The following is a 144,179-nucleotide window of genomic DNA, read 5'->3' as shown; positions in this document are numbered from 1 at the left end:
AGCTGTTAGCACTCAGAGCTCACAGCTCTTCATATCTGTTCAGAAACTAGACAAAAGTTAAACAAGTACAAACCACAGACTGTCTGTGTCATGGTGAATACAGTCGCTGGTTTATTTATGTCTGTATAGGCCGTTGTTGTGAGTGTGGACGGCCGGAGCATTTAGAACGTTAGCCAATCTCCATTTAGAAAACACGCATTTTAAAAAGGTTTTTCGCCTGCCGTCTGTCTGCAGACTTGTCAAAGCATTAATTCATGGTTTTTACTAACCGGTATCAGTAAGTTGTTACTTCGGCATTATTTTGAAACGTGTATTACAATTAAATCACGGTCAAATATGTTAATCTTGTTGTAGTTGTAGCCCCCTTGACAGCGATTCTCTCTCTAGTTTAGCATACTCAGCCCGACTCAGCCTGGGTGTTCCTGGCCCTAGAACCACGATTTTATGGGGTCAGAAAAACTTTGAATTAGGACCCGCTAGCCGGTACTAGGCCAAGTGGAAACGCAACCAAAAACGGGCCCCGCACGCCTCGGCACGCTTAAAGCGAGCTCCGCGCTGCAGTGGAAACGCGCCATAAGAGGCTGAGCAATCACATAAGAGCCGGCAAGTTAACCAATCAGAGCAGACTGAGCTCTCCTTTCAGGGTGAAAAGAGGCGGTATGAAAAAAGAAAGCACTTTTTGAACATTCGAGCATATAAACAAGTCTCAGTAGAGGCACAACATATATGATCCTGAAATGAGCATATTATATAATGATATAAGGACAGAGGGGGTCGTTTTCTCCTACTGATATTCTGCACAAACTGTGCTGTTGTATTTGCTGTAAAGTGTCTTTACTGTCGGGTATTTTTATTATATGTGCAGCACTTTGGCTCGACCAAAAATCGCTTAAAGATGTGTTATATAAATAAAACTTGATTTGATTTGATTTGATAATAGGGCCCCTATAATGAGATCAACCTTTTATTTTTTTCAAATATATAGCTATACAACTGCTAAATGCGATGGTGAAAGTAAAAAATTACCTCTCAGATGTGTAAGGCATTAAATAGAAACAATTTAAACCTGTGATTATTAATCATAATAGAGTGCAGTAATTGAGTCATTTACATTCATTTGATTCAATTTCAATCAACAGATAAACAAAGTGAAAATAATAACCATGATATAGCCCAGACGCAGATCACTTTTTAAATAAAATATTAGGGTATTCTTACTGCTCATGATGGCGTGGACCTGGTATATTGGACAGAGGACCAGGGGCCGATCACACTTGGTTGTGTTGATGAAGCGAAACTTTCGACTGCACAGGCATGGCGAGGACATGATCTCTCTCAGAGTGAAGCGCTCCTCACTTTCACACTCTTTGAACTCCCCTTGGGCAGAAAGTGGGATACACACTTCTGCGGAGGTTTCCTGTTGTCCTTTAACATGGCAGCGCACATGATCCACCTCACCCTCACGCCGCTCGATGGAGAGCACTGTCAAAGCTCGGCCTGCCCCCAGTGTGAAGTTTCCAACAGTTATCTTTGAGCGGTTGGTGAAAGTGAAGGGAAGACAGGACTCCAGGTCCAGGGGTCTCAGGCTCACCATCTCCTCCACTGAAGTGTACGGCATCTCCTCTGGAACCACCTTGAACAAACCTGAGAAAGAGAAACAAGTGTCGGTGTTCAGCTGAGACACAAAATGAGCTTTTCTCACCAGAATCTTATCTGTAGCTCAGACCGACCTGTGTGGTTGATAGGAAGCTCAAACGTCTCATCTTTGCCGATGTCTTCGCAGGAAACCGATAGGAGCTCAATGTCAATGACCTTTATTAGATCCCCAGTAGAAAAGCAGACTTCACTCCCAGAAAGTTCATATATAGACCCTGAAACGGAGAACGGGAAATAGAGCAAAGCTAAATACCAAGATCATCATTTAACAGTGAGCAGATATTTTAAGCACGAATAACCAACAAAAAGATAATGCTCTGTGTCTTTCCACAAAAAGGTCTGACTTGGGGTTTGGCAAAGAAGGAAACATAAATACAATATAGATTGAAAAGTATAGATATAAACAGACAATACAACAATCCAGACAGTTTACCATGTGTAGCCATTTTATCTCTTCAGATAATCTCTAACCCTCTCAGCTGTGTCCTCACCTCATCTACACTCACATTATCCGTTCACAATGAATAAAACAATCAAATGCCTACCTTGGAAATACACTCCAGAGCAAACTTGTAAAATCTTTGGTAGACAAGATTTGTCCAATGAAGCAATGAACTGTTGGAGTGACAGCGTAGTCGTGCCTGCCATCACTGCTGCTTCAGTGAGCTGCGATCAGAAGTGAAGGCTGACAGAGAGTTACAACCCAAGCATAAAAGGTTGTTGCCTCTCAGTCAAAACCACAAAATTGAATGAGGAAGTAACAGGATATCTTTGCACGGTGCATGTACAGGCGGAGGACCGATTCTATGAGTAATGCTTTGTAGTACTGTTGATGTCTAATTAATATTTCTAAATTATAAATTGATTTTTTTTCACATAAAGAACACAGAAGCTGATATTCTAATCCAGACTATTTAAAGGAAAGGGGTCAAACCTTACACACGTGTTTGTGTGTTGATACATACAATACATACATAGGCTACAATTCCTGGTACAATAAAATGTACATATATAACAAGTATAATCAATTTAGTTTCAAGGACTAACAATTCCAAGACACATCATCCTGTTGTTGCATGTCGAACAGGTGCAAACGTTGTCTTGTTGAAACCACAACGTGTTGTATCTTGTAAAGACTGTGTGGAAGGATTTCACAGGGCCGAATATAATTTGTTCCCCAATCTATTGCAAAACACAAAACCACACAAATAATAGTTTATACTTGACAGAAAGGACAGAGGCTACGTGTTTAACCCAGACAACCAGAAGAGGGTTTCCTCGAGCTGTTAAGGAGCTACTTTTAGTCCTAGAAAGTACCCTATGACACAGCCTCCATGCAAGGAACGTACCCTCTGTTCACTTGAAAAAGAGACAGCACCCTCACTTCCTTGTGCTGATCCCCTCCCACCTCTATGGCACGACAAAATAACCCCACAGTATCGGACAAAACCCACAACACTTTCCTAATGAAACCCTTGTTGAATCCCTTTAGCAACCCCTCCCCCTGCCCCAAACGCTATCTTTACAAAACCACGCATGTACTGAAATGGATGTCTGTGTTTTTCAGAAAGCACAGTCGAGAATTAAGATGCAAAGCACCCTGCAACAAAATATGACATCAGACAAACTTGTGTTTTTCAGGTTTATCAAACCACCAGCTCTCCATAACAACTCAAATTAGTTTATATTTGTTCTCTTTCTGCAACATACCTATTTTCAGTGATTTGAGGGACTTTGTACTTCTACCTCACTACAATTCAGAGGTAAATCATGTACTTTTACTCCACTACATTTTCTTTTATACCTTTAGTTACTTTCCAGATTTGAATGAATATTAGGAAATTAAAAATCAGCACTTAAATAAGACTTTAGTTACACCTGGAGACACATTCACCTGTTACCTTGCACTGCACAAAGGAATTTAAATTAGCTGCACCGTGATAACACATTATTGCATCAATAATTATAATCAAAAAATATAGCATATTTTGAAATGGGCCAATCTGCTCAATGAGCAGAACTTTTGGTACTTATATGTATATTTTGATGCCAATACTTTTATACTTTTACTTCAGTAAGAAATTGATTGCAGTACTTTTACTTGAGTATTCCTATTCTTTGGTATTTCTAATTAAGTACAATTTGAGTACTTCTTCCACCTCTGCCTATTTTGGGTCAGAAGTCTACAATATGAGAACCTTCTCCAGTATACATAGGCCTAGTTAGGTTTATTACAAGTAAAGTCTTGTTTACTGTATTGTCCCTCATTTGATATTAACACAGGGAGAGTATGATCACGATAACTTTGCTAAATTTCAGTTTAAATCGTGGACATAAAAGTTTCATTTAAAATATTTGATGTTTTTATTTTGATGTAACTAGTTAGAGCACATGTGTCAAACTCAAGGCCCGGGGGCCAAATCAGGCCCTTGGTAAATTTAATTTCGGGCCGCAGGATAATTTCCAATTACTATTAGATCTGGCCCGCCGGTATATTGCACGCACACCTTCACTCCATCCTGAGGATTTCCTCAGCTCAGAATCTGAGCCCAAACATTGATGAACTTGCACCCAAGATGAGATGCCAAGTATCTGGCATCACAGAGCTGCAAACTGAGTTTCAATGGATGTTTCCTTCTGCACTTTGTTTCTTGAGACAACAGGGCATGTTTGTTTTTTTCTTTGAGGGAAATTGTTTTTTTGAAGCTGTTGTTGGCCTGTGGAAAAATGTAATCATAAGAAATGACTCCGGAAAAGCTGCAGATAGAGCCATAAGAAATTAATGCTACTGATTATTCAATGTTTAATGTTGTTTTTATAGGCAATAATTTAAGCTTCGTTAGTTCTAGGTTTAATATGTCCAATAATTTCATTCCAATACGTTTGGCAATAAACATTGAACCAGTCTAGTACCGTTTTTTAAAATGTTAGACCACTGTGTATTTGAGTTTGACGCCCCTGTGTTAGACAGAGTTTTAAGACTACAACTCCCAGGGCAGTTAACCAAAGTGACGTTTTCCCAGCATGCATGTCGGCTGTGAGAAGATGAGGCAAGATGGCGACTAAAATAATCAAAGAGAGTGCTCCTCCCTTTGATTGTCCATCATGGTGAGCAAAATGCACATGCTGAAGTTGTAATTGTTTGTTTGTAATGCCATACCAAAGGCACATGAGCAGAACCGCGTACCCTCATTTATATAACTTACCTTTAACCTAGAGAAAAGCTTGTAGTTACTGTAGCTATCATTAGCAACCAAGCTAGCTAGCATGCTAACCAATGAACGCTGGTGTCCTTTTTCTTCTTCGTCTTTTTTTAAACACGTTGCTACATGTGCATGGTTTTATAAGTCTCGTTTATGAGCAGAAGCCGTCCAGTTATAACGATAGGTCATTTTAACATTGCATTGGTCTGGTATAGCGTTGCATAGATGACGACCGCTTCAATGTTAACGTTTTCATGAGATGATTTACAGCAACAAACCTTTAAATACCACCTTTGCACAAATGCACCAAAGGTAGACTCTTTATATGTTCAAAAAGTTCATAATCTTTTTCCTTTCAGGGCAGGAAAGCCACCCCAGGGACTCCATCTAGACGTGATGAAGGGAGACAAATTAATGGAGGTAACTTTTAAGGTTTTCTTTTTTACCTCATGTATCAGTGACCTTGCCATACATCTGTAAGGTTAGTTTAGTAACTCATTTTGTCAAATACATGTAGTGCAGTAAAAAGTACAGTATTGGCTTCCAAGATGTAGAGGAGTCGTGGTATAAGAAGCATACAATAAAAATACTCAAGTAAAGTACAAGTACCCCAACAATTAAGTACAATACATGGGTAAAATGTACTTCACTACATTGGACCGCTGCATGTACAATACTACTGTAGGACAGTTGAATGCACCAGATACACGCCTGACAGTCCACTTGGTCCCAGAGGTGTTGAACACTTCTGGGACTTTCTATGGCTGCATGGCTTCAAATGGTGCAAGAACATCATCAGCCCTGACATTTAAGCTTTTCAGTGGAAAGCAACACTGTATGAGTTATGGCTCAGAGGCACAGACAGATTGCAGGAGTGTTTAGAGAAATATTTAGCCAGTTTGAAAAGGACTTTGACTCACAGAAACTGTCTCTCCCTGTAGAAACTGATCATAGACGAAAAGAAGTATTACTTGTTTGGGAGAAACCCCGACTGGTGCGACTTCACCATTGACCATCAGTCGTGCTCGCGTGTCCACGCTGCCCTGATCTACCACAAACACCTGAAAAGGGTCTTTCTCATTGACCTCAACAGCAGTAAGTCATCAGCTACACTTTGAACGTTTGATATACATGTTCAAAAGGCGGAAAAACTAATACAACTCTCAGAGGTTATTTGCTTGAGACTCGATTGACAGAACATGTATTTGTAACTATTCTGGTTAAATTTTAATGTAATTCAGTTAACGTCACTTTTTTCCTCAAGTGTTCCACCTCTACTGTCTCAAACATCTTCAAGTGTTCATTTGATTTTGAATTGAAAAAGCATTTGGAACATTTTTCTTTTGGATTTGAAAACATTGTAATTTACTTTTTTTTAACCATCTCGTTTCTGTGTTTATAGAAAAAGTAATAATTATGAATCACATTTCATTAATTTCCACTATAATGTAAGAAATCTGTCAAGGAATCTGTCCTTACATATGCAAACTTCTTTATTGAATTGTTTTTATTTTAGCACACGGTACCTACCTTGGACACATCCGTCTGGAGGGACAAAAGCCTCAGCAAGTTCCCATAGACTCGACGATATCTTTTGGGGCGTCAACAAGAACCTACACCATCAGAGAGAAACCCCAAACCCAGGGCACCGCCGGCACAGGAGACAGTAAGACCGGAGAGGATGAGGAGCTGAAAGGACTGCTAGGGCTTCCTGAGGAAGAGACAGAGCTGGAGGTACGTCTAGTTTCTCAATAATAACGATATTATCGTGCTCTAAAACATGAACTGTATCAAGGAGAAATAAAATGGATGCATCTTGTGTTTTAATCATAACATGTGTTGTCTGCAAATTGCTGTTTTAGGTAGACTGCTAATATTACATTACATTTAGCTGACGCTTTTATCCAAAGCGACTTACAATAACGGTACGTCCACACAGCAGCTTTAAAAAAAATCTTCCAACGCTTCTCTGCCCATTGACTTTGAATGGGGGTGACGTCACGTTGCCTCGCTTTTCGCCGAACTGCATTGTGGGGAAGCAAAGCGAAGATTCTCAGGATTCAAAAGTTGAGCAATGTTCAACTTTTGAAGCTGAGCTGGAAGCGTCAGCCAATCAAATCCCGTTTATGCAAATCTGACAGTACAAGCGCTAGCCAATCAAACCGCGTGCAAGCTGGGAGAGCCAGACCGCAGTTCATTTCCTCATATTCCAAATGAGAAATTACGGTAGCAAATCACCCGGTTCTTTACGACCAGAACTATTTACCGGGATACAAACCGGAGGAACCAGGCATGGAGGGAGGTGGCAGAGACAGTGGGTGAAACTGGTAGGTTTTCGTCTGTTTGGGGAGTTTATATACGTATGTGTATGTATATATATATATATATATGGCTCGCATAAAATCCCCGGGGTTTTTTGCTTTGTTTGTCGGGGGCGGGAGATTCATGTGATTGGTTGTTGGTCGCGTCGCTCGCAAAAAATCCCCAAGCTCTAAGACACGCCCAGCTCCAAGATTTTCAAGATTTTTTCAAAGCTGCTGTGTGGACGTACCGTAAGTGCATTCGACCAAGAAGATACAAACTTGAAGAAAACAGAATCATATAAGTACATCAGGTTTCATAGAGTCGAAACATTTCAAGTGCTACTCAACTGGCTTTAGATAAGGCAGTCCTTTATTAACACATAATTGCTTTGATAGTAGTTTTATCGCTCGAAGTGGAGTCGAAAGAGATGAGTTTTCAGTCTGCGCCGGAAGATGTGTAAGCTTTCTGCTGTCCTGATATCAATGGGGAGCTCATTCCATCGTTTCGAGCCAGGATAGCAAACCGACATGTTTTTGCTGATGGGAGCGGTGTAATAGATGCGCCACACTGTTTATGTGTTTCAGTCCTTTTTCACTCAAATAAATAAAAATACGATTATTCAATCAAATCTGTTCCTCTTTCCTAGATATCAGGTTCACAGCATTAAGAATTTGATGTGCAAAAAATATCCTTATGATTAGCATAGTTCCAAAATGTCATTTCCAAAGATAGCCTCAAACTCATAGTCAAATGTGTGACTGCGAGCAGCTTAGATTACTCAGATATCAGTGTCATCTTTTCAAAGCTTGTATGAGTGGTAGAAAAGCACAAATCCGTGTGCCACCATTTGAGGAACATAGCATTAACATAAGATGACATTACATGTTAGACGCTTTTATCCAAAGACTTACATACTCAATGGAGACAATCCCCACAGGAGCAATTTGGGGTGAAGTGTCTTGCCCAGGGACACAACGACATGCTGACTGCAGTGGGGTTTGAACCTGTGCCCCCCTGATCCCAACACCAACGCACAATTCCACTGCGCCACACCAACGCACTAGAGCCTAAGATGATTACAATTCCTGTTTATTTCCTCTTATTAACAAGTGCTGTCTTTTTCCTGGGTGTATGAAGCTGTTTATTAGCCGGCTCATTCTGGTATGTTGTCCTGTTGTAAAGTAGTTACATCTTGAAATTAATATATTTTCTGTCTGCCTCCTTTCAGAACCTGACGGAGTTCAACACGGCACACAACAAGCGCATCTCCCTACTGACCATCGAGGAGGGCAATCTGGAAATCCAGAGACCTAAGAGGAAACGGAGAAACTCCAGGGTCACCTTCAACGAGGACGACTCCATCATCAACCCAGGTACGACTCAAAGTGACAGGCGGTAGAACTGTAAAAACAAGACATCTGTCCTTCTAACTGTTACGGATTTTTTGTAGTTGATTGCTCTCCTTTTTAAGTCGTCCCTTGCTAAATTATTTGTAAGAATATTGACATTTCATTTAACTGAGAAAGAAATGATTAAAGAGGATTAGATTTTTAAGGCTTTTACAAACAGGTAACATACTAATCATGTGTTTCAGTTAAGTGATCCAACTTGCATACTGTAAATATATAACCAAGCTATTCCCCGTACAGTCCTACTTTTTAAGAGAAGAAATGCACTGTCAAATACATTCTAACACTTTCTTTTAAATTCTTACAGAGGACATAGACCCCTCGGTGGGACGGTTTAGAAACATGGTGCAGACTGCTGTCATCCCGATCAAGGTAAGCTTCAGTTTTGTCCTTCAAAATGTCAGATGCAGCTGGTGTAACTGATACATTTCAATGAAAAATAAGAAGTGGACTCATTTTAAATAACAATTGGATCATTTGGAATGGGCTAAATGTGTGACCTGTAGGGCTTTGTGAATACTAACAAAGCTTGTTTTACTGCTGCCAATACACACACTATTTAGATATATCAGGAGCTTGTGTTTCATGTCTAACGCCATGTGACGACCAAAGCTTCAAAGTCACTTGGCTCTTAACATGGGGCTTCATCCAGTTTGAACGTTTCACAGCCAAACCTTTGTGATCAGCAGTTCAGTGAAATAAAGAGAGGATGAATGTCATGTCGTAAAACGAATAAGCTAACGAAATAAACTTGTTTACATATAAATATCCGCCGTGGTGTTACAACACAAGGGCCCAGAGTTGACTAATTAAAGTCCAATGTTGCATTAATAACCGTTTTACTGTAACACAATACCATTTCCTATTTATTGCAACACAATATTACAAACACGGTAAAATGAGAAGTGCCTTCCTGTAGTGCATTTGTTTTATTAGCATCAGCATGAATGTAAACCACTTGGTGAAAAAGGGTCAATTCTCCTTGCATAGAATCTGGCAGGCATCTTAAAAAAAAAAAAAATCCACATCCAGGAAAAATCTGACATAAGAGCACCAAATAGGAACTCAGTCTTCCTCCAAATTCCTGCTTTTTGGCTTTGTGGTTCGCCAGCCAAAAGCTTGACCCGAGATGCCACCATGGAGCCAGGTGTCTTTAAAAAAATGTGGGCCCATCTCCCGTTACTGGGTTAGCCTGAGTCTTATTTTCCTGTGACTAACATCAGCCATGAGCAGGCTGGCTAGTACTGTTCTCAGTCCAACCCCTGAGCTTCCTGCTCCGATTCTGATGAGTGTAAATCTGTCACAGTAATAAAGGTATACGTTTTAATAGCTACCACATGACAGTGTTTGCTGCATTTGATCCCCGGAAACGTATTTGGTCCATCCTTAATGACTTGACTCTGTCCCTCCCTGCTGCAGAAACGCAGATCAGAGGGCCACAACACGCTGGGTCTCGATGACATGACTTCAAAGCGCATCCACAGCTACAACTTGGGCAGTGGTCTCTACGGGGACTTGCCGCCCACCAGTCATGAGAACCAGCCGACAGGAGCTCCAGGAGGGGCTTCTATGCAGGGAGGGCTTCCTCTGCCCTTCCCTAACCCAGCACCAGAGGTGGACCTGGACCCAGAAGCCCACCAGCCTCCTATCACACTCAACCCCACCCCCGTCATAGCCCCCTACCTTCCAGAGACCCACAACGAGCCACGCAAAAAGAAGTATGCCAAAGAAGCTTGGCCCGGGAAAAAACCCACCCCTTCACTACTCATCTAACGGGTCTGTTGAAGTTCCCAGCAGATACATCACGGACTGTGACCTGGCTGAGATGGAGTCGTTCATTCTCAATCTCCTTTTTTTAATGTGTTACTCCTTGTCATCGAAAAAATGATGAACACAATGTCCTTGTGGTCTGTCATAAGATATCTACTGTACGTCACCAAGGCAGCAGTTGGTCAGAAAATGGCAAAGGCTTGTTGATTGTGAACACAATTGACGTACATTTACATGGCGTAGCATGTGAGTCTCGGAGTGACACATGTCGGCCTGTGAGTGACGGCCACCTGGGTGGGATGGATGATGCCGAGTTATGTTTTGGATGTAACGTTGGAATTTTTTTACTTAACATGTTTCAGATTTTCTTTTCACTCCCATGTTTTGATAATGCTGTTAAACAAATGGCACATGTACTTTTTATATAAAATATTTGACTGAGAAGTCAGAGAATCCAGACATGAAGTCAGTTTCACAACACAGGGCTGCTTTTTATTTGGAAAACCTAATGATTCAATGTGAAACATTTTCAATACATGTATTAGACCGTTATTATTATCACAACTGTGTTATGTATTTTTCACATTAGCCACTAGATGGCGACTTGTGGACAATGGTCGAGTTTTCAGTCCAGTTTAGTTGCAGTCTATGGCCTGTTGCACTAACTTTAACCGTTGGCCAATACTTGGTATCCCATTCAAGTAGTGCTTTTCCAGTATAATGAGTTGAAAATGGTTTTCCTCCGCATACTATACCTACAAGGATTTGACAGTTTATATGTTGGCAATTCATTGGATTGACGCTACGTAGTAACAGAGTGTTGAAGAGTTGAAATGGCAGCACAGTAACAAAAACAAACTTTGCTGTACAATCAAAAAAGGTAGTAAAAACAAAACAGATTTAATACGTTTTAATGTTAATTTAGTGTGTTGATATTTTTCAAATCAAACAGTGTGGTGCATTTGAACCTTAACTGACAATGAGACATAGTAACAGCCTTTGCACAGTAGCAGAACATCTGAGTGTCCACCTGGTGAACACTGTCATCCCATGAAATGGTGTCCTTACTTCTGGGGTTTTCATTCAAAGCTTGACCGTAGTGCGGACAGGAAATGAATGGAAGGAGAGGGGGAAGTGCCCTGGAGCAGAAGTCCTTATCACAGGGGGACATTAAACCATAAGCTATCTATCTTGCTGTAAACAAATGGGTGAGTTGTTGTTTAAAAAACGAGCCTTAGTTGATGGAAATATCACATGGCCTTAATGTTTTATAGGAAGCTCAAGTGGCCATTTCATGGGATCTTTTCGAAAGATTGGAGATATGATAAATCAACAATAAACGAGGTGTTTCACGTTTACAAACTGTGCTGGTGACTAAATGTCCTTGTAGGAGTGTGGATTTTGTAATCATATGACTGTAAATAAAAAATGAATTACTTTTGAATCATAACTCTGGAATGTTTTTAGCGGGGATTATAATAATGTTGCATTTGTGCCAATATGATCTGCCTATACACCATGAAAGGTCTTATAAAAGCAGGTTATTTGATTACTTATTGGCAAACCACAGAATGAGAGCCCTGGTTATTGTTTTATTTAGCTTCCAAGACTTTATTCTGGAGATAACCATTGACCAGATAGCTATGTGAGCCGAGTTAGTTCACATGCAACAGAATGTTCTCTTCTTCCCATAAACAAACATCGAAGTACACTTAAGATAATGTTTACACCTCAAGTCTTCCACCCAGCCAAAATGTAACCCTAAAAGCCCGAATAGCTTTCTCTGTTTTTTTTACTGACAGCTACTTTCCATATAATAAAGCATAAAATAAAACATTGTATTTATTAACAATAAAATAATTAAAAGAATCCAATGTGTATAACAATTAATTCTGTACACGTTTCAAATGTTTTATTTATTGCGACGGAGTATTAGGGCCACACTTAGAAAAAAAAACAGAGAGATTTCGAGAATAAAGTCATAATTACGAGAATAAAGTAGTTTCATAAGTGACTTGAGAAGCGGACTTGGAGGAGATTGTCTCCTTTCTGCAGGAGGAAATGGCTGGTTCTGGCCGACTACATTACATTATTGCATTTAGCTGACGCTTTTATCCAAAGAGACTTACAATAAGTGCATTGGACCAACAAGATACAAACGTGAAGAAAACAGATTCATATAAGTACATCAGGTTTCATAGAGCTAAAACGTTTCAAGTGCTACTCAACTGGCTTTAGATAAGCCAGTCCTTTATTAGTAGGCTATATAAGTGCTTTGTTAGCAATTCTTTGTTAGAAACTCTATCGCTCGAAGTGGAGTCGAAAGAGATGAGTTTTCAGTCTGCCCCGGAAGATGTGTAAACTGTCTGCTGTCCTGATTTCAATGGGGAGCTCATTCCGATTCCACTACAAGGCTATCGACTCCTGGATCCAAAGCCTTGATTACAAGTCTCATCGTTTCTTGTGAAACAACAAATCCCCTTTGAACAGCTCGTAGATGTAACCAACGATAGCCTTGTAGTCGGCCAGAACCAGCCATTTCCTCCTGCAGAAAGGAAACAATCTCCAAAGTCCGTTTGGTTCTTTCTTCGAAATAATAGACATAGTTTCTTGCACAACCTTTTCAAAGTTGTAATACTTATGATAATCTGATGCTGATGTGCCAAAAGATTAAGTATGTCGTTATTTGAGAAACCTAAACTAAAGTAGCCTACTGCTTCACAAGATGCTCCACATTCCTCATTCAGGACGCTGCTGTTGTCTCCTTCTCAAGTCACTTATGAAACTATGACTTTATTCTCGTAACTATGACTTTATTCTCGTATTATTACAACCTTATTCTCGAAATCTCTCTGTTTTTTTTTTAAGTGTGGCCCTAATACTCCGTCGTAATTTATTCTGTGTTTTAATTTAAAAAAATGGAGAATGAATGGAATGGAAAAAGTGCTTTATTATAAAAATATTTAACGTGAGGAGTGAGGAAAGTTAAAGAATCAAAATACATGGCTGATTTTGAAAACATAATGATTCAATGTGAATGATTACGCTGAAATGTTGCACAAGAGTGCAATGACCTGTTTAAGGTCACACTAACATTTCCATGAAAACATTTATATAATGTCAAGGTGATCTGTACAAAGCTCAGTTGAGATGCATTTATAAATGGTGAAACGAAAATGTTACTTAGGTTTTCCTTTTGACGATCACAAAAGTCATCTTCCTTTTATATGTAAAGTGCGATAAATGTCTCATTAACACAGGCTCCAGTGTAAATAACGATTAGACACTTGATAAAATACTTAACAGTTAATCACTTCATTAGTATCTGTTTATGATTATTTGTTAGTTTAAAAATTGAGTCAAATCATAGAAGAAGTTCCTTATCAGTCATTTATTTCCCAGGTTGTTTTTCAAGTTATTTCCATTTTCACTCATGGGTCTACAGGTTTTATTTTGATGTGGAGGCCATTAAGTGAACGAAGCACCAGTCGAGGAAGTATCTCTGGTGTTTGCGTTGGGTCCTTGATCAGATGGTATCTCTTCAGTGTCAGCGCTGTTGACACTTTCAGCTCGTTCATGGCAAAGTTCTGACCAATGCAGTTTCTGAGTGAGGAAAACAGCACTAATGAGAGGAATGTGGTGACAAATTAAGCTTTAAAGTAACATCATATAGGAAGACAGCACTTAAGGTTATGGAAATCAGATGAACAGTCAATACCAAATGATATATATATTTTTGATTTATATAATAATGGAATAAGTTGGACAACAGCCTTTCAGTAAGCCTTTCGTGTTTGCCAAATATGTTTTTAATGCAGGGCTATTGTATTGTAATGTATTGTAAACTTAGCTGTAGCCCTATTTTTAGCGAGCTAGTCAAACGGTATCATGAGGACAAACCTTGGCCCAGCAGAGAAGGGCACGAATGCGTGAGGAGGCCTCTTGGAAACATTCTCCGGGAGAAAACGCAGTGGGTCAAAGACCTGGGTTGACACAAGATGGAAAAACAAACACCAGTGTGGCATTAATAAAGTCTCTAATAAATCTCTTGCACTTAATATGCTGCTGCCGTTGCTGCTATAGTATACTGCCATGTGATAAATACTTGTGTGTGCTGCTCCAACCCAGTCTCACAAAAAAATGTGTAATAACTACGTTAGTCCACAGCGTAGGACGTAGTATTCCTACAAAAACGCCTCTGAAATTGTAAGATCCCTACGTTTTTTTCCACCATTCATTCCAATGGCTGGCGTCTATGTCACGTGATCTTCACATTTCTCCCTGCAGAAAAAAAAAACATGGCCGAACTTCGTTTTATTCTCGGTGGAAAATGCCTATTTTAAAGTTAGTTTGGCCATTAAAATGCGTTTTGATGTCATTTGATGCGAGAAATACGAGTTGTTATTTCAGATTATGTGTGCAGTGGATGTACATGATCTTTAGTTTGCTAGTTATTACGAAGATTACTTCAGGAAATTGTGTCTATACAAAGTTTTCATTGTTACCAAGGTGATTGCTAGGGACGCTGCTATCGATATTATTTCTGTTATGTTGTGTAACTGTTTAATGGTGTTATCTTTATTTCTACCCCCTTCCCCGTCAATGTATACACAAGTTATTGAGCCGTTTCCGCTCTACATCCTGAACTCCTCCCTTCGATGCAATGCACTTCCGTTTTGGCGGACTGGGTTTGTTTTGCTAGCTAGCTCCGTTGTGCTGACAAAGCACTGATATCGCAGAGACAAAGAGGATATAACAATTACAACATGAAGAAAAGTGGTTCGGGAACTACGTGTGCGGTAGTTGGTTGCAATCACTCGAGAAAGCACCTGAACGAGTGGTTAGATAGAGAGTGCTACGACCACAAACCAGCACCCAGCACCCAGCCATGTTGTTCATTAAATACAGATAAACACAACAAATACTGCATGCATTGTATTTTTTAATATTATATATGAATATTTTCATAGTGATGTAATTGTGTGGGCTGCTTTTATATTTTAATTTGTAATACCTGTTAGGATTAAACATGTGATCTTTCTTGTTGAAGCCATTTCTTTAGTTTCCTCTCAACAATTAATTAATTCAGTGTTATTTATGTACAGTATGAGCTTAATATGAATGATGAACTGTGTTAAAATAAATTGTAGCACTCTAAGGAACATATGAAATGCAATAATGCAATAACAGTGCAATAATGAAATTAAATTACATCAAACTTTATTTTCACTCAAACAGTACAGGCACATATGATATATTGCACAGCATAAAGAGATCATGTAAATTGTGCATTATGTAAACAACAGACAACTGTTGGCTCCTGTGGGCATGACCTAAATAAGGCAGTTTATTTTGGTTTTAAAATGCTGAGATATTTACTGCAGAACTGTAACCTTCCCTCAACAAAATCGTCAACAATTTTCGGGAGCATGTGGGCAAAGTAGAATGTGCGCAGCCTTATGATATGCCTTCAGACTGTCCATTGCTTTTCCATCTATTGCCATGGATTGAACGAAGTAGGAGCAAATTTTGCTGTACGTTATGCTGGGCCACGTCGTCATGTTATCCTCCCAGTTTTGCACTGAATTCGGGTGGGGGAGAGTAACGCCATCTCCAGTCAAAGAAGTAGAATCGTGTTCCCAAGCTAGCATCACTGTTAGCATCGAAATCGCTGTGTTTACACCAGTGCCCGTCTGACTGTTTACACCGGTTTACACCGACAGACGCTGTGCAAAAGACTTCCGGCGGAAATGAAGTGCATTTGTGTAGGGTTATGGCGCTACCTGTGGTTTGTCGCGTAAACTTGTCTATAGTGTTGGTCCACAGCGCGAACGTATTTGCGTTACATCAGCATGTGTAACAGTTGTAAATATGCAGTGGTGTTTATTTGTAAATCATTTAGTATAATCACACAAATTCTGTGTTTTATATTGAATAATTCTGTGTTCTTTATTGATTGATTGTTCAATACCTGACAAGGCCGGAGATGAAATATCTACATACATCTTATAAGAGTATAATCATAGGCGGCGCGTGAGGCTCAGGTTTGGGAAGGCTAAATAACTTTTTTTTTACCTGACGCTGCCCGCCTCCGGCGTCTATAGAGCTCCTGCGGTCACGTGACTTTTGGTTATCAGCCACCATTTTGGCAGTAAACATGACGACCGGCGCCAGCGTTTTCCTACCGTGCGAGTATACATCTCATTTTAATTCAAGTGAAATTCGGCTTTATAGTACAAAATTAGAAGGATTAAATATAAGCGACCCATATAATGCACCCGGTGTGCTTTTCAAGAGCATAACCTCCTGCTCTGAAGACGATGTACCCGACTTGCGCTACGCGGACATCCACAGCTATCTTGTAAGCTTTCCATCAGTGTACTCAGGAGACTCCCTCAGAGCTTACAAAAGCTTGGAGGCTTACAAATGGTGTCAGTCCGGCTTCGTAAACAACATTCAACTGTGGAGTCTTACATCCAAAAACTTCGGCATCATCACTGCAAGGGTAAGTATTAAATTATTCCAGTTTGATAGGCAGTGTCACGTTAGCATTGTTTGTTTATTAGCTTGTCTAGCTACGGCAGTGTCACGTTAGCATGTTTGTTTATTAGCTTGGATAGCTACTGCAGTGCGTCTGAAACTAGTTTGTATTTTTGCTTTTTGAAAACTTTTTGTAGCATTGTACTGTATTCCTTCACCCACCTGATATGAAGTGATCACTGCATAAGCGAAAGCAAACGGCCGGGGGGTCCCATCTTTCAGTCTTGTTCAGACGGCTCCTGGCTCTTTTAATCGCTGCGATCCACTTTTCCCTCCTCTCCGCGTCTTTTGGAATGCGATAATAAGATACACCTTTCTTCTTCCCACGCCTATTTGTGCAACCTGGTGCACAGCAGTTATCCACCATCCTCGACAGTCTGCCAGTGCCTGCCAATGAATTTACTGACGCGATTACTGCCAAAATGGCTGCCCCCTTCGTTTCTCGTCACGTGACCAGCATATGTGACATCATCCGCAGGAGCTCTATAGAAAAAAGATCAACTCAGTGAAAGCGCCACCTGCTGACCAATCAGAGCTCAGTGTGCGGAGTTTAAATCTATCAAGTCATATTACAGGATAGAGGAAATACAGTTTAAACTGCCGTATGCAGAGAAGACGCCGACGTGTCTCACTTATCATTCATATCACATCATCAATCAGATCATCGATCATATAATATCAAAAATATTTCCTTATCTGTCAGCTTCTCGAGCCGTATCGGCCGTGCAACACTTACATTGTCACATATACTGTATGCAGAAGTATTATTTTAAGCAACACATTAAGTTGACGAATCACTCAAATGTAATTAAAGTCAGATCCACTCGTGTCTAGATGGGGCAGTGATATCATAAAACTGTTGTAGCTTTCAAACACTTCGTTTTTTAAGTTGTTCTATATTCACCTTGCAGGTGCAACTATGTGTTGTGTTGTATCCTGGATTATATGTTTAAGTCATGGATGTTTAAAGTTCATATTTGTCTAATATTAGTTTACTTTTCATTAATGAAGTATGACGCTGCGCTGTCAATACACTTGTATTGTTTGTGATTGGTCAAATTTAGCTAACCCCGCCCCTTTCACGTGAAGGCGCTCTCAGCTGGAGAGAGAAACCCTGGCTTGATTTACCGAGTTGATAACCAACATCGTAGGACCGCTTAGCGAGATCTCGTTTGTTAGGGTTAGTTAAGATAACTCAAACATATCCAGGGTCTGTTGAACTGGCTTCGTAGTACAGGGTACAGGTGGCTGCATAGCAGCGCTAATGTCAAAGACACAAACATTATATTTTTTATTTTACCAGGATGCAGTGACACAAATATTTGGGAAGGCTTAGGCCCCGGCCCCACGAGGACGAAAACGGTCGTTTGCGTTTCTGTTTAGTGTCACATAGACCGTTCGGCCACACAAGGACGACCGAATATGACAGTAAACAACTGCGGAAACGATAACGGGTCCCAAGATGGATAGAACGGCATACGCAACGCTCTGGGGGGTCCAACGGCTCCGTGTCTGCGCCCTATCCGATCATTTTCTGATAATGATGACGCAATAGCCCCGACTCTCCCCACCTCTGCTGCTCACCCCCGCGTCAAAGTAAACTGCACACTGAATTCAGATTATTTATCTTTCTAGAACTTTCTGAACGGAGCAAAACACACAATTCAAGTCAGATCATCACCCTTAGCTATTTTAATTACCTCTCAAACTACCTAAACTAGTTATAAATATTTGTACTGTTGGGTCACTCATTACTGGATCAGCCGCTGCATGAGACAGACACTGACGCTGTCAGAAGAGAGGGAGGAAAAAGAGAGGCTCCGTGTATTTTATTTTTGTTAGGGAATTATTTGCCTAGGTATTCAACCTTTGACCCAGTTCATCATTTTCTCCTCTCACCGTCTCCTTTCCCATGGCATAGGTCCACGGGCTTGGGTATTGCTGCTATTTTTTTATAAGGAGGAGCAGCTTGGGCGCATTGTTGTTGCCAGTCTGTGACAGAGCACAAGCCGCCATGAGGTAGTTTACTGTTCAGGGACGAAGGTTCCCTGGCGCACTTTCTTTTCTATGGACGAGAGCTCTAGTTAGATTCAGGGTCCATAATGTTTAGTCTCACTGATGAAGAATGTTGATTATTACACTCCGAACTAGATAAAACCTCGAGCTACAGAAAGAGTTATTCAGAATTGGTTTGGAAACCGCTGTGTCGACTCGTGACACACCACCTGTCTTGTCAACTCTCCGGCCGTAACTCCAAATAAACCATCAGTGTTTGACATCAAAGCTCCAACTCTCCTCGTGTCTCTCTGAGTCCTGAGTCTCCATTGCTTCAGAAGTTTCCCTTACAAATTGGCGTTGTCGGCAGGATACCAACAAACCTTCAGAACTGGTAAGTGTAATTTCAAATCTACATTTGGACATTGCCTTACCAGAATCTGTGATTGACGGTATCCTAAAATTACCTGTGAAACTGAGCGGTTGTGTTTCATTTTGTGGTTAATGGTGTAATGAACATTTGGGGATAATAAACCCAGGGGATCAGTGTCTGGTGACTCTGTCCTGGCTGATTTCCTCTGTGTATGCTGCTCGGGACGAAAGTGCCATACAAGCATGCACAGCTCATGTTTAGAGAAACCTTAAAGAAAGGCATCAGTAAAGTGGAACTTCTGTATGAAAGCAATGTAAAGATTTGTATTGGACAAATCGCCGGATTCTGGGGGTTTCAGCGGTCAACACTAGCAGTTAAAAATAAGCAGCCGGAGATATTACTCCTATCGCCTCTGTAAACACGGCTCCAGCTGCAGCCGCGGGTGTGTGTGTAAAACCTCCCCGTGTTTGTGGGGCTGGAGAAGTGCAGCTGAGAGGGAGAAAGTCACAGCTTTTTGTCTATAGCTTTAACTCACACCACCACCGTCTCTATTAAAAACGAGATGGTCTAAAAGCACTCGTTGTTTGTGACCATTTTCTACGTGCTGGTAAGACGGGGCAGCGCGAGGTGCGTGCATCACCCGATGCACCACAGTTCCCTACCTTGCTGGAGGAGCGTTCCCTACCTTGCTGGAGGAGCGTTCCATACCTTGCTGGAGGAGCGTTCCCTACCTTGCTGGAGGAGCGTTCCCTACACTGCTGGAGGTACTGGTGCCGGTCCGGGGTGCATACATAAAATGATAGGCTAATTGATCACGGGTGGGTAGTGGCAAGCAAGTGTAGAACAAAACTGTGTTTCATCGTTGTGATGAACTCAATAGTGAGTGTATAGGCTGGTCCTGTAGGACTACAGTTAACTGTGCTGTTGTTGGAGAGAAAGGGTAGCGGAAAAAAGTCTATGCGCTCCTGATCAGGGGGGCATAGTGCCACTAGAATAGAGTAGTGGTGTCACAAGAGGATGAGCTAGTTATCGCTCTTGGACGGTCTTCAGTCACCGATCTAGGACTTGTATACAAGGGTGGACGCGCGAGTCAAGGCGCCCCACTAGATATTCCCTACCCCCTCTGAAACCACTTCATTCGGAGTAAATGGAGCTGGATGAACTTCGTTGGCACGCTGGTGTTTATTGCGAGTTCATGTTTGTTTGTCTAATTGTTTGTATGGGGGGTCTATATTTGGTTGTCTAACCGCCGTCTTGTGTATGTTTTGTAACAACTAATAATGAATCAGTCCATAGCCAGGGTAAAATGAACTACACTTTAGTTATCTCACCAAAAGTAAATGACTTGAGACAAATAAATAATATAAAGATGTAAAGCAAAATGCTGGTAGTATAAATCGAAGAGTGTTTTTATGTCCTGCATCTGAGTGTGCAGAGGAAAATGTAAACAAGAAGTACAATGTTCAGGGTGTGCGCTGTAGGTGTAAGAAAAAAATATTGCTTTAAAAATACATTTTAAATTGTATTGCTGGTATGTTAAGATATCTTTGTGATCTTGTATAAACCCTATGCCCCGTCCTGCACCTCGAGACCCTCAGAGGCATCACTGCTGGTCGTAAAGACCTTCCCGAGGAGATCAGGGTTGCAAAATCTGTCTGTTTTTTTTAGGTCAATGTTGTATTATTTGTTTAATTCATTCTTAAATCTATGTATTGTATGGTAATAATGAATAAAAACGTAATGTATTGAACACATTCTGAAACAAAGCAGATAAGACAGAACTAGACTCAGACATAATACTAATTATTATTGAAACCTTTTGCGCTGTTGCTGCAAAATGGAAACTTTGTTGATTATCTATTCCAACTGGCCACTGGAATCAGATAATTGATATAAGTTGAAGTTCAATTACAGTTTTAAAAATAGTTTAACATTCTTTATTAAACTGCTTCAAATTATTTCTCGTATCAACCAATGATGATCAAATTAAAATAGTTGTTAAACTACTGACAAGTTTTTCTGAAACCGAGCTTATGAACAACAGAGTAAAGGTCGCTGGTTAAGCCAGGATCAATATATTTGTTGAAGTTTTTATTGTGTGCATAATGAATGTGTTAAATTAATTGAGCAATTATTTAAAAAGTATAATGTTACAATCTCTTTAAAATAAGTAATTACAGTTAAAAAATAGATTGTTTTCCAAGGGCCTCTCCTTCACAGGCCTACACTTTGAATCATGACACTTCCAAGTCCTAACAGACAGAGATCAGTATCACTTTGTGTTGCAAGCCAAATCCAGGGGTTCTACTCGAGCCCAATTTTAAATCATTCAACACTATACATTGACGGGGAAGGGGGTAGAAATAAAGATAACACCATTAAACAGTTACACAACATAACAGAAATAATATCGATAGCAGCGTGCCTAGCAACTGTAGATCATTCTCATATGATTAAGTTTGTCCTTTGCAGGCCACCGTAGCTGGTGCGCCACCTGGTGAGGTGTTAAGATAATAGGCATTCATTCTGGGATTGTCCAGTCATAAAACATTTCTGGTTAGAGATACACAAAATATTGGAAAGTATATTTAATGTGAAAATACCTTTCCAGTTTTGCATTTTTATTTTAGGGAAAAATGATTTTCACCCAGGGCACTTCAACAATTATTTATTTAGTATTCTGATATCTGTTTGTAAAAAAACCATCACGAGGCACTGGCTGCATCCTGACTCCCCCACAATAGAGGAATGGAAGGATATAGTTAATGAAGTATACATAATGGAAAAAATTACCTTTTCACTTCGCCTACAAATGGACAGATTTATTAAGCTGTGGTCAGTATGGGTCTCCTATGTACAACAGTCACGGCCAGATTTCGTGGACTTAAGTAATTGCTAGATTTGTCTTTTTGTGATGGTGTTATTTACCTTTGTTAGTTTTATTTATTTAGGCTATTTTGATTCTTGAGATCTCACTGTTCTGTATATATGTATAATATGTTATTGCTGCTGTATCGAGAAACCCAGATGCTGATGTCCCAACATACCATGTACATCTATGTTACATCCCTTTGTTCTTTGTTCTTTTTACTTTAATAAAAAAAGAAAATGGAAAAAAAAAAAAAAAAAAAAAAAAAAGATAATAGGCATTCAGTTGTTAGTCGGCATGCAACGTACATGTTCACTGTTCATGCTGTGGTCATAAATAAAGCCACCACTTGCCTATGCATTGTGTATTCCTTGTACATACACACATGCATGTATTAAGAAGTATCGACAACTTCTACATGGTGTCAGAAGACGGCACGAGCCTCTCCTCTCGCCTGGAGAATTTTTTTTCCACGGACCGTGCTAACGCTAACTAGCTGGCTGAAGCTAGCCCCAGCTACAATGGCGGATGGATTTCGCACACCTTGGTAACAATGAAAACGTTGTATAGACACAATTTCCTGAAGTAATCTTCGTAATAACTAGCAAACTAAAGATCATGTACATCCACTGCACACATAATCTGAAATAAAAACTGATATTTCTCGAATCAAATGACATCAAAACGGATTTTAATGGTCAATCTAACTTTAAAATAGGCATTTTCCACCGAGAATAAAACGAAGTTCGGCCATGTTTTTTTTTTCTGCAGGGAGAAATGTGAAGATCACGTGACATAGACGCCAGCCATTGGAATGAATGGTGGAAAAAAACGTAGGGATCCTACAATTTCAGAGGAGTTTTTGTAGGAATACTACATCCTACGCTGTGGACCAACGTAGTTATTACACGTTTTTTTGGGAAACTGGGTTGGGAAACCCTTCACTGCTGCAACTTCTCTCAATACATCAACTTCCCAACACACAGCCGTAGTCACATCCTGGGCTTGGTCTGCTCCACTGGTCTCACCATCCATCATCTGTCCAGCGTTAATCTCCACATCTCTGATCACCTGGCCATCATCATGGACATCAACATCCCCATCTCCGCCCAAAACCAAAAACGCACAATAACCTACAGAAATCTGAAATCCATCTCACCTTCAGCGATCACTGCCTCCATTACCTGAAAGATGTCTGTCTCCCCCCCCCCCCGACTTACTGAAAACCCATCTGAACTTGTGGACTATTATAACAGCACCCTCTCCTTCTGTCTCAATGAACTGGCCCCCACAAAAACAAAAAATGTCTCTTTCATACACTCTGCCCCCTCGTATACCCCCGAACTCCGCCAAATTAAATCAAGGAAACGTCAACTTGAACACCAACACAAGAATACCACACTAACAGTCGATCTTCAAATCTTCACCTCACAGCGTCCCACTTCTCCCCTGTGACCCCCATGCAACTGTCCCACTTCATGATTGGAATTAACTCCACCTTCACACTTGACCCCGTCCGTCAAAGAATCAACTTCAAAGTCCTGCTCATTACTCACAAAGCCCTCAACAATCAGGCCCCCCCCCCCCCCTACCTCACAGACCTGCTGCGCGACCACACCCCTTCCCGCTGCCTCCGCTCATCAGAAGCCAACCTCCTATCCATCCCCACCCGCACCAATCACCGGACCTGGGGGGACAGAGCCTTCTCCGTCGCTGCCCCCTCCCTCTGGAACTCACTCCCACAACCCATCAGAGACTGCACCGACCTCACCACCTTCAAAAAACTCACAAAAACTCACCTCTTCAAACTGGCTTTTCATGTGTGATTGTTTTTGTATTATTTGACTTTAACTTTAACTATATATGTATTTGTTGTTCCTTTCTTTTCTCTTCACTATATCTGTAAAGCGTCTTTGAGCACCCCGCTAACAAATTAAATCTATTATTATTATTATTATTATTATTATTATTATTATTAAGTATCATATGTTTACTTTTATGGGCACATGTGAGCTTACACATTTAAAAATACTTCCACAGAATGATCTTCTTTACTTACTTCAGGGTTTTCCCAGACAGTTGCATTCCTGTGAAGCGAATACACACTTGTTCCAATATGACTCCCTACAAATAAGAGCAAAACAAAAATGTATTTGTAATAAGATTGTGCAGGGAAAAACAATTCATATATTATGTTTGAGACAATTTTGCAAACCTGCTGCTATAATTCAAACCATGAAAGTCAACCGGTTCATTTGTGCAAGCTTGACTCAATAAAAATAACTGTTAATCGTTAACTAAAAAGTGAATCTTTATCTTTTACCAAAGGGTATACACGGTTGATGCATGCAACTGTATGCTGTTTTATTCACATTCATCTGCAAATAACCATTAAAGCCAAACCTGCAGGCAAAGTTCTTCCATCAAAAAAGGTAATGGTCTTGGTGGTGATTCTGGACATTCCTGGTACTGGAGGGTAAAGGCGGAGGGACTCTTTTATGAACATTGTAGTGTATGGAATTTTACTGAGATCCTCCCTAAAAAGTAAACAGACAAGTTTTCGTTCAACAATTGGCAGCACTGACATACATTTGCATTGTTTTCAAATGTAAGCCTACCACTCCATGGTGTCCTTGCCATCCAGGGCTTGAAGGACCTCCTCCCGGCACATCTTCTGGTACTCTGGGTGGCAGGCCAGAGAGTAGAGGATGAAGGACATGGCACTGGCTGTAGTGTCATGGCCCTCAAACATGAAGGTGTCCACTTCTGCTTGTATATCTTCATCTGACAGACCCTGTTTGTTCTCATCCTTAAATAAAAGGCAAACTTAAAACATGAGTAATCAACATATTATGTCTTAATGTGACACGACTACTCCAATTTAAAAACCGTATAAATTGTAGGCCTATTGGAATTGGCACAGAAACAGCTAATGTTTGTTGGATCCTTCTACAGGTCAACTCTGTTTGGAAAGAAATGAATCATTGCCATTTTAGTTACTGAGTTACAGAGGTGTCCTTGATTAGCTTATTGTGTTTATTGATTATATGTGCACAACAGATATGTTTAACTTTTAAGTTGCTGTTCAAGAGTCCCTCATTTAGAGTAAAAATAACCAGACTGTTGCCTTTGTACCAGTGGCCTCATGCTCAGCATATCAATGCTCATTCGAAAAACCTTCTGCATTTCCTTTTGCCCTATAGTTTTTTGCCCCTTGCAGGTTAAGCACATACAGTATCATATTTGAATCATCTCAAGTTATAAACATCACACAACTACGCTTTTTTAATGTGCGGCAACTTTAAGACTGTTCATGCTTTAAATATCTCATTACTAAAATGATCACGATTATTAATTCATTATCTCTATAGAGAGCTTACTGCTTTGACAATTGCAGTTTCTACGTATGTTTTTTTTTGTAATGACAACAAAAAACAGAAGTGTCTCATTTTGTGAATTCAATACATGGCACATAAGACATAACATACTCTCGCTAAGAGAAGGATGTCCAGAAAGTCCACGTTTCTCTTTCCCTGTACGCGATCCAGCTCGTTCTCCTCCTTGAGTGCTTCTTTCCTTTTTCGTATGACTTCCCCTTCAAAATAAGAGAATAATGAATGAGCATATCCCCAGTAACTCTTAAAATGCAGCAACCATAAACCTACAGTTTAGAGCCTATACAATTTCAATGTATGGGCAAGCTAAATTCAGTTTTAGATTGTCATGATGAAGGTAATATCTGTGAACATCTTACCTGTGTGACTGTGAGCCACCTTGCATGCTTTTCTTAGTCTGAAGCCATGTGGGCTGAGGTAGAAAATGAGGTCATTGTGGTATGGAAACATCCTGAACCGCAGGTTAATCAAATTAGTGAGCTCATACACTGCCTTGATGTATTCATTTGTTCCGCTGAAATAAGAACGTAGACAAACAGTTCAGACAACTGAGAATATAAACCTGTAATTGTGAATGGCGGGAAAACGCATGTATGGACTCGCCTCTCGGTCTGACAGTTGCTGTTGTAGCTGAACGCACACTTCATGATGCTGTCCAGTGTCATAAGGCTCACGTGGTTAAACAATTCAAAGGACTCATTGTTTTTTGCATAACTCTCCCATTTGTCCTGGCAACAGTGAAAGAACAGACGTGAGGTCTCGGCAGGACGTGGAAAAAACTTCAACACACTTAGCTGGAACAACTTTGACACAAAATAGCTGCAGCATCTGGAAAGCCTTCCTCCCCATCACTTCACCATTGACTGCTTATTATAGCACTTTACACAAAAGCATTTTCCTTGTACAATATGTGAAATGCAACTTGGCAAAAAAACAGATTTTATAAACAAAAAGACTGTCATTAACGTACCAGCATGGTTTTAACAGAGTCTGACATCAGATTTATGTAGGGTTTCAAAACTTCATAATGGAAACCTGGGGTCAAGAGCCTTCTGTGGCGAAACCACTTCTGACCTTGAGACACCAATAAGCCATCACCTGAAGACAGAGGTAGTATGTGTCAGCGAGGGAAGCAGCTTAACAGGAAATACTGTGCAGTAAGCCAAAATATGCTGTAGGAGAAAGTAAAAGCAATCTTACCAATCCAAGGCTTAACAAAAGTATATGCCATATTATCTTTTGGCTCTGTTAAGAAACAAACAATTACAGATTATGTTACATTGAACTTTGTTTATTGAAATGCAGATAATAAACCAATATGAGTCTACATGTATATGACGTAGTAAAAAGCATTGTCAAAAGATGAATTTGACTTAACTGCTACATTGTAAAGGTTTTGATTTCGGTAAAGATATAAAACAATGGCTCACACACCTGAAGATGCCAATATAGTTTTCACATAGTCTGGATGGTGAATGTTGAGGAAACAAACAAATGGACCAAACCACATCGGGAAAGCATAAGGGTACTGCTGACCCCATTTCACAATCTTTTTCAAGTCCGACCCATCCTGTTTAAACTGAAAGTAAAAACACAAAAACATAGGTTAAGCTTAACCAATATGCTGGAGCCTGAAGAGGACAAAGTTATCACCTGAGTTGTGATGCTCTATAAACTAATACTCAACTGCTAAGTTTAAACCTTAATTGCATCCAAATTGTTACTTAAATAAATGTAAAGAAGTTCAAATCAGGGACAACCCAAATGAAATAACCCCAATAATAATAATAACATAAGAATACGCTTTGAATTTCCTTTTTTCGCAGGCTTTTCTTTTTGCAAATCTGAGTCTGTTGGCACATGATGAGACTGGGGATGACCTTTGACAGTTGCAACACTGGGGACGCTGCAAAAAGGGACGGTTCATCAATCAATCAATCAATGTTTATTTCTATAGCCCAATATCAAAAATGTTACATTTGTCTCAGTGGACTTGCAGTGGTTGCATTCATTCTTATTCCTCTGATCAGAAACATGCTAGGGTGAGGACAGGAAGACACATTCTACATCTGCTGCTGAAATTGCTATTCTCCCATGCAAATAAACACATTATATGTCACATTTAATCATCTTAAAATGGTATTGGTGGTTAGCAAACACATTGATTAACTGAGAAATGCACAAAGGTCTCCCCTACTTCAATAAGAAATACATTGTATGCCAGAAACTACAAGGAGCTCAGTCAAGTATTTTGTAGATATGAACTCAAAACAATCTGACTCTGACTTTTGATATTGGTGGTATTTCTCCTGTGATCTAAAAAGTCCAGTGGCACAAGTAGGTTAACTTCAATGTAGTTTTTGTATTGCCAGTTCTGCAGAACCCTCCTAATATTGTGCACATTTGTTCACAAGCTACCTCTCTTAGTATCAGACAGCTTTCCACTTCCCATAACAATACTGCACATATTTTTATTGTATTATTCTGAGAACTTTGCAATAATATATTTTACGTAGATTCTTGGTATACCCAGATTGAGTGTAAATACATTTCTATATCTTAACGCAAATAATAGTTTTTATTTCATTTTTTGGTTGTTTTTCTTACTTTTGTTCCTCTTTAACTGTGTTTATGTATGCACCATGCACACAAAGGCACATTCCTCGAATGTGTTGACCTACTTGACAATGAACCTGTTTCTGATTCTATTTTTATTAATACACTATTATTATTATTATTATTACTTGCTTCTTGCACTTGCTTCTGCGTCACTGAGCAGTCATTATACACGTTACCTCCTTTAGATGTCCAAAGAGCCAGTGCGACGGTGGTCCTGGAAACAATTCCATACTTTGCTTCGCAGCTCTTCTTTGGGCGAGCAAGATTGTCAACTTATAAACAACGGCAACAACACAGAGCACCGCGATCAAGTGGTGCATGTGGGGTAAAACCATCTGATACTTCACGAAACCCTCAGGTGACTCCATGCTTGCGACCTCCTTGATGATTACCAGTGATTCACACAACACAGTTGTGTGTGCGTGTGTGAGTGTGTGTGATGTAACCACCGGAATGTGGGTGGAGAATGTGACCCGGAACTGGGTTGGAATAACGATAGACGCGGCCCGGCCACTATGCAGTGCCGCTCCGTCTGTAGTCACACTCACAGCATGAGGCTCCCTTCTTTCGGGTGTGAAACCTTTGTCTGTGCAGGAGGCGGCGGCGCCAGGGCGTAGCTTGGAGTTGCAACTCCAACAATTGGCCTAGCAACTGTAATGTTTCCATGTTGTACATGAAATACTCAACTTGCTGGATGTTAACAGGGTTTATTCACCAGTCCTGGCTCACACACGTTATACATGCTTACTGTGCACTTCATCACTGTTAGTGTAGCGTCCCCAGCTGAATAATGGTCATACTCTCAAACTGATGGTATCCTTTTATTGTACACCCTTGCATATACATTAAGTATCAAGTACCAACGTAAGAGCTAAGAAAATAAAGAAAACACAATAATTAGCCACCATCTCACAGATAAAACATCTCCATTCCTTGCATTTATAAACGTTACATTTCTAATAAACTAAATAATGCAATTATAGCTCACTACTGCCCCCTAACTAACAGAGCAGATTGGAACACATGTAGGCTAATATAGCAGTTTTGCTAATTCAAAAGCATGGACTCAAAACTCTGCAAAACTACGAAATAACACCACATAATATCAATACACATATTAATTAGAGTAATAACAAACCTTGTGCCCCTATCAGCGAGGTGCTAAAAACCCAACGTAACTAATTATTTGATGTTCATTTCTCCGTCATTCATCCGTGATTACACGTGTTTACACCGGCAAACTCTGGGGAAGAGCCGGGACGCTAATACGGAAGTGCCTAAAACTGCAGTTCATCTAGTGGCCAGTAGGAGCAGTCTGCAGAAGGGAGCAATTCCCATAGACCCCCATGTTAAAATGCCCAACTTGAAAGCAGAAATAAACATGTTTACATCGTGGTTCAAAAAACCATATTCTCTGTATAGTTAGATCCCCCCTTCATGAATATGGATTGGGGGGCTAAATCTTTTCTCAACTCATCTGTTTAATTAATATTAAGCCTTAAAGCTTTTGCATAAATTAGGGCGTGGTCACTTTGATGGACATGTACATGCCTCACTGTCAGCTAACAGCAACTTGTCCACTCTGCTAGGCTACAACCATAGAGGCTACAACGTTAGTTAGTTGTAGTTACTGTACTTGACCCTTTAGCTTTAGCCGTGTTCGTGGTGATTGTGCCTTTTAGGGAATATTGTTACAAATACCAGACAATTAAAATGTTGTGCTGTGCGCTTGAATGTACTAACAGAACTTCCAAGAAGTCTAAAATGATGATATTATACATGTCCCGTTCGCAGGTGTTTGTGTGCTTGGTAGCTTAGCTTGTTACTTATTAGCCAGCTAAGGACGTAACCCTTTATACATACATTAGACCCTCTAGAAAAACGCGATTCTGCGATCGCAGAATTTACCGCATAATCAGCAAAATGGCGCAGATTTTTAAAAGGCCGCATATTTATTAAAAGGCCGCATAATCCCCGCATTTTTCCACACAAAGTTGAGAAAAAAAAAAGTTAACTCGTCTTGACATGACGTCATCAGCTCGCGCATCACAGAATGTAAACAACACTGTATAGAGTGAACGTGTGGAGCTCACACGATAGAGAAAACACCAAGATGAAAAAATCGAATCCATTTACCGACGAACATTTCTACTAAAGACCGGGCACAAAGTGGGGGGAAACTATTCTGCACCCCGTGCAACTGTGTGTTGGAGCATAAGAGAAAATCGACGGTGGCGACCCACTTTGATTCATTCAAACATTCGAAAATGCTTTCTGCTGCTGCGGACAAGAAAGCCATTCAACTCACGTTCACCGAGGCATCAACCTCCAAAACCCTTTCGAAGGCTACAAGAAACGAAGTGAGTAGCCTACAAGATTGAAGCTGGTCAGATAACGAACGAGTAAATGAAAACAGAATGAGGCGGAGAAGTGTGTGTGTGTGTGTGTGTGTGGGGGGGGGGTGTTGTGTGTGAGATTAAAATAGCCCAATTGCTTTTACAATAAATAAACATTGAATGTGTTTAATTGAATAGTAAAGGGGTTTAACGTTAGTGGCAGGTTGAGTGTGAGAGAGAATAAATAAGACAACCCAATATTTAAAAAAATTGTTATTATTTCCCCCCGCATATTTAGCATATTTCGCAACTTTCCGCATATTTCGCGATTTCCCGCAATTTCACCGCATAAAATCACATTAAAACTCTGCATGTTTAATCGCATAATCAAGGAATTTAGCCCGCATAATCAAGGATTTTTGCCCGCGTTTTTCTGGAGGGTCTAAGTATCCTGTTGAAGGAACTGTGATTATTATAATCAAGGGGAATTTAGCTATCACAATGAAAACGGCCAAGTCACACTTTGAGCCCAGATAATGAATGTTATTAAGGGCTGTAAATATAATAGGCCTATGTCTCAAATGGACAACATTGTTAGGAGACTTCAACTACAGCGATTCTTCACTGCGGTCAACCAGCCGTCTCTCCAGTTTGTTATTATTTTTTCTGCCAATAGTCCTTCATGAGATTGATCCTGTTGGACTCAGTAATGTTAAATCACCTATTATAACAATTTTCTTTCCTTTTTTCTCTTCTCTTGACTGAATAGTCCTGTCTTTAAGTATAATACAATATAAACTCTCGTTTTAAGGCTTCAAAAACAGGCATTTTTACTGTATATGTTTGGAGAAATACACAATCAATGGCCCAGAATTGTACTTTATAAACTATGAATCTTGTGGTGCTTGAACAAATACACACTGGCTAAGCCGGCCAGGATATATGCATTTTTTTGGAGCCCTTTTTTGCAATATTTATTCAAATGTCACTAGTTATTTAAACAAACCACTATCTGAGGATAATACAAGCAACCATAAAACTCCCTTTATCTAGAGAGCCATTGAAGCCCATGAAGTATTTATCCTTCCACAAATCTTTTCATCTGCTGTATTAATAAAGCTGCCACGTGTTTTCAAGTTAGGGCACTATCTGTGTAGAACATTACAAATACTCTTAATTTGCAGTATTTTAAAAGTGTTCAGAAAGACTGCATCAAATATGCATATACAGTATATAATATCAATATTGTTATTAACTTCAATCAAAGTCAATTTAAATAGCGGGCAAGATTTTCCAAGGGGTAAAAATGCTGCTGCCGGACTACTGACTGGAAGTATTGCTGATATCATGTCTACCATCCTCTTAAAATACTCTGTCCAACAATATCAGTCTCATGAAGAAAGTTGTTTTAACGCTGATTCAAAATAGCAGAGAAACATGCATTATTGTACTCAGGAGGGGACATTGACAGAGGATTACTCAAAAAGTACACAGTAAGTACTTCATAGTACTTGTTGTGGGAGTAGTTTCACTAATAGCCTACTGAGTCCAACAGGATCGATCTCACGAAGAACTATTGGCTGAAAAAATAATAACAAACTCGAGAGACGGCTGAGCTGACCGCATTTTAGAATCGCTGTATTGGAAATCTCCAAACAATGTTGTCCATTTTAGACATAGGGTTATTATATTTACAGCCCTTAATAACATTAATTTCTGGGCTCAAAATGTGTCTTGGCTGTTTTCGTTGTGAAAACAAATGGACCGGAGATACACGGATTGACCGTCCTCATCTGCGCTCTTATTTTGAAAGACAACTTCCGGTAGCAGAATATGAAAAAACGGGGCTTTTTTTGTTTCGGTTTTCTAGTGATTTTATTTGTTGTTTTGAGAAGTAAAAAATGAAAATCATCCCGTTTTTTAAGTTTAGTAAATCTATTTTTGACCATGATAAAGAAAAACACCTTGTATTTGAAAACGAAAATCAAATATCAAGTCGTTTTTTGTTTTTGAATATCCTTTTGTGAAAAGAAAATTCAATGACCAAAACATACACTGACCGTACACGGACCCACTAGATGGCGACTTGTGGACAATGGTCAGAGTTTTCAGTCCGGTTTAGTTGCAGTCTATGGCCTGTTGCACTAACTTTAACCGTTGGCCAATACTTGGTATCCCATTCAAGTAGTGCTTTTCCAGTATAATGAGTTGAAAATGGTTTTCCTCCGCATACAAGGATTTCTTTGACAGTTTCTATGTTGGCAATTCATTGGATTGACGCTACGTAGTGACAGAGTGTTGAAGAGTTGAAATGGCAGCACAGTAACAAAAAAAAACTTTGCTGTACAATCAAAAAAGGTAGTAAAAACAAAACAGATTTAATACGTTTTAATGTTAATTTAGTGTGTTGATATTTTTCAAATCAAACAGTGCGGTGCATTTGACCCTTAACTGACAATGAGACATAGTAACAGCCTTTGCACAGTAGCAGAACATCTGAGTGTCCACCTCGTGAACACTGTCATCCCATGAAATGGTGTCCTTACTTCTGGGGTTTTCATTCAAAGCTTGACCGTAGTGCGGACAGGAAATGAATGGAAGGAGAGGGGGAAGTGCCCTGGAGCAGAAGTCCTTATCACAGGGGGACATTAAACCATAAGCTATCTATCTTGCTGTAAACAAATGAGTGAGTTGTTGTTTAAAAAACGAGCCTTAGTTGATGGAAATATCACATGGCCTTAATGTTTTATAGGAAGCTCAAGTGGCCATTTCATGGGATCTTTTCGAAAGATTGGAGATATGATAAATCAACAATAAACGAGGTGTTTCACGTTTACAAACTGTGCTGGTGACTAAATGTCCTTGTAGGAGTGTGGATTTTGTAATCATATGACTGTAAATAAAAAATGAATTACTTTTGAATCATAACTCTGGAATGTTTTTAGCGGGGATTATAATAATGTTGCATTTGTGCCAATATGATCTGCCTATACACCATGAAAGGTCTTATAAAAGCAGGTTATTTGATTACTTATTGGCAAACCACAGAATGAGAGCCCTGGTTATTGTTTTATTTAGCTTCCAAGACTTTATTCTGGAGATAACCATTGACCAGATAGCTATGTGAGCCGAGTTAGTTCACATGCAACAGAATGTTCTCTTCTTCCCATAAACAAACATCGAAGAACACTTAAGATAATGTTTACACCTCAAGTCTTCCACCCAGCCAAAATGTAACCCTAAAAGCCCGAATAGCTTTCTCTGTTTTTTTTACTGACAGCTACTTTCCATATAATAAAGCATAAAATAAAACATTGTATTTATTAACAATAAAATAATTAAAAGAATCCAATGTGTATAACAATTAATTCTGTACACGTTTCAAATGTTTTATTTATTGCGACGGAGTATTAGGGCCACACTTAGAAAAAAAACAGAGAGATTTCGAGAATAAAGTCGTAACATTACAAGAATAAAGTCATAATTACGAGAATAAAGTAGTTTCATAAGTGACTTGAGAAGCGGACTTGGAGGAGATTGTCTCCTTTCTGCAGGAGGAAATGGCTGGTTCTGGCCGACTACATTACATTATTGCATTTAGCTGACGCTTTTATCCAAAGAGACTTACAATAAGTGCATTGGACCAACAAGATACAAACGTGAAGAAAACAGATTCATATAAGTACATCAGGTTTCATAGAGCTAAAACGTTTCAAGTGCTACTCAACTGGCTTTAGATAAGCCAGTCCTTTATTAGTAGGCTATATAAGTGCTTTGTTAGCAATTCTTTGTTAGAAACTCTATCGCTCGAAGTGGAGTCGAAAGAGATGAGTTTTCAGTCTGCCCCGGAAGATGTGTAAACTGTCTGCTGTCCTGATTTCAATGGGGAGCTCATTCCGATTCCACTACAAGGCTATCGACTCCTGGATCCAAAGCCTTGATTACAAGTCTCATCGTTTCTTGTGAAACAACAAATCCCCTTTGAACAGCTCGTAGATGTAACCAACGATAGCCTTGTAGTCGGCCAGAACCAGCCATTTCCTCCTGCAGAAAGGAAACAATCTCCAAAGTCCGTTTGGTTCTTTCTTCGAAATAATAGACATAGTTTCTTGCACAACCTTTTCAAAGTTGTAATACTTATGATAATCTGATGCTGATGTGCCAAAAGATTAAGTATGTCGTTATTTGAGAAACCTAAACTAAAGTAGCCTACTGCTTCACAAGATGCTCCACATTCCTCATTCAGGACGCTGCTGTTGTCTCCTTCTCAAGTCACTTATGAAACTATGACTTTATTCTCGTAACTATGACTTTATTCTCGTATTATTACAACCTTATTCTCGAAATCTCTCTGTTTTTTTTTTAAGTGTGGCCCTAATACTCCGTCGTAATTTATTCTGTGTTTTAATTTAAAAAAATGGAGAATGAATGGAATGGAAAAAGTGCTTTATTATAAAAATATTTAACGTGAGGAGTGAGGAAAGTTAAAGAATCAAAATACATGGCTGATTTTGAAAACATAATGATTCAATGTGAATGATTACGCTGAAATGTTGCACAAGAGTGCAATGACCTGTTTAAGGTCACACTAACATTTCCATGAAAACATTTTTATAATGTCAAGGTGATCTGTACAAAGCTCAGTTGAGATGCATTTATAAATGGTGAAACGAAAATGTTACTTAGGTTTTCCTTTTGACGATCACAAAAGTCATCTTCCTTTTATATGTAAAGTGCGATAAATGTCTCATTAACACAGGCTCCAGTGTAAATAACGATTAGACACTTGATAAAATACTTAACAGTTAATCACTTCATTAGTATCTGTTTATGATTATTTGTTAGTTTAAAAATTGAGTCAAATCATAGAAGAAGTTCCTTATCAGTCATTTATTTCCCAGGTTCTTTTTCAAGTTATTTCCATTTTCACTCATGGGTCTACAGGTTTTATTTTGATGTGGAGGCCATTAAGTGAACGAAGCACCAGTCGAGGAAGTATCTCTGGTGTTTGCGTTGGGTCCTTGATCAGATGGTATCTCTTCAGTGTCAGCGCTGTTGACACTTTCAGCTCGTTCATGGCAAAGTTCTGACCAATGCAGTTTCTGAGTGAGGAAAACAGCACTAATGAGAGGAATGTGGTGACAAATTAAGCTTTAAAGTAACATCATATAGGAAGACAGCACTTAAGGTTATGGAAATCAGATGAACAGTCAATACCAAATGATATATATATTTTTGATTTATATAATAATGGAATAAGTTGGACAACAGCCTTTCAGTAAGCCTTTCGTGTTTGCCAAATATGTTTTTAATGCAGGGCTATTGTATTGTAATGTATTGTAAACTTAGCTGTAGCCCTATTTTTAGCGAGCTAGTCAAACGGTATCATGAGGACAAACCTTGGCCCAGCAGAGAAGGGCACGAATGCGTGAGGAGGCCTCTTGGAAACATTCTCCGGGAGAAAACGCAGTGGGTCAAAGACCTGGGTTGACACAAGATGGAAAAACAAACACCAGTGTGGCATTAATAAAGTCTCTAATAAATCTCTTGCACTTAATATGCTGCTGCCGTTGCTGCTATAGTATACTGCCATGTGATAAATACTTGTGTGTGCTGCTCCAACACAGTCTCACAAAAAAATGTGTAATAACTACGTTAGTCCACAGCGTAGGACGTAGTATTCCTACAAAAACGCCTCTGAAATTGTAAGATCCCTACGTTTTTTTCCACCATTCATTCCAATGGCTGGCGTCTATGTCACGTGATCTTCACATTTCTCCCTGCAGAAAAAAAAAACATGGCCGAACTTCGTTTTATTCTCGGTGGAAAATATCTATTTTAAAGTTAGTTTGGCCATTAAAATGCGTTTTGATGTCATTTGATGCGAGAAATACGAGTTGTTATTTCAGATTATGTGTGCAGTGGATGTACATGATCTTTAGTTTGCTAGTTATTACGAAGATTACTTCAGGAAATTGTGTCTATACAAAGTTTTCATTGTTACCAAGGTGATTGCTAGGGACGCTGCTATCGATATTATTTCTGTTATGTTGTGTAACTGTTTAATGGTGTTATCTTTATTTCTACCCCCTTCCCCGTCAATGTATACACAAGTTATTGAGCCGTTTCCGCTCTACATCCTGAACTCCTCCCTTCGATGCAATGCACTTCCGTTTTGGCGGACTGGGTTTGTTTTGCTAGCTAGCTCCGTTGTGCCGACAAAGCACTGATATCGCAGAGACAAAGAGGATATAACAATTACAACATGAAGAAAAGTGGTTCGGGAACTACGTGTGCGGTAGTTGGTTGCAATCACTCGAGAAAGCACCTGAACGAGTGGTTAGATAGAGTGCTACGACCACAAACCAGCACCCAGCCATGTTGTTCATTAAATACAGATAAACACAACAAATACTGCATGCATTGTATTTTTTAATATTATATATGAATATTTTCATAGTGATGTAATTGTGTGGGCTGCTTTTATATTTTAATTTGTAATACCTGTTAGGATTAAACATGTGATCTTTCTTGTTGAAGCCATTTCTTTAGTTTCCTCTCAACAATTAATTAATTCAGTGTTATTTATGTACAGTATGAGCTTAATATGAATGATGAACTGTGTTAAAATAAATTGTAGCACTCTAAGGAACATATGAAATGCAATAATGCAATAACAGTGCAATAATGAAATTAAATTACATCAAACTTTATTTTCACTCAAACAGTACAGGCACATATGATATATTGCACAGCATAAAGAGATCATGTAAATTGTGCATTATGTAAACAACAGACAACTGTTGGCTCCTGTGGGCATGACCTAAATAAGGCAGTTTATTTTGGTTTTAAAATGCTGAGATATTTACTGCAGAACTGTAACCTTCCCTCAACAAAATCGTCAACAATTTTCGGGAGCATGTGGGCAAAGTAGAATGTGCGCAGCCTTATGATATGCCTTCAGACTGTCCATTGCTTTTCCATCTATTGCCATGGATTGAACGAAATAGGAGCAAATTTTGCTGTACGTTATGCTGGGCCACGTCGTCATGTTATCCTCCCAGTTTTGCACTGAATTCGGGTGGGGGAGAGTAACGCCATCTCCAGTCAAAGAAGTAGAATCGTGTTCCCAAGCTAGCATCACTGTTAGCATCGAAATAGCTGTGTTTACACCAGTGCCCGTCTGACTGTTTACACCGGTTTACACCGACAGACGCTGTGCAAAAGACTTCCGGCGGAAATGAAGTGCATTTGTGTAGGGTTATGGCGCTACCTGTGGTTTGTCGCGTAAACTTGTCTATAGTGTTGGTCCACAGCGCGAACGTATTTGCGTTACATCAGCATGTGTAACAGTTGTAAATATGCAGTGGTGTTTATTTGTAAATCATTTAGTATAATCACACAAATTCTGTGTTTTATATTGAATAATTCTGTGTTCTTTATTGATTGATTGTTCAATACCTGACAAGGCCGGAGATGAAATATCTACATACATCTTATAAGAGTATAATCATAGGCGGCGCGTGAGGCTCAGGTTTGGGAAGGCTAAATAACTTTTTTTTTACCTGACGCTGCCCGCCTCCGGCGTCTATAGAGCTCCTGCGGTCACGTGACTTTTGGTTATCAGCCACCATTTTGGCAGTAAACATGACGACCGGCGCCAGCGTTTTCCTACCGTGCGAGTATACATCTCATTTTAATTCAAGTGAAATTCGGCTTTATAGTACAAAATTAGAAGGATTAAATATAAGCGACCCATATAATGCACCCGGTGTGCTTTTCAAGAGCATAACCTCCTGCTCTGAAGACGATGTACCCGACTTGCGCTACGCGGACATCCACAGCTATCTTGTAAGCTTTCCATCAGTGTACTCAGGAGACTCCCTCAGAGCTTACAAAAGCTTGGAGGCTTACAAATGGTGTCAGTCCGGCTTCGTAAACAACATTCAACTGTGGAGTCTTACATCCAAAAACTTCGGCATCATCACTGCAAGGGTAAGTATTAAATTATTCCAGTTTGATAGGCAGTGTCACGTTAGCATTGTTTGTTTATTAGCTTGTCTAGCTACGGCAGTGTCACGTTAGCATGTTTGTTTATTAGCTTGGATAGCTACTGCAGTGCGTCTGAAACTAGTTTGTATTTTTGCTTTTTGAAAACGTTTTGTAGCATTGTACTGTATTCCTTCACCCACCTGATATGAAGTGATCACTGCATAAGCGAAAGCAAACGGCCGGGGGGTCCCATCTTTCAGTCTTGTTCAGACGGCTCCTGGCTCTTTTAATCGCTGCGATCCACTTTTCCCTCCTCTCCGCGTCTTTTGGAATGCGATAATAAGATACACCTTTCTTCTTCCCACGCCTATTTGTGCAACCTGGTGCACAGCAGTTATCCACCATCCTCGACAGTCTGCCAGTGCCTGCCAATGAATTTACTGACGCGATTACTGCCAAAATGGCTGCCCCCTTCGTTTCTCGTCACGTGACCAGCATATGTGACATCATCCGCAGGAGCTCTATAGAAAAAAGATCAACTCAGTGAAAGCGCCACCTGCTGACCAATCAGAGCTCAGTGTGCGGAGTTTAAATCTATCAAGTCATATTACAGGATAGAGGAAATACAGTTTAAACTGCCGTATGCAGAGAAGACGCCGACGTGTCTCACTTATCATTCATATCACATCATCAATCAGATCATCGATCATATAATATCAAAAATATTTCCTTATCTGTCAGCTTCTCGAGCCGTATCGGCCGTGCAACACTTACATTGTCACATATACTGTATGCAGAAGTATTATTTTAAGCAACACATTAAGTTGACGAATCACTCAAATGTAATTAAAGTCAGATCCACTCGTGTCTAGATGGGGCAGTGATATCATAAAACTGTTGTAGCTTTCAAACACTTCGTTTTTTAAGTTGTTCTATATTCACCTTGCAGGTGCAACTATGTGTTGTGTTGTATCCTGGATTATATGTTTAAGTCATGGATGTTTAAAGTTCATATTTGTCTAATATTAGTTTACTTTTCATTAATGAAGTATGACGCTGCACTGTCAATACACTTGTATTGTTTGTGATTGGTCAAATTTAGCTAACCCCGCCCCTTTCACGTGAAGGCGCTCTCAGCTGGAGAGAGAAACCCTGGCTTGATTTACCGAGTTGATAACCAACATCGTAGGACCGCTTAGCGAGATCTCGTTTGTTAGGGTTAGTTAAGATAACTCAAACATATCCAGGGTCTGTTGAACTGGCTTCGTAGTACAGGGTACAGGTGGCTGCATAGCAGCGCTAATGTCAAAGACACAAACATTATATTTTTTATTTTACCAGGATGCAGTGACACAAATATTTGGGAAGGCTTAGGCCCCGGCCCCACGAGGACGAAAACGGTCGTTTGCGTTTCTGTTTAGTGTCACATAGACCGTTCGGCCACACAAGGACGACCGAATATGACAGTAAACAACTGCGGAAACGATAACGGGTCCCAAGATGGATAGAACGGCATACGCAACGCTCTGGGGGGTCCAACGGCTCCGTGTCTGCGCCCTATCCGATCATTTTCTGATAATGATGACGCAATAGCCCCGACTCTCCCCACCTCTGCTGCTCACCCCCGCGTCAAAGTAAACTGCACACTGAATTCAGATTATTTATCTTTCTAGAACTTTCTGAACGGAGCAAAACACACAATTCAAGTCAGATCATCACCCTTAGCTATTTTAATTACCTCTCAAACTACCTAAACTAGTTATAAATATTTGTACTGTTGGGTCACTAATTACTGGATCAGCCGCTGCATGAGACAGACACTGACGCTGTCAGAAGAGAGGGAGGAAAAAGAGAGGCTCCGTGTATTTTATTTTTGTTAGGGAATTATTTGCCTAGGTATTCAACCTTTGACCCAGTTCATCATTTTCTCCTCTCATCGTCTCCTTTCCCATGGCATAGGTCCACGGGCTTGGGTATTGCTGCAATTTTTTTATAAGGAGGAGCAGCTTGGGCGCATTGTTGTTGCCAGTCTATGACAGAGCACAAGCCGCCATGAGGTAGTTTACTGTTCAGGGACGAAGGTCCCCTGGCGCACTTTCTTTTCTATGGACGAGAGCTCTAGTTAGATTCAGGGTCCATAATGTTTAGTCTCACTGATGAAGAATGTTGATTATTACACTCCGAACTAGATAAAACCTCGAGCTACAGAAAGAGTTATTCAGAATTGGTTTGGAAACCGCTGTGTCGACTCGTGACAAACCACCTGTCTTGTCAACTCTCCGGCCGTAACTCCAAATAAACCATCAGTGTTTGACATCAAAGCTCCAACTCTCCTCGTGTCTCTCTGAGTCCTGACTCTCCATTGCTTCAGAAGTTTCTCTTACAAATTGGCGTTGTCGGCAGGATACCAACAAACCTTCAGAACTGGTAAGTGTAATTTCAAATCTACATTTGGACATTGCCTTACCAGAATCTATGATTGACGGTATCCTAAAATTACCTGTGAAACTGAGCGGTTGTGTTTCATTTTGTGGTTAATGGTGTAATAAACATTTGGGGATAATAAACCCAGGGGATCTGTGTCTGGTGACTCTGTCCTGGCTGATTTCCTCTGTGTATGCTGCTCGGGACGAAAGTGCCATACAAGCATGCACAGCTCATGTTTAGAGAAACCTTAAAGAAAGGCATCAGTAAAGTGGAACTTCTGTATGAAAGCAATGTAAAGATTTGTATTGGACAAATCGCCGGATTCTGGGGGTTTCAGCGGTCAACACTAGCAGTTAAAAATAAGCAGCCGGAGATATTACTCCTATCGCCTCTGTAAACACGGCTCCAGCTGCAGCCGCGGGTGTGTGTGTAAAACCTCCCTGTGTTTGTGGGGCTGGAGAAGTGCAGCTGAGAGGGAGAAAGTCACAGCTTTTTGTCTATAGCTTTAACTCACACCACCACCGTCTCTATTAAAAACGAGATGGTCTAAAAGCACTCGTTGTTTGTGACCGTTTTCTACGTGCTGGTAAGACGGGGCAGCGCGAGGTGCGTGCATCACCCGATGCACCACAGTTACCTACCTTACTGGAGGAGCGTTCCCTACCTTGCTGGAGGAGCGTTCCCTACCTTGCTGGAGGAGCGTTCCCTACCTTGCTGGAGGAGCGTTCCCTACCTTGCTGGAGGAGCGTTCCCTACACTGCTGGAGGTACTGGTGCCGGTCCGGGGTGCATACATAAAATTATAGGCTAATTGATCACGGGTGGGCAGTGGCAAGCAAGTGTAGAACAAAACTGTGTTTCATCGTTGTGATGAACTCAATAGTGAGTGTATAGGCTGGTCGTGTAGGACTACAGTTAACTGGGCTGTTGTTGGAGAGAAAGGGTAGCGGAAAAAAGTCTATGCGCTCCTGATCTGGGGGGCATAGTGCCACTAGAATAGAGTAGTGGTGTCACAAGAGGATGAGCTAGTTATCGCTCTTGGACGGTCTTCAGTCACCGATCTAGGACTTGTATACAAGGGTGGACGCGCGAGTCAAGGCGCCCCACTAGATATTCCCTACCCCCTCTGAAACCACTTCACTCGGAGTAAATTGAGCTGGATGAACTTCGTTGGCACGCTGGTGATTATTGCGAGTTCATGTTTGTTTGTCTAATTGTTTGTATGGGGGGTCTATATTTGGTTGTCTAACCGCCGTCTTGTGTATGTTTTGTAACAACTAATAATGAATCAGTCCATAGCCAGGGTAAAATGAACTACACTTTAGTTATCTCACCAAAAGTAAATGACTTTACAAATAAATAATATAAAGATGTAAAGCAAAATGCTGGTAGTATAAATCGAAGAGTGTTTTTATGTCCTGCATCTGAGTGTGCAGAGGAAAATGTAAACAAGAAGTACAATGTTCAGGGTGTGCGCTGTAGGTGTAAGAAAAAAATATTGCTTTAAAAATACATTTTAAATTGTATTGCTGGTATGTTAAGATATCTTTGTGATCTTGTATAAACCCTATGCCCCGTCCTGCACCTCGAGACCCTCAGAGGCATCACTGCTGGTCGTAAAGACCTTCCCGAGGAGATCAGGGTTGCAAAATCTGTCTGTTTTTTTTAGGTCAATGTTGTATTATTTGTTTAATTCATTCTTAAATCTATGTATTGTATGGTAATAATGAATAAAAACGTAATGTATTGAACACATTCTGAAACAAAGCAGATAAGACAGAACTATACTCAGACATAATACTAATTATTATTGAAACCTTTTGCGCTGTTGCTGCAAAATGGAAACTTTGTTGATTATCTATTCCAACTGGCCACTGGAATCAGATAATTGATATAAGTTGAAGCTCAATTACAGTTTTAAAAATAGTTTAACATTCTTTATTAAACTGCTTCAAATTATTTCTCGTATCAACCAATGATGATCAAATTAAAATAGTTGTTAAAATACTGACAAGTTTTTCTGAAACCGAGCTTATGAACAACAGAGTAAAGGTCGCTGGTTAAGCCAGGATCAATATATGTGTTGAAGTTTTTATTGTGTGCATAATGAATGTGTTAAATTAATTGAGCAATTATTTAAAAAGTATAATGTTACAATCTCTTTAAAATAAGTAATTACAGTTAAAAAATAGATTGTTTTCCAAGGGCCTCTCCTTCACAGGCCTACACTTTGAATCATGACACTTCCAAGTCCTAACAGACAGAGATCAGTATCACTTTGTGTTGCAAGCCAAATCCAGGGGTTCTACTCGGGCCCAATTTTAAATCATTCAACACTATACATTGACGGGGAAGGGGGTAGAAATAACGATAACACCATTAAACAGTTACACAACATAACAGAAATAATATCGATAGCAGCGTGCCTAGCAACTGAAGATCATTCTCATATGATTAAGTTTGTCCTTTGCAGGCCACCGTAGCTGGTGCGTCACCTGGTGAGGTGTTAAGATAATAGGCATTCAGTTGTTAGTCGGCATGCAACGTACATGTTCACTGTTTATGCTGTGGTCATAAATAAAGCCACCACTTGCCTATGCATTGTGTATTCCTTGTACATACACACATGCATGTATTAAGAAGTATCGACAACTTCTACATGGTGTCAGAAGACGGCACGAGCCTCTCCTCTCGTCTGGAGAATTTTTTTTCCACGGACCGTGCTAACGCTAACTAGCTGGCTGAAGCTAGCCCCAGCTACAATGGCGGATGGATTTCGCACACCTTGGTAACAATGAAAACGTTGTATAGACACAATTTCCTGAAGTAATCTTCGTAATAACTAGCAAACTAAAGATCATGTACATCCACTGCACACATAATCTGAAATAAAAACTCATATTTCTCGCATCAAATGACATCAAAACGCATTTTAATGGCCAATCTAACTTTAAAATAGGCATTTTCCACCGAGAATAAAACGAAGTTCGGCCATGTTTTTTTTTTCTGCAGGGAGAAATGTGAAGATCACGTGACATAGACGCCAGCCATTGGAATGAATGGTGGAAAACAACGTAGGGATCCTACAATTTCAGAGGCGTTTTTGTAGGAATACTACGTCCTACGTTGTGGACCAACGTAGTTATTACACGTTTTTTGGGGAAACTGGGTTGGGAAACCCTTCACTGCTGCAACTTCTCTCAATACATCAACTTCCCAACACACAGCCGTAGTCACATCCTGGGCTTGGTCTGCTCCACTGGTCTCACCATCCATCATCTGTCCAGTGTTAATCTCCACATCTCTGATCACCTGGCCATCCTCATGGACATCAACATCCCCATCTCCGCCCAAAAGCAAAAACGCACAATAACCTACAGAAATCTGAAAATCCATCTCACCTTCAGCGATCACTGCCTCCATTACCTGAAAGATGTCTGTCTCCCCCCCCCCCCGACTTACTGAAAACCCATCTGAACTTGTGGACTATTATAACAGCACCCTCTCCTTCTGTCTCAATGAACTGGTCCCCACAAAAACAAAAAATGTCTCTTTCATACACTCTGCCCCCTGGTATACCCCCGAACTCCGCCAAATTAAATCAAGGAAACGTCAACTTGAACACCAACACAAGAAAATCACACTAACAGTCCATCTTCAAATCTTCACCTCACAGCCCCTGTCCCACTTCTCCCCTGTGACCCCCATGCAACTGTCCCACTTCATGACTGGAATTAACTCCACCTTCACACTTGACCCCGTCCGTCAAAGAATCAACTTCAAAGTCCTGCTCATTACTCACAAAGCCCTCAACAATCAGGCCCCCCCCCCCCTACCTCACAGACCTGCTGCGCGACCACACCCCTTCCCGCTGCCTCCGCTCATCAGAAGCCAACCTCCTATCCATCCCCACCCGCACCAATCACCGGACCTGGGGGGACAGAGCCTTCTCCGTCGCTGCCCCCTCCCTCTGGAACTCACTCCCACAACCCATCAGAGACTGCACTGACCTCACCACCTTCAAATAACTCACAAAAACTCACCTCTTCAAACTGGCTTTTCATGTGTGATTGTTTTTGTATTATTTGACTTTAACTTTAACTATATATGTATTTGTTTTTCCTTTCTTTTCTCTTCACTATATCTGTAAAGCGTCTTTGAGCACCCCGCTAACAAATTAAATCTATTATTATTATTATTATTATTAAGTATCATATGTTTACTTTTATGGGCACATGTGAGCTTACACATTTAAAAATACTTCCACAGAATGATCTTCTTTACTTACTTCAGGGTTTTCCCAGACAGTTGCATTCCTGTGAAGCGAATACACACTTGTTCCAATATGACTCCCTACAAATAAGAGCAAAACAAAAATATATTTGTAATAAGATTGTGCAGGGAAAAACAATTCATATATTATGTTTGAGACAATTTTGCAAACCTGCTGCTATAATTCAAACCATGAAAGTCAACCGGTTCATTTGTGCAAGCTTGACTCAATAAAAATAACTGTTAATCGTTAACTAAAAAGTGAATCTTTATCTTTTACCAAAGGGTATACACGTTTGATGCATGCAACTGTATGCTGTTTTATTCACATTCATCTGCAAATAACCATTAAAGCCAAACCTGCAGGCAAAGTTCTTCCATCAAAAAAGGTAATGGTCTTGGTGGTGATTCTGGACATTCCTGGTACCGGTGGGTAAAGGCGGAGGGACTCTTTTATGAACATTGTAGTGTATGGAATTTTACTGAGATCCTCCCTAAAAAGTAAACAGACAAGTTTTAGTTCAACAATTGGCAGCACTGACATACATTTGCATTGTTTTCAAATGTAAGCCTACCACTCCATGGTGTCCTTGCCATCCAGGGCTTGAAGGACCTCCTCCCGGCACATCTTCTGGTACTCTGGGTGGCAGGCCAGAGAGTAGAGGATGAAGGACATGGCACTGGCTGTAGTGTCATGGCCCTCAAACATGAAGGTGTCCACTTCTGCTTGTATATCTTCATCTGACAGACCCTGTTTGTTCTCATCCTTAAATAAAAGGCAAACTTAAAACATGAGTAATCAACATATTATGTCTTAATGTGACACGACTACTCCAATTTAAAAACCGTATAAATTGTAGGCCTATTGGAATTGGCACAGAAACAGCTAATGTTTGTTGGATCCTTCTACAGGTCAACTCTGTTTGGAAAGAAATGAATCATTGCCATTTTAGTTACTGAGTTACAGAGGTGTCCTTGATTAGCTTATTGTGTTTATTGATTATATGTGCACAACAGATATGTTTAACTTTTAAGTTGCTGTTCAAGAGTCCCTCATTTAGAGTAAAATAACCAGACTGTTGCCTTTGTACCAGTGGCCTCATGCTCAGCATATCAATGCTCATTCGAAAAACCTTCTGCATTTCCTTTTGCCCTATAGTTTTTTGCCCCTTGCAGGTTAAGCACATACAGTATAATATTTGAATCATCTCAAGTTATAAACATCACACAACTACGCTTTTTTAATGTGCGGCAACTTTAAGACTGTTCATGCTTTAAATATCTCATTACTAAAATGATCACGATTATTAATTCATTATCTCTATAGAGAGCTTACTGCTTTGACAATTGCAGTTTCTACGTATGTTTTTTTTTGTAATGACAAAAAAAAACAGAAGTGTCTCATTTTGTGAATTCAATACATGGCACATAAGACATAACATACTCTCGCTAAGAGAAGGATGTCCAGAAAGTCCACGTTTCTCTTTCCCTGTACGCGATCCAGCTCGTTCTCCTCCTTGAGTGCTTCTTTCCTCTTTCGTATGACTTCCCCTTCAAAATAAGAGAATAATGAATGAGCATATCCCCAGTAACTCTTAAAATGCAGCAACCATAAACCTACAGTTTAGAGCCTATACAATTTCGATGTATGGGCAAGCTAAATTCAGTTTTAGATTGTCATGATGAAGGTAATATCTGTGAACATCTTACCTGTGTGACTGTGAGCCACCTTGCATGCTTTTCTTAGTCTGAAGCCATGTGGGCTGAGGTAGAAAATGAGGTCATTGTGGTATGGAAACATCCTGAACCGCAGGTTAATCAAATTAGTGAGCTCATACACTGCCTTGATGTATTCATTTGTTCCGCTGAAATAAGAACGTAGACAAACAGTTCAGACAACTGAGAACATAAACCTGTAATTGTGAATGGCGGGAAAACGCATGTATGGACTCGCCTCTCGGTCTGACAGTTGCTGTTGTAGCTGAACGCACACTTCATGATGCTGTCCAGTGTCATAAGGCTCACGTGGTTAAACAATTCAAAGGACTCATCGGTTTTTGCATAACTCTCCCATTTGTCCTGGCAACAGTGAAAGAACAGACGTGAGGTCTCAGCAGGACGTGGAAAAAACTTCAACACACTTAGCTGGAACAACTTTGACACAAAATAGCTGCAGCATCTGGAAAGCCTTCCTCCCCATCACTTCACCATTGACTGCTTATTATAGCACTTTACACAAAAGCATTTTCCTTGTACAATATGTGAAATGCAACTTGGGAAAAAAACAGATTTTATAAACAAAAAGACTGTCATTAACTTACCAGCATGGTTTTAACAGAGTCTGACATCAGATTTATGTAGGGTTTCAAAACTTCATAATGGAAACCTGGGGTCAAGAGCCTTCTGTGGCGAAACCACTTCTGACCTTGAGACACCAATAAGCCATCACCTGAAGACAGAGGCAGTATGTGTCAGCGAGGGAAGCAGCTTAACAGGAAATACTGTGCAGTAAGCCAAAATATGCTGTAGGAGAAAGTAAAAGCAATCTTACCAATCCAAGGCTTAACAAAAGTATATGCCATATTATCTTTTGGCTCTGTTAAGAAACAAACAATTACAGATTATGTTACATTGAACTTTGTTTATTGAAATGCAGATAATAAACCAATATGAGTCTACATGTATATGACGTAGTAAAAAGCATTGTCAAAAGATGAATTTGACTTAACTGCTACATTGTAAAGGTTTTGATTTCGGTAAAGATATAAAACAATGGCTCACACACCTGAAGATGCCAATATAGTTTTCACATAGTCTGGATGGTGAATGTTGAGGAAACAAACAAATGGACCAAACCACATCGGGAAAGCATAAGGGTACTGCTGTCCCCATTTCACAATCTTTTTCAAGTCCGACCCATCCTGTTTAAACTGAAAGCAAAAACACAAAAACATAGGTTAAGCTTAACCAATATGCTGTAGCCTGAAGAGGACAAAGTTATCCCCTGAGTTGTGATGCTCTATAAATTAATACTCAACTGCTAAGTTTAAGCCTTAATTGCATCCAAATTGTTACTTAAATAAATGTAAAGAAGTTCAAATCAGGGACAACCCAAATGAAATAACACCAATAATAATAATAATAATAATATTAATAACATAAGAATACGCTTTGAATTTCCTTTTTTCGCAGGCTTTTCTTTTTGCAAATCTGAGTCTGTTGGCACATGATGAGACTGGGGATGACCTTTGACAGTTGCAACACTGGGGACGCTGCAAAAAGGGACGGTTCATCAATCAATCAATCAATGTTTATTTCTATAGCCCAATATCACAAATGTTACATTTGTCTCAGTGGACTTGCAGTGGTTGCATTCATTCTTATTCCTCAGATCAGAAACATGCTAGAGTGAGGACAGGAAGACACATTCTACATCTGCTGCTGAAATTGCTATTCTCCCATGCAAATAAACACATTATCTGTCACATTTAATCATCTTAAAATGGTATTGGTGGTTAGCAAACACATTGATTAACTGAGAAATGCACAAAGGTCTCCCCTACTTCAATAAGAAATACATTGTATGCCAGAAACTACAAGGAGCTCAGTCAAGTATTTTGTAGATATGAACTCAAAACAATCTGACTCTGACTTTTGATATTGGTGGTATTTCTCCTGTGATCTAAAAAGTCCAGTGGCACAAGTAGGTTAACTTCAATGTAGTTTTTGTATTGCCAGTTCTGCAGAACCCTCCTAATATTGTGCACATTTGTTCACAAGCTACCTCTCTTAGTATCAGACAGCTTTCCACTTCCCATAACAATACTGCACATATTTTTATTGTATTATTCTGAGAACTTTGCAATAATATATTTTACGTAGTTTCTTGGTATACCCAGATTGAGTGTAAATAATTTTCTATATCTTAACGCAAATAATAGTTTTTATTTCATTTTTTGGTTGTTTTTCTTACTTTTGTTCCTCTTTAACTGTGTTTATGTATGCACCATGCACACAAAGGCACATTCCTCGAATGTGTTGACCTACTTGACAATGAACCTGTTTCTGATTCTATTTTTATTAATACACTATTATTATTATTATTATTACTTGCTTCTTGCACTTGCTTCTGCGTCACTGAGCAGTCATTATACACGTTACCTCCTTTAGATGTCCAAAGAGCCAGTGCGACGGTGGTCCTGGAAACAATTCCATACTTTGCTTCGCAGCTCTTCTTTGGGCGAGCAAGATTGTCAACTTATAAACAACGGCAACAACACAGAGCACCGCGATCAAGTGGTGCATGTGGGGTAAAACCATCTGATACTTCACGAAACCCTCAGGTGACTCCATGCTTGCGACCTCCTTGATGATTACAAGTGATTCACACAACACAGTTGTGTGTGCGTGTGTGAGTGTGTGTGATGTAACCACCGGAATGTGGGTGGAGAATGTGACCCGGAACTGGGTTGGAATAACGCTAGACGCGGCCCGGCCACTATGCAGTGCCGCTCCGTCTGTAGTCACACTCACAGCATGAGGCTCCCTTCTTTCGGGTGTGAAACCTTTGTCTGTGCAGGAGGCGGCGGCGCCAGGGCGTAGCTTGGAGTTGCAACTCCAACAATTGGCCTAGCAACTGTAATGTTTCCATGTTGTACATGAAATACTCAACTTGCTGGATGTTAACAGGGTTTATTCACCAGTCCTGGCTCACACACGTTATACATGCTTACTGTGCACTTCATCACTGCTAGTGTAGCGTCCCCAGCTGAATAATGGTCATACTCTCAAACTGATGGTATCCTTTTATTGTACACCCTTGCACATTAAGTATCAAGTACCAACGTAAGAGCTAAGAAAATAAAGAAAACACAATAATTAGCCACCATCTCACAGATAAAACATCTCCATTCCTTGCATTTATAAACGTTACATTTCTAATAAACTAAATAATACAATTATAGCTCACTACTGCCCCCTAACTAACAGAGCAGATTGGAACACATGTAGGCTAATATAGCAGTTTTGCTAATTCAAAAGCATGGACTCAAAACTCTGCAAAACTACGAAATAACACCACATAATATCAATACATATATTAATTAGAGTAATAACAAACCTTGTGCCCCTATCAGCGAGGTGCTAAAAACCCAACGTAACTAATTATTTGATGTTAATTTCTCCGTCATTCATCCGTGATTACACGTGTTTACACCGGCAAACTCTGGGGAAGAGCCGGGACGCTAATACGGAAGTGCCTAAAACTGCAGTTCATCTAGTGGCCAGTAGGAGCAGTCTGCAGAAGGAAGCAATTTCCATAGACCCCCATGTTAAAATGCCCAACTTGAAAGCAGAAATAAACATGTTTACATCGTGGTTCAAAAAACCATATTCTCTGTATAGTTAGATCCCCCCTTCATGAATATGGATTGGGGGGCTGAATCTTTTCTCAACTCATCTGTTTAATTAATATTAAGCCTTAAAGCTTTTGCATAAATTAGGGCGTGGTCACTTTGATGGACATGTACATGCCTCACTGTCAGCTAACAGCAACTTGTCCACTCTGCTAGGCTACAACCATAGAGGCTACAACGTTAGTTAGTTGTAGTTACTGTACTTGACCCTTTAGCTTTAGCCATGTTCGTGGTGATTGTGCCTTTTAGGGAATATTGTTACAAATACCAGACAATTAAAATGTTGTGCTGTGCGCTTGAATGTAGCCTACTAACAGAACTTCCAAGAAGTCTAAAATGATAATATTATACATGTCCCGTTCGCAGGTGTTTGTGTGCTTGGTAGCTTAGCTTGTTACTTATTAGCCAGCTAAGGACGTAACCCTTTATACATACATTAGACCCTCTAGAAAAACGCGATTCTGCGATCGCAGAATTTACCGCATAATGAGCAAAATGGCGCAGATTTTTAAAAGGCCGCATATTTATCAAAAGGCCGCATAATCCCCGCATTTTTCCACACAAAGTTGAGAAAAAAAAAAGTTAACTCATCTTGACGTGACGTCATCAGCTCGCGCATCACAGAATGTAAACAACACTGTATAGAGTGAACGTGTGGAGCTCACACGATAGAGAAAACACCAAGATGAAAAAATCTAATCCATTTACCGACGAACATTTCTACTAAAGACCGGGCACAAAGTGGGGGGAAACTATTCTGCACCCCGTGCAACTGTGTGTTGGAGCATAAGAGAAAATCGACGGTGGCGACCCACTTTGATTCATTCAAACATTCGAAAATGCTTTCTGCTGCTGCGGACAAGAAAGCCATTCAACTCACGTTCACCGAGGCATCAACCTCCAAAACCCTTTCGAAGGCTACAAGAAACGAAGTGAGTAGCCTACAAGATTGAAGCTGGTCAGATAACGAACGAGTAAATGAAAACAGAATGAGGCGGAGAAGTGTGTGTGTGTGTGTGTGTGTGGGGGGGGGGGGGTTGTGTGTGAGATTAAAATAGCCCAATTGCTTTTACAATAAATAAACATTGAATGTGTTTAATTGAATAGTAAAGGGGTTTAACGTTAGTGGCAGGTTGGGTGTGAGAGAGAATAAATAAGACAACCCAATATTTAAAAAAATTGTTATTATTTCCCCCCGCATATTTAGCATATTTCGCAACTTTCCGCATATTTCGCGATTTCCCGCAATTTCACCGCATAAAATCACATAAAAACTCTGCATGTTTAATCGCATAATCAAGGATTTTAGCCCGCATAATCAAGGAATTTAGCCCGCATAATCAAGGATTTTTGCCCGCATAATCAAGGAAGTTAGCCCGCATAATCAAGGATTTTTGCCCGCATAATCAAGGATTTTTGCCCGCATAATCAAGGATTTTTGCCCGCGTTTTTCTGGAGGGTCTAAGTATCCTGTTGAAGGAACTGTGATTATTATAATCAAGGGGAATTTAGCTATCACAATGAAAACGGCCAAGACACACTTTGAGCCCAGATAATGAATGTTATTAAGGGCTGTAAATATAATAGGCCTATGTCTAAAATGGACAACATTGTTCGGAGACTTCAACTACAGCGATTCTTCACTGCGGTCAACCAGCCGTCTCTCCAGTTTGTCATTATTTTTTCTGCCAATAGTCCTTCATGAGATTGATCCTGTTGGACTCAGTAATGTTAAATCACCTATTATAACAATTTTCTTTCCTTTTTTCTCTTCTCTTGACTGAATAGTCCTGTCTTTAAGTATAATACAATATAAACTCTCGTTTTAAGGCTTCAAAAACAGGCATTTTTACTGTATGTGTTTGGAGAAATGACACAATCAATGGCCCAGAATTGTACTTTATAAACTATGAATCTTGTGGTGCTTGAACAAATACACACTGGCTAAGCCGGCCAGGATATATGCATTTTTTTGGAGCCCTTTTTTGCAATATTTATTCAAATGTCACTAGTTATTTAAACAAACCACTATCTGAGGATAATACAAGCAACCATAAAACGCCCTTTATCTAGAGAGCCATTGAAGCCCATGAAGTATTTATCCTTCCACAAATCTTTTCATCTGCTGTATTAATAAAGCTGCCACGTGTTTTCAAGTTAGGGCACTATCTGTGCAGAACATTACAAATACTCTTAATTTGCAGTATTTTAAAAGTGTTCAGAAAGACTGCATCAAATATGCATATCTCTATACAGTATATAATATCAATATTGTTATTAACTTCAATCAAAGTCAATTTAAATAGCGGGCAAGATTTTCCAAGGGGTGAAAATGCTGCTGCCGGACTACTGGCTGGAAGTATTGCTGATATCATGTCTACCATCCTCTTAAAATACTCTGTCCAACAATATCAGTCTCATGAAGAAAGTTGTTTTAACGCTGATTCAAAATAGCAGAGAAACATGCATTATTGTACTCAGGAGGGGACATTGACAGAGGATTACTCAAAAAGTACACAGTAAGTACTTCATAGTACTTGTTGTGGGAGTAGTTTCACTAATAGCCTACTGAGTCCAACAGGATCGATCTCACGAAGAACTATTGGCTGAAAAAATAATAACAAACTCGAGAGACGGCTGAGCTGACCGCATTGTAGAATCGCTGTATAGACAAGTTTACGCGACAAACCACGGGTAGCGCCATAACCCTACACAAATGCACTTCATTTCCGCCGGAAGTCTTTTGCACAGCGTCTGTCGGTGTAAACCGGTGTAAACAGTCAGACGGGCACTGGTGTAAACACAGCGATTTCGATGCTAACAGTGATGCTAGCTTGGGAACACGATTCTACTTCTTTGACTGGAGATGGCGTTACTCTCCCCCACCCGAATTCAGTGCAAAACTGGGAGGATAACATGACAACGTGGCCCAGCATAACGTACAGCAAAATGTGCTCCTACTTCGTTCAATCCATGGCAATAGATGGAAAAGCAATGGACAGTCTGAAGGCATATCATAAGGCTGCGCACATTCTACTTTGCCCACATGCTCCCGAAAATTGTTGACGATTTTGTTGAGGGAAGGTTACAGTTCTGCAGTAAATATCTCAGCATTTTAAAACCAAAATAAACTGCCTTATTTAGGTCATGCCCACAGGAGCCAACAGTTGTCTGTTGTTTACATAATGCACAATTTACATGATCTCTTTATGCTGTGCAATATATCATATGTGCCTGTACTGTTTGAGTGAAAATAAAGTTTGATGTAATTTAATTTCATTATTGCACTGTTATTGCATTATTGCATTTCATATGTTCCTTAGAGTGCTACAATTTCTTTTAACACAGTTCATCATTCATATTAAGCTCATACTGTACATAAATAACACTGAATTAATTAATTGTTTAGAGGAAACTAAAGAAATGGCTTCAACAAGAAAGATCACATGTTTAATCCTAACAGGTATTACAAATTAAAATATAAAAGCAGCCCACACAATTACATCACTATGAAAATATTCATATATAATATTAAAAAATACAATGCATGCAGTATTTGTTGTGTTTATCTGTATTTAATGAACAACATGGCTGGGTGCTTGGTGCTGGTTTGTGGTCGTAGCACTCTCTATCTAACCACTCGTTCAGGTGCTTTCTCGAGTGATTGCAACCAACTACCGCACACGTAGTTCCCGAACCACTTTTCTTCATGTTGTAATTGTTATATCCTCTTTGTCTCTGCGATATCAGTGCTTTGTCGGCACAACGGAGCTAGCTAGCAAAACAAACCCAGTCCGCCAAAACGGAAGTGCATTGCATCGAAGGGAGGAGTTCAGGATGTAGAGCGGAAACGGCTCAATAACTTGTGTATTGGAAATCTCCAAACAATGTTGTCCATTTTAGACATAGGGTTATTATATTTACAGCCCTTAATAACATTAATTTCTGGGCTCAAAATGTGTCTTGGCTGTTTTCGTTGTGAAAACAAATGGACCGGAGATACACGGATTGACCGTCCTCATCTGCGCTCTTATTTTGAAAGACAACTTCCGGTAGCAGAATATGAAAAAACGGGGCTTTTTTTGTTTCGGTTTTCTAGTGATTTTATTTGTTGTTTTGAGAAGTAGGCCTAAAAAAAGGAAAATCATCCAGTTTTTTAAGTTTAGTAAATCCATTTTTGACCATGATAAAGAAAAACACCTTGTATTTGAAAACGAAAATCAAATATCCAGTCGTTTTTTGTTTTTGAATATCCTTTTGTGAAAAGAAAATTCAATGACCAAAACATACACTGAACGTACACGGACCCACTAGATGGCGACTTGTGGACAATGGTCAGAGTTTTCAGTCCGGTTTAGTTGCAGTCTATGGCCTGTTGCACTAACTTTAACCGTTGGCCAATACTTGGTATCCCATTCAAGTAGTGCTTTTCCAGTATAATGAGTTGAAAATGGTTTTCCTCCGCATACAAGGATTTCTTTGACAGTTTCTATGTTGGCAATTCATTGGATTGACATAGTGACAGTGTTGAAGAGTTGAAATGGCAGCACAGTAACAAAAACAAACTTTGCTGTACAATCAAAAAAGGTAGTAAAAACAAAACAGATTTAATACGTTTTAATGTTAATTTAGTGTGTTGATATTTTTCAAATCAAACAGTGCGGTGCATTTGAACCTTAACTGACAATGAGACATAGTAACAGCCTTTGCACAGTAGCAGAACATCTGAGTGTCCACCTGGTGAACACTGTCATCCCATGAAATGGTGTCCTTACTTCTGGGGTTTTCATTCAAAGCTTGACCGTAGTGCGGACAGGAAATGAAGGTAAGGAGAGGGGGAAGTGCCCTGGAACAGAAGTCCTTATCGAAGGGGGACATTAAACCATAAGCTATCTATCTTGCTGTAAACAAATGGGTGAGTTGTTGTTTAAAAAACTAGCCTTAGTTGATGGAAATATCACATGGCCTTAATGTTTTATAGGAAGCTCAAGTGGCCATTTCATGGGATCTTTTCGAAAGATTGGAGATATGATAAATCAACAATAAACGAGGTGTTTCACGTTTACAAACTGTGCTGGTGACTAAATGTCCTTGTAGGAGTGTGGATTTTGTAATCATATGACTGTAAATAAAAAATGAATTACTTTTGAATCATAACTCTGGAATGTTTTTAGCCGGGATTATAATAATGTTGCATTTGTGCCAATATGATCTGCCTATACACCATGAAAGGTCTTTATAAAAGCAGGTTATTTGATTACTTATTGGCAAACCACAGAATGAGAGCCCTGGTTATTGTTTTATTTAGCTTCCAAGACTTTATTCTGGAGATAACCATTGACCAGATAGCTATGTGAGCCGAGTTAGTTCACATGCAACAGAATGTTCTCTTCTTCCCATAAACAAACATCCAAGTACACTTAAGATAATGTTTACACCTTATGGCTATCAAGTCTTCCACCCAGCCAAAATGTAACCCTAAAAGCCTGAATAGCTTTCTCTGTTTTTTTTACTGACAGCTACTTTCCATAAATAATAAAGCATAAAATAAAACATTGTATTTATTAACAATAAAATAATTTAAAGAATCCAATGTGTATAACAATCAATTCTTTACACGTTTCAAATGTTTTATTTATTCTGTGTTTTGATTTTAAAAAATGGAGAATGAATGGAATGGAAAAAGTGTTTTATTATAAAAATATTTAACGTGAGGAGTCAGAAAAGTTAAAGAATCAAAACACATGGCTGATTTTGAAATCGTAATGATTCAATGTGGACATGACACTGAAATGTTGCACAAGAGTGCAATGTCAATAAGAGTGCCTCTGACCTGTTAAAGGTCACACTAACATTTCCATGAAAACATTTACATAATGCCAAAGTGATCTGTACAAAGTTCAGCTAAACCAGTTGAGATGCATTTATAAATGGTGAAACGAAAATGTTACTTAGGTTTTCCTTTTGACGATCACAAAAGTCATCTTCCTTTTATATGTAAAGTGCGATAAATGTCTCATTAACACAGGCTCCAGTGTAAATAACGATTAGACACTTGATAAAATACTTAACAGTTAATCACTTCATTAGTATCTGTTTATGATTATTTGTTGGTTTAAAAGTTGAGTCAAATCATAGAAGAATGAGTCATTTATTTTCCAGGGTTTTTTTCAACAGTTATTTCCATTTTCACTCATGGGTCTACAGGTTTTATTTTGATGTGGAGGCCATTAAGTGAACGAAGCACCAGTCGAGGAAGTATCTCTGGTGTTTGCGTTGGGTCCTCGATCAGATGGTATCTCTTCAGTGTCAGCGCTGTTGACACTTTCAGCTCGTTCATGGCAAAGTTCTGACCAATGCAGTTTCTGAGTGAGGAAAACAGCACCAATGAGAGGAATGTGGTGACAAATTAAGCTTTAAAGTAACACCATATAGGAAGACAGCACTTAAGGTTATGGAAATCAGATGAACAGTCAATACCAAATGATATATATATTTTTGATTGACATAATATTGGAATAGATTGGACAAGAAGATATGGCAACAGCCTTTCAGTAAGCCTTTTGTGTTTGCCAAATATGTTTTTACTGCAGTGCTATTGTATTGTAATGTGTTGTAAACTTAGCTGTAGCCCTATCTTTAGTGAGCTCGTCAAACGGTATTATATGAGGACAAAAACCTTGGCCCAGCAGAGAAGGGCACGAATGCGTGAGGAGGCCTCTTGGAAACATTCTCCGGGAGTCAAAAGACCTGGGTTGACACAAGATGGAAAAACAAACACCAGTGTGGCATTAATCACAATCTGTTGCACTTAATATGTCGTTGCTGCTATAGTATACTGCCATGTGGTAAATACTTGTGTATGCTGCTCTTGCTCTTTTGCATATAATGTATTTATGTTTTGCTATGTTTACAAATGTCATGTTCTTATATGTTGTATGTCAGGGACTACGGATGGAAATTAGCTCAAAGCTAAAATCCGGCATATTTACACTGGCACTGGCTGTAGTGTCATGGCCCTCAAACATGAAGGTGTCCACTTCTGCTTGTATATCTTCATCTGACAGACCCTGTTTGTTCTCATCCTTAAATAAAAGGCAAACTTAAAACATGAGTAATCAACATATTATGTCTTAATGTGACACGACTACTCCAAAAACCTATGATTAAAAACCGTACAAATTGTAGGCCTATTGGAATTGGCACAGAAACAGCTAATGTCTGTTGGATCCTTTTACAGGTCAACTCTGTTTGGAAAGAAAGGAATCATTGCCATTTTAGTTACTGAGTTACAGAGGTGTCCTTGATTCGCTTATTGTGTATATATATTGATTATATGTGCACAACAGAAATGTATAACTTTTAAGTTGCTGTTCAAGAGTCAAAGAGCAAAAAAAACAGACTGTTGCCTTTGTACCAGTGGCCATCATCATATGCTCAGCATATCAATGCTCATTCGAAAAACCTTCTGCGTTTCCTTTTTTCCTATAGTTTTTTGCCCCTTGCAGGTTAAGCACATACAGTATCATATTTGAATCATCTCAAGTTATAAACATGGCACAACTACGCTTTTTTAATGTGCGGCAACTTTAAGACTGTTCATGCTTTAAATATCTCATTACTAAAATGATCACGATTATTAATTCATTATCTCTATAGAGAGCTTACTGCTTTGAAAATTGCAGTTTTTACGTATGTTTTTTTTTTTCATTGATCAGAAGTGTCCCATTTTGTGAATTCAATACATGGAACATAAGACATAACATACTCTCGCTAAGAGAAGGATGTCCAGAAAGTCCACGTTTCTCTTTCCCTGTACGCGATCCAGCTCGTTCTCCTCCTTGAGTGCTTCTTTCCTCTTTCGTATGACTTCCCCTTCAAAATAAGAGAATAATGAATGAGCATATCCCCAGTAACTCTTAAAATGCAGCAACCATAAACCTACAGTTTAGAGCCTATACAAGTTTGATGTATGGGCAAGCTAAATTCAGTTTTAGATTGTCATGATGAAGGTAATATCTGTGAACATCTTACCTGTGTGACTGTGAGCCACCTTGCATGCTTTTCTTAGTCTGAAGCCATGTGGGCTGAGGTAGAAAATGAGGTCATTGTGGTATGGAAACATCCTGAACCGCAGGTTAATCAAATTAGTGAGCTCATACACTGCCTTGATGTATTCATTTGTTCCGCTGAAATAAGAACGTAGACAAACAGTTCAGACAACTGAGAACATAAACCTGTAATTGTGAATGGCGGGAAAACGTTTGTATGGACTCGCCTCTCGGTCTGACAGTTGCTGTTGTAGCTGAACGCACACTTCATGATGCTGTCCAGTGTCATAAGGCTCACGTGGTTAAACAATTCAAAGGACTCATCGGTTTTTGCATAACTCTCCCATTTGTCCTGGCAACAGTGAAAGAACAGATGTGAGGTCTCGGCAGGACGTGGAAAAAACTTCAACACACTTAGCTGGAACAACTTTGACACAAAATAGCTGCAGCATCTGGAAAGCCTTCCTCCACATCACTTCACCATTGACTGCTTATTATAGCACTTTACACAAAAGCATTTTCCTTGTACAATATGTGAAATGCAACTTGGCAAAAAAACAGATTTTATAAACAAAAAGACTGTCATTAACGTACCAGCATGGTTTTAAGTGAGTCTGACATCAGATTTATGTAGGGTTTCAAAACTTCATAATGGAAACCTGGGGTCAAGAGCCTTCTGTGGCGAAACCACTTCTGACCTTTAGACACCAATAAGCCATCACCTGAAAACAGAGGCAGTATGTGTCAGCGAGGGAAGCAGCTTAACAGGAAATACTGTGCAGTAAGCCAAAATATGCTGTAGGAGAAAGTAAAAGCAATCTTACCAATCCAAGGCTTAACAAAAGTATATGCCATATTATCTTTTGGCTCTGTTAAGAAACAAACAATTACAGATTATGTTACATTGAACTTTGTTTATTGAAATGCAGATAATAAACCAATATGAGTCTACAATGTATACGTCGTAGTTAAAAGCATCTTGTCAAAAGATTAATTTGACTTAACTGCTACATTGTAAAGGTTTATGACTTCAGTAAAGATATAAAACAATGACTCACACACTTGTAGAGTAGATGTCAATATAGTTTTCACATAGTCTGGATGTTGAATGTTGAGGAAACAAACAAAGGGACCAAACCACATCGGGAAAGCATAAGGGTACTGCTGACCCCATTTGTCCGGGTGTTTTGATTTCAAGTGGTGGAGTAATCCCGAAGTCTTTGCAGTTACACCCCCTCGAGAAATGTCAGCTGAACACGTTTTACAAATCGCAATCCGCGCGTCTTTTTCTCAGATATTTTGAAATATCTCCAAGTGGCAGACATGTTGGCTGTGAGCCAGCCTCGAGCATGGTCGCGCTTGTCGCCGCGTTTTGATTACGTCATCACAACAACACGTTACCAAACTTATAGGTGCATTTGTTGTTGTTGAAGGCCTGGCTGTTACAGTCTTTATTTACACTAGTTTGTTGTAGGCCTGCTGGCCTAGATGTTTATGCAGTTTTAAAGCACCTTGGCTTTGTTCTGAATGCACTTTGTTGTAGTTATCCTACAGAGAAAAGAAAATGCACTTGACTTGGAATGAATGTACTGTATGCATTCAAAAGTGCTGAATAAATGTTTTATGGACCCATAATAGTGATTATTATTTAAGTTAAGTTTTGCCATAATCAGGACTTTTTCCATAATCAGGTAGCTGAACAACATTGGTAAATAATGTATACATTATATATATATATTTCTATTAATCATTTTCGGCCTTTCGGCATTTGGTTTTCGGCCAACTGTTTCCTATTTTCGGTATCGGTTTCGGCCAAGAATTTCCCATTCGGTGCACCCCTAATAATGGGGACAGTTGATTTGAGAATTTTTTGTAGAATTTACCGGGTATCTGTCCGGTCCCGGTGATTTGCGACTATTCATGGACTGTATTGCCTCTTTAATCTCAGCGAGCTGCAGGCTGGCATCTAGTGTCTGTTGGTCGTTAGTCGAAATCTTGGGCATATCTAATTTATCCAAAAATGTATGTAGCTGATCTTCGTTATCAGGGGATTCAGACGTGTAGAGACGAGAGTAGTAGGTTTTAAAGATGTTATTAATCTCTCCCGGGTCAGAAGTGAGAGAGCTCAACCCGTCCCGAATCTGGGTGATTTGGTTCAAGGCCACCCTAGCCTTTAGTTGGTGGGCCAGGTGACGGCCAGCTTTATCACCATGTTCATATATAGACCCTCGTGAATGTAAAAGGAGTCGTTAAGCCTCTCTTGTTAGCAGAAGGTCAAGTTCTGTTTGGAGCCCCAACCGTTCTTTAAATAGATCAGGTGATTGAGTGGAAAATAGTTGGTTGTCTAGATTAATGATAGATTCTTCCAGTTCTCTTTGGCGTGCTCTACGAAGTTTATTAACATTAGACGTATGCGAGATGATCTTACCCCTAAGAAAAGCTTTAAGGGTTTCCCAGAGTAGGGATGCTGAGGTCTCTTCATTTTGGTTGATCTCACAGAAGAATGTAATTGATTCCGAAATACACTCACAAAAGGCTGTATCAGAAAGTAAAAGAGGGTCAAGACGCCAGAATCTAAATTCCTTAGGCTTATGATCAAAGTGAAGGTCCAGGATCACAGTTGAATGATCTGATACAGTTATCGGTGAGTACTGAACGGAGACAATCATCGAAATAAATGTTTTATCAACAATAAACTAATCTATGCGAGAGTATGAACGATGTGCATGGGAAAAGAAAGAGTATTGCCTAACCGAGGGGTGTAAAAATCTCCACGGGTCGACGTAGCCATAGTGGTCGATAAAAGCAGAGAGAGTCTGTGCCGTTTTAGAGGGCGCCACAGTTCTGGAACTAGATCTGTCTAGTGTTGGGTCTATAAAACAATTCATATCTCCTCCCAGTATCAATAGATGGGAATTCAAATCGGGGATGGTGGAGAATAGCAATTTCACAAAATTATGATCATCCCAGTTGGGAGCATACACAGAAACTAAGATGACCGGCTTCTGATAGTGTGCCAGAAATGATGACATAACGTCCATTTGGATCTAAAATTGTATTAGGGGTGAAATTTACTTTTTTCCGAATTAAAATGGCTGTGCCCCTTGTCTTTAGGTTAAATTGTGAATGAAACATTTGTCCAATCCACGGCCTATTCAGCTTTCGCTGATCAGAGTTACAGAGATATGTCTCTTGTATAAACATTAGGCCTATATCCGCATTCAGGTTTTTAAAACCTCAAGCCATCATCCAACATCAAAGCCCCACGGACCCGGTCGAAATCGTGTCATTTGCAGGAAACAACGTCTAAGGAACCTTAATATTTAATAAATTATGAATATTTTATATCAATATAACGGGAAAAAAATTCATTTAACTGATCTTTTTCATTTTATTTTTTCAAAAAAAACACACAATGCTAACAGTGAGCCTCTGAATTAGCCCCGAGTGAAAAATGCTAACCTATTACTGCACCAAAAATCACTCCTAGCTCCCTTATTAGTTATCCTAGCAGCACATCCAACCCATCGTTTCTGATCGTAAAGACACAGAATCTAACGGTGCCCACCTCAACACTGAAAGACACAAACTTGCGACGTTATCAACAAAACGTACATCACAACATGTGGCGCTAGGTAGCCTACAACGCTAACATGGCTTACCTTGGTTTTGTCTGGTCTTCAATGGCACTAAAACGATAACAACGATGCTGTAGTTAATCCATACGTTAATATCCAATGTGGCTGTGTCCCCTTTGAAATGTTCTGATAATCTATAAGCAATAAAACTGCAATTCCGTTTTCAAACATCAGAGCAGGCCATTCCTACGCTCTGTAGGAAGATTGAATGCGCTAAAACGCAACCTTTTTTTAACATGAGTGTGTGCGGGAAAAACCGGTTCTGAACCTGAAAAGCTCTAGCACGGAGCTTGAACCGGAGTTGCGTTGGTGTGAATGAGGTAATAGACGCTGCCAGAACCTCCCATTTGACATTCCTGCCCTCCCCCAATAACCACGTTTTTTATTATTTATAACATTAAAAAATATATATATATATTGTTTTAATTATAAATAAACTGTGAACTTTTATGCCACGATGTATGTGATGTCAGATAGAAACAAAAAAAAAATCGCAGGCTACGTCAAATAAATGCATGTGTCTGTTGTGATTTGTGATTCGTCCACATTTAGACCAATCACAGCGTCACACTCTGCCGCCTATTCTGAATTTGTTTATTGTTTATTGTGCATTCCTTAGACTCCCATTTCTGTTTGAATTACAAAATCGACATCAGAAATTGGCTTAAAAGGTCTAAGGATTTATTAAAACGAAATAGCGATGAAAGAACTGCAGCCGATGGTGCTGCTGGCGACCCTGCACCTGCCGTTGCAGCAGCACGCCTTAATGTCACAAGCTTGACCTCGGCAAACCCCGGGGCTGAGTTAGCGAGCCCAAGCCTTGACTCATCAATGCGGCCGCCACCAACGCTGTCCTCCGAGGCACAGCTCCTTGTGCCCCTACCATCACCACCTGCGTTGCCACACCCTGTACCACACCTGCCAGCATCCTCCTCCTCCGTGCCGGTGCCTCCACTACAGACGCTACCTTGCAGCACAGCACAGGTACTATTGGGCCAGCAACCGCTCAAAGACCAACAGCCCCAGGTGATCTTGGGGTTAATAAACCCAGCCAGGTGAAACTGGGTCGTTATCCAGGGAGATTGTTTTCAGGAAAGAAGCGCACTTTTGCCATTGCATGGTACAACAACAGACCATGGCTTGAATATTCGTTAAAAGCAGACGCAGCCTTTTGTTTCCACTGTAAACAGTTTAAAGTAAGTACGTCTTCATCTGATGCGGCTTTTACTGTCAAAGGTTTTTGCGACTGGAAACACGCATTATAGACAAAGATAAATGCCACATCAAAAGAACACATTTCATGTGAGAGTTTGTGGAGAGAGAGACAGATATGCGAGGAAACAAATAAGGAAATGAGTACTTTGGTGCACATAGATCAGCTGGCACGGAACCGTTATACGTAGGGTGACCACCCGTCCCGCGTAGCGCGTGCACGCACAGCGTTTGAACCCCAATTCATGCGTCCCGCAAATTGAGACCATGTCACGCATAATCAATGCTTGCTCAAAAAAGAATTGCTCGCTCTAGCTTCTTGAGCTCTTGGCAGCCAAACTAGCATTACTTGAGACTAGTTCAGCACGCTACAGTTGCCACACCCACCCCCCAGTATAACTGCTGACTAGGTTGTCAAATTTTGCGTCGTCGTCATGACAGCAAACGGCCGCACGCGCAGCGACAGACGCTGTGCAAAAGACTTCCGGCGGAAATGAAGTGCATTTGTGTAGGGTTATGCCGCGCTACCCGTGGTTTTGTCGCGTGAACTTGTCTATAGAAAATGGCGTCTGAAGCACCAGTAAGTAAAAAGAGAAGGTGTGGGTACAGGAAAGAGTGGGAGAGGGAATATGTGTGGCTGAAGGCTGTTGAGGGGGATAGTGAGAGGGTTTTCTGTGACATTTGCAAAACGTCCTTCTCAATCGGACATGGAGGCGAATACGATGTCAAACGACACAGACTGACTGACACACACAAAAAAAATGTCCAACAAAAAGAGACATCGAAATCTATGGATGCTTTCCTCCGACCCAAAAACGACTGTCTAGCTGACAAAGTCACTGCTGCAGAGGTGACGAGTGTGTATCACACTGTCCAACACGCTACATCATATCGAGCAGGAGATTGTGGCATAAAGCTAGCCCCAACGATTTATCCGGACTCGGACATTGCCAAGAGGATGGCCTGTGGTCGGACGAAGGCAGAAGCTATTGTCACTGATGTGCTTGCCCCTGCCTCTGTCGAAGATTGTTTCAAAGTCCTCAAAAGACCACTACATGAGCAACGAGAGGCAACAACTAAAGGTACATTTAAAGTTATGTTCATGGATGTAATATTGTGTTAGCTATTTATCTGACGTTAGCTAACTGATGTCTAATCATATTGATATTCTTCTACTATGTTAAAAGTCAACGTTTCCTTCACTTCAATGAAATTAAATAGCATCAGTAGCCAACGCAAACATAAAGGCTAAAGGCTCTTCCGTGCCTTTGTGAAACCAGGCTCTGTGTACCTTATATGATTTCACAAAAAAAAGCAACTATGATTTTTGAAAAGATGTAGGCCTAAATAATTGTATAGATTATATTTATATAAAATCAATAATGATCAAAACAGTAAAGTAGTGTCTTGTATTTTTGTAATAATCTGTTTTTAGAGAATCTCTCTCAAGTTCACCCCATCTGTGTGTGTCTCCACAGCCCACACGCCATTCTTCTCAGTGGCTTCAGATGCCTCCAATCATGGGACCACCAAGCTCTTCCCACTGTCAGTGCGTTACTGGACGCCAGACTTGGGAGTACAGACGAAGGTCATTGATTTCTATGATGACAGTGATGAAACATCTTACGCGATCCACAACCAGATAGTCACCAAGCTGGAGGAAAACGGACTGGGACTAGACATGATATCTGCGTATAGTGCTGACAATGCTAGTGTGAATTATGGGAGATACAACTCTGTCTTCCAGAAACTGAAAGAGAACAACAGTTCTATTTTGAAGGCAAACTGTGTGGCCCACATCGTTCACAACAGTGCAAAACACGCAGGAGATCGGCTAAATATCGACATAGAAAATGTTGTCAACAAGACCTTTAGCCACTTCTCCTCATCTGCCAAACGCATTGAGGAACTTAAGTCAGTTCACACCTTTGTGGAGATAGAGTACCAGTCCCTGCTTAGACATGTGCCCACAAGATGGCTGAGCCTGTGGCCTGCAGTGAAGAGGCTTCATGACTGCTGGGCTCCTATCAAGGCCTATTTTCTCTCATTGGGAGAGGAACAGTGCCCAAAGTCACTATGGCGGCTGTTCAGGGATGACCAGGATGGTGAGGGCAACCCCCTTGAATTACAGGTAATTATTTTGAATTGCATTCAACAGGGATAAGAGAAATTATGATAATGCAAAGAGTGATCATTGACTCATCTTACTTCTTTTAGGTTTACCTGTCCTTCCTCAGCAATGCGCTGAAGATTTTCCACGACACTGTGCTGGTGCTGGAGCGAGAAGATGGGACTGTCTGTGAGCTCTACGATATGATGTTCACCCTAAAAACCAAGCTACAGCAACGACAGAGTGATGGTTTCTTTGGGGCCCAGACGGGTGTACTCTTCCAGGAGTTTCCAGACAGGCAGGCAGCTGTGCTCAGAGAGGATATGTGCAACTTCTACCAGTCCTCTCTCACTTACCTGGAGCAGCGCTATGACTTCTCAGACTCCAACTACCAGAAGAAAGTGGCTAGCCTGGCACTACAGAAGAGCCCATTCAACTTCACCCATCTCTGTGAAGCTGTAGAAGTCCTGCAGCTAAGCAAGCAATTGGACATGGATGCACTATATGATGAGTATTGTGTTGTTCTGCCACACCAACAGGCCATTGTGCAGTCAGAAGCTTCAGTCGTTGAGAAGTGGGCCACCTTACTCAAGCACACACACACACCAAACATGACAGCATTAGCTTCTTTCCTCTTGAGTGTACCAATCACCAATGCTTCAGTGGAGAGGGTCTTTTCACTGATGACAGGATGCTGGACAGACACAAGGAACAGATGTTCGGTAAACCTCATCAAGTCAGAAATCCAGGTGAAGAGCAACTTCACATTCAGTTGCAAGGACTTCTACTCTTATGTAGTGAAAGAGAAGGCTCTCCTCAATGCTGTACGCTCCAACAAGAAATACAAGTTCAAGAAGAAACCTGAAGAAAACTAGTTAATATCCCATTTCTCTAAGATGTAGTTTGATTGATTTTGAACATTGGTGGACTGTTTACAGGGTTGCAAATTTACCATTTTTAGGTTACAGTTGCCTTTTAGGTGAAATGTCATTGTTCTGCATAGGATTTTATGTTGGCAACTTTTTGCATTGTTGTCACCTTGTGATGTTGATGGGTTCGCACTCCTGTGTCTATACTGAAAAAACATTTGGAACCTTCTCATGAATGTTGCTTGAAGTGAATAAATTGCTTAAGTTAAATAGCATTTGCCAATTCATTGTTCAAAATGTTATGAATCTTTATTTAGAAAGAAATACACATTGGTGGCCTATTGATGGACATACATCAGATATTACACATGTGTAGTGGAATAGGGCACTATTAATGTACTATGTAAGATGGTATGTGCTAGAAATAGGTAAACCACTTCCGCGCCGGGCAGTGTCCCACATTGTCCCTCAGAAACATACCCCTTGTCCCCCCTTGGGCTTCTTAGCAGGTGGTCTCCCTAGTTATACGTGTCAGCTGTCGTTGATATTATAGCTTTTTTTAGCTGTCAACCAACTCCCTCTCAGAGGTGACCACGATTCACTCCACAGCATGTCCGAGCCAGGCAGTGGGCTCTTCCTATCGCTGTTTGAGTATATGCTGCACAAAGATGCAGAGTTGGCCAAAATAATGTTCTTCCCCTGGTCTATGGTGTAAACACAGCGGCAAGCTTTGGGACAAACTTCACTCTCCAGCAAAAATAACCTGGACCCGAGTTTATAAAGTAGGCCTGGTTATAGTAGCCCTATGTCAGAGCTAAAAAATGCTTTGGTGTTTTATGGAGAACTGTCAGTGTAAGCAAGGTCGTTTACTTTTTCTCCACCACATTTATTTCGTATCTTTAGTTACTTTGCATATTTTGATTAATTATGTGAAATATAGGGAGGCGTGTGGTGCAGTGGGTTGTGCGTTGGTGTTGGGATCAGGGGGTCAAACCCACTGCAGTCAGCAAGTCGTTGTGTCCCTGGGCAAGACACTTCACCCCAAATTGCTCCTGTGGGGATTGCCCACAGTATTGAGTATGTAAGTCACTTTGGATAAAAGCTTCTAACAAGTGACATGTAATGTAATGCAATATACTTAAGTATGTAGTATACAAAGCAATTTAAGCTGCATCTTTACCAGTTTTGATAACACTTGAATGCATCAATAATCATAATCAAAACATATCATATACCCTACATTATTCTGAAATGGACCAATTTGCACAATAAATATACTTTTACTTTTGGTACTTTAAGTATATTTGGTTGATGTTTTGACTAAATAAATGACATGACACTGGTCGAGAAAACATGTTTTCTGAGTCATCATTGATTTACTTTATTTTCTGCCAATAATACTGCTCCACAGTCCAGTAGGTGGCGGTAGTTCACTTAGTCGTTGGTTTCCAACCTCCAATCAATCTCTAAAAGAAGAAGAAAATAAAAGATTTTCCCTCAATGTTACCCGTGTTCATGCTCTCTCTGATAATAAACGGAGCCGTTTTACTTTAATACACTATTTGTTTCCACAGGTGTATATGCCATCCTATTCAAATAACCTAGCTAATAATTTAACCTTATTACGGTTATTTGGATACCACAGCATACGTGATTGTAGATAAATATTTGTATCTAATTTCGCTAACAGCTAGCTAGCTGACTGGGTAGCTAATAGCCTTGTGTTGAGGCTTTTCTACACCGAAGACAAACACATCAACTTCTACCTGTTTCAACCAACAAGGCAAGGGCTGTTTTGCATTTCTCAGGTAATGAAGCAAGCTACTATTTAGAGTGTTTTGCTGTTAGCTGTGAACTAACTAAGTGAATTAGCTAGCTCGCTACATTAAGCTAGCACTGGCTGTAAGATACTTGTAAACAGAGGTGGAAGAAGTGCTCTTATCCTGTACTTTGAGTGAAAGTAGAAGTACAAGAGTGTAGGAATACTTTGTTACAAGTAAAAGTCCTGCAGTCAAGAAGTTACTCAAGTAAAAGTACAAGAGTGTTGACATCAATATATATACTTAAATGACCAAAAATGTACTCATTATTATTAAATCCAGGCTGAAGACTTTTATTTGTGCTTTGAATTAAACTATTCATATTTTACAGTGCACTCTAACTTTTATTATTCTCTATTTGCTTCTTCTATTCTATTAGCTTTTTAATGACTGTTTTTATATGCCATTTTATAATGTGATTCTGTTGCTCTATGCTTAATGTTTTCAATTTTTTTCCAAAGCACTTTGAACTGCTTTGTGTTGAAATGTGCTCTATAAATAAACGTGCTTTGCCTTAAAGAGCTTCAAATCTTTACAGTACCAAATAAACACCAAACGGTACATGAAGACGGTATCAAATCATCCAGAAGACTGTACAAACAAAGCTAATTTAAATCTTCCTCTTACAGAAATAATCATCGTTGTGGCTGAGAGAAGATGGAAGCTCCTCCTGTTACATCGATGCCTGTCACCGGGGGCGCAGTCAATATGATGGAGTATCTGCTGCAAGGTAAGCTAGCGTTAGAAACACCCACAGCTAAAGACTTTGTAGAAGTACAAAAGTAGCATAACATGGAAATACTCAAGTAAAGTACAAATATCTCAAAATGGTACTTAAGTACGGTATTCAAGTAAATGTACTTGGTTACTTCCCATCTCTGTTCATTTTACAGAGTGTTGGAAGAAATACTGAGATCCTTTACATAAGTTGAAGTACTATTACTACGGTCCTAAAATACTCCACTACAAGTAGAATATCCTGATTACAAAATGTTAAAGCATCAAAAATATACTTGTAAACAAATAGTAGAAGTACTCATTCTGCCCAACAGCCCATTTCAGAAAATTATGAAGTACATAATCTAATAAATGAATTTTATAGTATCAACAGTAAAAGCACTTGTTATGCTGAATGGATCTTTTCTCAGTATTATATTATTATGGTCATTGTTTTGTCTTGTTTTTATACATTTAAGAGCATTTAAGTATTATAGTCTGTCAATGTGGACCATATTTAGAAACTTGAAATACTGCGTGGATTAGTAGTACAGTACTGCATTATACCATATCAGCATATCATATGTTTTATATGTAAAGAAGTAACGAGTACCTTTGAGTGTTAATAGAAATGTAGTGGAGTAAAAGTATGATGTTAGCCTCTGAATTGTAGAAGCATAAAGTAGCTTACTTTCCACCACTGGTTTTACAACACTGCTTTGGTTATATGTGTGTTTTTAAAGGAATGAAAATAGAAATCGTAAATTCTTGAATTTAAGAAAACAGACACATTTATATGACTATAATACATAACAAATATTGTATGTGTGTATTCCTATTACTGTTTACTGTATTACAGTTATGTGGCATTCAGACATGTGAGAAATTAAAGTTTAAAAACCAACACTAAGTGCCATTTTATGGATGTTTGTATTATATGTTATTTACTATATATATTGCAACAACAATGAATTGGTATATATCTGTTTCTCTAATCTTTATTAAAACAGGCAGTGTGTTAGACCAGGCCCTGGAAAGCCTCCTGCATCGCCTCCGCGGCCTGTCTGACAACATGGATCCCGAGACCTTTACAGATCACGAACTGGTTTATCTTCTGAAAGGCCAACAAGGGAACCCTTTCATTCTGCGTGCCCGGCGCTCCCTCTCCCACCCCACCTCCCCATGGCACCTACGCTACCTCGGCCAACCAGAAGTGGGAGACAAGAGCCGCCACGCTCTGGTGCGCAACTGTGTCGACGTGGCCGCCTCTCACAGTCTGCCCGAGTTCCTCAACGAGATGGGCTTTCGCATGGACCACGAGTTTACGGCCAACGGACACATATTCCGCAAAGGTGTTATGAAAATTGTAGTTAGCAAGCTGTCACGCATCCTGGTACCGGGGAACACGGAGAACACAGAACGTCTATCGCTCTCATACCTGGTGGAGCTGAGTGTGCTGGCTCCAGCCGGACAGGACACCGTCTCAGAGGACATGCGCAGCTTTGCAGAGCAACTTAAACCTCTGGTGCACCTGGAGAAGATTGACCCCAGCAAACAGAGACACTGACGGGGAACATTAAGTCATCTCTAACTACCATGGACACATTTCTTTTTTATTTTTGTACTCAAATTAAATACATAAACTTTTATATAATGGTTACCCTTCTTGTCATTTTGTTGTGAACAAAATATTATTACTACAATCCATCATTTTCCACAACACTCTGGTCACAGACGTTTTGACATGGTTATCATATCACTAATTTGTGATTAATAATGCATGATTTTGGTTAAATGTTTAGGTAGTTTGTTTACATTTGAAGATGTGTTGTAGATCCCCACAGTGGTGTTTACAAAATATAAAAAAGTGATATGTTTGGGAACAAATGTCATTAGTCAGAAAAATAACACCTACTAGACAAATGATAGTTATTTATTTAATAACGGTACATCTTTGACATAACATACAGTCTATAGAGAGGCACCTGACATTTTAATTTGTTTAAATGGTTAAAGTTCTTTAAGACATTATTTGATAAAAAAAAGAGAAAATAATGGGTTTATTTATCTCCATAAAGCACCTTTAACACATACCACATATATCAGCTTTGATTTATTGCTATGTTTAACCCTCATGTTTTTAAAATCACATGCTGACTAGCGTATTGTGAACACATTCATTATAACCCACTAGGGGTCTCTCTTGCTCTTCGTGTAACTGGCCATCTCTCCATCTGAACGCAACCTCAGATCATCTACAAGAGCCCTGGTTGCCATGGAAATAATTAGCTGTGAGATCTGCACATCTTTTCCCCCCACTCTAATTAGCTTTCTCAATTGCTTAATGATACATAGACCTGTAAAAACCTTCCTTTCTTCCCCCTGAACAAAAGCATTGATTTTCCCTCTCTTCCCATCTCATTTCTACTGTTAACCCATTAGTGCCTCTTTCATGGGAACTTGAGCTGGGACTATTACATGTGAAAGCACTACCGCTGCCTTCAGGTTCTCCTCTGCTCATGCTCCATTCCAAAATGGCTTGTACACCAGTGTGTAAACATTATGGCCAATCTGCTACAGACACTGATGTAACTAATGCACATCCTGTCAGTTATGATAATAATGTGGGCAATAAGACATGAGTGCTTCTAATAATACCTCAACAGGAAGATGCATTTGCAGCGGTTGCGATGTAAAGTGACCGTGTGCGTGTCTGAAGGGAGCGCTCGAGGGCAGGGTGCTGTCTCTGCGTGTTGACCTACCTGCAAATCAAGGCTGAGGAGGACAAACTCGCTGAGGTGGAAAGGTGAGTTGACATTGCTTCCAAATACATTTCGTGCACCTTCATAACTTCCCTTTGGATTATTTGACATCCTTATATTGAAGGGGGATTCTTTGAAATGCTTGTGTTTGGGAAGAAGCTCATGTTGCACCACATTTTTATATTACACAAAAACTGCCCGTCAATGGAAGCCGATTATCTGATGGAGACAGTTTTATGTTCCAACTACCAGAAGCAGACTGGCCCTTAGGTCTAAAGCATGATGTTTAAACTCTGAGTGAATTATGTATTAAAGAAGAGGATGCCTCCTTGCCCAAGGCTTTATATGTCCAGCATGGGTACACTACAGTCTGCTGGCTTTCTTCCACTTAAACTTGTGTTTAGCACAGTGGTCTTTGGTGGTGAGCTGGACTCCCACTGCACCTCCACTCCATCGCCTGGAGAACAGAGAGCAACGCTAGGCTAATCAGAGTCTTGGCATCAGGCCTTCTTGGCTATTGTGGATGTAGCCAACCACTGACTTCCACAAGTGAGGGATTTGACTTGTTGCCCGGGGCATAATGTTATATTCTGCATGGTTTATTTTAAAGAAACTGAGACAAGTCAGTATTTTGACGCATATAGGCGAAAAATCTTGATATGAATATGGAGTCACAAGGGGTTAGAGTTACAGTATGTGACTGATCATGAAACTGATTACTTTTCGTTCTGGGATTGTTCGGAGAGAGATGTGTTGAGTGTAGAATCTTACGGTCATTGCTGTTTTTAATTCTAGTAGTCTAAAGCATTTCTATCTAATACAAATCTATATAATGGGGCTGACAATGAATCAGATTTAAAAAAAACAAAAAACTCTTTAGGGAGTATTCAATTGCAACTCGTACGGAGCAAATATGTTAAATACCAATTTGTATGATGTATTGTGGCGCTTCAGAGATATCCGGCATAATAATCATATTCTACAGACTTCACCTAACTTGCGTGTTTCATACAGATCCATTTGAAAAATCCAGTACAACTGTATTGTACTAGTCTCTTCCATGTTTTTCACACTAGCCAATACCGTGATTTGTATTGAATGGGTTGGGATTGTGTTGTATCATCAGCACTGTCCACTCACCTTTACTCTCTTTTAAGCAACTCTGACATTCAGTTTATTATAATGCAATTATGCTCGCTGCACTTTTAAGTGTGAGAGCAGTGCACATTGATTTTCCTCTTTGGGCAATTCAGTCGTTCTGGCTCTTTAACTGTTAAATAAAAATTAATTGTCTTCAGCAGATAGTGGTTGTTAATTATATTTTCTTAGACCTCTGAAATGGGGAGAAGTGCCATTACCTGCACATGCCTGTACTTTCCATTCCATAACACAGTCCTAATTAAAACTCTTGGCACCAATATTGTCTTTGATGCCTCTAAACATAATGCTCATAGTTGGCAGCACTCATGCCAAGATGCCACAGAAAGCTAGCTCTCGCTCGGGGCAGGAAGTCCTTAAGTCATCCCACTTTGGGCCGCTGCCACCAAGGGTTGAAATCCAGCTTGGTTCACTCAGGAACGTCCCCGATACTTGGATTTGAGCCCTCTCCTTCATGTGTCATTGGGAGTCCATATGCTTGTTAGACAGTGTGGGTTGTTTGCTGAGAGGGGAGGACAACCAAGGGGAGGAGAACCAGGGGGAAGTGTTTTCCCAAACAGGCATCGTTCTCCCAAGGGTGTTCTTGTGGCTTCTCCAGCTTCCTCTCGTCCTAATCCCCCTAGGGACGATGGTTGCAGGGAAACATTGCACAACATCATGAGGTTGTGGGGGATGTCTGCAGTGACGGGGGGCCAAGGATAGAGGATGGTCCTTGCTAAATAAACATATCCGAGACGTTTTTCCGGGTACGGGCACAGAACTCTGCCTTGTTGTTGATGTGGTGATCTGCATTGCTTGTGGCTGGCAGAGGTGATTATTGCTGTGCAGAACATGCTGTTCCAGGATCAGCCACTCGGCCTGAAGCCAGCCAGGCTGCCTCTGGAATGTCTGGTATGGGGACGGTGTAGCAGTCCGCCTGGAGGGGACCGAACACATATGTAGTTTTTAAAGCTGTCTGGGCCTCCCTCCTCTCTGTCCTTCTGAGTTCCTCTGAGTCTTGTTTTGAAATCCTAGTTCTGCTTGGAGCCTCTAAATCTGATCTTTTGTCTTCACAACTACTTTTCTTTCACTTTGTGTGTAATCAAGATGCATTGTGTGGTCCTTTGTCAACAAATCTGTCCCTTTGTGTTAGAGACTCAAGGATATATTTGTGACGTACAGTGAGGTACATGATACAAATTGTTTCTCGTTAATCAAAATGATAGTTGCAATAGGGCTTGAAGACACAGACAAACTATTAGTAACATGACATTTTACCCATCTGATCCCACTGTGTCATTTTCTATGACACACTATGACACATCCTCCCGCATTTAAAAGCGTGCTATTTTGAAAACACATTTCTCAACATCAGTCATGTCTGAGTGCACGCAGTTGTGGCTATGTTGTGCAACTTTTAAGTACAGCTTCCGTCCATGCAGTCTTTACACAGAGAGGGCGGGGTCCACAGGTAATTTTGATTACCTTGCTGCAAAGGTGCTTGTTTTGATGGTGCTCATGAACTGTGCATGTGTGCCTCTAAAAATATTAGATTGTAGTCAAATATGTTGAGAACAGTCCTTTCTTTATTGTCTGACTGCACAGAATGAATTTCAATATATTCAGCTGTTGAATATTTTCACTGCAGTCATACCAACATGTCCCCATAGGTCATACTACCCAGAGGTGGTTCAAATGCCTGTATGGAGCGGTAGCCTATAACTTCCAAATATTATCAGAAAGTGCAGCTCTGTGTGCATTGTTTACTAGAGGTCCATGAATAAGTAATAATATCCCCGCAGCAACCATCAAAATAACAGGTGTGAATGTGCATACAAATGTGAAGCAGACTGTTGCTGTAAGTGAGCTCAGCAAATCTCCTGCTTGAAGGTGAAAAGTGAGGGGCAGTGTAAGGCTTCCATCCTCATTTTTGTTTTACAGAAAAAAAATCTCGGCATGTACTAGGGAAATAAAGAGCCAATGGGATTCGAGCACCTGTGACAGTGTGCCCGCCCTGCTGTCAGTTTTGGGGAGAGGGTGGGATGGAGAGCGGAATCCCCCTCGGTCAGTTTTGAGCATATGGGTCAGAGGAGGGTGTCTCTGGCGTCGAGGCTTGGCAAATGCGATTTGGGATGTGCAAGTGTTTTACGCCTCCCCACTTTGGCTTGAGTGTGGACCCGAGATGATCTTTCAATCTGGCCTCTGAAGACCTCCATTTCACCTCACTCCTCTCAGATTAAAATCTAGAGTTACCTAATCTCTCGTAATCTGAACTAAATCTGTCTAATCGTCAATAGGAAATGATACCGGCTAAGGTATTGCCCACAGCCCACACATAATCAGCAGTGAAACCTGCTGCGCGGGGTGAGTTCTCTCTGGAGGACATTTGGACGCTGCGCACGTTGCCCGGGACAATTTGTTACGCACAAAGGCAGATCAGACGGTGTATTTGTTTAAAGACAAAAAAAAACATTGTCAAGTTTATGTAGGAATTTCCCATTTGTGTCATTTTCACATTGCCTTGTTTTATCTCCGCTGGACTTAAGGCTGGCACACAAAGCGCCGGGTGACGCTCTGCCAGAAAGATCATCATGCAGAGTTTTGATTAAGAATTTGAGGTTTGCTCTCTCGGTTCATATCAGAGATTGTGGAGAGGGAGGGGGGAGTAGAGCTACAGAGAGAGAGAGAGGGAAAGAGGACTTCGGGATTTCGCTGTGATCATGTTCGGAGAGTATTGATTTCGTGAGCGCACTCCAATTGGCAGCATCTCCACTACAGCGCCGGCGCGTCATCCTCGGTTCACATCGACGGAACGAGTTGTAAGCAAATGAGAACATGTGTGGGATCTGAGACAGTGAGAAAAGGCAAGGGGGATAGGGGAGCAAGAGGAGGTGTGATAAAGGACTATTTTATCAACCTGACAAGTGGATACGAAATGTGATCGCTGGACTATATTTTTCTTTATATTTTCAGACTGGGGATTTATCGATTCGTCACATGCGCACGCCTCTTCATTATAATTGCAGACAGTTGGGTGCTGTTCAGGCTGAATGGACTTGAATGTGTAGCTGCCAGCCTAATCCGTGCAGACTGGAAGATTTAATAATTCACGGTAATCACGCATTATCGCCTCAGTGGATGCACTCAACACAGCTCTGGTGATTTCTCCCTCTCTTTCCCCATTCCCCCTGTTGTCTCGTGGAGGATTTATCGACGACTGCTTGGCAAATATGCCGCTTATCTGAAATATCATCTGTTGCTGCAACTGGATTGAAAAGCCCCCATGACTGGCTGTGACACGCGTTTCAGATAGACTGCCTCGAGATGGACTGTTAAATAAGAAGCATTGTATTCCCCTTTTTTACTTCAGGTAAAATGGACGAGAAATTATTATTACTTTTATTACTTCTCTTATCTCTACACGCGAGGCAGTGATTCTGCTTGTATTCATCATGATCCTTTTACTCCGTTGGATTGCCTCTTATTGATTCAGAGTGTAAGCTCAATACATTACAAGACGAATTTCAACGTGCAGTGAAAGCCTGCTGAGGACAGTTGGATACGGGGATCGTGGAGGTATTCCCTCCCTTGTTCTTCATTTGATTTATTCCGATTTAAACTGAAGGGTAAATGTTGATGATGGGGGACGACGAATTGGACGCTCATCAGGTTGATTCGGATTTCGAGCCGCAAAGCCGGACTCGCTCGTGCACCTGGCCGCTGCCTTGCCCGGAGGACTTCCCCGGAGGACACGAGGTCAGTGGGGGTCTTCCACTGGTCAACATCAAGGTGGAACCAGAGGACGTCCCGGCTTGCATAGCGGGGCTCGTAGGCGGAACACCGGGAGAGCTGACGCATCCAGCCGGTGCCCCGGCACTCACAGGCGCGACGCACCCATGCCTGGCCGGCGCGGCGCTGGATGTGACCGGACCGCTGCGCAAAGCCAAATCCTCGCGGCGGAACGCGTGGGGGAACCAGTCCTACGCTGATCTCATTACCCGCGCCATTGAGAGCACCCTAGAAAAGAGACTCACGCTGTCACAGATATACGACTGGATGGTCCGTTATGTGCCCTATTTCAAGGATAAGGGCGACAGTAATAGCTCAGCTGGCTGGAAGGTAAGGAGTAAAAACACATGACGTGGATTTGATGGGTTAATCACAGAGTGTCTATTGATATTATCGTGTGTTATTACTATTCGATAATCCATTGTGATTGTATTCACCCCTTTGCCATACACATGTCACCATGGGATTCAGTGCCGGTTACGCATGAATGGTGCCATGCGTTATCTTGTCTTAGTTCATTAATGCCGTCAGTCATTGTATAGATCATCGATGGCAGAATGTAATAACTGGACTGTAGTCACTTGCTGTGCGTGTGTAACAAGGCTTTGCTCATCTCAGATCAGCTCATGATGGGCAACAGCGTCCGTTGTAGTGCATGAAATCCTCACACCATAGCAGCACAGCTTTTGTTGATGATTAATTTCCATATCTGCTGTGAAAAAATGAGGCAGTTATAGAACCAACTATTGAATGTACATTTAACACACATATTCGTATCAGTTTAAAAACACATAAGCAGTGGGACACTTAGTAGTAGTAGGAGGTCACAGGTATGCTGTCCACAATGTAAATATTCAGAAGGGTGTTCAATTGACCACGGTCCACCACCGCTGTCTGTCTGGCTGAGAGCCTAGAATAACCTCCTGGACATTTGCCCATGTTATCAGCCTCTGCTCCAAGCCTCATCGTGTTTCTATTCATTATGGCCATCTGAGGACAGGGAGAAGGGGCAGGAAGATCAGCTGGGCAGTGCATGTCCTCATGTTGCACCTTTGCGGATCTGAGACCTTCAGATCTCCACAGTAGCTCTGTGCACATGCATCTTCTGTCATCAGAACCTTGTTTGTTTTTACTAAAGCAAGACCACAAAACCGGACTTCACAGTAAGACTGTTAATGCTCATAGCGAAATTAAATACTTACGTCCTGAGTTATATAGTTGGCTGATCCCATGATTGTTACCTTCTCAGAACTATTAAATATCATATATCAAAGACCAAACATGAATTCAGATTTTTGGCTTTCCATATCATGTTAAAACTTGTTGCTGTTGCAAACATACTTTATCTCACTGCTTGGCATTAAGCCCTAATCTCAAGCACTTGACTGACACATTTTAATCCTGAACTCTCCTAAGGTGCGCCTCCAGGTCTGTTTCATTAGCCCAGCAGTTGCACCAAGAGTCAACCACATGGCCACTTTATCTTAAGTGCCAAAGTCCTAGTTCGCTATTTATGAAACTGCAAATTAGGGGAGGGGGGGGCGTTAAGCGTGGCAGCCTGAGGTCCGGGGCTATTTCAGGCCACAGGCGAGACATGGGGCCCATTCCAGGTAATGACGGGGCATTAGGTAAGTCGTTCAAAGCAGGCAGCCATAATGTCTGTAACAGGACTGACCTGGTTTTGGTTAGAGACGGATTTGTGATGTAAACATACACTTAGGAGTCACATGTGTAGCTTGCTTACAGGAACCAAACAAATAGCATATGGAAATGTTCACCCAGCAGCATGCGTGCATGTACAGTGAAAGCCTAATTTCTGATGCAACTGCTTGGCTCTTGCAATAAATGTGATCAACTTTTAATTGAAGTTGGTTCATCAAATGAGAAACCCGCTTTCATTCTCAGGACTTTGAATACATAATGAAGCCCTGAAGACTTTTTTTAGTTGGGAGTGTGACAGAAATGTACATGCATTTCATGAAGCTTGGTAGCAATAGAGGGTGTGGACACACACACATCTATTTTATAAGAGATGTTGGATAGCATGTAAAGTCAGCTAATAAAAGCAAGTTTGACGAGGTTCATAAAAACACATGTTCAGATTCAATCCATGATCCCAGGACCCTAAATCCCCCCACCTTCCCCCAACACGGGTGCTCTACTCATACTTGTAATTTAACAATCATATCAGGCTATTAGATTTGACAGCAGCCTTTGGGAGTGGGAGAAAACATTACTTGTATCATTCACTTCATTTTCATCTCAATCAGAAATATCATGCACAAGCAAAGCATTTGATGCAAAGCAGTATGTTTTTATTTTTGTTGTTGTGGCAGGCAAAGGGAGAAAAAAAAGATAAAAGAATTGTTGATAAGCTGATGATGAAACGAAATGAAATTAAGTGGTATAGCTTGGCAGTTTGCGTAGGCGGCGGGCAGGCAGGGGGTTGGGGTTGATGGCTTGGTGCAGCCTGTACACCTAGATAGTACCATTTAAGCTCCTATAAATACCTAATGGCTTCTGATTTCTAGGAAAGACGTGGTATTCTGAGGTCATGGCTTTCTAATCACCTCCTCGTGGAAGCGAGTGTACGCAGGACCGTGTCCCGATCTTTTACCATTACAGCACTGTTGATGTAAAGCAACTTTACTAGCCTTTATTTCCCAGTGTTCTTAATAAACTAGAAGCATCCAACATTTGAAGGATGCTGTGAAGTTAGCTATTGTTTTGTAAAGGCCCATATCAAGAGTTTTTATGTTTTTCTAGCTAACTATATCTAAAAATATCTACGCATACACGTGGATACATAGTGCATTTGTGCGTGGGAGAAGCACATGTCAATTGCAACAAAGCGTCAGGGTTGGGAGTGTTGTGTGCTTCTTTGTGGGGGCTAGTGCAGGGGGAGGGGCTGTCTACTTCTATAGACGTGTGTGTTTGGGCCTGCTGATTGGTCTGACAGCATGTCACTGCAGAGAATGCCGCGTAGTCTCGCTCTTGACTTCATAATGCCTCTAATGGTGGGGTTTTAAGGCAACTTGGTGCGGGGAATGCCCTGTAGGCGCCTAGAAGTTCATTAACTTCAAGGGGGTTAGATGCTGCCATTGTTACGCTCAGGGGGTTTCATTTTTGTGTATGTCCGTGTGGGGAGGCTATGGGATAAAAGAGCCCATCATTCACTTATGCTTTTATGTATTAAGTTTATTTAAATAGAAATAGATGATGCAGGCCTAAGATATCCTCACATGATGTTTTCAGCGTGTACAATTGCAACTACAGTGCATAAGTGAAGAGTCTGTTTCTTCCCGCTTTATTGTACCACACGTAGTTTTCCCTGCGTGTGTTTACAGTGCTTTTTCTGGCGATTGGGCGGTCGGATGCCAGGGGATTGCGCAGCAGGTCGGCAAAGGGTTCCAGGCAGTCACTCAGACACTTTAATCCACGACTAGACTGTTATTTAGAAAGTGTCCTTTGGTAGAGGCCTGTGCGGGGTCAGCAGGGCAAAAGGTCAGAGGACAGCAATCTGATCAGATGGAGCTAAATACAATTTTAGAGAGAAATATTACACCGACTGCAGAAAAGAGAGGATAGTCTGTGAGGAAATAAAGGGAAGAGAAATAAAGATGTATCCCTAGGTCTGTAAAGTCTTATCCTATAACCCCTGACTTCACAGGTAGTTTTTGAAACAGAGCAGGATAGTTTCACTTTATCTAATTGATTTAAAGGGAAGAAGACAGAGTCTCGTAATCCTGTCACTACACGGGCTACGGCAGCTGCAGTGGAGAAACACTTGTCAAATATGAGGGATATGAATGTCAAATGTGCAGCAGAGAGCGTGTTTGACAGAAGCTTAGCATGAAGTGGAAAGACTTGAAACTTTTTGAGTGTGTGGAGTTGCCTGTGTGTGTGTGTGTGTGTTTGTGTGTGTGTGTGTGTGTGTGTGTGTGTGTGTGTGTGTGTGTGTGTGTGTGTGTGTGTGTGTGTGTGTGTGTGTGTGTGTGTGTGTGTGCGTGTGTGTTGTTGATGGTTGGGGAGTCTGGAGAGACTGGAAAGTATCCTAGACTTCAGCTGATTCATATTTTAATCCTCCGTTTTGGCTCAGGGGAGCAGAGTAATTTAGGAGTGCGACAGACACACATTCACACACTCAGAAAAGGAGAGCATATGATGCATGCTGGACAGATTTATGGTCCAGGATTATGAGCATCTTACATCTCCCCTTGGCTCGTGCAGCCGTAGCCAGGTTGGGTTCATGCAGTATATTCGGGTTGAGCCGGGTTTCTGGTGCCAAGAAGCCCGTTCTCACCGCCCTCTCTTCCTTTTGCAGCCGCCAGGCAGGCAGCCGTGGCAGTTCATTTCTCACTGAAAATGATTAATGTACATGCAAATTACCAAAGCATGGGCACACATTCAAATATGCAAGACAGCAATCAGCAGACACTAATATGAAAAACAATATCGTTTTCCCTTAGATATTACTTTGCTCTCTCCTATCATTTTATCAAGCAGACACCCATGTTATCTCCTCTTTTATCTCTCCGCCTTTTTCGTTCAATCCATCCATCTAACAGACATTCTATACATTTTTCCTGTCTTAGTGGGTTTTGGTACAAGGGCCAATTGAGGTGAGGAGTCTTTCTCAAGAGAGCTTTGGCGTCAGTCTCCTGCCAGTGATCTGGACTGCCTTAAGCAGTGAGCCTCTTCTCATAAGAGAAATCTCATATCTCACATTATCTCCGAGATAATAGGATAACAATGCTGGATTTCCCTCAGCTCGACTCCTGTCAGCTACTGGGTCCTTTGGAGCAGAATACAAGGGGATGAGACCGTCAAGTTCCCAATTTGACAGGGTTGAATAATTTCGATGTGCTTCTCAGCCGAACTGAACTTCAGCTGTTGAAGCATTTCCTACCATGCTTATTACTCATGGCTCTGCACATTTATTAGAACAATGTATGAGCCATTTAGTGACATTTCTCAGATTATTAAATCCCCCTTTCAGTTAATTAAGTTTCCATATACTGAAGAAGCAAAGAGAATTTGTCATTATTTCCCCATTGCACTATTTAGGCTGATGGTTTCCACTATTCCCCTCTGGCTCATGCACACACAGTCACATTTGCAAAAAAATACTCAACACACTTGTGCATCCTCAAACCACCCATGGAGGAACACTCTGTTCTTGGGTGGGGTGAACCATTTTTTGAAAGAGGAGGGGGCTGACCGAGAGCGGAAGCAAGTGTTTGCGGTGCTGTTTTGCTGTCTGATCTGTTTTGAAACCTGTCTGACTCGCGGCGATTGGCTCATTTTGGAAGGCGTGGCTGTGTTTGGTAAGCGCCCGTGGATTTTTTGGCAAAACCGTTCACAGCTGCAGGGACAGAATGTGGTGTGTGTTTCTCTCTGAGGCTGTGTAAGAGATGTCATGGAGATGATGGGAAAGAGAGGGGGGTAGTAGCCTTGGGTGTTGGGTGATTAGAACACATCTCTTTTTATTATGTTATGAAACTTTGAGGGTAACAGAAATATGTCTTCTGTTTGGGGGTCTATACTGTATGTCTAGACACACAGAGCTCGAGGCATACAGCAACAATGCCCGTATTTCAATAAAATGGGAGTAAAAGTCCCTGTGTTGTCACTAAGTTAACCCTCCAGCCAGATCCTGTTGACACCATTGCCCCTGTGAATTGTAGCCATACTAATAACAACTCCATGCATTGCTCATATTCTGCTAGTTTAGAGGGAACAATCACACATCTTTGTCATCTGAGTTAATAGTAATATTACTTCCAGATAGAATTTCTTCCAATAAAGCATTCTTTATTCATAAACATTAATCATTTACAAAATGACTAATAGGCCATAAATGACTTATACAATAACAGGCTTGTTTCTTAGGAAAATAATTGTATGCAATTTCTCAATATAATGCAGTTATGAAAATGCCCATTGTCATTATGCTTGATCAGTAGAGTAAGTTAAATGGACAGGATTCCCTCACATCAAGAGATACTCTGATATATTTGGAATTTCTCAAATTCAGTCAAGTGTCGCGTGGAAGTAGCTTATTTTTATACAGAGAAATGTAAGTCTGTCAGTTTCAATCTGATTGCGAGTTATTTGTCCCAGAGAACTGTTATTTGTATTTCAAATGGCTTTGGATATTCACTTTGGCGTGTGAATAAAATGTGTTAGACCTCGTGGTGCTTGAAATGTCGGTCTCCGTGTGTAGCAGCATGCTTGTTGCTCATCTGTGTCGATGTGCATAATGTGTGATTGTCGTCGTGTGAGTGGAGGTTTATGGCTGCATTTCTCTCTCCTTTTTCCCTGCATCAGTGTATGAGTGTGTGCATGTGGGTGTGTGTGTGTGTGTGTGTGGGGGGGGGGGGGGGTTGATGGGCTCAGTGGGAGCCCGGGTCCCGGGGGAACAGCTCTCGTTAATAATTCAGACGAGGCTCATTATCAAGGCTGCGCAGATTTCTCCCTGATTCCACCTTAATTGCAGGCAGGCTGCTCCACTCAGGCAGGCGGTAGTCACGCTGGGTCGACTCTCTCTGTCTTTTTCTCCTCATCTACACAGGGCCTGCTCTCTCCACTCTGTTCTCCTCCGCCTTCAGTACTCGCCCTATCACAACGAGACGGCCTCAGGCTAGCCTTGTCCATGCTAGCGTACACCTTTAACAGCCGTAAAGCACTATGAAACATGCTATTTTCTTTGTACTTAAAGATGTGCCTCATATATTTCTGATTAGATACAGACTGTGCACTGTTTGGGCATCACTATGGAATTTTTGGTTTTGTAAGCCAACAAAGACGTAATCTATTTGGTAGGTTTTAGCGATAAAACAATAGGTTATGTATCACATTGGTTCATCCGTAGAAAATTGACAAGCTACTTTTTCAAGAATCTGAATTTCGGATTAATTTCACCAGAGATAAATGCCCAAAAAGAGCAGTTTAGCCACCCAGAAGAGGCTTTTCTTCATTAAATATAATAATAAATTGAATATTTTAGCATTTTTCCTTCAAAGTCTTCTGAATCTGTCAACGATTAAACATAAGATTAACGTTTATTGCTAAAGAAGAATGGCAGCCCTTGTAGATTGTATGATTCATGGCTCATTATGACTGAAGTACCATTTGTGTTCTTGCAGATCCATCTAGAACATAAAGCCATATAATGTCTTATGATGACGCACACTACAGAAAGCCTAATGGGTTGTGCTGTGGGTATATGCTTTGTGATGTATTATAATGGCAAGTTTATCCTTGAAATAGCCTATAGCATATTATCATACTGATGACACTATAGAACGTGTGTTGCCATGATTGATATTAGGCTACAATAATACTCCTCTTCACGATCATCTATAGGCTTATGTAATGTTTCTTGTCTTCATAATTTACGCTGAGTGATGGGTTTCCATTCAATCTATTCACTGAAGCCCCGCCGAGAGCAACATAATGGGCCTGATCTTGTCATACATGTATATGAATATTTCAAATCAGCCCATTGTAACTAGATGGGGCTTTAGATAAACAACACAGATGCTTCTTCCTCTTTGCTCTCGCTAGAAGATGAAGTGTGCTCCAAGCTGTATTTCTCTCCCGGCCACAAAACTCGATTCCCACAAATCACGGTGCCCATATTTCCTAATTCAATTTTTCTCTTGGTCGGATATCTGTTCCTGTATGCAAGGGATTGATGGCCGTGCGCATGTGTGTAAATGTGTGTGTTTACTTGCACGCATTTCTGTCCCTGTGAAAGACATGATGTATGCACAGCTAAACGGTGTATTTCACAATGCTCCATCTCCGGACACTTCCTGGCAGCCACGCCCGGGTCTCTCGCTCCTGTCTGCCAGTCCATCAAGCCGCTGTCATGAGCCAAAGGATTGTGGGAGGGGAAAGGAGAGCGTACGAGGGGCCGTCTATCAGTTTACCTGAGCTTGGCGGTCCTTGCAAGTGATGGAGAGAGCCGGCTCACAAAAGAAAATGTAGTTAACGTTGACTGATCGGAGGTAGATAGAAAACGAAGGAGGGCAGCGGAGGGGAGGAGTAGCAAGAGTTATGTTCAAGAAAGATGCTTGTTATGCTAATAGCTGGTGGATATGCTACGGCTGTGCCATGCGTCCATGGCTGACGGATGGATCTGTGGAGGTCACCTCGGGTGGCTGCTGGTCAGGAACCCAGCTGAGCTGTAATGTCTGCTCACCTGAGCTATTAAAAGAAATCTGACCTTGGAACGAAATCGCTGTCCATGTGTGGCTCTGTGCTTTTGTATGTGTAAAACAACCCATGTGTGAGCAAATCTGTGTGGGAGCCAGCATATGTGTGGGGAGGTTACAGGACTGGGGCGAGGTTGTTGGGTTATGAGGTGACTGTGAGACCAGCTGGGGTTGAGGGGGAAGGGGAGTGTGTGTTTTTGAGGGGAGATATGCTCGCACATGGGGGTGAAACGATCCCCAATTGGATTGGTATGTCACTGCCTTGAATCTGGGTCAGGACTCTGGGTCCGGTGTTTAGTATGCTGACCGTGTGAGGTCTGCACTCCGAGTCTGCTCATAGCCCCGAATGAACCCAACACGTCTGTCTCCCTTTCTCCCTTTCTCCCTTTCTCTCTTTCTCTCTTTCTCTTGGACCCTTTTTTTCATCTCCGTCTCTTCCGCGTCTTTCTCCTTCGTTTTCTCTCTCTGTGCCCAGAGCCCTTTTCTATCCCCTTCTCTGTCTCTCTGCCTTTTTTCTTTCCGTACCCCAGGCTTTTTTTTATTTCAAACCCTTCTTTCTCGTGCTCTCTTTTTCACTGTCAGTCACTCACGGCCTTCTCTTCTCTCCTCACTTGTTCTATTTCACACTCTCAGTCCTCCTCACAAAGTAGCCTTTTTATCACTCATTTGCCTCTTCCCTCGCTCATTTCTCCTGCTCCTTTCATGTGCTTTTGAAATCCCCTTTTCATCTTTAGCGCTCCCTCTCTCTCTTGCCTGCTCTCTCACTCACACACACACTGGCTCATTCAGTCATTCCTTTATTATCCCAAAACTAAAGTGATAAATGGCTCTCTTTCTTCTCCGTAAATGTCACTCGGGGAATTGTCTCTGCTCATTGATTGACTGGAGTAGAAGGGTGGCCACACATGCACATGCGCCAGTCACTCAGACGTGCACACGGGCACAAAAGAGAAAGGCAGAAGAAGAGCGAGCAGAGAAATGATCTATCATTAGAAGTTCAGCCTTGCTGGGACAGCAGCCGTCAGGGTTAACATCTGGCTCTCGCAGGTCCAGCTTTCACTCACAGGCTGATGCATTATTTCAAGAACTTGTGAGGTTGGTTTATAACGAAGCATCAATTCTCAACAGGACTTGGCATTCACCGGAGTGCTGGGTAACCGGGGCTCGACAAGGGATCAATCACAGTTAAACAATCTGAGCAGGCAGGCCGGCCCGTCTTGCCATTCTTTTCTTTCTAAAGTGAAGTGACGCAGAATGCATAAGTGTTACTCCCAGTTGGATCATCTGTCTTTACCATATCCTCAGTGTCAGGAAAGGGCCGGCCAAGGAAATAGGCAAGAGAGCCATTGTTCAGGTGTGTGTGTGTGTGTGTGTGTGTGTGTGTGTGTGTGTGTGTGTGTGTGTGTGTGTGTGTGTGTGTGTGTGTGTGTGTGTGTGTGTGTGTGTGTGTGTGTGTGTGTGTGTGTGTGTGTGTGTGTGTGTGTGTGTGTGTGTGTGTGTGTGTGTGTGTGTGTGTGTGTGTGTGTGTGTGTGTGTGTGTGTCAGTGTGAGTAGGGGTTAATATTGTTCCGTCATTTTCTTAATGTCTCATCAGCCTGCCTCAGGCACTACAGCTTGATAAAGGTCAAGACTACTGGTGGCTGCATGTCGTCTTCCCTTATTTCATTCTCTTCACTGCACAGCAGGGAGGAAAGGAAAGTCCGCGGCCAGCCAGCGACGATGCTGATCCACGTCTCTTCATTCTCCAAACCAGAATAAAGAGATTTTATAGGAAGACAGCAGGGAGTAGGGGGCAGCCCGCTCAGACAATGAAAACGGGATGAAAATATTAAATTGATAGAGAGACTGAGATGGAAAGACAAGGAGACGGATGTGAGGAAAATGGAGAGGCAGAAGAAAGAGAGCTGGAATAGTGGAGAGTAGATTATAGGGCATCCAAGCAGGACTGGAAGCCAGACTTGGCTGCACTTCAGCTACACTCTGCACTTTTCAGCTCAAGTGTGCGTCCATTAGTGCACTCCCGTTGCACTCAGAGCGCCGTGCACTCTGTGATGCAAAACACACGCGCATACGCACACAAATACAGAACAGTTCTTATATGCTTTTCATAAATAGAGAAAAACCCAGTACAGTTAGCTTACAGTAGCTCTGCCCTCACACATTTATCCTAAAAGCTACGCTGACCCAGTCCTGCTCTGTCTCTCACTTTCCCCCCCACACACACACACACACACACACACACACACACACACACACACACACACACACACACACACACACACACAATCCCTTCACTAGCCACCAGATTGCTTCCCGTCAAAAATAAATAATTAAATGCGTGCAATAACAGCTTCCGAAAAAAGATCCCTCAATTAGTGCAAAATGGATAAATGGCGTGGGGTAGGATTTGCGGGGGGGGGTGGGGAGTGGTATTTCGGGAACACACACACACACATACACATACACACACACACACACACACACACACACACACACACACACACACACACACACACACACACACACACACACACACATTCACACAATCTATTACATAAGGCAAATCATGACCCAAGAAGGTTTTTACGCGGTTGTGCAAGGGTAATTTGCCCCCTTCCCTTTAGCAATCAGCTTAGCGAATCCTTACAAGTGATCCATGCCCAAAGAGCGGCTGGGGAGAGATCTAAATGAGAGCCACAGAGGTGCAAGAGGGGCAGCTGAGGGGATGCTGCTGGGGTCAAGGCTGTGTGTGATTGGTGGAGCTTTCTTTGTACATTTCCAGTGCAGTGTTATCTGGAATGGAGATTAGGAAAATGTTGTAACTCATGCAGGGGATTCTGAACGTGTGTGTGAGAGAGAAAGAGATGCAAGGATGTGTGTGTGTGTGTGTGTGTGTGTGTGTGTGTGTGTGTGTGTGTGTGTGTGTGTGTGTGTGTGTGTGTGTGTGTGTGTGTGTGTGTGTGTGTGTGTGTGTGTGTGTGTGTGTGTGTGTGTGTGTGTGTGTGTGTGTGTGTGAGCATCAGCAAGTGGAAGAGGATATGTTAGAAACAATATAATGTTACCTGCTTAAGGGAGTGGAAACTATAGTTAGCAGGTTTGGCATAGTTTGGAGGTGTTCACCCTGTTTGACCAGGCAGGTCATTAATTAGGTTGGAATGCCAAATCCTCCGGTGGAGATAAAAGTAATCTATCAATTATGTTCATTATTAGATGATTGTTTAAATGAAGAGAATCTAAAGACAAAGCCCGAATGAAAGCACCCAAAGAAACAAGGGGCCTTATTCTCTAATAGACAGGTGTTTTTTGCAATCCGCTGTTGCACCTGCAGGTCACATGTTCTTTGGGCAAACAAAAGTTTCATTTCTTGCTCCACACAGCCCAAAACCTGTTTAACAGAGCTGGCATCCGTCCAGAAAGCAGGGCTATAATATTGAACTACACTCACAACAGGTGCCAAAACCAAGCCCACAAATGTTTCACTGGGACAAATGTATTAGCCAACGGGCCTAATCTGTGTGAGATAAATGCAGTACGGCAAGCAGATGGATCCCTGAACCTGGAAACCTATCAGTAAGCAAACGAGGGGAGTATTAGCACTTGTGCTAACACAGCTATCTTTGTGGAAGCTGTTCTGTTTGTTAAATGTCAGGCATGTTGATCGTGGTGTTCAGCAGCACAGGTCACAGACCTGGAGGGGTAGAGGGAGATCAGAGGGACCACTCTGACTAAAGAGAGGGAGTTGGTGAAGGGAATGATGGAGAAAGGCTGACGGTCATGTGGTGCACGGCTGACTGTGGACATGAAGCATACTGATACAAAGTGTCAGATGAATGGATGGATTGATGGGCAAATGTACGGAATGAGCGGATGGTTGAAGGGCTAGCACGGACAGCATGCAGGGGACGAAGTGCTGAGACGGGGTGCGCAAGGAAGGATGTGAAAAGAGCTTATGTCTCACATGTGTAGAACAGTTGTTTCACCTTGCTGCGGTAAAGAGTAGGTCAACTTGCAATGATGCTTAGTGCGAGGGAGAAGAGCGTCTTTGCGATGCAGAGTGGGTGAAAATGGAAGCAATGGGCTGAAATGGAAAGATGTAAGCGGAGAGGAAGAAGCAGGATGGATAAATCTGGAGCTGGGGAAATGAAAAGCTGCAACGCACCGTGCTTAAGTGAGGCCGCGGCTTGAGAGATATGGGGAGGGACAGAGAGGGTCAATCAGATATGCAGGGTGAGAGGGGGTTAGATGGATGCAGGGAGGGAGAGTGACAGAGGGGAGGAGAATGACAGGGGGGGTCTTGGCGGTGGGGCGATTGCGTGACTGAGAGGAAAGTGCACTGCTGTGTGTGTAATGCTCTCAAGACGGATATTAAGACGCGCTGCCCGACTCACACAGTCACTGCCCCTCTCTCCCCTTTCCCTCCTTTACTCTCCTCCATCCTGCTCCCTCTCTCGCTCCCTTCTCGTCCACTAATGATCCTCGCGTCCTGCCACACTGCCAGGCTGAGTGATGCCCGCTGACAGTCGCACTCAGGCGGAAAAGGCTGCACCCCCCTTCCAGGAGTCCTGTGACACACACACACACACACACACACACACACACACACACACACACACACACACACACACACACACACACACACACACACACACACACACACACACACACACACACACACACACAGAGGTGTAGCACTCTCTCACATACATGTATCAGCTCCATCCATAGCTGCTGACAGGTGTGTGTGTGTGTGTGTGTGTGTGTGTGTGTGTGTGTGTGTGTGTGTGTGTGTGTGTGTGTGTGTGTGTGTGTGTGTGTGTGTGTGTGTGTGTGTGTGTGTGTGTGTGTGTGTGTGTGTGTGTGTGTGTGTGTGTGTGTGTGTGTGTGTGTGTGTGTGTGTGTGTGTGTGTGTAACCATCACATAACCCATCCGCGGTGCTGACAGTCACGCACTTACTGTAAATATGCCTCCATCCAGCTGCATCTGTCCTCAGGAATTTGTATATGATGGATAGACGCGGGCCATCGAAAGGTAATCACAGGGTACAGCTAGCTCCATAATGATGCTACCAGTCTGTCTTTTGGCCCGTGAGCTTGATGACTAATGTATTTGTGAAAGCGGACATGGTGAGAATGAGAAGGCAGTAAAAGAAATAGATTTTGAAGTTTTGCATTTTGCATAGAAATACAAGGCTACATAGAATCGTATCATTTTGTCTCTGCAGGTACAGCATCAAAGTTGAAGATTTGATGTACTGCATATGACATCCACTTTATTTAGATATTCAGATGACAGCATTACACAAAGGATGATGAATGCACTGCAGCAGAGTAAAATCTTGAACTCCTATAGCACACAGAGCATTGCCAAAGCAGTCCCTTCCAAAAGGTTAATTTCCCTCTCAGTACCTCCACTGGTTTCCCTCTATCATGCCTACAGTGTGTTGGCAGGAAAGGCAGTTAAACGGGGGATAAGAGGGGGAGGGAGAGCAGCCTGTGGTGCTGCTGCTGCTGCTGCTAGTTTTCAAGTCAGTGTGGCCCAAATGCAGGAGAGCATCATGGAGGTAACTTTTACCTACATCCTATATACATTCAAAAAGTTCTAACAAGTAACGTAACATGTAATGTAAAAAAGATATCCATTTGGTGGATATATTTTAGATGTGTCATTTTTTTTTTCATATATCAACATTAATATCTTGAAGGATGAATACTATGCAATTTAAAACATCTCTAGAATATGGTTGCCTTAGTGTTCAACAACACATTGTAAGGTTTCATGAGCAGTAAATTAATTATTTGGCATCAGAATCAAGTTTATTGTGAGGAATGTTTACACATACAAGGAATTTGCTTTGGTATCTGTTGGTGAAAACATAAACAGTCTAAAAAAAAAAAAGAATGACAAAGTAGATGCAAAAAAATTAAACATACAAGGATAATAAAAAATAGCTATTCTTAAGAGACAATTTATTCAGCATTCAAAAAAGGATGCTTAAGACAAGTATTTACACCACATTTAAATGTAACCATACAAAACAGCACAGAGAGCATTGCCAAAGACATAGACACAGAAACTATGGCACATTCGAACATTTCTCAAGTTTGTATTGAGGGAACTGGGGAAGAAACCCCAATAGATAACAAAAAGTCCAAAAGTCTCAATGGCCTAAATGTAAAATCTGCAGTTTCATAGTGGTCTAAAAACAAAGTTCAGTTTGAGGGGAAAAGCATGTTGTGCTATTACGTGATGAACATTAGTGTCACACATTGACTTTTTCTGCACATTATGGTGTCATAGTTGTCTTAGCCTTTGCCTCCTAAATCCTGTCTCCTCATTTCCTCCCCTCTCTCCATTCCCATACTTTTTTTCTGTGAGGCACCTTCCACTTTCCCGCCCTAATCCAACCGATCCCAACATAGGCTCCGATCCTTACTGCCGAGGCGAGATTAGGAATTAGGTCACAGCATCTCACTCCTCTAATTAGATGCTGTGTGTGTGTGTGTGTGTGTGTGTGTGTGTGTGTGTGTGTGTGTGTGTGTGTGTGTGTGTGTGTGTGTGTGTGTGTGTGTGTGTGTGTGTGTGTGTGTGTGTGTGTGTGTGTGTGTGTGTGTGTGTGTGTGTGTGTGTGTGTGTGTGTGTGTGTGTGTGTGTGTGTGTGTGTCTGTATATGCGTCTGCACGCTGAATGCACTTAATCCGTAGGTGGCCTCTATGTTAATGGGGAGTGCATGGAGGACGCGTTAACCCGCATTTCTGTATTCCTCCACATGTTCTCAAAATGTTTCTGACGTACGTGATTTACGTGACGTACGTGGATGCCGTGATAAAATGTATCCCGGGGTTGAGGAAGAGGTCAGATTCAGCTATAAAAGATGCATGTGAAGCATTACCATTTTCAAAGAACAAGCTCCACTTGAGATGGCGCTATGGCCTATACACGCCCCCCCGCCACGGCAACCGGCTTAGGATTCAGCTCACCCCGACAGATTTAACTCCAGCTTCTCTGTGGGAAGAGTTCTTCACCTTGCTCTTCAGAGCCCTGTGGATTTGTTCCATCCTCTTTCTGAGATGTATCCACGCAGGGGGCCAGGAACGACATATACCTGCTTCTGTAGTTTTAATGTCAACTGGTGTTTTTTTATTTATCTTGGGACATGTGTGCGTTAAGAAATGAACGTGTTCCTGCATGACTTATCTGAAGTTTTAGACCCAGAAATCTGCTGCTCAGCTGGGTTTGTGCAAAGGGCAAGGGGGTAAACAGTCAGCATGCACTTGGAGGAGGGAGGTCCAGAATGAGGGATAATAGAGAATTGTATTTGATGTGTGTGTGTGCCGGCATGCAGGATTGAGAGTGTGTGTGTGGGAGAGGGAGTAAGAGAAAGGGAGAGTAGCGTGGGGCTAGTCTTAATTAAGTTTTCAGGAGGATCTTAAAAGGTCATGGCATGCCTCTGCACCCCCTCAACACGCCCGCCGAAATTCCACTTTCCCCCTTCTCCCTCTCCCTCACTCACCCCGACGATGCAACTATCCAGTCATCAGCCCCCCATCTGTGCACATTAGCCATTCATGAACACACTCATTAGGGTGGGAGTTTGAAGCGATTGTGTTCACTAGTCTGCGGCTGGAGCGTGGCGATTAATATTTCAGCGTCTCCCGTCGAGGAGCTGAGAGCAAGTTTGGCCCTCTTAGGCTAAAGAGAGAGAGAGAGAGCTTCACCCATCCCCTTTCTCCCCAATGCCCCCCCTCCCTCCCCCTCTCTCAGACAACTTACATTGCATTGGCCCCCCTATTTCTATTTATTGCACACACACACTGAGAATCTGGATGCACGTTCCCCCCCCCCCCCCCCCACACACACACACACACACACACATGAGACCCTAACTCAAACTGACTTAATTGGGCTCTTTTTGTTTCAGAAAACGGAGACAGGAGGAGGGGGGGAGAAAGGAGGGATCGAGGAGGGTTGTCTTGTGTGTGTGTCCCCCCCTTATCCTCATTCCTCTCAGTTTGACAGTAGTGTCTTTCACTCGCTATCCTTCAATTTTCTTTCCTCACGAGCCCTGGTTAAGCTCAGGTTGGGGTATCAGAGGTTTTAGAGGGGTGGTGAGTGGTGTTCTTAACCGTATATAACCACACAGTGTTCATTCAGACCCAATCAATACTCTCCCCTTGTTCATACTATACACTGCTACTTAAAGTAGGAGAATTTGAGGCAGCCAGGAGCATCGTGGGTTATCAGGCAGTCAATAAAAGCAGCTCTGCTCCTGAATACAGAAGTCCCTTTGACCCTACAGCAGGAGTCGCTTCTCAATGATTTCACAAGCCTCCTGTTTCTGAGGTCAGGTCCACACCAACGCAGATTCTTTTGAAACGCATCTTTTTCTCTCCAGATTTTCAAAAGCCGATTTAATCACCAACAGCCAATCTCTTTGAAAAATATTAAAATCTAGTTCTGTTATCTGGAGATGTTTCCCTTTATTTTTCAAGGGAAGCAGTCATTTTTTCTCATGCATGTAATTGTCATGTTATTTGCGGCATAAATGAAGCATTTATAATGGGTAACAATTCAAATAGAACTGCAGTACAAAATGAATGCCACTTTTTTGTAAAACTTTTGATACACATTCAGATTTTCAAATTCATTCAGGTTTGTGAGGAGTCTTGGGTGATGCGGCGAATACAAACAAATACAAATCGATTTGCTCTATATTTTTATTCCATCCAAATCAAAGTGAGTTGATTTGAGTGTTTTAATCTGAAAACTATGATGCTCATTGTTTCGTGTCTATTATCCAATGGTACTTTTGTGCTGCCATATTAAGATGATTAAAAACCAATACATTTATTGACAATTGAATTGCTTTAATAAAACTTTATTATCACAGGGACATTTTTTTGGCTGAGATGAGGCGCCTTGGCTGTGTTTGCAAAAGCTTGTCAATCTTACAGCAGCGTTTCCAACATCTCCGTTAACAAGTGGTGTTCATATCATTCACAATTAAAATGACTATCTTTTATCTGACAACAGAAGCTGAAGGATATGTCAATATGCATCCAAGCAGAGTTCCTGACAGTGTTTTGAAATGTAAGTCTGTATGCCAAACTTTTATAAAGCAATCTATAACGGCAAATGAAGTAAAACAATGGAAAACATCTTAACTGAATTTCCAATTTGCATCCTTTACAATGGACTCATAGGTAAAATAAATAATCACGAAACAGCTTCCAGTCGGCTTTTAAAAGCTTCAGTGGCTTTACGGAGGAACAGTTGCTTTGTCGTGCACTTGAATGTTCTATAGAGAAAGCTTACAGTATGTACAGTGTGCTATAAGTATTTGGCTGTATGGAGCTATTCTATTGTTTGAAAAATGGAGGCTGTATCTGAAGGTCAAGGTTGGAAAGGAGGGGGCGCAGTTACAGAGGGAACTGCTTTCATGCAGCCTTAACTACCTAAGAGTGCACCACTCTTTCAAGTGGGCCCCCACATCCACCACTTTCTAACTCTCCTTTGTTCCGCCATCCTTCACCCACCTCTGCCCTCTCAACCTCCCCCCCCCCTCCTACACATATACTCGACCCTCACTGCCAACTCCCCGCTTTTCATTCAGAGCATGCCATTCTTCATCTTCCCCGTATAGGTGTGCGAATAAGTGAGAGTCTATGGGCTGTGCGTGAGTAAGTGGGAGTCTGCGGGTTGAAGTGCTGCATGTGGGTCTGCATTCATGGGAAGCAGACGCACACTGATGGCTAATGAAGTTCCTCTGCACCTCATAGCCCTATTAAACCGCTGCCCCCTACCTCTACCCACTTCACCCCCCCACCTCTTGCCTTGTTTCTCCCCTGAGGGAGAGGGTTGGCAGGGAGCGAGCCGGCTGCTATGGCAACAACAAGGAACCCTCCCTCTCCCACAGGTCTCCTTAGCAACTGGTAGCTTGGCATTGCGGTAATGAGTGTGCCCGGTGTGCCAGGCTTTGTGTCATGTTGGCATGTGTGCGCAATGTACTTGTGTGACAGAGGGAGAGAGTGTGTGCATAGGTGTGTGTGTGTGTGTGTGGAAATGTTTGTGTGATTGTTTGGTACAGTTTGCCAATTTAGGTGAGAGTTAAAATGTGTGATGACGAAGAGATGTGGAGCCACGACTTGGTGCTGTGCCAAGAAAAAATCGTGAAGCTTATTTTATTAAAACGTAACAAAAACGGTCACTTGACTGACTCTACCTATCTGTTGTGTGTGTGTGTGTGTGTGTGTGTGTGTGTGTGTGTGTGTGAGTGTGTGTCTGTTTGTGCATCTTGGTGCATTATTTCTTTCCTTGCCGTGATTGTGGTCATTCTTCTCTGTACTGTGAAAGCGAAACAATTAAAGGGACGATCTGATGAATTTTGCATGGCTGCCTATGAGTTTCCTGCTCTGCTGAAATTAAATTAAATGCTGAGAATGATGTTTATTAAAGTGTGATCAGAAGTGTGCACTGACCTTTAGAATGTGGGAAATGAGATTCTCATTGTTATGAATGAGATTATGTGGAGGCAAAGTGTGAAAAAAGCCCAGGCCTGCATTGATTCCACCGACAGTTTCTTTGTATACAGCAGAGGGAGGTTTCAATATAATCAAATCCACACTGTGCCTGTTGGCTATTAAATGGGCTGATACACAAATATAGACACACAGGCGCTCGCATTAATGCAGGTTGACTTGTGCACGCGTATATCATGCAGATCTTGTAAAAATAGCTGTAAAAGCCTCTCCAGAAACGTGTTGGTCTTTAAGAAAAGCATGGCAGGCCCAGTGGAAAATGTTAGTTTGCTCCCTAGACGAGGTGTGAAGTGCGAGCAGGCGGCCAGCCCCGCAGGTGGCCGAGCCCAAACACCTGTTGTGTGAATCCTCAGTGGGAGGCACGAGCTCTTCCTACCTTGCAGGTCCAAGTAGAAAAACCACACCCTATGCGCACACCCACTCTGAGGCTCCCCCGTTTGGTGCGTGGGTGTCAGACGTGAGGCCCAGATTGTGTCCCCTTTGCGCCCACCGGAAACACTCAGCTGTCCCTGGCATCAGCCGAGCTGATTTTCCGATCCCCTGTCCGGGTCTCAGATGCTCCACTAATCTGTTAGCATCTATTTTTACCCACCAAAGCTGCAGCAGCCCTTCTGTATCCCACACCCTGCCCCCAATGCCAACCCTTCCCTTGGCGCCAGAGTGGGCACGGCTGATGACTCGCCTGCCATTGGATGCAATTAGTGCACAGTCAGACAGGAATCCCCTACCAACTCCATTACACCCCTCTCCACAGCCACTTCCTGATCTGAGGCTAGCAGACACACTACCACACTCTTGCTTTCCATTTTAAACCTTTTTATAAATGGCACTCCTGCAGTGTTGTGGAATAATAGGGTCGAATACAGAGCACCTTTCACAGTGCTTGAATCGCTCCACTGTGGAAACTCGGTCTATTCAAGTGCAATCGCAGCCGAGGAAATGCATATTTGAATTGTACCTGTTCAGATTCGTCATTGAGATCGAGGGAAAGTTCTGTCCATATTAGGACAGATATTGGGGGGAAATGATTGAGTTAACCCGGTTCACTGAAGCCTTTTTCTGTAATGATTCTTGAAGTAATCATAGCCTGAAGTTTTTGTCTCTCTCCTGTAAATCATATTTATTCAACAAGAAATTAGAAAATGCTGTCAATCCTTAGGAGACCCCACAGTTATACACTGAGATACAATTGTTAATCCCAGGTTTATTTCTTCTCCAATAAGAGCTGTAATGTGCCTCGCATGCCAATGCAGTCGTGACCACTGCTGTGGAGGCGATGATGGCATGTGGCAGAGAAGTAACTGTTTCTCACCTCCTAATAAAAGAGACTCCTTTTTAATCTTTTCAATTTGATTGCATTCCAAAAACAGGCCCGTCTGCCCATCTGTCTCTCTTAAAGAAGCCTCCTAAAGGGATTTTAATCATCTGACTCCGGGCTTCTCAGGCAAATGGCTACATCTCTCTCTCTCTCTCTCTCTCTCTCTCTCTCTCTCTCTCTCTCTCTCTCTCTCTCTCTCTCTCTCTCTCTCTCTCTCTCACACACACATACACACAAACAATTTCCAATTTTCTTTCTTATACTCACTGTCATAGTCTCACTTGTCTTCACATAGTCTTCTCTCACTCTCTGATACACCATATCGTCTCAGCTCCATTGGGCCATATCTGTGCAGCCATTAGGCCCTTCAGTCCCTCTTCAAGTCCCCCTCAGACACACAAAATTCCCCAACCCTGTCCCTATTAATCCACATAGCTCTAAATTCTTTATTTCCCTTCAAAGGGACAACGCGAGCCGTGACATCAATCATGGAAAGCGAATATTTAGCCGGCGCTAATTTCCACCAATAGCCTGGAGACAGGCTTAGCTGACAAAACTCATTCCTGTGCTGAACAAAACTACTTGTGTTGAATCCTCCCCCTCCCCCTAAACCCTCCTGCCTTCTGCACAGGCAAAAACAGCATCACAATAAACACAGTTAGTGCTTCTGTTACTCCCCCTTGATTTAGGCTTATCAAATGAATGTGTACCATAGAGGGATACCCTTTGACAATACATAATGGCTCCATTCTGCATGAAATGGTTTGGTAATACCAGTCGAGTGTGGCAAACGGCTTTACCCGGTGCCACTACAAGAACAGCTGCTGTGTTCTTAGCTGGGCAAGCGTACCACGCTGCTTCACCCTTGAGGTTGTTTGAATCGGGTGAGTGGTTTCTTTTTGCTGGTTCCCAGACCCCACTCACAGTGCTTTAGTTCGTCACTCAGTTCTGTTTGAATGAGTGCACATTCGCCACAAGATGGATCCTATAAACCATTTGACCTGTTTCATTGCCTCTCTGTGTGTGAGCATGTGTGTGGGTGTGTGAGCGGGAAAAACCCCAGCGTGGGTTCTGATGGGGTAATAGGGGGGGATGGGGGGCATTTTGAGGGCACCCCTTTGTGTGGCGTGGATGGGCCTCTTGTGGTACCTCCATATTCCCACCCTTTACCCCCAGGCGCCTCCACCTCCTGAGGCCCCCTAAAGCACATCTACCCCCATGCCAGTCGAGTTACCCAAGATGAGCCATCGGGCCTAACATACGAACCCCTGCCCCCATACTCAAATACTCCCAACGATAATGCCTGACTGACATGAGAGGCAACAGAGGGATGCATTGGGCAACTAGCCAATATGCACAAGTGGGAACAGTCACTCAACTGACAAGCCAATGGCAGTTATAGATTGTTGAGTGAAAAGAGGGGATATGACATATTGAGCACCCATATTGGCCTCTATTATAGAGCTGTATTGTGAAGGCAGACAGACTTTGATGTGTGCTAAGCCTCAGCACTGATAGCCATTAAACTCCATTGATTACCAACATTAAAGGGGCCTTTCCAGTCCCTGAATCACACTGAGTTTGCATGAGAGAAGGGAGGGAAAACAGGAGAACAATTGATTGGTATTATAAGACTTCCAAGAGCTATAAATGGTTCTTAAAGAGATTATTATGGATAAATGTGATCATCCACACAAATTGGGCAATAATCTGTTCGACCAAATTCACACAAAGAAATCCTATCTGATTCTGTCTCCTTTCTTAAGCAATAAAACAAAAGTCCTCTTTTCTACCAAGTCCACCAAACATGTCAGATTTGTTAAAAAAGAGCCTACACTTTTATTCTGAGTGCAGAGAGGGCGGTCCTGCGGCTTGTTGTCCGTTGTCTAAATATCTAAATCAGCTATCAGGATTTGAAGGTCTTAATGAGAGTTGAACCCAAGCTGATTGTTTTTCCTGCAACTAATAGAAGCTCATTCACCTTAATTGGCTTGATTTGTCCATAAACTCTTCCCCTTATCCTCTTTTAACTTTATGTCAAGGTTTACCCCTTTCAGCCTGATTGAGTTGTGTCTAGAGACTTAGAAGGAGGGTAAATGTCCCTGATAACAAAACAAAGAAGTCAAACCTCTACTTATGAATCTGTCTGTTCTCCTCAGTATTATGGGACATGCAATGCATCTCTCTGCATAAGCCCAGCCACCGGTTCATTCATTATTTAGAACCCTCTCCACTAGGCCCATTGTATTAAAGGGGTATGATTTGAATAGGAAGCAGCTTCCTGGACCCAGGCGTGTGATGTGTGTGTTCCTCTCTGTCATTGTATGTTTTCTGTGGGCTTCATCCGTCTGCCTCAGCAAGCCAGGGGGCTGAAAGTGAATTTCCATTTTATGAATATTTAATACATAATAAAGTTTTCAATTTTATTCTATTCAACCCGCAGGGGTATAAATGTGGCAAAGCCAACCCTCAAGGACAAAACACAGGGTAAAGGTGTTTAATTCGATGGAGGCATCAAAATTGCAGTTAACATCAGATGACAAAAATCTACTAAAATGCGCACACACTAACATCAGGAATGGCTTAACACTACTTCCATAAGGGGTTTATAGCGACCCTATTTCCCACATCTTAAACTTCCCTTATGCTGTACATCTATTGGATCATAGCATATTCGGCCTGCCCGCTGTGTCCCTGGTGACCTGGCATGGCTCTGTGAGAGACACCCAGCTGGGAGTGCCCCTGAATCAACTTGGGATTAGCCCAGGATTGTCTGGGATTACTCGGGGATGGAGGGGGATTAGCGGTGACTGCTTGTTTCGGGGGCGTGAGGGGCATAGGCTGGCCAAATTGCCCCTGACACAGACTCATGGAACAGGAGGCGGACAGAACCACACCCACAGTTGAACCACCTGCAACCTGAGCTATTATTAGATCGTAAAACACACAAACAGGATGACAAAGAATAACATGTGGTGGAAAAGTACACGACAGGAAGCCAGCATCTAATGATGACGATGATGACGATGATGATGATGATGATGATGCCGTGGCTGGCCACAGTCCGAAATCTCTCAAATCTCTGTGGCAGGTGGATTCATCAGATAAAGAGGGTTTGGGATGATGACAAATCCCTCCAAGTTCAATGGGGCTGCTCTTCCCTCATACGGGGATACATTGCGATTTGAATCAGACAGGTCACACAGAGTGACAGCATGAAGTGGTTCAGCTCTCTGAGAGATGCCCCATTTACGACCGGCATGAAAGCTTACATATGTTTTAATTCAGGCATGTACGCGACTTGATGGGGATGATTTGAGTGGTATGATGGGTGGATGATCCAGCCGGGGTGAGACGGGGAGTTGGCGCAGCACGTAGAGAAGCCGTCAGAAGCGGGGAGCGGGCATCCCTGCGGACCTGCACTGCCAAGATGAAAGGCTGTTTAGTGTTGGAGCAGCAGCATCAAACAACCGCCTCCTCTTGCATCCTTTTCCCCCATCCCCCACTCTCCCTCCATCTCTCCCTCTCTTGACTCGCAACACAATATGATATAGTTCTGCAGTTGCACGTTTACCCGGTTGCCATGGCTACCCAATGCCGGAGGTGTCACAGCGAGATAACCCAAGGAGGCATTCACAGATCACCTGAATTCAGTGCGCCTCCCATTATGTGTTCTCTGCCGCAATTTGATTTATTTGTTTCCCCGCCGTGCAATTCAGTGCGAATACAAATAATCCGCAGCATAATGGAGATGGTAGAAGTACCCCTCAATCTGAAACAATCTTTTGTCCCAGTATATTCCCGAACCATGGGAGGTGCTTTTGATTTGATATTTTTTCCTGAGCGTCAAAATGCCTCACGCACAACAAAGAGCAGAATTGTAACGACAGACTCTGCTGCACTCCGGGAACCTTAAGCATTCAGCACCCTTGAGATAAATAACAGTAAATGATAATAAAAATACACTATATCCTACGAATTACTGACTCGGTGACTGTACAATGCCAGTGTAGAGGATAATGGGAAAATAATTGATGACACACTGTATAATTGAAGGCATAGAGATTGAAAGCAGAAGTGGAAAATGACTGTTGTGTGCAAAGAGGTGTGTGAAATAAGAAAAATAGAAAATATGTAGTACTCCGTGACAAAGGAGAAAAGAAGATCATGATAAAGACAGAACAAGGATAGAAAGGGAGATGGGGAGTGAAGGTAGCTGTCGAAGGTGGGATACATCCATTAGCCTTCCTTGCTCCTGGCTCATTCTTCCAATACATCCCCCCCCATTCAACCTACGAGAGCAAAAGAGACAGGGCTGGCACTAAGCCAGACTGGCACCGACTTCAAACATACAGTACGCCCAGCCACAGCAGCTTACATCAGCCCGGCTGAAAGGACAAGTAGAGGAGGACAGATGGATTGATGGAAATGAAAGTGGGAGGATTGACGTACATAGGGAGAGTGTCTCATAACCGAGTCTCAGGTTGCTTCAGGTTGGTTGAGGTTGACAGGGTCGTGCTATGTGCCAGCTGCAGCTTTCCTTCATACATGTTGATGTTTTTAAACGCACACCCAATTTCCTGACTCCAGTCGACAATGATTGCAAGGAGGGCTGTGCATATACGTCTGTGTGTTTTGTATATTTAATAATAGACGTTGAAGAGACCCGATATTTTGGCACATTTCTCTATGACTGAGCATGTATATAGACTGAATGATTTACAAGTATGTTTGTGTGCATTATTGATTTTAACGTTTGATGTCAAGAAATCCTATATTCCTCTGGAACATTTTATATGAATCTTATGCTAATATATCTTATTTGAAGTGCTTATCTCCGAAAAGTGCTTTATGTACAAATGATAAGTGATGTGTATTTAATTTGATCCCTCCCTCACTGTGTGTGTCTCTCTTATCTCTCTGCAGAACTCCATCCGACACAACCTATCCCTCCACACACGTTTTATCAGGGTACAGAATGAGGGAACAGGGAAGAGTTCTTGGTGGATGCTGAACCCAGATGGAGGGAAGATGGGCAAGTCTCCCGCCGGCGAGCGGTCTCCATGGACAACAGCACCAAATACCTAAAAAGCAAAGGCCGCGTCCGGGGCAAAAGGGTTGGCCGGCCTGGGATAGGAGCAGGGTCTGTTGTGGTTGGGCTTCAGGCTCCCCCGACCATGGCAGCCCACCACACAAAGGCCTCCCAGCAACTGGGGGTTCATGTGGGACAGACGGAGAGTTTGATGCCTGGACGGACCTCCATTCCAGGGCGAGTTCGTCAGCGTCCACACTGAGCGGCCGTCTGTCACCCATCCTCGCAGAAGGAGAGCCAGAGGAGCCAGAGGAGAGTGGACTGTCCTGTTCCACCTCCCCCCACCTCTACCCCTCTCCGACCAGTGCCCACTCTCCGTCCAGAGGGGCCGGTAATCTGTGTCCTCCACTCGAGCAGCTGCCCCAGCTAGCTAACCTGACAGGTGCCATCAGCCTGGATGAGCAACTGATGGAGGATAGTTATCATCATCATCACCCATCGCAACATCAGCAGCATTCAGCTGTTGGCAGGCATAAGCACCAAACCCCCGTCTACCACTACAGCTCGGGGGTGAAGGCTCAGAGCCCCTATGGGGCCGGTGTCTATGGTGCGACAAGCATGGGGATGCTACGCCACCACTCACCCATGCAGACCATTCAGGAGAACAAGCCGGCAAGTTTCTCTGGAACCATGCGAGCTTACTCCAGCACCAACGCCCTGCAGAGCCTGCTAACAGGGGTTCCAGCTAGGCAGCAGTACTGTTCCAAGGACATGATGCTGGGACAGGAGCGGGAAAGCCATCCTATGATGGGTCAAACGAGTAATGGAGTAGGCTCCAACCTTCACAGCCACCTCCCTGGCCCCCACAATGGCCACAGCCACAATGGACCTCTTAGTCACAGCTCGGCTCATAGCCATAACAGAACTCACAGCCATACGAGTAGTCATAACCACAACAATGTCACTAACCACAACCACAACTCACCTCACAGCCTCGCTCACAACGGTCACAACCTCAACCAGAGCCATAACCACACACCGCCCCGGGCTGTGGCCCTCACCCCCCGCGGAAACAGCAATCAGCTGCAGACCTACAACCACAAAGCTCCCTTCTTGTACAGCCCCCCTTCACATGCCCACCTCCCGGCCTCCACCACCCTCCCCCCAAACCCAGCAGGTATGATCGGCATGCCCCAGGACTCCTGCCACGTGGCCGCCGCCCCACACCCCCGTCACAACCATTACCCAGACCCACAACACCAAGGCATGACTAACGGACCATACCATCATGGCCAGGGGATTGGTAATGGTTGTGTTGGTAGCAACTACCTTGGCTATCACCAACCTCTCCCCCACGAGAGACTACCGGCGGACCTGGACATTGACATGTTCCACGGCAGCTTGGACTGCGATGTGGATTCCATCCTCCTCCATGACATTATGGACTCTGCGGAGGAGATGGACTTTAACTTTGACTGCTCCCTTGCCCAGGGGGTGGGCATCGGCATGGGTATGGGCATGGGTGTGACCATGGGCATGGGGATGGGGATGAGCGGTCTGACGGGCCCACAACAAGCCCATAGCAACCAGAGCTGGGTGCCTGGCTGAAGTCTATGACAACACTTCCTTAACCCAAATGAACTACCCTACCCATGAAGCACTGTGCTCAACTGTGACATCCCTGACTTGACACAGCGACTATAGGACCAACACTTGACAATTCTTCTGTCACCCTACCCTCTTTTGATTTCCCTCCGCCCCCCCCTAGAGATCTAGCTCATGTCACGTTAGGTTTTTCTTCAGCTATACTGTGATGACAATCTCTCAGCTGTGCTTGCCCGACATCGCTTCTCATCTACCATGAGAACTGAACTCTCAATGCACTTTATTGCAAGTGGGTCACATCTCCCAGTGCAACGCGTTCTCAGAGCAGCGCAGGCAGAGCTTGACATGTTTTGTAAGGTGACTGCAGCATTTGACGGCAACAAAGGAGGAAATCACAAGCTCCACAAGTTTATAAAGTGACACGTCTTGGCATTGAATTAAAATTGGACTCCTCTTTTCATACGCTTTCATTTTCAGAGGTGGTGAGGACAATCTTTTTTTTTCTTTTTGCCAAATATCCTTAGTGTCTTTTTGATTTTTTTTCAAAACCTTAGACGTTTCCTCTTCTTCATCAGAATCAGAATACCTTTATTAGTCCTACAGAGGGGAAATTGACATCCTTACAGCAAAGGGACAATAATTATAGAGACAAAATAAAATCAGTATTTAATAGTGGCATACATATTAAACATTTAAAATCGAATAATAATTACACATTCCAAGTATAAATGTAGCATTATAAAAAATTAAGTGAAACAAGAATCAAGTTTACAAGTATAACAATCCCTCACTCTACCACATTTATAAAAACAATTATTACAATATATTGTACACCATATTTAAAAAGAAATCAGATCTAGAACAAGTTTACCATTAATATGCTAATGCCATTCACATCCTCAACAGATCAGCGCTGTTATATACGGCTACTTACATTTAGTCCTTGGCGCTTTGACTTTAACTTGGATGTAACATTTTGTCAATGCCCTTTTGACTTTCGGTTAGAGCATATTGTCACTACATCGTTAAATGGATTCCATCATTACCGGCTAGCATGCAATTTGGTGAATTAAAAATGTTGTATCACCTTGTCTCACCTGGGCTTCACGCGCCAGTTTCCCCCTCTCGCCCCGCCTGCCAGTGGAGACAAAGTGACCATTCCTCACACCAAGCCATTAATGTGGCTTGATTGAAATTCAGCATCTTGCTTTTAATCTCCAAAGTGATGCGGCAGCGATGCGTCATTATTGAGAATCTAACGCGTTGTCCTCCCATCTCTCACCCCGCTCGCCCTCTTCGACTTAACGTGCCAAGAAAGCGAGACAAAACTGTGATTAACGCCGAGTCACTCTGCCTGCTGTCCTGCTCTGAGAGGGGCCAATGTCACTGTCCACTTGCCCGCTCACAGAGGGTACAAAAAGGAACAAATGGGAGACAAGGAGAGAACAAAAGTCTGTCGTTGCAGTGGAATCAATCATTAGCCTCAGTTTCCATACTCTTTGGGCGTGTGTGTCTGAAAACAGGTAGTGTATTCGTATTGTAAATCATCTCCAATCTCTGTGTTCTGTATCCCCCTTGTTCCCATGTTTCCACTGCTTATACCCTGAGCTTCAAATAGGTGCAAAGGGAGAGACTTAAGGAGAAAACAATCAGCCAATCTAAGTGGCATGAGTCTGCGTCAAGCCATCCACATCCACTTTTTGTGTGTTTATTCTGTTGTCTTGTAGATGTTGTTGTATTGTTGAATTTCTAAGGACCAACAAGGACCGCGCTTAAATATCCATAGTGTAAGGATGGGATTCAACGATAGTGCAGTATGACCTTCCTACGCTCTTATACCGTGCACCCCCTCCTCCCACACGCGCTCTCCTCAATTGTCTCTGTTTGTGAGTGGGGGAGTCTCAAGCTTGTTTCTCACTGGCCTTGAGAGAGATAGAGAAAGATAGACCCCTATTCTCTACAGTTCCCTTAAGGAGACTCTCTGCGCTTGGTCTGCACCAAGTACGGCACACAAAGAGAAAGATGGGGGGTAAGGGCTGGGCGAGGGGTATTGTTACAGCCAAAGGTCAAGCACGGCGCAGACTTTCGGACCCATTATTGAGATAAATCCCTTTATTTCAGGGCTTTTAGTCACGCTGGTTCCAGCTAATCTCTGTGTGGAAAATGTGTGGAATTTTCTAAGCAAATGGGCCACACAAAGCAGTTATGTTAACCTATGCTACAGACCTTTAGCGAAGCCCTACTATTGGAAAGAGAGCTTTATAATGATGTCTAATTTTCCTATATTTATTTATGAAAAAGATTGGTCTTTGTCACTCCTAAATGTGGTAGTTGTTTGAGTCAACTCCTTTTTCCTTTCTTTTATTTCTCTGTTTTTTAAAGATGTCACTCTCCCTTTGCCCCTTTTACTGACTTTTATTTTGTACAAAATCTATATATTAAGAATATTGTATAATAGTTTTTAAAAATCTCAAAATAATATCAGTTTTGTTGTCTATTTCTTTTTTAAGAGAATGTATCTCATCATCTGGTGACTGTTAAATAAATGAAATTAAAAGAAAACCTCTGACTTTACAATTTTGTGAATCTGATCATGAATTTGTTTTTGTTCATGAGAAAAGAACAACCTGTATGACCTTTTCCTTACAATTCAGATTGGAGTGGATTCTCCTGAGCTGCTTGTGCTTGTCAGGTGAAATGTGTCTCATGTGCATGCATACAACAGCTGACAAGATGAATGAATGTGTGTTGCTTGGTAATTTGTTTCTTCATTCTGTATTTTGTCTCGTTTTTGAAAAATAACTCCTTTAATAACTCCCAACCTCTCTTGGCATTCGTGTTTGAGCAGGATACCACGTAGCTGCGTGGGAGGCAGAAAGAGTGGGATGTATGAATGAAAAAATAAATAATAAAAAATACCTTCACATATGTCGGGAAGCATCACTTGTGCTAGAGACTACATGAAAAAGCAGGAGAGAAAAGGGTGATTTTTCTTATCTGTGTGAGAGAGAGTTCCAGACAGACAGACAACATAAGGACAGAAAGCCAGACAGAGTTGGCAGGATTGGACTAGTGTGTGTGTGTGTGTGTGTGTGTGTGTGTGTGTGTGTGTGTGTGTGTGTGTGTGTGTGTGTGTGTGTGTGTGTGTGTGTGTGTGTGTGTGTGTGTGTGTGTGTGTGTGTGTGTGTGTCTCTCTCTCTCTCTCTCTCTCTCTCTCTCTCTCTCTCTCTCTCTCTCTCTCTCTCTCTCTCTCTCTCTCTCTCTCTCTCTCTCTCTCTCTCTCTCTCTCTCTCTCATAAGGCTTGTTATGGCCCATGAAGCGGTATAGGTTGGCTAGAGCTGTCTCGGTCCCATTGGAGGCGTTTTTGCAGGAGGTGTGTGCAGCGCCATACTGCCAGGCCCCATGGGAGCCTCCGCTACACTCACACGGACATTTGCACAAACACACACACACACACACACACACACACACACACACACACACACACACACACACACACACACACACACACACACACACACACACACACACACACACACACACACACCAGACATGCCCCTTCACACACATACAGTTGAAAATAACACAAATTCACACTTTTCAAAAAGAAGCACTAAGCGCAGTTATGAACCCATACGCACCAACACGCACTCTCAAACAGACATTTCTCACTTAGATGTACAGTTTTAATTGACTCCACTTGGCATAGCTTCTCTGCAGGGAGAGGAGTGAGACGCTGATGGAAAGATAAAGGTGTGGAGACAGGAAGCCAGGGGGCATATATATCAAGCTAAAGAAGCCTGAATAAAAGAAACAAATGAAAACGTTTTTGAGAAAGCAGGTTAAAGGGGTCTGATAAGCTCTACCATGGTCCAGTAACTTTATAAGATGTTTCATAATTTCACAATTAGACCAAACGGAGTGTGATTGAGTGTAAGTGAGACGGAGATCCTGGCGTAGGGCCAAAGTCTCACTCTCCTGCTTTGCCTCTCCTGAGAGAGATAGAGGCTGATGTAGACAGGAAGGCAGGCCTGTCCAGGTGCTGTGCCTCGGGGAGGGTCTGCTCTTCTGTTCCTCATTATCAGAGAGAGAGAGAGGGAGAGAAGCCGTGTTACAGTGTCATTATTCATCCACTCAAGCATCTGGGAGCAGGTCCTTCCTTACTTGGCCCAGTAATATTGTTGTAGAGCCCGCCCTTGGAGCTAAACGCTGTTCGGGGACACTGCTAACTGCTAACAGACAGACCCACCCAGGCAAGGCTCCAGGGTACTAATGTCCTTCAGTGCTTGTGAGGATTCAGCACTTCTCTCTTTCTGCCCGTGCTGCAGAGTGGAAAACGGCTACATCTCCAAAGTTCAACTGTTCATAGAAATGATTAATTCATCAATATGAGATGGTGGAGTCGTAATGCCTCCAGAATTACACTTCAAAACTACTGTGACAGGTGCAAACGAGCTACGGCCCTAGTAGTAACGGGCTGCACTTTAAAAAACGATGCAAATAAAAATAAAGAAACGTGCCGGAACACACGGAAATGAAGAACCATCTTCACTAACTTTACAACACGTGTAGCATTCGGAAAACATTCACCAACTTGATGAAACATGCACAGGGTTTACTGTAGCAAACATAACACATTTCAAACTGTCACACTCTCCTAATGGAAATGCTTTGAACTTGTAACTATTGCACCTGTTGGCCACGTCTTAAACAGATGATTAAAGCTTTTAAATACATTCTGAAGCTAATCTAGCACAGAGAGAGAAGGTGATCTCAACAAGGAGGGATTCATACATGGATCATTGGAGGATATAAAAAGTTTAATTGTGGAAATATCTCTTAATGGAAAACAATCATCCTAATGATCATCTTTCAAATTGGCTCCATATGGAAAGGAGATCAGAGGGGACACCAAAAGACCACCAGGGCAGAGTCGCTGCTGTCTGAGTTGTTGAATTTAGTGGTGTTATATTTGATTTAAAAAGCAAACGGCAACAAATGGTAGCAGCATCATGCTCTGCTGAAGCCAAGAACAAGACAAATTGAAGGTCAAACGCATTAGCAAGAATGCAAATTGAGAAATGTGCTGGTATCTGCTGGTGTACTAAGGCCAAGAGCGGTTTTTATGTTTCCTAAAATTGTGTCTAAAGATATAATTTTGCCTGACTCTTAAGTACTGTATAATCACTTTAGAGACAGACACAGTTCACAGGATCAAGGAGATGATCTAGTGAGGGGTTCACCTATAATGAAATAATGTGATTCAAGAAAAATGACTGATGACAAGTCAGAGATTATTATCTAAATATTTTTTTGAAGAGTTTTTGGCAAAGAGTGCATTTATTTGAAATAAAATGATCAATGATGATATTATATTGTGTAACGGTAGTTTTTTCTCTCTCAAAAGCAGTGACAGCATCAAGAATAGGGTCAAAGAAAAGGTGTTAAAGTGGCAAACAAGCTATTTGGGGTTGAGGCGAGGCACGGGTAGTGTTAGGAGAGGTTGTAAGAAAGGCCACTGAGCTCTCCCTCAGAGTTAAACGCTGAGGGACCGGTGCTCAGAGAACAGTCTAATGGTTAGACAACAGCATGTTCAAACTTAACACGACAAATGACAACCATGTTTGAAGTCTCTCTCTCTTTCATTTCATTTCATTACATTACATTACAGTTAGCAGACGGTTTTATCCAAAGTGACTTACAATATGTAGAATAAACCATTAAGATACAAACTCAGAACAGCAAGAAAAATAGAGGTGTTAGTCTCAGATACGCCAAACAATTGAAGTGCATTTAGTTTCAAATGAGCAGAACTCATTAAGTTCAAATTGTTTTAATTTAATTTATGGCCGAGATGGGTTTTCAGGTTGCGACAAAATATAAGTAGGCTTTCTTCTGTCCTGATGTCAATGAGGACTTAAGTTAAAGGTAGAGTCGGTAATTCACTTCCAATTATCTGTCCCGGCCCGCAGCAAATAACTGGATGGCCTACCTGCCTGTCAAACTTCCATCTCGTGCACAAAGTTATCTGGTGCCCTCATTGGTCATGTGCGCGTTCGTGTGTGTTGGAGGAGGGGCTCTGTAAGGAAGTCTGAAGGAAGGGGCAGATTTTTTCAGGCAGCGTACTTTCAAATTCTAGCGCACTCGAGCTGGTTTCTCCATTCTTACCTACCCTACCCTACCTTTAAGTTAAAGTGGACCTATCATTCTATATTTTAATAATATAGTGTAGGACCATACCTATATAAGGCATATTTATACTTTCTATTTTTCAAAAATACCAAACGGATCATGCATTTTAGCCATTCCTCATTTCGCTCAATTTAACAGTGTCTTTGCATGGGCTGATTCTGTGAGAACAGCACCATCTACAGGCCTGGCATATGTACTACAGCGTCTCCAGCGCTTTGGAATGGCAATGTCCGTGGCTGTCTCCTCCTGATTGGTGGAGTTGGCCCAATAGCCGTAGCGACTGGATCAGTCTGTATCGGATCTGTTGCAGCCCCTTTTTTTTTAGATTTGGGTATGGAGGAAAATAGAGAGGGTTGTGTTTTCTGACACTTGGTGAGTTCCCTGGAACACCGGGGACACATATTCATGTATAAAAGACGTACAAAAGTGCATTTTGCATGATAGGACACCTTTAAGCGTTACAATTACATTATGAAACTTTAATTTGAGTATCATATATTTCAGTAACTCAGAAAAGTCCTGAAACATGGCACAATTTAGTGTTAAGGCTCTATAACTCACACCACAGAGGGGTCATTGCATCACTTCAGACGGCTTGAATCATCCTCGCATTCATGTAAACAAACCTTAACAGCATCAGCAAACATTAATAACTTGGATTCAGTTGTTGTCCAGTGTTACAGCCTGTATTAAAAATACCTGTCAATCTATTTGGGAGTGATGGGAGTTCTCAGCTTTAGGTTGTGAGGCTGCTTTTTGAGTCTCAACAACATCTAGCTTCCTCTTATTAGATGTTTGGGATATCACCCATCCCCCATGAGCAATTTATTCTCAGCTCTACCTGATTTTCTTAACAATTGATTAGATAGCTCACTAAGATAAATCAAGGCCACTTATCATGAAGCATGTCCGATCATTTGGTGCAAATGGCGCTTGATACACATATTCATCTTTTATAAGAAACAAATGAGATCTTTGTAATCCTTGTAAAAAAAAAAAAGGACCTTGTGACTTTCCTAATTTGTGTTTGGCAGGGCAATGAGATCTTTATATGCATACTCGCTCGAAGGCTTGAATCAGAAGTGTAACAACCGCAGTTTGGTTTAAATCCAACCATGAAACAGTGAAACAATTGAGAATAGAGAGGGAATGAAAATGAACTGTGGCACATCTTGTCCAAGTTTACATGGCCTAGAGAGCTGATAATCCGCATTCAAACAGAAGGCAAATGTTCAAGATCAAAGCCAATGAGCTGGAGTGTCCCTGAACATGAATCCCTGCTCCCTTCAGGGTCCATATATCGGCTCTGAGGCTCTCACTAACCTCAGCAGGGGTGTGGGCTCTCTCTTCATTGATCAATAGCAGTTCCAGGAGTTGCTCAACAGATACGTTCAAGCTGAGATATACTGTAAATCTGTAATGTAACCTTATGATATCTGCCTCAGGATTGTGTTGCACCAGTTATTCGTCAATCCATGACTTACTTTGTGTGCGAAGTCCTTCCAAAGTTCTTAGAAACAACTAGTTCATGCATTAGGTTGCATCAATAAAACGTTTCCAGAAGTCTAGACCTGTAGTTCCAAACAAGGAAGTCACTGCAGCATCGCAAACTGTAACATAACCTAAATAAATAAATAAATAAATAACAGCTAAGTCATATTTCAACTTACTTGCAATCCTTTGTTCATGTAAATATGATATACCATAAATTCAAACTTAGAATTTGATTAGATTTTAGGAAAACATTCAATAGGGCAAACCTTTCCTAGGCATGAGAATAACAATCAATTTCCATTTGAGTTATATTTTGTATTTTTACATTTTCTCTTCAAAGGGGCCGTTTATATTTGGATTATTGGTGCATCCTGTGCTTAGCCCCACCACAAATGACTTTGATTGGTTAGATATACAAATACATCAGAGGGTTTTCCTTAACAACAGAACAATAATGGATGCATCCAAACCATTCTCCAGTGCCTAAACTGCAGTGTGTAATATGCTAGGCTACTGTTGGGCTTACAGTTATGCATTTCACTCAATGTTGCCTTTACCCTCATTGTCTCTCTGTGTATGTTTTGCCGTGCTGTATTGAATGTTGTTTAATTTCCTCCTGGCTCGAATCCCAATGTAACTTATTGGACAGCTAGTCTATATTTCTTATGAATACATTTTCTAGTCGTTCCTCCTTTTCCTTTTTGCACTGTGCAACTAATACTATATTCACAGTTTTACAATGGCTGCCACTAAAAACTCCATAGGCCATCTCCTTGTCTTTAACCTTAATTGTGTTTGTTTTTAAGGGGCAGAAAAACATTTCAAGCTAAGTTTAAACACAACAACACTTAAATAGACTTAAATAACAACAAAGCCAACTTAATATTTTGACTCCAAGCCTATGTCATTAATTATTTATAAAAAAAAAAAAACGTTCTACATATAATTTTACCACCAAAAATAAAACAGATGACATAATCAAGTCCAACGTCTCTTGGGTGTCCAGGGCTACTGAGTTCCTCCTGATTAAAAGAAAATGACATACCAGGAAATCCTCCTATCTTCTTACGCTCTCCTTCGTTATTAAACCAATCACTGTCCTAATGACTTCAACCCCCCACCCTCCTCCACCTCTTCCCTCTTGTCCCCATTTCACCTCCTTCCAGTGCAGACAGACAAGACAGATCTAATCAGATCTTTTTTCTTCACATCCGCCAATGATCCACTCATCAGGAAAGTGAGAAGAGGAGAGGTGTGTGTGTGCAGGGGAGGGGGTGACCTAAAGCGGCAATGACACAATTAATGTCAAATGAATGCTCCTCCTGAGCACCGACATCGCCTCACCTCCCTCTTGTATTTCTCCCCGCCTTAACCTCACTGCCTGCGTCTCCCCCTCCTCTCTTCCTCCTTTATTTCCTCTCAGCCTCCCTCTCTCCCCTCCCCTCCTCTCCTATCTAACCGCACGTGGCTTAATCTCACACATGGGGGTGCTCATCTCAGCATTGTGCTTTACTGTGCAGCAACTAGCTTAGCTCACTAGCACACAGAGTACGATTGGAGTGCTAATAAGGGCGGGGGGAGGGGGGGTTGGCAGAGTGGGGGCCTGATTGGTGTCTCTAATTACGGCTTGATACTAAAGAGTAATTAATGAGTTTGCGGCTGATGGCAGCAGCTTTGGAGCGTCAGACGGGATCGCAGGAGATAAGAGCTGTTTGTGCAGAGGCCATGCAGGGTCCCACGGGACGGGCATCCGTACAGGAACACACACACACACACACACACACACACACACACACACACACACACACACACACACACACACACACACACACACACACACACACACACACACACACACACACACACCCCCCCACACACACACACACACACACACACACACACACACACACACACACACACACACACACACACACACACACACACACACACACACACACACACACACACACACACACACATAAATACACTGACTGTGCTTACTTTTATTAACTGTTACTATTTTTATGAAGTACACTTCTGGGGTGAATCCAGGTAAAGTGATGTGTCTCATGATTGCTTTAATTAGACCAATAGAATAGCAGGGATAATGGGGATTTTTTTAAAGCATTGATTCAAATGACTCATTGCTAGGCCTACTGCATGGTTCAGCTCAACTTAATTCAACTCACTTTTGGTAGCAGGCCTTTTGTTTTTTTAGAAGCGTCTGACCTTTGTCAATTGTACAGCAGGTAAAAAGTATTAGCAACATGTACTACAGGAAAAACCAAAAAAGAAAGAATCAAGTTGATTAGAGCCTTGATGTACCGTGCAGTGGAAATGTGTTGCATAACGTTTTGGTTATACTTAATGGCACCTGTTCTTAAAGGGGCCCTATTATGCTAATTTTCATGCTCATCTCATATTTGATTTGTGTGCCTCTACTGTGACATGTTTCCATTCTTTAATGTTCAAAAAGGGATGTTAGTCTTTGTAGACCATTTACATGCACACAAACCTAACTTACTACAGGAAAAGGAAAACCCCAAATGCATAATAGGGCCCCTTTAAATCAAGTAGTATTGTTCTTGGATACGATACTACAACCAACGATATAGATTAATTTCCCAGATTGACTTTACATCTACATTTTCAAATGTCTCCCTCACACAGTCTTTTATTTAAGTGTTGAAACTACAAAATATCACATATATTGTATCAGTGTGTAGCCCTTTCTTTCCAAGACTTACGAGGTTTTGCTGTGTGTGAAAGAAGACAAATCATGGACATTTCACAGCTAATTAGAGCTGCCCTTTGACAGTAGTTTTAATGTATTGATAATTGTTTTTGTTCTGTGAGAAACATATTTTAAGGATGGTAGGGGAAAAAAATCCATGCAAATGTGTTAATTCCTGTTCCAACTCCAACTGCTACTTATAATTTAACAACATCTGGGTATTATTGGTGATTCTTTTAAACTGAATTCACGAGCCTTGTGATTAGGTGGTCTGTATGAGAGAAAGATAAAACAAGATAATGATGCCAAATGATAGGAAGATAAAGTGAGCAAAGGCAAAAAAGGACAATGTGTTTGCGCGTGTGTAAGTTGTATTGTGTGTGTTTGTATGTGTTAGTGTGTGTGTGGTTATGAGAGAAAGAGAAAGAGAGAGACAGCACACTGAGGAGTGTCTCTAAAACAGGGGCAGCTGTAGTGTAGTTAATGAGGCCTGCAGTGGAAAGCCGAGTGTGTGAGCACATGGAGTGTGTGTCTGAGAGAGAGATATAGAGGAGCGGTAAATGTGTGTGTTTTGGCTGTGAGCAAGGTGAGTTACCCAGTGTTGCTTGACCCTCAGTAAGCCTGTCACCTGGAACCAAGAGAGGAGAGGGAGAGAGGGAGGCAGGCGTGGGGATGAAACAGAGACCGTGAGGGAAAGTAAAGGAAAAAGGCGCCTCTCACTCAACCGAATAACTGGAGCAGACTTTAAGCATGGCTGCTAACAAGCTCTCTGTCTCTCTCTCTCTCTCTCTGCTTCCTTTCTCTCCCTCTCTCTATTTCTCCAGAGTGGCACTTTAATGAATGAGTGTGTGCGTGCAGAGGCCAGGTTACCATAAGAGATGCCTCACAAGAGCTTCTGATTATAAAAACCTGTGTAAAGAGACAAAAGGAGGGAAAGAGAACGGCCCCTAGTGAGACAAGCTCCAGCGTTTCACAGCTCACCCCCACAGGGAACTGAGCTGACAGGCGATATGAAGTCCACTGCCTTCTTAGCATGCTAGGCTAGCTGCCGCTAACAGCTGCTCCATCAGTTGCTCAGGCTCGGGCTTTTTGTTAGAGATAGTTGCTATGACAACAAAACCAAACTGAAAAAGTACCTCTTATTGAGTCTTTTTTTTGGCTGAAATTCATAAAAGGTTTTTTTTCTTCTTTCGTAATTGAATAATAGTTCTAAAAGGAAAATCACATCTAAATTTCTTTCTTTGAATTAAATGTTTTTTCTCCTTTTTGGATACATTTGAATTCAGATTTTGCATTGTGTTACAAATCCGTGCAAACTAAAAACACTTACTCAACCACAACACGCAACTAAATAAATTAAAACAAAATGTATAACAATTATAATCATTGTAATAACAGTCGTAGCAATTGTAAAATATATATTTTAATACATAAGTAAATACATAAGGCAGGGAGGTTTCGCAAATAGGTTTCGCAAATATGTTACAACAACATGAATTGACTGCTATTGGACAAAAAACTGAGAATATGAGGTTTCAATTAGATTGTCTTCTTAAGATATAAGGGTTGGATATAAGATGAGACTGAAGAGAGATAGAACCAAATGAATACATGAAATCAACGAGCAGACTAAGATAAAAATCAAAATAACAACAATAAGGTTTCAGATTGCGTGGATCACATGGTGACCACAAATACAGAAAATTAGAGTTTTAGTTTCAGTCTTCACACCGCACTCTTAAGAAGAATGAAAATAATCAGATTTCCCAAAAATTTGACACAACTCTTCTAAAACACATGCAGACCAATGCAGTTACATTTCAACTTGTTTCTAAAGCAGATCCATTCCTCACAGACATACAGACACTCAGACTGGAAATGTTGTAATATTTATTTAAATTTCATTTCCGAAAATCTGTGTTTCAGGATACAGTTATGAAGAAAAAGATTTGACGAGATAAGGCATTTTGCTGGGTGAATAGACATCACCATCGATCAAGCTCCCTTGGTGGATTTGGTGGCAGTATGTTTTCTATCTGTGAAATATTGAAGCAGCCTTGTGGGCAGGAGTGGAGATGGATGCTGGGAAACATGTGTAACTGAGTCCTTTTGATGACTTTGCCAGTGGAGAGGTCTCACCAGAACAACAGAGGTCCCCCTGGTGTTAGCAGAGGTCCTGGTGGTGGAGCTCCGCCACTGGGCTCGCCTATCAGGAAATAACAGGGGCCTCTGGAAGCAGAGTGGGCTGGATGGTGGGATTTGGAGGGCAGCTATTTATTTATTTTTGGTCGAACTGTGAGAGTAGAGCCCTAACAGGCAATCACAGTGGAGGAGGGTGTGTGTGTGTGTGTGTGTGTGTGAGGGCATCCATCATAATATTGTCTGCCCAAGGGCCAGTTTCTCACACACTCGAATTATAGAGATAGCAATGACAGAAGCACACACTGTCACTCGTACATGTCTGTGCACGATATACACAAACAAGACACACACACAACAGCAGCTCTGGCAGTGTACCCCTCAGACACACACACACACATGGTCAATGCCTTCACATACTGAACCTCCTAGACACACAGCCTCATACATCCCCTTCAGACACACACTCTCCTCTCTCCACACACACGCATAAACCTTGCCTCTCGCTATTCCCTCAGCAGCAGCAGCAGTAGGCAGGCAGGCGGCTGGCAGGGTACAGTGTGTGTACTACAGTGTGTGTGATGGTGGTGGTGGTGGTGGTGGTTCTTTGCTGAGAGGAGCGGTCCAGTCTAGACGGAGGCGATAGACATCTCATTAGGCTCTCGCTCGCTCTCCCCTTCTCTACCGCAGCCGCCGGCAAGCAGCCTGTCCTCACTCTGAGGGCCAGAACAGAGAAGAAAGGAGGGGAGGAAGACCATGGAGGCGAGGAAGATGATGGAGCGAAGGAATGTATGGTGGGAGAGAAGGAGGTGAGAGACATATCAGGAAGGAAATAAGAGAGATTAAATGAGAAGGATGGGGGGATGGAGTGAAGGGCGGGCAAATTAGACAATGATAATAGCAATAATAGCCTTGATCCTCCAGGAGGCCCACTCCCAGAGGCTCCTTCCCTTTTTTTTTTCTTCCTCTCCTTTTTTCTCCTTCAGTCCCTCTGACGCACTCCCTCCCATCTTCCCTCCTGCTGCTGTTTCACTCTTAATTAATTTCTCACTACTCACCAGAGCCCAAAGCTGCAGCTCTCCTCAGCCGGCCTCCGACACTGCTCTCAGATCAGCGCCTCACAGCCACAGCAGCTCATCTCTGCATGTGCCGGCTTCAAATCAGTGCTGAAGGTAGGCCTGAGCCGTGACATTGCCATGAGGTATGGATCTGCACTTGGATCAGTTTCACTTGCTTAAGTCGCTGTTTGGCGATGTGCTGTGTCGGTCCATTAGGCTTCACGGGGGTCAGATGATGTGCACTTCAGTGGGCGGCAAAGTCAAATGGCCTGCGCTCAAATCAGATTGTTTTCTTCCATAACCGCAAACCACTTGTGTGACTTTCATAAACTACCCCTGTCATCTGCCTGCATGCGCAGAGAAATCCAAATGAATTAAACCCAATAAACTACGTTTTTCAAATGGCTTCTCGCTCATTGTGCTGTTCTTTAACTGACTTAGTTACGAGTGAAAGCATTGAAGGATAAATATGGTGTATAAGAATTTGGATCTTATCTTTTTACTTCCTTCCTGTCATTTCGAGTTCACTTCTGGGAATTCAGCGGCAATATCTAAAAGAAGTTAGACGAAGAAAGAAACAATTTGGATATCTATACAAGCACACTTTATAATTATTTCCCAAACTGCTATGAATGGATTCTTAATCACAAAGGATGGCCCTGTACTGTGGGCATGATTGGTGAGCAGTTACCCAAAGAGATGATCTTTGATTGTTTGATTTGAATGACTGTTGAATAGGTTGTTGGCCCCCTTATGACCCAAACTATGAACATATGCCACGACTAAATTTTCCCCTAAACAGTTGCTGGGTCAGTTGCATACTTAGGACCACATTCACTTAATCTCTGCTTACATCAGCGACTAAACAAACACACCCACTCACACTTATCCTTCTGACCTTTGCTTTTCTCCCTAATTCCCAGCCAATAGTAATCCTAGCCCAGGGCATAGCCGAAAGGGCTCACTGAAGCTTTTCCTGCTAGCTATGTGGTGCACCAAGAAAAGAGGAAGGGTCCCTCACCTTTAAGGTTTACCACCACCCACCCACCCACCCACCTACACAAACACACACACAGAAAGTGAGATTTTGAGCTTCCTACAGCAGTAGCTGTTCCGTGGTTTTTATGAAGAATTGTAGGACAAAAATAAATAACAAGAAAAAGCAAGAAACTAAGCAGACATTCTCAAGGTCACTCTGCAGAGTGTACAGAGACACAGAAAGGAACTGCATGGATGAGCTTAAGGGCAGATCTGTGTTGTGACCTTCCTCAGGGGAACCAATCAATGTTGGCCCTTAGGTTTGACCTTTAACCCCCATGTCCACCAATTTAACTAAGAGTAAACCCATATAGCACTGCTCTTTCCTTTCTCCCAGCTCAACTACTCACAATGTTTATCTCCCCCTTTAGAGACCACTTGCCCTCTCCCTTTCATTCAGAGCACTTTAAATACCTGGATGGTCTCCGCTGTCTGCAGATTCTCTTGAATGCCATTTCAAAAGAATCGGATTTGCTAATTTAAGATGAAGGATGGGATAAAGGAAGACTGAGACGGTTAACAGAGCTAGATTCTCGCTGATTTTTTGCTAATATTGCTTTTTTAATGGTCTCTATTTACTTTTTTATGCAAGGACATGTTGATGACAATTCAAGATTCAGAAAAAAAAAGATTAAAAGGATTTATTGTCATTGGCACTTTAGCTACAGCATAGTCCCAGGCTCCTCAAATACAACAAGCATACTTAAGTCATTCAAATGAAACATATATTAAATTGTTCAATAAAATACGATAATAAGCAGGAATAAGTAGACTATATACATGTAAAGTTAAATAAGATAAAACAGAATAGGAAATGCAATACTGAACACAATGACTATAATATACAATGACTTCAGGCAGGGAGATGACACGGTGCAGCAGTCTGTTGGGATGAAAGGAAACATCATTATTTGTAGGGACTTTGGATCCAAAGTGATTAAGTCCAAAGTCAGACTAAAACTAAAATATTTAAATAAGTCAATCTTCATGGACACAGTAACCAGATTTAATACAATATTCAGGTTTTTCTTGTGCATGTAAATGTAGAAATTCTCTCCTCTCGTCTCCTCAAATGTCCTTTTCTCTCTTCTCCTCAGATGTCCTCTTCTCTCCTCCCTTCCCCTCTCTCTTCCCTCCTCTCCTCTTTCTGCTTCCTTCTCTGGTTAAATGAGCCACAGGGGAGCAGCAGACAAGCCATGACCTAGCAGCTGGAGCTTCCAGCTGGGTTAAGAAGGAGAAAGTGAGGGAAATGCAACGAGAGACAAGGTAGATTTTCCTCATGGAGAGGGCAAAAAGCAGGGCTTCCTGGGATGGAGCCTGATGTTTAAAGTCAAACGTGTTCTTAGTCTAAATACACCTTATACTGTACATTATATTACAGCAGATATCCTCTTTCCCTACACAGTATCCACTGCTGTTTTTATACATTTCAATGCACACATATCTGTCATTTATGATCATATTTTGACAGTATGCAGTTCTGTGTTTGTAGGAATAATATCCTAGCGTCTGGATAAAACCATATCCCTGCTTTGAGACAACTCACTGGATTAGGACAATAGAAACTGGGATGCGGAGGAATCTAAACCCTTATCCAGGTTCATGTTACTCTTGAATGAGCCATGAAGTACTTACCTTGGAAATAGTTGGGTAATAGTTTTGAGCACTCATTTTCCATTGCTATTAATATGTTAGAGTAGCCAAATCTATCAGACAGTTTAAAATACAGCTAACCAGGATACTACTGTTAACGCAGACATACTCAGCAGAAATGTGCCTTTCTTTGTTTTATTCGCCCCAATCTCACCAGCACCCATCATTTTCACTCACACACAGTAACCTGAGAATGAAACTGGTATAGTCCAACTGATAATGGAAAGAGACCTTTGGTGCAAATGTGATACAAATCACATGACCAACAATAACAAACAAATGCACAATGCAAATGAGATAATACTCCCTTTTTCACAAACTTTTTTACAATGGCAATAGATCCAAAAAACAGACTTTGTTCTACCCTAAGCACAGTTTTTTATCACCTTCATTCTCATGTTAGTCACTTCATTTCCCTCATTTTTCTTTCTCTTGCGTCTCCTAACCTAATGGAACACAACTTGACCTTATGAGTATAAAGTCAGATGAAGCCAAAGCCACGAGCTCGATTTCCAACAGTAACGTGATCCTAATAGCTTCCAATTACCACTATAATTTGAAAGACATGGCAATGTTGGATTTGGAATTACAAAAAGCTATTAACCGCATGCTTAAACGAATGCTGCTGTAGCCTAAAGCTGCCATTGCAATATATAATTGTTTGACAGTCAGTATGAATCAGATAATTAGTAGAAATAATGTAATAGGTTATTCATAGGGTCTAATAGGATCAGGAAGGAGTGAAACAATGAATGAGTCGAGCAATCTGGATCTGAAGGTAATATTACGTAACTCTCAACATAGTCCTGTAGGAGGGATGTTGACATAGGAGTATACTTAGAAAGCAGGTGGTAGGGGGTGCTAATCCATATCATTTGGACTATTCTAAAACACCCAAAGATGTGCAGCTTCCCGTACCTTGAACTATAAATGTACACGTCACTTAAGTGTTACGATAATGTGATTGGAAATGAATAATGTGATTTTAAAAGAACCTGCAGAGGGGCTAATCCGAGACTGTTATTTTTAATGCCGTTTTTACAATTTTTGTTGCTACCAGTTAATGTTTTATGACAAGCCTAGCTCACCATCTGTGCACTGTGAAAAGCATGATAAATGTAAACCTCTGGCTTGAATGTGGCATCCCCATGGGACTTTTTTTATATGTGTATTTATCCTCCATGTTCTCACATTGAGAGTAACACCATTATCACATTCAGGAAATGATATCAGATCAAACTGTCAGGAGTCCCCAATGTCATCTTGTTCATTATGATTTTAAAAAGTCCCGAAGTGAACCTAAATCAGACCTCGTATTGTGCACAGGGGAGTGTGGGGGAGGGGGGGGGGGGGGGGTAAGGTGAGGGGGTCGATGGTACAGGCCAAGCATGAGCAGACGAGTGGGCCAAGGAGACAGAAATGCTCCCCAACCTCCCACCCGTGAACACTGACATTAATTGAGAGGTCCATGAAATATAAATGATCTCTGTGGTGGCCCCCCTTGCACTCTCCCTCTCCTCTCCACTACTCCTCACGTCCTCTGTCTGCCTGCTTGAGTGAGTTGCGATCAAGATTGCATGCAGACTCCGTGTTGGCATGCACATGGCCTGCTGCACACTAGGTGTATCAGGAACGGTCCAATGGACAGGATCGTTCAGTGCTTCAGTATGGTTGTGAGTCTGAAACAGAGACAGTATAGAGAGGGCGGAGGCAAAGGTGAATGATTGTTATTATCTGAGCATTAGCAAAGGAGAGAATTATTGTATTTTGAGTGTGTGAGCTTGTGTGTGTGTGGTCTGTTTGTATTCTTGTGATCACAAAAAAACGGAAGGAAAAAGCAAAAATAATGAGAAAAACTTTAAAAACAAAATCCCCCTTTCTTGGAGGACTATTTTAGTGTAAGGTTGAGGTTGTGGTTATGTATTTTTTTGTCCACATCAGAAACATGCATTCATGTCGGTGGTTAGAAGTCATGGTGGGCAAGAATGTGGTGAGAGAGGAAGCAGTAAACCGGAAACATACGACCCAAATGAGGCAGACAAAATTCTCGCAACATTGTTGACCAAGTTAGGTGACAGAGTAGTGGGTGGCAAATAAGGCTGTGGGACATTTTTCACAAGTTCCATTGGCCAGCCACAGCCAAAATACAATTCTGCATATTGTTTTCTTTTTGCAATTCTGCCATTTTGCATACTGCAGTATACTGGCGCAATATCCGTAGGAGTATCCATATTGAATCTGCAGCTTGTGATTCACGCTCAGTAAGAAGTGTTTATTTTATGTTGCAAGATAAAAAGACAAGGTGTCAAGGATAAGTTAGTGGATGCGTCTTATTGTGATGCCAAAAGCCCATACCGACAATTCATCTGGGCTTTTTTATCCAATTGCTTGCTGAGAGTTTGAGCTTTACGTTCCATACTGTAATGTCTCTATGATTACTAGGGATGCCAGAAACTGACCATGATCAAATTCGAAAATCGGACAGCCCTGGCGAATATTAATCGATTATTCGCCGCACTCTGAGCAGCCTGCGCTGCTGGCTTCCTCCAAGTTTACAGTAAAACAAACTGGTGGTGTGGCCATTTACAATTATTAATATAATTACTATTATTAGCATTAGTCTATATTTTGGTTTAAACTAAGCCAGGAAAAAAAAGAAAAACATAAATAATAATAAAAAAATATATAAATAAAATCGAATTTAAAAAAATAATGATTATATGATTACCAGCAGCTAGTTAGCTTAGCTTTGCAAAAACTGAAACAAATTCTGAGTGCAAAAACCAAAGGTTGTAGTGTTACAGGAGTAATATGCCTCTAGAAAGTTACTGCACATACCACAGAAATTTGCCCCGCTACTAGACAGTTTTTGTTATCTTTGAACCGAGCCATGCTAGCCATCTGTGTGCTATGCTAAGCTAACCGGCAGTTGGAAGCTTCATAATAATTGTAATGATTACCAGCACCAGTACCATTTACAATCTGTTAACCATCTGATTCTTAAGCCATCCCTTTATGGACGGAGATACAGAAATAAGTAATTACAAAATGTTGTAATGCAGAATTGTCTAATATCAGTGGGCTGGTGCAAATCTGCACATTTGATTACATCTTTAACTTTCAGTCCACCGTCAGGTATCAAATTCATCTTTCATTTTTGAAAAAATGTCTCCAGTTAAAACGCAGACCTTCTATCAGTCAGGTGAGCAAGACGAAAACTAGTTTGGAGTCGGCTATCTAGCAGGTACTTGACCTTATCATGTGTAGTGCAGAGTGAGTGGAGGTCAGGGTTAGAGGTCAGTCTGTGAAGTGTAATTATACAAACCTGTGTGTGTGTGTGTGTGTGTGTGTGTGTGTGTGTGTGTGTGTGTGTGTGTGTGTGTGTGTGTGTATGTGTGTGTGTGTGTGTCCTCAGAGAGATCGCAAGGATAGAGAGAGGTCACGAACGTGCCCTGGAGCTGCAGAGGAGATGTTTAAAGGCCAACAGAGTGTGGTTATTTTTAGGGGGATCCACAGAAAGCACACCAAGCCACACAGTCACTGAGAAATGAAAATACATCTTTATATCAACCCTTTCCTGTTCATTATATTGTGTGCTTATGTCTCTTCTGTTCAAATAAAATGGTTGAATTCAATAATCTTTTTTTATTTTAAAAGAAAGGCATCAGTATATTTATTTTATGAAGCAGTAAAAGAATCCCTATGAGAATAAAGTAAAGCTCTGCTCCAGAGTGTGTGTTGTTGACACACACACACACACACACACACACACACACACACACACACACACACACACACACACACACACACACACACACACACACACACACACACACACACACACACACACACACACACACACACACACACACACTTTTCCTACTCTCCCAGCTTTCGAGAATTCCAGAAGAATGTTGCCTACCATCAGCACTTTGCCTCGTCTGTCAGCCGTCTCCCTGCTCTCTCCGATGCCTCACACACAAGTGGGAAATCATGCCTGTGTGCGAGTGTGTGTGAACGCATGCCGTGTGTGTGCTCTCATGTGCAGATCCACTTGACTGTCTAAGTACATGTGTGTTTGTGCATGATCAGCTGAAAAGCCTGGCGTCGTTCTCAAACTGTGGAACATTTCTTTTCAGAGAAACATTTCACTCTGTCTGGAAGAAAAAAAAGGTCTTTGTTTTCGATGAAGTGCCGGTGTTCAGTTTTGCCCTTTTCAAAATGACAAGTGACACAAGCACATCAGGGTCAGCCATGCATTTAACCGAGAGTTGTGGAAAGCCTTGCTGGACCACTGGCCCCTTTAAATCTCATTACCTCCCTCATGAGCATCTGCTTTTCATTTTCCTCCAAATGTCACATTACACTTTGTAAGAGTCCGAATCAGTCATACTTGTATTTTCAGTTGAGTATGAGAAAATCAATAAAGTGACTACAACAGAAAGTCAGGGCATGGGAGAAGGAGACTTCCAGGAAAAGAAGGAAAAAGGGTGAGCCGTTGCTGGGCTAGTGTGCATTTAATTATTTTCTCCTCTTTCTTGTTTTCTTTACTCTCTTTGTTCATGTTATGTCTCTTTCATGACTGTTGTGTGTCCATTGTATTGACGCAAAGAAATGATTGAAGCACAGGTGAACATCTTATAACCCTTTAACCAATATTTTATTACATGTTTTGGTTAGAAAATACCCGGCATATACAGTAGAGTGAACAGCATTTACTGTAAAACTGCATCTGCTTTAAAGGCCCTGCACACCCACGCAGGTGTTGTCAATTACTCTGGTGTTTAGCCCTCTGCTGAGGTTGAATCTAGTGCATCTGTGCTGGGAATTAATATATGAGAACATTTAGAGCAGTCCTGGCCCATAAGGTGCAACAAACCAACTGAAGTGGTGGTCAATCAAGGCCAGTTTTTTCACTGATACAATCCATTAAGACAATATAAGTGCATGTGTGTGGGTGGGCCCGGGTGTGCGCGGCTATACATCTGTAATGAAATAGTCCAACCCAGTTAGTTTGGCTATGCTCCAGAAGCTGTATAACATGAACCTTATTCGTTTGGATACCATGAGGTTTGCACAGTGCGGTTGCTTCTAATGTTTATTTTCCTTTATTAGGAAACGATTAGCTGGAGCCAATCGAGCAGCTATTCTTCATATTGCCTTTGATATTATGAGGGCAAAAGTCACATTATTTGCATGTTGATTACAGTGGAAAATTCTATTCAAAGACCTCTGTGACTATCCTTTGTTTAAAGTCATTGTTTCTTTAAAGAACATTTGCACCATGCAGATGTCCGATTTCTCTCCAATTTTCCATGTTCAATTCGGAACGACTGCTCTGTTCGACATGACCGATGGACACACTGACTTGACTTATTGGCAGGAGGGCACATTTATCTAATAAGCTAATTATCTTGGCATATCTTTGTTCCATTGGGTGTTTCAGTAAGGCCCTGATTGTGTCTGTCATCTGGATGGTTGCATGAATGCCAAGTTGGTTGTGTGAAAATTAGAATACGGCTGACTGACAGTATATCACCATATCCATTCAATTTGAGTTAAATTACATTGAACTGGCTGATGTGAAACCACTAAACCGCTAAATTGTTTCCCACTTGTAATTGACTGCAGTCCATCCATCCATCCATCCATCTTCTCCCGCTTATCCATGGTCGGGTCGCGGGGGTAGCAGTTCCAGCAGAGAGCCCCAAACTTTCTTTTCCCTGGCCACATCAACCAGCTCTGACTGGGGGATCCCAAGGCGCTCCCAGGCCAGTGAAGAGATATAATCCCTCCACCTGGTCCTAGGTCTACCCCTTGGTCTCCTCCCAGCTGGACGTGCCTGGAACACCTCCCTAGGGAGGCGCCCAGGTGGCATCCTAACTAGGTGCCCGAACCACCTCAACTGGCTCCTTTCGACACAAAGGAGGAGCGGTTCAACTCCGAGTCCCTCCCAGATGACCAAACTTCTCACCTTATCCCTAAGGGAGACACCAGCCACCCTGCGGAGAAAACCCATCTCGGCCGCTTGTATCCGCGATCTCGTTCTTTCGGTCATGACCCATCCTTCATGACCATAGGTGAGGGTAGGGACGAAAATGGCCCGGTAGACAGAGAGTTATTGACTGCAGTATTACATATACTGTATAACAGAGGTAGAGAGTAATACGTTATTTAATTTTTTTCATTTAATAAAAAAAACAAAACAAATAAAACTGCAGTATTACATGAAAATATACTTTTCCCGTGCCATGGTGCGAACCCTGTTATCAGCTATCGCGCAGTCTGTGGTGCAGTTTGTTTGTGATAAGCATGGAACATGAGCAAATAGGACTTTATAACATATGCAACACTGATACTTTACTGATGTACTTTAGGCATCTGTTTGCATGGACTTCTTTAAAACTGATATATATATATATTTAGATACAGACATCTCTATGACAAATAATGAAAAATGAGACAGTAAGACATCAGGTAATCTTTTTTTGCTGCATGTAGATTGTTGTGATTGCTTTTGTTTGTTTTTATGTAACTGTAAACATTTGTTAAGTAATTGACAGCTGTGATGGAAGACCATCTAGTTTTGAGGGGTAAAATAAGACTTTCTTCTCCCTTCTCCTCTCCATCATGGGCTATAAACTGTTCAAGGTGTATGTGAATTATGTACCATTAGTGGAACAAATAACTGAATCAGAAAAGACTTTCATAATATACACAAATTATGAAAAACTGTCATTCATTCCAGTGAAATTAAAGTTGAATAAGCACTGCGCAAAAAATGAGTGTGAAATTACAGATACAAAAAGGCAGTTAGCTAATAATTTTGCACCGTAAAAATAATATGTACAGAAGAAGTTTCTCCATTTTCCAGACTTCTTTCTCTCCTCCTTCAACCTCCCTTGGGACTTCTTGGGTTTCTCCATCCATCTCTCAAATCATCAGTTTCTTTCTTCACCAACCCTCCCTTCTCCCTCTCCCCTCCCTCCCTCCCACTCCTCCGATTTCCTTCTCCCTCCTCACCCAGGTTTTGTCGTCTGCCACTGTGGCATGCTAACACTCTGACAATGCGGGGAGCTGAATAATTGATGTGTGGATGTGAAAGTTTGATGCCTGACTCGCGGGCAGATTGAACCTGCAGGCAGCTTGCCTTTGCCCATCAGCCGACTCCCTGCTCTCTGCGCCACTCAACACTCTCTCTTTTACAAACACACACACACACACACACACACACACACACACACACACACACACACACACACACACACACACACACACACACACACACACACACACACACACACACACACACACACACACACACACACACACACACACACACACACATACACACACACACACACACACACACACACAAACACACATACACACACACACACACACACACACACACACACACACAAACACACATACACACACACACACACACACACACACACACACAAACACACATACACATACATACACACACACACACACACACACACGCACACACACGCACACACACGCGCACACACGCACGCACGCACGCACGCACGCACGCACGCACACACACACACACACACACACACACACACACACACACACAGAGCGCTCCCAATAGACTCCTCCACTTCTGCTCTCAAACTCATTGTAAAACCTTTCAGATATTTGCTGCAAGATTCTGTAACTGTTACGTATAGATTTGGACCTGGACTTTAACCAATACTTGGCGAAGCACCTTTATGATAGAGGTGGAATAAACTTTATTTTCTGGAGTAAAGAAAATATACAGCACAAGTTCACAGCATCACCAATGTGTTGAAAGAGGAAACAACATTTATTTTCATGATTATATTCAAAGCATCAAACCAAATGCCAGTTATAGAAAGGTGGAGTATACAGTTTGCTCAACATTTGACCCCTTTATAAAGCAGACATTGGACCCACTGGCACATTAACAGAACCTCACTGCATATAACATGGAGCACAATACAGCGCATAAAGTGAATATGGATTGCTGCGCTGGATTCATGAGACTTTGGTATATCATTTCACTTGATTTATCACATGAAGAGCCAATTTCTCTTGTAATGTCTAACCGGGAAATGTATTTTTTAATATTACCTTCATAAAAAGGAGACTAGAGGTCCGGATACGGTTATACCTAGACAATACATTTCTCCTTGACAGCTACATTCCCCCTTGCAGAAGACATGCAAGAACAACACTTGAGAAGTCACTGAGTGCAGTGTGTGCAAGACTTGGGAATTTAACTGTCAGTAGCAGTTCATGTAAACTTTAATTACAGTTGACTCATATTTCCAAAGTTATAGAATCTGCTATATCCATCAATAAATCAGAATCGATCCCTTTAAGTACTTAAATAGAAACTGGATGATTAAAAATTGATTTAGTAGGATATTAAAAGCACATTGTCAACACAAAACTGGTTAACCAATGTTTGACATAAGAACAACCGGTGACTGCATTTATAATAATAAATGAAAACTAATGTTTTTAGCATCATCCATATTTAGTACCTACAGAAATTAAAGATGAAATCCAAACTAGGCTATATTTAGGACCAAGATATTTTCTTATGCAGCTAAAAATAACTTGGTCAGCACTTATCATTATGTTGACATGCATGCTCACATTGATTTCTTACAATACACGGTATCACATTTATCATGGTGGTGTATACTAACGTCAAAGCATCTCAGGTTATCTCTTGTATCAAAGGAGGAAACATATTTACTGTGACTGAGGGCAAGCTTACCACAATGCAGTATTTTCAGTGAGACATTTCAAATGTTGCAAATACATTTGGGCAGCAACCAAAAATTGATGACATTATAATTAATCTGCTAAAAACTTTCAAAATTAATTTTGTATTTTCTAGAAAAAAATAATCTTAAACTCATATTTGTTTCTGTTGTTTTATCTGACTAGTGTAGCCTACAGCTTAAAGATATTCAGTTGAGGATCAATCTACAAAAAGAAAAGCTACATATTCTCACATTTGACAAGATAAAATCAATTTTAATTTGTGAAGGTGAATTAATTGGTTATTGATTAAATGTTAGCTATTTTTCTCTCCATAAAGAAAGTTTTCAGAACATGCAGAGAGGGCTGCCGCCTGACACGGTGCTTTTGGGGATAGTCCAAATTCCCAGCCTCCCTGAACTGTCCAAAGTGGGGAACACTTCAACGTGGATATCTTTCGGACAGGTAAGAAACATGATGTAGCCACAAAATATTGCAAGTGTTAAACATGTCAACAAAACAGAGTAGACACTAGGTAGCCACAGCCACACAATCATTAAAATGTTACGAACATCCTTCCCTAAACGCAGGAGCATTGTTATTAATATAGCATAACACTTGTTTACAATGAAATACATGCACGAGGCTTCAATGAGAGCCTTTAGCAAGCTAGCACATTGTCTTTCTGCACTACCTCACCTGATTCCAGTGTAATATTTTGTAAAACTGCGCACACTTCTATAGGAAGCCTGAAGTTATCTGTGTAGTTTCCTAGAACTAGAACTGCTGCTAGATGTTAAGAAAAAACACATTTTGCTAATCACGCCCTCAAGCATTAGATATCCAGCGCTTACATGCTTAGAGTTAAAATGCCTCGATTCAAACATTTTTTCTATAATCCACAAGGCCTCCTAAGTGTTTGTGCTACTTTAAATATACTGTGGAAATTACTGTTTATAGCCCCAGGATTTGTGTCTCGTATTTCTCCCTCAGGTCAGAACTGAAATGGGCCGAAAGTGCCTCCATGAACTTCATCTTAATGGAACTTAGAAATGGCTTAAAGCAGGCGCCGGTCTCCAGGTGAGTTTAGCCTGTTAATGAAAAATGTTACTGCTCACTCAATGTGTCCTTGTTTTGTTCAGATAAGATTTAAACCAGGCTTGATTTGTATGAACTTATGAAACATTGGAAAACATGAAGAATTGACTTGTTTGTCAAGCATATCGCTGAAGCTAATTTGTAATTTTTCAAGCAAAATTGTCAAAAAATCATTGGTTCCAGCTTCTTGATTCTGAACATGTGTTGCGTCTCTTTGTCTTATATGATAGTAATATATTTTGGGTTTTGTATCTTCAGTTAGACAAAACCAAATGATTGTTGGTTGCAGTCCTGTTTTACAGTGTTCATTGTGTGTTTGTTATGCATTGTGAAGGCATCCTCGTCCCTCCCTCTCCCTCTTTCCGCTGTATGTGAATGTGGACGTGTCATGGAGGAGACGTTAGGGCCCTGCCTGATTTATTCATGATATGACTTTTAATATCATTTACTGGGACATGGGAGTCTGCATCTAAAACAGGCCTGCAGGCCCCTTTGTGTGCATGTGACAGACAGAGAAAGAAAGACTGCACTTAACATGCACATAGTGAACGTGTGTGTGTGTGTGTGTTTGTGCATACATGTAGGTCGGTTGCTTTGTTTGTGAGGATTTCTCATTCGTTGGTGATGAAATCGAGACAAATTGTGTTTGTGGCAAAGTGTATTTAGACAGCGAAGAGGCGTACCTTGTGATGATTGCCTATAGAAGGGTTGTGATTGAGTTATCGGACAACAGTAGGAAGTCATTGTGTAATGCGCCACAGCCAGCAATGGGGGCTGATACCAATCTGTTAAGCAGCATAGGGTGTGGAGAGGAATGTAGGAGGAGGTGTGTAGTTTCTGTGGTGGATGACTGTGTTGTTAGCCAACATGCATGCTAGCGTGTGTGTCCTTCCATTTGATTTATTGCTATATATGTCAGGACACGTTTTGACAGTCAACACAGCCAAGTGAGCTTTTGTAAAATCAGTTTAGCCTGTTGAAATCTGTGTTTTGTTCTTACTATAGGGATATATATTCGAATTAACTACCACTAAGACATATTACACACATATATTTTGTCAATTAGCGCAGTATGTGAAGAATTTTTTTCCTTTCTCTAACCATACCTATTAGTGACTATAATTAAATGATGAGGAATAGGTGGGTGGATGGAACAGGAGGCGGACAAAGAAGGGGGGAGGCTGGAAAGCGTGATTTAATTTGGTTATGATCTAATTTGCTTTGATTAAAAATGTATGCAAATCCCTCTTAGCATAAGGGATCAGTGAGAAGAGGGCGACACTTCTCTTGCTCTCTCTCTCTCTCACACTCCCGCTGTCACCCTCCTCCTCCTCTTCTTCTTCCAGTCCTTCTCCTCCCTCTGTCTGTGGCCACTAAAGTGAGATGTGTGAATCGCAGAGTGCAGTGTGTACATGTGTTGTTGGAGGTGTGTTCTTTTGTAAAGCGATGAGAGGAGCCCACTCACATTGGGTGTTATTGTACCTCATATCATTGGCTGAAGATCTGCTACAGGCTGGCTCTTGGTGTGAAGTGCGAGTGTGTGTGTGTGTGTGTGTTTTTGTATTTATGTGTGTGTGTTTGTTTGTTTGGCCTGACCCTGTCTGCTATTGACTTTGCCAAGCCGCCCCTGTCTCCCAGAGGTTGATCCTCCCCACAGTCCGACACTGAAGGTCACACTGCCGAACGCTATCTCCTTTTTCCTGTTCCCTTCAAAACATTTTCATTTCTTGTTGACTTTCTTTCCTTCTTTTTGTTTACACGTTGACGTCACACAACCTTATCCTCGCCTACGGCTGGGCAATATGGAAAATAATCAGCTATCACAATATTTGATATCAAATACCCGATATTGTTGGCGTGGTATTTGATATACAAAGAGTTTTTTTTTAAATCAATAATCAGTATTTATGTTGATATAATGTCTTCGTGGGTAAAGACTAATAATTGAACAGTCTGATAAATTCAGATATTGACATCACTCTTCTGTTATGCAGCCTCTAAAACTAGGAAAACACTCTTGTGATATTACAATGTCCAAAATCTGAGACAATATCTCGTCTCATATCACGATATTAAAGGGGCACAATTTCCTGTAGTGTGTTACATCGTTTTTTTGTGCATTTAAGTGGTCTGCTAAGGCAAAAATCCCTGTGTTTCCTCCAGTGGGACCCACACACTCCCCCCCCCCCCCCGCTACTTGATATCAGAATCAGAATACCTTTATTCGTCCAACAGAGGGGACATTTACATTTGTTAAAGCAGAAAAGGACCAACGACAGCTTCATGTTAACTAATAAGCATGCATAACACATATATTACAAATAAAAAAATGTACACAATTTACAAAATACTCATCTTAAGATCTGCCTCCATTGGACTCCTTTGTTTACTTCTGTAACATAGTGAGTGAAGAATTAGTGAATATGTCTCCGAGTGAAGAGGCTGGCATTGCTTTGGTACCATGGATTCGGGGTTTGGTTCCTTGCTCAAGGACCAATCAGGATTTAACTGGCATCCCTGCGGTTCCCAAGCCAGACTGAAAATGTATCTCCACTCTGGATGTTTTTTCTGTGTGTTAGGCCTGCACCCGAATATCCGAATATTCGTTCGTTGGAATACTATTCGGGTTTCAATTTCGTTATTCGGATATTCGTTTTTTTATTTGTATTTATTGAAATCTCCAATATCAACGTAAGATCTTGTGCCTCTTCGGGGGGTGCTAACACTTAACCATAAACGTTATCGTTTACTTTCTCCGTCTTTATATGTAGATATGACTTTTTCTCTATTAATCTCCGTCACGTTGTTTCCATAGCAACAACAACTTCCTGTCAACAGCGCTAACTCTCCTTCAAAATAAAAGCATGTCCATACAAAATAGGAAGCCAAGCCAAATTACACTTAAGACGTATATAACTGCAACGAAAGTAACACACACAATGCGATATCCTTTTCAATTTCAAAGAACACAAATTGGGTTGTATACATTAACAAATAACTACAAAACAACAATACTGTAGAATAACAAAAAGAATGCCGTGAATAAACCGAAATACACGTGTGGAAGAGGTTCGCTGCCGATTACTACCGAATATACGGAGCCCGAAAAATGGTATTCGGGACAGCCCTAGTGTGTGTGTGTGTGTTTGTGTGTGTGTGTGTGTGTGTGTGTGTGTGTGTGTGTGTGTGTGTGTGTGTGTGTGTGTGTGTGTGTGTGTGTGTGTGTGTGTGTGTGTGTGTGTGTGTGTGTGTGTGTGTGTGTGTGTGTGTGTGTGTGTGTGTGTGTGTGTGTGTGTGTGTGTGTGTGTGTGTGTGTGTGTGTGTTTAACCTGCTACGCTCCACTCTGTTCTATTGTGTCTGTACGAGGAGCCGGAGCATATAGGTAACTGCATCTATTAACAGGGGAGCTCAGAGTATTCACGCCACTCTCCATTTCTTCCCGTCTCTGCACTCTCTCCCAGCCTGTCAGCACTGCCTCTCCAAGTTTACTGTAATGAACTCCGGTTTGCCTCTGTGCTCCTCTCTCTTCTCTCCTCCTCTCCTCTCATCCTCGCACCAACTTCAGCCAATCAGATATTTAATCAGACATCCAGGCAGCCGGCGTATTTATCAGTGGTCCGGCTTCAGAAAGAGACTCAGTTAGTCTGACAGCTGTCATATCAGGACGATGGCTGGTAGGTTGGTCAGCATCTAAGCCTGTGAGTCAACTAGATAGTCAGTAAAGCTATGACATGTTCTCAGTTTCAGTTAGATTAAGGCATCGGAGCAAAGTGTACCAAATGCCTTTCTGTCTTGGCCCTTGGAGACTAAACATTGTGTGGGGTTTACTTGCTTTCCTTTCCTGCAGGAGGGGAAAACACTCTTTGAATGAAATAATATGTTATTTTTTAATAATCCACATAGCGGTTTCAGTGCAGATCCCCAGCTAACTTTACGTTCATCGGTACTCTTGTGGAGCTCCCGCTCCTCCAACTCTCTTTACAGAGTTTTACAATCCAGTGTTTTTCCTCCTTTATTTTGCCTTTTGCTTGCAAATTCCAGCATACCTTTGGCAGATGTTTTTTTTTCTTTCTGTTTTGGTACAGGGACACATTAGAATTTATTCTCACAGGGATTCTGGTGTTGACGAGCTATGCTACTGCCTTTTTATTTTGATAGTTGACGGTGTACAGATTGACAGGAAACATGAGGAGAGAGAGTAACCAGGACACCTCAACTATGTCATTTTAAAGTGGATTTTTCTATCCCCCAACAAAGCTGATCCACAAAGCCCCAGGTAACATGCAAACTATGCTTCTTATGTGTAATATATATTTTTTGCTTAGCCATGGCCAAGGCTCAACAATCTTGACCAAAATCACACTATTCTGATCAATATAGAGATAATCATTTATCACAAATATTCATGATTTTTAAAGAGAAAATAATTGTATGGCACTTTCTCAATATATAAAAGCACTGCTTTCACTTCCATGTTTAACTGCACTTTTTGCACAACATTAAATTAAAGTGGACCTATTATGCTATATTGGAAAAATATATTGTAGGGCCATACCTATACAAAACATGTCTGTGAAGTTTTTTGCTTAAAATACCAAACAGTTCACCCATTGTAGCCATGCCTCATACTGCTCATACCCCTCTTTTGCAGCCCTGTTAGAGAAACGCGGATTTTGGGTCCTTAGCTTGAAAAAAAGAAAGAAGAGGAGGCGGAGCTAATGCCTGATCAGAATTCTACCGGAGATAAAGTTAAATTCTGCTGTGATAAAACGCCATCCTGTTCTAAACAACATCAAGGATTATTTCTGAAACAGTATGGAGCTCAAATTCTTTTTCTCTTGCGGGGTTATCACAAGGTGAGTCCCTTTTTTTATTTCCTGCTTTTTAAACACATGCTCTCCAGGTTAGCTCTGAGTGTTAGCGAGGCTTGCTAATGTAAACAAAGACGAGATTACGTCCAAAACACGTCAGGCATTGTTTCTGAGAGCAACTCTCTGTGGGTCCACCATCCGAAATTACGTCATATCGGCAGCAAATCTGTATCCGCTCGTTGTACCCCCGTTTTTTAAAGATTTGGGTACGGAGGAAAAGAGAAAGGGTTTTATTTTCTGACGCTGCGTGAGTTCCCCACATATTTATGGATAAAAGACATCAAAAAGTGCATTTTGCATGATAGGTCCCCTTTAAAAGAGCACTTTCACGGTGTGCTCCTTTCCTCCTAATTTACACGTTTTTGCATCAATATAAGACTTTAAATTGTGTTCTTCTTTAGCTGAACTAAGTGCATTTTTGTTATGGCCACCTGTTCTCTGTTATATTTAACTCCTCTTCTCTGGACTACAGTTGCATTTTCAGGAACGTTTTCACAGGCTGCTGCTGCAAGGTGCAAAAGTGAAATGAAAATGAAGCGGAAACAACTCGCTAACCCCCTGCTGGCTCGCTTTTAGTTCAGGAAGCCGTGATATGACATAGGGAACAGTTTTATATGAGCGTACAATGGTTTTATATATCAATATCGTAGTCGGATCATGTTCATTTGGTTTTTGAAAGCCAAAAATCGTGACAACAATTCAAATTCTTAAAGGTCCCATGTCATGGCCATTTCTACTGATCATATTTCCATTGTTGAGGTCTACTAGAATAGATTTAAATTGTGCAATTTTCCAAACTCACATTGGTTCCTCATACAGCATCTCTGTAAAGTATGTGTATTCACCAGGTATTCACTCTGTCCTAAACGACTTGTTGGAGCTTGCCCCCCCCCCCTTCTCTGTGAGCCCAGTGTGCTCTGATTGGTCAAGCGACGTGCAGCTGCTCGTGAGGAGCTGCTGTGAGGAGCAGACAGGCTTCCGTGTAGGCGAAACAAATACAGAAAGGACAAGCGAAACTCATCCTGAGCACATACAAACACTCACAGCCAAAGTAAAAACAATAACTGTGGCTTGATATTGAGTAAGAAAAAGGTTTATATAACGCTGTGAGCATGGGTCTGCGGAGAGCATTTCTCCGCGATCCCAACGTAGTAGCCCGAAAAACGTTTACCCACTTAAACAGTCGTGGTAGATATACCTCGTTTGTTTGAAACATCATAAATACACAAACAACAATGAATACTTACAGGTTGTGTTCCCGAATCTCCCGCTGGTCCAAACAAAGTAGGAAGGACAAAGTAGCCCAACAGTCAGTCAAGTTAGCACGTTTTTTTGGTCCATTTGATTGCCAATAAATCAGTTTGATGAGTCAGTCGGTCAGTCAGTAACTCAGCTACTCAGTCAGTCCGTGTCTGCTCTCTTACGTAATCTGGGCGACAGATGCTGAATCATGAGCTGCCCGCTGGAAAGCTCTCTCTACCCAGAGGGTGCCAGGGGGGAAGACCACACACACACACACACACACACACACACACACACACACACGCACACGCACACGCACACGCACACGCACACGCACACGCACACGCACACGCACACGCACACACAGACACACAGACACACACACACAGCCATATATTCCCTCAAACACACACATGCACAGACTCAACTATATGCATCCATGCACAGATTGTACCCAGACACACACATTGCATGTCATGGACTATCTCACATGAGAGTCACTACTCATGATTGAACTCCAGAGGGGAGATAGTTGTGGAGAGAGAGATACAAAAAAGAGAAAGACAAGGGGTGAGAAAGGGTGAGCGAGGTTCAGGGTGAGCGAGGTTCAGTGTGAGAGACGAAGACACAGAAAGAGAGAGAGACAGAGAGGGGGGGGGGGGGGGGCTTGCAGATAGACTGTCAGAGTTCAAGAGAAAGCGAGAAGAAAGGAGAGTGAGATCTTTTCTCAGCTGTCTGAGGGTTTTGATGTGGTTTAAAGGGTTTTTCATGTTACGCAACTTTGAAGACGAGGCGTTTGATGTTTAGTTTGTTAGCTATTGGATTAATCTCTCTACCTTCTACCTCTCTGTCTCCACAATTTATCTGATTAGTGCTAGGGGGCTTGCGTCACCTTCTTTTGTCTAGAGCGGTGCTCAGAAGGTTTTTTTTCAGCTTCTTCAGAAACTTGGCACCTATCATCTATTTATGGGAGAAGCAATTGAAACTGGAATAACGGGCCCTATTTGCCTGCCTGTCTAGCCTTTCAAAAACACGAATGAAATGCTGATGGAACAATGACAACTATTTCTCCCCTTTTTTTTTCTTTCTCCCCTCTCATCTCTCAGTTTCTCTCACTACCTCTTCCAATCTCGCCTCTCCACGTCCCCTCAGCATGGGTGATTCATTTGTCTCCAACACAATATGGCACAACACGGGTTCGCCACCGTCCATATTGCCACAATGCTTATTTGTCGAATGCCGGGGATTTCATAAATGTATTTCCACATTCTCTCCTTCCAGCGTTTTCCTTCCCTCTGCCCTTCGTCTTCCTCCATCACCCGCTCATTCCCTTTCCTCTCCGGCAGCAACACACACTCTCCCAGTTTCTCCCTCCCTCTTTCTCTTTTCCATCCCTCTCTTTTTTCCTCTCATCAGACGAATGTAAGAATAGAACAGGGGAAGCCCTCTCACCTCTCCCTGCACACTCGCTAATTAGCATATTCATGAGAGGACCCATACATTATACATGAGATCCGGAGGGGAAACAGAGGCAGGAGAATGAGACGCAGACACACATTCCCTCTCTCTCTCTCTCTCTCTCTCTTTCTCTCTCTCTCTCTCTCTCTCTCTCTCTCTCTCACACACACACATGTACCGCCCTCATGCAGGTATGCTCACACACGCACATGGACACATCATCACTTTCCCTTCCTCTCACACCCTCTCTCAATCACACAACACAGAGGCAGATACAGACAGGTAATTGGTGAGAAAGAGTGTGAGGTACAGTACCTCGGCAGTGTGCAGGGGAGACGGCGTACACATTATTAAAAGGGAGAAGCAGAAGTCACTCTCAGTCAAACAGAGAAGGCAGTGCACACATAGTTACGGTGGTTGGGTTCGCTTTATTATCTTCACACTCGAAGGTTAGAGGGTTTCGGCACTAAGTGAGGGTAAAGCAGCTAGGGTTAATAAACTATACAATGGAGAGTGTTAGAATAAGATGTGGAGGTTAAATGGTTACTTTATAATAAAAAAGTGACATTTAAAAGAACAGAAATGAATATTCCAAAATCTGAAATCCAAAAACATGCTCGAAATAAATTTAAACTTCACAAGTTCATTTGTTTTTTGGTGAAGCTGTATAGCCAAGAAGTTGTGCGCCATCATTCAACCCATACCATATTTATTAAAAATCCAATTAAGGTGTTTTTCTCACTTACATGATGGATATCCCAATTTGAGCCAGACTCTGACTCAACGTGCTGACAAATTACTAGACGTCTTTATTCACATATATCATGTATGGTCTCAAATAAATGCGTTGGGTTGAAAGCTGACAAGAGGCTGGAGCGCATCCAAGATGTGTGCCCTTTGGGATTAAAATGGTATTTTTCATCTTGAGAATGAAGCCTCCATGTCAGCATAATTTAAGGCTTTACATTCATAAAGTGAATTGTATCAATGCAGGATTAAGAAAAAAAATGTAGTTTGGTCTAAAAAATGTACTTTCATGAGGCCCAGATGTTGACATCAAATACAAGAGGCCCTACTACACATTTTGGGGTTTTCCCTTTCCTGTAGTTTGTTATATAGGTTTTTCTGCATGTCAATGGCCTGCAAAGGCTACAATCCTAAAGTTCCCTCCAGAGAGAGTTTCTCTCCCACACAAGTTTCCAATCATTGTTTCTGTCATAGCTTGTAATAGATAGGTTACCATTAAAGTTCTCTTAAAGCTCTCCTTTTTCCATTATGTAGTCAAACATCTCCTCATCAAGAAGAGTTACAAATGCCATCACTTTTGTTACGATACTGACTTCACAATGCCTAAAAACAGAAAAACATGCTGCATGGTAGGGCTGCATGATATTGGAAAAAACTGACATTGCGATATTTTTTTCCCCTGCGATATATATTGCGATATGAAAAAATACAGGAATTGAAGAAAAGACAGTTTTTTTTGTCAGCAAACCATCCTTTCTTGAACTTTAGTGCTATACAATTGGTATTTTTTAACGATATTTAACAGGATGAAGGATTTTAGTCAAAGACTTCTGGATCTTAAGTTATCAGAGCAACAAGCTGAGCTAGCTCGGTTATCTTGCTCTGATCTGATCAAGACTGATTGTGATTGTTGGTTTGCTGTGCATGCAGAGCCTACATGTCACTCACTCAAGTACTACTGACATGAGAGCTGTGCGAGTTTTCCTTTTGTAGCAAGCAGCAAAAGAATTGTAACATGACGTGTTTGAGTTAATTTGACTACTTAATATCGCACATCCTAAAAAAATAAAATGCGATGCGCATAACGCGATTATCGTCACGACACGATATATCGTGCAGCCCCACTACATGGACATATCTCTTAAATGTATTCAAGTTAGTAAAGTATTTTTTGTTCAGCAGCTGACTTGACAACTGATATTTGAAAATTAATTGTAATCAACACTCACCCGAAAGGCAAGGCAACAACTGATGGGGCAATATAGTCCTGTATACAAGCAGCATGCAAACAGCTGCATCTTCGGGGCCCCACTCTCCTATACATTGCAGAAATATACAATTTATAATGGCTAAGTGACGGCATGGCACTTTATATTAAAATACAAAACATCAATAATATATTCACCAAAAACAAAATGGCAGCAGCTCTCTTTCAGCATTACACACAGCAGCTGTTCACTGCTTTCTTTCTGCATTTAGAAGCCTTGATCTTGCCTCAATACCCTTCTTCAATAAAACTGATTTAATCTTAAGTGTATAACATATTTAAATAACATATATTCCGCCTTATTTGTACTTATTAGAATAACTGTAAACAGGTGCGTTGAATAACCTACTGCAGATACCTACGATAATCAAAACTCCACTTCATTTGCATCAAGAAAAATGTGCTTTTAATTATCGGAAACTGAGTAGATTAGAGCAAGATGTGCAGTTATTTGATAATGTTGTGCGGTGTACACCCATATGCCAGGCATGATTGCATGATAGAAGTCCTGTTGAAGTGATGAGAATATGGAGAAGTGAAACCACAGCCTGTATCGGAGGCAATTGATTTCAGAGAGTCGCTGCTACACATGACGGTATGTTTTAGTGTGTGATGTTACAGCTAAAAGGTTCCCCCCCTGGCATGCATAATGCTCTGTCACCATTGTAGCCCGAGGAAAGCGGTAGGGATCCTGCCATACATGCTTAAGTGCTTACAACAATTAGCTGATTCTGGGTGGTTTGGATCTAATTGAAACACAAGGGAATGAGAGTGATTGAGAGATTTGCCTCTCCGGTGTACACGGAATATTCATGACCATGTTGCAAGGATTTATCGTGTTCAACCGAGTCCTTCAGTATTCGCCTCAGAGAATCTGCTTTCTTTTATCCATCCGTTTCCTGGATCCATCAGTTCCTTGATATAGAAACACAGGCTGAGGATTAATTTTCTCATTTATGTGACGTTCAGTGAGATTATGTATGAGAACACTTTTGTACTACATGTTGTGTTTATCAAAATGCAGAATATGTCCCCCTTTAAAATCTGCAGCAAATACTAGAATCTATTATAGAAGAGTTTAATTACAGGTGTTGGTAGGAATGCACTCCATTTGGGTGGTGCAGTGACGAGTCCTAAAACCCGGAAGTGAGTTAGCATTTTACCGCTACGGTTTCCCTCGTCTCAGAGCCAATGAGAATTTGTCCATAGGATGTTGGAAAATAGCTGGTAATAAGGTCTGTGGTTGAAACACATTTAAGAGACAGATCACGTTTTGTTCTACGACATTAAATACATCAGCAGTGACCCCATTTTTGAAGAGTTTACGTGTGGGAAAAACGATGGTTGTTAACATGTGGCTGAATAGGACTACAGAAGTTGTACGTCATTACTCCGAACGAGTAAACACTCCCGCTAAGTTCGCCCTGCTTGAAAGTAAGTACCTGCCTCTTGCAAACTGTTAAAACAAACGCTTCAACTTGTACCATTTTGAATCTGTATTTTTGAATATGGATCTTAAGTTGGCGTGACGTTGAAGTCGTGTGACCCTGCTGTAGTTCGTTTATAGCATAACGTTAGCATTTTGCTTCTGGCTATTAGATTTATGATTATAAAAGTAAGGTAGACATGTGGATATTATCCGGCTGAACAAAATGTGCATTTATCTAACCGTATTTTGAACTATTTCCAAAATCCTTATTTCCTGGTAAACACGTCATCCCTGCACCACTCTATTGCCATGTAAAATAATGATAACTTTCTACACAGTTAGCATTAATACATTAACATTACCCTCATTCTAGTGTATGGTTACATATTTCTGGTGTTTGGACCATATCGCCTCTTTTTCGTGAATTATGAATAACTAATTTCAAACTGTGTGTGTGTGTCTGCAAATGTGTGCACGCCAGTCTACATCTGAGTGTGCTCCTTTAGTGCGGGTGGCAGGAGCTAATATCAGATTACGGATGTAAATTGGCAGAGTGGCTCTCTCTCATTATCACTAATAAGACTATGGCCTTGCTCTCTGTGCCCTCACCCTCCCTCCCTCACTCCCTCACTCTGTGGTCGGTTAGATGAGAGAGAGATGAGCTGATAGAGAGAGAGACAGAACAAGGCCGCTGCAACCCTGTTCCTGAAAACGATTTCAACATGCGCGCACTTATTGCCCCACTAGGGCTTTACGTTCACAGAGTGCAGGTCTGTTAGTGGTTCCTAGAGTCTGCAAAACTCTGAGTGTTCAGTTACTAAGCTGTCCTTGAATCCAGTTTTTTGTTAGGGAGGCAGACGGCCTACCCACATTCAAGACCTTCCTTTTCAATACAGCCTATAGTCAGGGCTGTTTCAGGTTTCCCCAGAACATCCTGAAGGGTGTTAGTTATTTTTTTTGTGACCAACTTTTAACTTGGTTTTTCTAGCCATTTTCAGAGAGGGACACGAATATACAAAACAAAATATATAAATAAGAATATAAGAATTTAAAATATATATAAAAGGAGTGAGACCCTTTCCCTTCCCACTCTCTTGCCTTTCCACAAAATATATTTGAAATCATCTAGTTCATCTATTCACAAACATTTTAGCATAACATTTCATAATCCACACATTTATTTGATTTGATCTAAATACAGATTATATGTGATATTGGGCTATATACAGTGTTTCCCACAGATCTGAAATGGTGGTAGCCGAGAACAGGGGGGGGGAGGGGTGGTGGAGCCTCGCAGCGGAGTTACTGAGTTACTGCGGAGCGCATAAAGCAGACCCTTCACGCGATAGCAGAGCGAACAGGTACAGGAGGGGTAGTTAATCGACCGCAGATGGCGTCGTGCTCGCGGACGGATAAAAAAAGATTAACCCTAAGTGGGTCGCGAAATATACTTTGTCGGACGTTAATATACCTGGGTGGCCCGCCCCAAGTAAAGTCTACGTGTGGGAAACCCTGATATACATACATTTGATTTGACACACACACACACACACACACACACACACACACACACACACACACACACACACACACACACACACACACACACACACACACAGACACACAGACACACAGACACACAGACACACAGACACACACACACACACACACACACACATTACATACCTGTAGCCTACCATTTTACACACATGTCACTGTTTCCTCTCTTGTCTGTCCCATACACAATTACACATGTATTCACACAACCGTTCTTCACACTTTGGTTCAAGGACATTACACGAAACGAGACAGGGATTTATTTCTAGTCACAGTCAATTTCTGAGGCAGAACTAACACTCAACATACAAACTAACACTCTATTATCCTCAATACTTCTTTATGAAGAACGCACTGTACTTTATAATCTCAGCAGCACATCTCTTGATTATATATGTGTTTCAGTGAAGATGTGCATTAAGATTGATGATGCCAAAAACACTTGCAAGCAATTGTAATGGTACTGTAGAGTCCCAATTAATCATGTAGCTTATTGGATATATGGCACCGTAAGTCACTTAGCAAAGGTGCAAATGCTTGTTAGGAGATACACAACACTGGGTCTGTGTAGAGAAATAATAACGTATTATTATTTGTGAACACATAAACATATCTTTGCTGGCACATCAACTTTGACTGATGTTCAAAAATGGTGTTTTATCATGTAATGCCTACATTTCTCTCCATACACACTGCACCTATACACTCAATGAATGCAATAATCGCTGTCTCTCTTTTCCTCTCCGTCTTACCCGACTCTCCGGGGACCGCATTCGTTCAGTAATTACATCTCAGCCATTATTCGCGGCTGACATTTCTGTACAGTTAATCATGCCCATTTTGACATCGTGCACAGGTCAAAGTGTCAGGGTAAGTACTGTATGAGAGGGAGAGAGAGAGAGGCGACCTGAAAGGATAAAATGACATGTGACTCACGTCTACCAGGAAGTCTGCTTTGAGCCTCACTTCACTACATGTGTGTATGTACTCTTGCAAAAGCTGCGTATTTGCATGCATTATCAAGTATCTTTATCCGTCTCGAAAAAAATACGTAATCAATCAATAATCACATAAGTATATTTGTACAAAAATGCATTGCTTTGTACCTACACTTTGTCATTGCGCAATATACGAGCTGGGTAATGATGTGTAAAGTGATTATGTGCAGCCACCCACTCTCACCAGGAAGGTCACAACCCTTGGCCTCGGATGCACCCGTGTGTGTGTGTGTGTGTGTGTGTGTGTGTGTGTGTGTGTGTGTGTGTGTGTGTGTGTGTGTGTGTGTGTGTGTGTGTGTGTGTGTGTGTGTGTGTGTGTGTGTGTGTGTGTGTGTGTGTGTGTGTGTGTGTGTGTGTGTGTGTGTGTGTGTGTGTGTGTGTGTGTGTGTGTGTGTGTGTGTGTGTGTGTGTGTGTGTGTGTGTCAGGGCCAATCTGGCTGGCGTCTGCTCACTCCTCTATCCACTGCAGGCCGTCTGCTGTCTTTTATTTCTGCTTTAATGACCTATAAAGGGACTGTTCGTTTTTAAATAAACCATAAAGCAAGGGTCATAAAAGGGGAGTGCAATGCTGGGCACAGGCCAATCTCTGAGAGAAGTGTGTGTGGTGGAAGTGTGTACATACGCTGTGAGTGTGCGCACGAGAGTGTGTGTTCGCATTATGTCATGGTACGCCAAGCTGAACCCACAGCCAGGGAGACACCGTAGTCTTGGAGAGCTTTGTTGCTCTGGTCTGCGAAAGGATAAACCTACATAAGTGGTGACCTTGCTTCACATCGAGATGAGTGGGTGGGTGAGGAGTACGTCCAAGGCCAAAGCTTTTTTTTTTTTTCTTCGTCCAAGTGACTGTCTTGGAGCTGCTGTAGTGGGTGTAGAAAGAAGCGAGCCTGGGGCAGCTTCAGTAGCGCTTCATGCGATGAATAAAACCCCTTTTGCAACAACTTATATCAACGAGGATTCTTTTATATTCCTACGACTGTCTGAGGAGGCTTATGAAAGTGCTTAGAGATGCTGAGAAGTGGTTGAGGCAAGTTCAACCAAGCAC

At 41.6% G+C, this 144,179-nt stretch overlaps 7 protein-coding genes and 1 pseudogene across 10 annotated transcripts in view; 4 read left to right on the top strand and 4 right to left on the bottom strand.

Annotated features, from left to right (window-relative positions):
- Nucleotides 1-2,340, bottom strand: part of themis2 (thymocyte selection associated family member 2) — a 7,440-nt gene extending 5,100 nt beyond the window's left edge. The window contains exons 1-3 of the mRNA XM_079693645.1: nt 2,202-2,340; nt 1,731-1,871; nt 1,219-1,644 (exon numbers count right to left, since the gene is read on the bottom strand). Of these exons, the coding sequence (XP_079549771.1) occupies nt 1,219-1,644; nt 1,731-1,871; nt 2,202-2,304 (670 nt within the window). The 5' untranslated portion in view covers nt 2,305-2,340. The remainder of the gene's footprint in view (nt 1-1,218; nt 1,645-1,730; nt 1,872-2,201) is intronic.
- A 2,286-nt stretch (nt 2,341-4,626) lies between these two features.
- ppp1r8b (protein phosphatase 1, regulatory subunit 8b) lies at nt 4,627-11,786 on the top strand. The gene is made up of 7 exons (XM_079693128.1): nt 4,627-4,764; nt 5,219-5,279; nt 5,801-5,954; nt 6,376-6,593; nt 8,392-8,536; nt 8,880-8,944; nt 9,992-11,786. Exons 1-7 carry the CDS (start codon nt 4,712-4,714, stop codon nt 10,343-10,345), a joined length of 1,050 nt encoding a protein of 349 aa, XP_079549254.1. The 5' UTR covers nt 4,627-4,711; the 3' UTR covers nt 10,346-11,786.
- A 1,932-nt stretch (nt 11,787-13,718) lies between these two features.
- Nucleotides 13,719-28,570, bottom strand: LOC307045850 (cytochrome P450 4B1-like). Its single transcript, XM_079691831.1, has 12 exons — nt 28,310-28,570; nt 26,949-27,093; nt 26,715-26,759; nt 26,485-26,612; nt 26,118-26,242; nt 25,874-26,028; nt 25,608-25,714; nt 24,738-24,928; nt 24,523-24,656; nt 24,179-24,243; nt 14,243-14,325; nt 13,719-13,945 (listed from the first exon to the last, which is right to left on the bottom strand). The coding sequence occupies exons 1-12, from the start codon at nt 28,499-28,501 to the stop codon at nt 13,774-13,776; spliced, it is 1,542 nt and encodes a 513-aa protein (XP_079547957.1). The 5' UTR covers nt 28,502-28,570; the 3' UTR covers nt 13,719-13,773.
- Nucleotides 28,571-35,344: 6,774 nt separating this feature from the next.
- Nucleotides 35,345-49,567, bottom strand: LOC307013576 (cytochrome P450 4B1-like). The gene is made up of 12 exons (XM_079640988.1): nt 49,321-49,567; nt 47,945-48,089; nt 47,711-47,755; nt 47,481-47,608; nt 47,114-47,238; nt 46,870-47,024; nt 46,604-46,710; nt 45,735-45,925; nt 45,520-45,653; nt 45,176-45,240; nt 35,869-35,951; nt 35,345-35,571 (listed from the first exon to the last, which is right to left on the bottom strand). Exons 1-12 carry the CDS (start codon nt 49,510-49,512, stop codon nt 35,400-35,402), a joined length of 1,542 nt encoding a protein of 513 aa, XP_079497114.1. The 5' UTR covers nt 49,513-49,567; the 3' UTR covers nt 35,345-35,399.
- med18 (mediator of RNA polymerase II transcription, subunit 18 homolog (yeast)) lies at nt 40,266-70,650 on the top strand. 3 transcript variants are annotated; one of them, XM_079640991.1, is made up of 3 exons: nt 40,266-40,888; nt 68,903-69,003; nt 70,001-70,650. In XM_079640991.1, the coding sequence occupies exons 2-3, from the start codon at nt 68,931-68,933 to the stop codon at nt 70,555-70,557; spliced, it is 630 nt and encodes a 209-aa protein (XP_079497117.1). In that variant the 5' UTR covers nt 40,266-40,888; nt 68,903-68,930; the 3' UTR covers nt 70,558-70,650. The 3 variants fall into 3 exon arrangements, with proteins under 3 accessions (XP_079497117.1, XP_079497116.1, XP_079497115.1); XM_079640990.1 differs by lacking the exon at nt 40,266-40,888 and adding an exon at nt 67,873-68,236; XM_079640989.1 differs by lacking the exon at nt 40,266-40,888 and adding an exon at nt 67,875-68,261.
- LOC307013523 (cytochrome P450 4B1-like) lies at nt 56,246-59,782 on the bottom strand (annotated as a pseudogene). The gene is made up of 9 exons (XR_013810530.1): nt 59,683-59,782; nt 59,449-59,493; nt 59,219-59,346; nt 58,852-58,976; nt 58,608-58,762; nt 58,342-58,448; nt 57,566-57,658; nt 57,253-57,314; nt 56,246-56,938 (listed from the first exon to the last, which is right to left on the bottom strand). The product of XR_013810530.1 is annotated as a cytochrome P450 4B1-like (transcript).
- On the top strand, nt 62,292-66,808 carry LOC307012890 (uncharacterized protein). The gene is made up of 3 exons (XM_079640094.1): nt 62,292-64,556; nt 64,953-65,605; nt 65,692-66,808. The coding sequence occupies exons 1-3, from the start codon at nt 64,037-64,039 to the stop codon at nt 66,457-66,459; spliced, it is 1,941 nt and encodes a 646-aa protein (XP_079496220.1). The 5' UTR covers nt 62,292-64,036; the 3' UTR covers nt 66,460-66,808.
- A 4,809-nt stretch (nt 70,651-75,459) lies between the features above and the next one.
- On the top strand, nt 75,460-105,947 carry LOC307047359 (forkhead box protein O6-like). The gene is given in 4 exon segments (XM_079694284.1): nt 75,460-77,008; nt 101,681-101,798; nt 101,801-101,988; nt 101,991-105,947. Coding segments are annotated over 4 exon segments (2,199 nt in total). The 5' UTR covers nt 75,460-76,519; the 3' UTR covers nt 103,395-105,947.
- Nucleotides 105,948-144,179: the final 38,232 nt, after the last annotated feature.

The sequence above is a fragment of the Notothenia rossii genome, assembly GCF_949606895.1.
Source record: "Notothenia rossii genome assembly, chromosome: 7".
In the NCBI taxonomy this organism is placed as follows: Eukaryota; Metazoa; Chordata; class Actinopteri; order Perciformes; family Nototheniidae; genus Notothenia; species Notothenia rossii.
Note: the sequence above shows the minus strand (reverse complement) of the source record. Positions and strands in the feature narration are given on the sequence as shown.

Coding starts and splice junctions, on each gene's coding strand:
- ppp1r8b (XM_079693128.1), top strand. CDS start 4,712: ATGGCGACTAAAATAATCAAAGAGAGTGCTCCTCCCTTTGATTGTCCA. Junction 8,537..8,879: donor CGACTCCATCATCAACCCAG/GTACGACTCAAA, acceptor AAATTCTTACAG/AGGACATAGACCCCTCGGTG. Junction 8,945..9,991: donor CTGCTGTCATCCCGATCAAG/GTAAGCTTCAGT, acceptor TCCCTGCTGCAG/AAACGCAGATCAGAGGGCCA.
- LOC307045850 (XM_079691831.1), bottom strand. CDS start 28,501: ATGGAGTCACCTGAGGGTTTCGTGAAGTATCAGATGGTTTTACCCCAC. Junction 27,094..28,309: donor TCTTTGGACATCTAAAGGAG/GTAACGTGTATA, acceptor TTTTACTTTCAG/TTTAAACAGGATGGGTCGGA. Junction 13,946..14,242: donor CCCTTCTCTGCTGGGCCAAG/GTTTGTCCTCAT, acceptor TTCCTCACTCAG/AAACTGCATTGGTCAGAACT.
- LOC307013576 (XM_079640988.1), bottom strand. CDS start 49,512: ATGGAGTCACCTGAGGGTTTCGTGAAGTATCAGATGGTTTTACCCCAC. Junction 47,756..47,944: donor AACTATATTGGCATCTTCAG/GTGTGTGAGCCA, acceptor GTTTCTTAACAG/AGCCAAAAGATAATATGGCA. Junction 46,711..46,869: donor GGTGGCTCACAGTCACACAG/GTAAGATGTTCA, acceptor CTTATTTTGAAG/GGGAAGTCATACGAAAGAGG.
- LOC307012890 (XM_079640094.1), top strand. CDS start 64,037: ATGGCGTCTGAAGCACCAGTAAGTAAAAAGAGAAGGTGTGGGTACAGG. Junction 64,557..64,952: donor ACGAGAGGCAACAACTAAAG/GTACATTTAAAG, acceptor GTGTCTCCACAG/CCCACACGCCATTCTTCTCA. Junction 65,606..65,691: donor GCAACCCCCTTGAATTACAG/GTAATTATTTTG, acceptor TACTTCTTTTAG/GTTTACCTGTCCTTCCTCAG.
- med18 (XM_079640991.1), top strand. CDS start 68,931: ATGGAAGCTCCTCCTGTTACATCGATGCCTGTCACCGGGGGCGCAGTC. Junction 69,004..70,000: donor GATGGAGTATCTGCTGCAAG/GTAAGCTAGCGT, acceptor TTATTAAAACAG/GCAGTGTGTTAGACCAGGCC.